This window comes from Miscanthus floridulus, chromosome 2 (genome assembly GCF_019320115.1).
Source record: "Miscanthus floridulus cultivar M001 chromosome 2, ASM1932011v1, whole genome shotgun sequence".
In the NCBI taxonomy this organism is placed as follows: Eukaryota; Viridiplantae; Streptophyta; class Magnoliopsida; order Poales; family Poaceae; genus Miscanthus; species Miscanthus floridulus.
The window spans coordinates 178,005,587-178,149,765 of NC_089581.1; the positions used below are offsets into that span (position 1 = coordinate 178,005,587).

At 45.8% G+C, this 144,179-nt stretch overlaps 4 protein-coding genes and 2 pseudogenes across 4 annotated transcripts; 1 reads left to right on the top strand and 5 right to left on the bottom strand.

Moving 5' to 3' along the window:
- Positions 1-3,939: 3,939 nt before the first annotated feature.
- Positions 3,940-59,265, bottom strand: LOC136535870 (6-phosphofructo-2-kinase/fructose-2,6-bisphosphatase-like; annotated as a pseudogene).
- A 147-nt stretch (positions 59,266-59,412) lies between these two features.
- On the bottom strand, positions 59,413-62,375 carry LOC136535871 (INCREASED PETAL GROWTH ANISOTROPY 1-like protein 1). The gene is made up of 5 exons (XM_066528305.1): positions 61,588-62,375; positions 60,282-60,598; positions 60,043-60,154; positions 59,785-59,916; positions 59,413-59,702 (listed from the first exon to the last, which is right to left on the bottom strand). Exons 1-5 carry the CDS (start codon positions 62,269-62,271, stop codon positions 59,628-59,630), a joined length of 1,320 nt encoding a protein of 439 aa, XP_066384402.1. The 5' UTR covers positions 62,272-62,375; the 3' UTR covers positions 59,413-59,627.
- A 35,714-nt stretch (positions 62,376-98,089) lies between these two features.
- On the top strand, positions 98,090-102,664 carry LOC136535872 (pyruvate decarboxylase 2-like). Its single transcript, XM_066528306.1, has 6 exons — positions 98,090-98,787; positions 98,908-99,071; positions 101,030-101,680; positions 101,768-101,885; positions 101,985-102,173; positions 102,280-102,664. The coding sequence occupies exons 1-6, from the start codon at positions 98,254-98,256 to the stop codon at positions 102,448-102,450; spliced, it is 1,827 nt and encodes a 608-aa protein (XP_066384403.1). The 5' UTR covers positions 98,090-98,253; the 3' UTR covers positions 102,451-102,664.
- A 2,253-nt stretch (positions 102,665-104,917) lies between these two features.
- LOC136537515 (transcription factor bHLH140-like) lies at positions 104,918-109,321 on the bottom strand (annotated as a pseudogene).
- A 14,477-nt stretch (positions 109,322-123,798) lies between these two features.
- On the bottom strand, positions 123,799-124,949 carry LOC136540836 (uncharacterized). Its single transcript, XM_066532858.1, has 2 exons — positions 124,793-124,949; positions 123,799-124,717 (listed from the first exon to the last, which is right to left on the bottom strand). Exons 1-2 carry the CDS (start codon positions 124,901-124,903, stop codon positions 123,971-123,973), a joined length of 858 nt encoding a protein of 285 aa, XP_066388955.1. The 5' UTR covers positions 124,904-124,949; the 3' UTR covers positions 123,799-123,970.
- A 587-nt stretch (positions 124,950-125,536) lies between these two features.
- LOC136540837 (dnaJ protein ERDJ3A-like) lies at positions 125,537-129,624 on the bottom strand. Its single transcript, XM_066532859.1, has 7 exons — positions 129,401-129,624; positions 128,870-128,925; positions 128,688-128,761; positions 127,625-128,163; positions 127,191-127,532; positions 126,230-126,586; positions 125,537-126,060 (listed from the first exon to the last, which is right to left on the bottom strand). Exons 1-7 carry the CDS (start codon positions 129,494-129,496, stop codon positions 125,779-125,781), a joined length of 1,746 nt encoding a protein of 581 aa, XP_066388956.1. The 5' UTR covers positions 129,497-129,624; the 3' UTR covers positions 125,537-125,778.
- Positions 129,625-144,179: the final 14,555 nt, after the last annotated feature.

Here is a 144,179-nt window from a genome sequence, read left to right on the forward strand (position 1 = left end):
GCAGTGTCGGCATCCTTTAGAGCCCCCACACGTACGCACCCATAGGGGACGTGAGGCCATAGGGGAACAGGTCGCATGGCGGTTGCGGTAGGGACAAAAGGGTCCTTTCATAGAGTCGGCAGAAGGTATTAAATAGCGAGTAAATAATAATATATACGCTACTCACAGTTGGGTTTGAGCCTAGCGTGGGATTGAAGTGAAGCGTAGGTGTCTCATCGTTGAGGTCGTCGAGCGGCCCAGGGCCAACGGAGGGTGCTCCTCCTCTAGTGGGCGTCGAGACAGGTGCCTCCTCGCGGAGATGGAGTACGCCGAGCTGGTCGGTGATGAAGTCTAGACTTTCGAAGAGGAAGGTCTGGAGCGGCTCAAAGACGGGAGGAACCCACATCCCAACAGGTGAGAGCGTGGGAAACTCCATCTAGCTGAAGTGGATCATATCGCTTGAGCCCGCCATGTCAAAGATGGTGGAAAGATGGGCCATCCGATGATCAAAAGCATGAACGCTCGACGTCCTCCCCATGGACGGCGCCAACTGTCTGTGCGAAAAGTGACCAACAAGTAAATATTTATAGTTTTGTCGTGCGTTGTGATCGGATGTGGCCTAACATTCAATGACATAGGATTTATACTGGTTCAGGCAACGTGCCCTACGTCCAATTTTGGTCGATCGGTGACTTTATTTCTGAGCCTAGGTGCTCGAAGTTTGCTGTGTGGTTACAAACGAATCGGAATAAGAAGGGGATGTTAAAGGTCTGGTCGGACTCTGAACCGAAGGACCGAGAGTGATAGGAGCTCTAACGTGCGCTAAGTATTGGAGCGTATGCTCAGTGTAGCTTTAGAGTTCTAGAGCTGTGGAGCTGTTCGAATGCTCAGATTGTCTAGAGCCAGCCAAAGAGAGTCTAAATGACCATCCCTGTTGGAAGAGAGCGCATCCCCTTTTATAGATGAAGGGGATGGCCTTACAAGTTAGAAAGAAAGAGAGAGAGAGAGAGAGTGTATACGTGTGCTACATAGTCTTGTTGCTCACGCCATCAGGTACGAGACGATTGTCAACGCCTACAATATTGTTCATGCCTAGATGCGTCTGACAGGTTCTACCATGTTCGCCTGGTATGGTAAATGTCGAGGCCTACAATATTGTAAGGCAAATGTCAGCGCTCACAATATTGTTTGGGTTCTGACATGTCTGGAAGGTTGCATAGTACCCGTCTGACATAGCCTGGTGGCACTGTCCTGCAGGTGTGCAAGGTATGGCAGGGTACGGTTCTCGATAATGTGGTTGACTTAAGCGCCTTACCTTATCTGCTCCGCCTGATCCTTGGGTCCTCACTGAGCGGGCGTTCCCGGTCGGTCGTTCCTAGTCGGCTCCGACCACGCCGGTCGGGGAAGAATCAGGAGCGGAGGTCCGGCATATCCTCGGTCGAAAAAGGGGGTCGGAGTCGGACTATGTCCCCTCCTTGGCCAGGCCTTCCGATCGGAGACCAGATCGTTCTCCTGGCCGGTCGTTAGGTAACTGGGCTGCCCAGGAGGCGTGCATTGTTGCTATGCCGTCTGTTGGGCCGAGTTTTTACAGGGAAGCGGACCCATTGGGGACTCTGGGTTTATGAACCCAACACAACCTTAATAGGATATTGTCATATTAGTACCGTCGATATTAATTTATACTGTGGATGTCATGGTCATCGTAAAATTATGGATTTTAAATTTTATATAATAATATATATAAAAGATAAATAAATATGTAACGTTTTCGTCCTTACTTTCTATTAACATTGATAACTTTTTTTCTCCTGTTGCAACGCACGGGTAATTTTGCTAATACTACTTATGTGGGAGAGCCACTATTGCCTCGAACAACTGTTAGTCGACCCTGTCATCACACCAACATCCATTGGTAAGCATTTCAAAGCAAGCTATGGAACCATCATTGACAATGAGCTAATGATCTTTGATCTACCCCTTATGACACTCTACCGCATTGTTGTGGACTATACTATGACCTGTTTATTTTCACCTGTGACCACAGACTCGTGAAGAAAAAAATAAAGCCCAACTATGTCCCTTGCACTTCTCACAAGCTTCTTGCACAAACATTCACGACTTTGTCATAATCTTGGATGCTAAACCTGTTTTACGCTCCTTGGTCGTCACCATGGAATAAATAAAATTTGAGCCATAGTCGTCATAACCGGCACGTTCTACTTAGTTGTTCCCTTCGTCGATATTGACAGTAATGCTAAAATTCTGAGAAACATATGAAAAGATTGATCAACGATCTTAGAGCGATGATGAAAGGACAGTTTTAGATGGAGGTTTAGAGCACAACTGCGGAAGCAGCAGCGTGGAAATTCAAAGTGCTTCAGTGATTTTTATGGACATGCCAAAAAAAAAAAATCATTAGTGGCTAGATTGGATATCTCTTATGGATGCATTTTATCCATTCCATAGGCCATAGACATTATATAAAGTTTCCTTATCTTTTCTCACCATGGAAAAAATGAGTTGTACTCCATAATGCTATTTAAATTCTATACCATCGTCTCTTTCTGTACTTGAGTTTGGTCTGCATTCTTTATTTTTTATATATCTTTTGATAGATCTAGACATTACAATCTAGACCTATAGGATCAATGTGGTAGTTCTAGCACATGAAAGTGAAAGAGAAGACCTTTTAATTTTACTTATAGCAATACACTGATTTTTATTTATGTTTTTTACAACATATGAAAAAGAAAGACTTATTTTTAATTTTTTATGTTAATTTAGATAGTTCCTAATTACAATTTATATTGACTACTTATTTGGGTACCTTTTCCTTTCCAATTCATTATGAGATAAAAAAAATATTTTTTTCATAGTTTTTATTTAAATGTCGCCTTTACTAATTGTGTTATACATGGACCGTTTAATTAGGTATTTTTTCTTTCCAATATTTAGCCACTTTTTCTTTCCAAACTCATACGAAAATCAAAATGTTATTTTTTCTTAATTTATTATTTCAAATTAACTATTTATTAATTGTATTAGGCATGGACTCTTTGATTTAATCTAATACATTAGATCATTGTAAAATCCAATGGTTTATATTATTTTCTTTTTTTCGTTAATCATGTTATTTCTAGATTCTATCGGCAAACGGTCAGATTCTTTTTAACAATGTTGTATCGATGTATAACAAGAACGTTGTGTGAATGAAAACTAACAAGAACAGATGTAATTGCACGGTCTATTTACAAAATTCACTGGAGTGTTTAGTGAATTTAGTGGTGCCTTGTTGTATATTCTTCGCATGTACTAGCAGGAAAAAAAAGGAGGAAAGTTGTATGCAAGGATACCTAACTTAAGATTCTAATTTTAAGCTCTGCAAGCTTATAAAGGCACTGGAAACCTAGGGAGTGCTGTGCTCTCTCCGAAGGGGGTTGCTCTGGGAAATTTCAGAATTCGGTTCAATCATATCCAATCATACCTTCAAATTCTGGGGAATTTCAGAATTCTGGTGGTTCGGGATGAAGATCATATCCAATCATAACTTCAAATTCCAGGCCTATTTACGTCAATTGGGCAGGAAATCAACCCACACTCATATATTTCACTATGACAACGTGCAGGCAGGCGCACACCAAAATATAGATAATTTTGAAAGGGAGTTCGTTACTAGAAACTGTCTTTGGCGCGAGCCCCGCCAAGTCCTGAGGACCTGAATAAACTTGCTTAAAACTCAGACCTGAATTAAACATGCTCAGAACTCATGAATTATGAAGAGTCAATAACCAGCCAAAATTTGTCAGTCAAATCTCAAATCATCTATGAGCTAAACCTAGTGGGGTAATATTCCACTTCGAACTATAGCTTCTAATTGATTGAATGTTGTGATACGTATATCATCACAAAATTTATTTGTGCCACCATTGCTTTTAGAAGGCGAGCTCCATGCATTATTTCTTACAACCCCGCTGTGGGATGGATTGCATCCATGAGTTTGTACTGTTTCTCTTGAACACCAGCAACACCCATTTGTATCTCAATTATTGTACGCGGAGGTATCTGCAGGAACATATTTTTAGCCACAGTAAAATAATCAATTACTATCTCTGATTAGAAATATAAGTCCATCTATGTTTGTGTTAAGTCAAATTTTCTTAAGTTTGACTTCTAATTAATATCTATAAACATATACATGAAAATCATTATATATTATAAAGATAGTTTCCATAATGAATTCAGCCAAGCCAAACTATGTTGTCTAACTATACAATTTTTTAGATATTGATAGCCAAAGCTAAACAAGTTTGACTTAGGACAAGCCTACATGGACATATATTTCTGACCGGAGAAAGTACTACAAGTTGGCACAAAATGCTTTACCTCAATATTTGGGACTTCCTCGAGTGGTTTGTCCGCAAAATATGCATAAAGTGCTCTTAACACAGCCTATACAGAATATTCTTCTCAGGCATCTACAATAGCTTAGTACCAAAAAGAACAGAAGGCTGGTCCTTCTTACCTGGTGAGCTATGACTACGACTGGAGCACGCTGTCATTCAAGCTCAATTATTACAGGTTCTAATCTGGACAGAGAGGAATTTTAAGATTAAGTGGCGATGCATATAAGTAATTGAATCATGTATAGAGGCATGCAATAGTATCAAGTAGGCCATACCAACCTTTGAATGACGTCAAGGTAGGATTCTCCTCTCGGATAACGATACCTCAGCTTGCCTTTTCTTCGTGATCTGAGAAGGTATATAACATGAGGCAAACAGAATGGGGGAGGGGAGCTACCGAAAAATTGTGTAATAACAAGGGTCTCCAATCAGATTTACAAGCTAGTGGAACGTTGACCAAAATTTCAGTGATGAAGGGGATTTTTTTTAACATAAAATGCCACAATATCAGTGATTTCACGTACTCATATTCTTCAGGTTTACTTTTCTTTATTTCATCGTATGTCATCCCATCACAGACCCCAGCATTTATCTCGTCAAGAGCACGCCATATTGTATCTAGAAGAACACAAGAAACAAATTTGTTTTGGTAACACTTCTATAAGTAGAGGACAGTCTTGCTAGACCGTTTTCTATCACCTATGATAGCTAACCTTTGGAAAACCAATGATCGGATGTGCTGTTAATATTGTTCTCTGGAGTGTGCTAGTCCATATCTGAAACTAAAGATGGCAACAGGGAATTCTCCGTCGGAGGTTGCCTCCCCATCCCCGTCCCCGCGGGGAGAAAAAATCCCCGTCCCCGTCCCCGCCAAAGCTCACGGGGACGATTTCTCCCCCATCCCCGCCCCCGCGAGGGGAAAAATCCCCGTCGGGATCCCCGTCCCCGCATTTGTTCATCACCATTCAGGTTAATTCATCATCATTCACATGAGTTCATCGACACAATATTAGAGTACACCACGAATCACAATCCAAAAAGAGCTAAATAGCAAGAAGCAGGATATTAATCATCACAAAGGTGTAGAACTAGGGTTATTGTTGTTATATATACTCAGAAGACATTGGGCCTTCGTGGGCTGGTTGGGCCATCAGGAAAGAGAGCAAAGCCTGTATATAAATGGGGCAAGGATGCGGGTATCGGGGACGGGGAATGCTCCCCCAGATCCGTCCCCGCCAAACCCGACGGGGGACGTTTTCTCCCCGTTTAGATCCCCGTGGGGGCATATTTGACTCCATCCCCGTCCCCTAATAGGGGAATTCCCCGCGGGGAATCGGGGATCGGGTCCCCGTTGCCATCTTTATCTGAAACCATTGTTGCAAATAAACCTAATGATTATTTTCCCCTTCACTGAACAGAGAAGCAAATGGCATACTTACAGAGGCAGTCCGCCTGGACTTCAGTCGCTTCTCCACAAAGCTTGCAAGCTTCCTCGAATAAAGCTCACCGGCCTCACTGCATACCAATTATTCCATCACATGAAAGTCAAAAGCAGAAAGCCAAATTAGCATATACCAAGAATTGCCCAAATATTGCATCCATACAAGCATACGCAAAGATGAATGGAGTTATTTTTCCCATACATGTAACTCCCTCGCTTTTCCCCCCTTTCAAGGTAAGAGCTCACAAGTTTGTTATGTCTTTACCACCAAGGCTTATACCTCGGTCTATCACAAGTCCAATTTACAGTACATATATCACAAAGTTCATCAATGATAATATAATAAATAATAGGGTTAAGTTCAATTTACACCCTCCAACTTGCAGCAAAGTTCGGATTTCAACCTCGAACTTCAAAACCGGACAACTTGGCCCTCCAACTCTCGAAAAAGTTCAACTTTCAACATTTTGTGCGGTTTTGCGGGTGAACAGTAACTTTTAATATTTTCGGGAGCGCCGAAATTTTATATTATTTTTTCGAGCATCTTACTGTCTTCAAATGAAAAAACTCAAAACTACAAAGTTGTAGATCTCATCAAGGTCTACAATTTACATATAAAAATTATCTTCATTTGACATCATATTGAAGGGTTTTCTATATTTTGAAATTTGAATCTCATCACGCGATAAAATATGGTGCTGAAATTTTATATTATTTTTTCGAGCATCTTACTGTCCTCAAATGAAAAAACTCAAAACTAAAAAGTTGTATATCTCATCAAGGTCTACAATTTACATAGAAAAATTATCTTCATCCGACACCTTATTGAAGGGTTTTCTATTTTTTAAAATTTGAGTCTCATCACGCATGAAACAATTTTGTTGCGTGATGAGACTCAAATTTCCAAAAATAGAAAACCCTTCAATACGATGTTGGATGAAGATAATTTTTATATGTAAATTGTAGACCTCAATGAGATCTACAACTTTGTAGTTTTGAGTTTTTTTATTTGAGAACAGTAAGATGCTTAAAAAAAATAATATAAAATTTCAGCACCATATTTTATCGCGTGATGAGACTCAAATTTCAAAAAATAGAAAACCCTTCAATACGATGTCGGATGAAGATAAGTTTTATATGTAAATTGTAGACCTCGATGAGATCTACAACTTTGTAGTTTTGAGTTTTTTCATTTGAGGACGTTAAGATACTCGAAAAAATAATATAAAATTTCGGCGCTTCTAAAAGTATCAAAAGTTACTGTTCATCCGCAAAACCGCGCAGAAGGTTGAAAGTTGAACTTTTTCGAGAGTTGGAGAGCCAAAGTTGTCCGGTTTTGAAGTTCGAGGTTGAAATCCGAACTTTGCTGTAAGTTGGAGGGTGTAAATTGGACTTAACCCTAAATAATACGACACTCAACTCAAAAGAGGAAAAACAAGGGTGAGGTGGTGTTTGTTTGCTCATAACTTCATTCCTACTTACTGCAATGACATGCAGTTCTCCTGTTCACTTAAGGAAAAAAATGAGAGAAAAAATTAGCAAGAAACGATTTTTTTTTTACTTGGACTTGATCTTCTGATCTTTCACTTTTACTGGTTGCGCATGTTGACATGCAAGATCACGAACATTTGAAACTTATTATGGATTTTTCCTTAGCATGGCACCCAAATTAAAATGACAGCAAAGAGGTAAATACCAAACTGCAGGACAAAGAAATCAAAGATACTAATGACAGAAATACAAAATAAAGAAACATAAGACCTCAAAGAAGAGTCTCCACCGATTCTTCCTCTGACATTATCCATCCTTTCGCCATGTCTTGTTGGCAGGATAGGACGACGCGTCAGATGACAGTTAACCTGTAACAATACATAACCGGGCTCTGTTTAGTTGGTGAATTTTGGGAATTTGGCTACTGTAGTACTTTCGTTTTTATTTAGCAATTATTGTTCAATCATGGATTAATTAGGCTCAAAACGTTCGTCTCGCAATTTTCAACCAAACTGTGTAATTAGTTTTTTTTCGTCTATATTTAATGGTCTATGCACGTATCGCAAGATTCGATGTGATGGATACTGTAGCACGTTTTGAGAAAGTTTTTAGAAACTAAACAAACCTGAAAAAACTCATCATGATTTGACCTATATCTGTCAGTGGTGTGTTGAATTCTCCAGGTTCAAGCGAGAGAGAAAAAAAGATGCAGTGAGGATTCACTATGACGCAATTACCACATTGTGAAGATAAAGAGCAGAATAGAAATTTGACAAAAATATTCATATAAACATAAAACTAATCAGATAGACCCCAGCAGATTAGATAGCTGTATCATTGAATCGCTAAACACAACACAAATTACGATTTGACCTACAAGAGTACACCAAACTGCAAAGATATCCAGTTGTCTTAATGTGCGCACAACAAAAGGATACGATTTTCTGTGTATGTACCAAGAAGAAAACAATCCGTCCAGGCAAGTAACCACTTATGTCATTAATCTGCATGAAAACCAAAGTAGGGTATGAGATTAGGAATATGCCACTAGAAGCAAGGCTGCAAGGTATGTCAGTAGTATATTCAAAACAGTGCATATGCTTCTACTTAGTATTTGTATGATAAGCAAAAGAACCAGTTCAAGATTGTACAATTAAGCAATCATAAAGTAGCAATATCACAGGGAATATAACTTTTGATATTACTTTTACATGTGTCACTTGACTGTTCATACATACCTTTAGTTGGCCTCCCTTCCCACTCACCATGTGGATCATTTTTATGTAAGAACTGTTAGAATAAACTACTGCTTTTCTTGTGTGAACACAGCAAGGGAAGACGGCGCTGAAAGGCCCCATGCTGTGATACTGTAGCGCTGCAGGTGCTGGCGCCGCACGGCTCACCTGTAGCACTGTAGCCACATGCAGAGGCCGACGCAGAGTCAGTCCTGCATGCTATCTAGTTACTGTTACAACATGTGCGCTATACTCGGACTAGATGGATAGAGTTGTATAAATAGACTACCATGATAACTCAGTAAAGAGAGTTCAGACTTACCATCTCCCATACAGAGCTTCGGCCAACGATGATGTCTTGTACTGTGTGTGTATGCTCTGTTCTCCCTCTTCTTCAACCTCGAGCCATAGTGTGTGTGGTCGGACAACCTCGGTCGTGCTCGACCATGGTCGACAAGACTGGAGAGTGGTCGACTCACCTGAGCCGGTGATCTTGTGGGCTAACAAGTGGTATCAGGGCCAGGTTGCGCCGTCGCCAGACTAACCGCTGACGATGACGGATGGTTCTGAGATGGGCGACAACAGTGGCACTGCTGTGGCTGCCCAGCCACGACCGAAGGTCGTTGTTCGCACGGTGCGGGAGGTCAGCGACACCAGTTGGCCGACACTGACTCGCACCAACTATGGAGAGTGGTTGGTGACCATGAAGGTCAAGCTTAGAGCCTGACGGCTCTGGAATGCTGTTGACAAAGGCATCGACAATGAGAAAGATGACATGTTAGCGTTGGAGGCTATCATCGCTGCTGTACCGACAGAGTACAGGGAGCCGTTGGGGACGAAGAGCTCTGCTAAGGAGGCGTGGGAGGCTATTGCAGCGATGCGCGTCAGTTCTGATCGCGCAAAGAAGGCGACAACCCAGCTTCTGAAGCAAGAGTACGCCAACCTCAAGTTCAAGTATAGTGAAATGGTGGAGGACTACTCCCTCCGCCTGCAGACGCTCATCAGCAAGCTAAAGAGCCATGGCGTCACCATCGACAAAGAGGAGGCGGTCTCCAAGTACCTCCACTCCATGCCGGTAAAGTATATCCAGATCGCTCTCTCCATAGAGATGATGTTGGACTTATCCACCCTCACCATTGAGGATGTGATAGGCCATCTGTGGGCGGTGGACAAGCGCCTGGAGCAGGCGACAGCAACGAAGGACAGCGACAAATTGCTGCTGATGGAAGAGGAGTGGGCTGCTCGGAGGAACTGTGGGAAGGCAGCCTTCTCCAGCCGTGGTGGCGATGGCAAGCACCGCGGCAAGGCTTCTTTGGAGAAGAAGAAGCAGGTTGACCCCAATGCCTGTCGACGCTGCAGGAAGATGGGCCATTGGGCATGGGAGTGCCCAAATCACAAGCAGGAGAAGAAGGCTAAGGCTCATCTGGCGCAAGCTGATGAAGAAGATGAGGCTACTATCCTGATGGTGACGTTCTGTGCACTACACGATGTCAAGACCGAGGAGAGGGAAGAGGTGACGACGGTGGAAGGACCTAGAAAGGCCCTGAAGATTGTCAACCTTAATGAACCATGCACCCAAGTACACCTTGGACGTGTGGGCGTCGACTAGGAGCAGCGGTGGTATCTGGACTCTGGTGCCAGCAACCACATGATGGGCTCCAAGGCATCCTTCTCCGAGCTCGACGACGATGTTACCGGTATGGTGAAGTTTGGTGACGGCTCAAGGGTGGCTATCTAAGGGCACAACATCATCATCTTCAGGTGCCAGAATGGGGAGCACTGCATGCTAACGGATATATATTACATCTCGTAACTGCATTCCAGCATCATCAGCATTGGTTAGCTGAATGAGCACGGTAGCGAGGTACTGATCAAGGACGGAGTCCTTAGGATCAGGGACCGGGAGCAGCGACTTCTTGCCAAGGTGAAGAGGTCCCTGAACCAGTTGTACCTGCTTGACCTGAAGGTAGAGCAACCGGTGTGCCTGGCAGCAAGGCACACCGAGGAACCGTGGATGTGGCATGCCCGGTTCGGACATCTCAGTTTCAACGCGCTTGGTCGGCTGGAGAAGATGGTCCGAGGGCTACCCCACATCAAGCATGGAGGCGAGCTGTGTGACAACTGCCTAGCCAGAAAGTAGAGGAGGCTACCATTCCCAAAGGCAGCCAAGTATCACACGAAGGACGCTCTCAAGCTCGTCCATGGCAACCTCTATGGGCCGATCACGCCAGCTACAAACGGTAGTCGATGATACTTCCTCCTGCTCGTGGAGTATTACAGTCGCTACATGTGGCTGCAACTCTTGACGAGTAAGGATGAAGCGGCGGCATCGATCAAGAAGTTCAAGATGCGCATGGAGGCCGAGAGCGGCAAGAAGCTCCATGTGCTGAGGACTAATCGCGGTGGCGAATTCACTTCGTTGGAGTTCACTGCGTACTGCATGGATCAGGGTGTGGTGTGACACCATACCGAGCCGTACTCACCACAACAGAATGGTGTGGTAGAGAGGTGGAACCAGATGGTGGTCGGCATGGCTCGATCCATGATGAAGGCCAAAGGCATGCCGACAAGGTTCTAGGGTGAGGCAATGACCACGGCGGTGTTCATCCTCAACCGCGCTCTGACCAAGGCCCTAATGGGCAAGATGTCGTTCGAAGCTTGGTATGGGCGTAAGCCGAGCGTGTCCTTCCTCCAGACATTCGGCTACATCAGCCACATCAGAAAGACGAAGCCGAACCTCACCAAGCTAGAGGACAGGAGCACACCCATGGTGTTTCTGGGCTATGCGGAGGGTACCAAGGCATACCAGCTCTATGACCCATGCAAAGACAAGGTACTCGTCTCATGTGATGTCATGTTCGATGAGAAGGCGGCTTGAGACTAGACTAGTTCGAGCACGAGGGAAGCTGGCAACTTCACCAGCACCTTCGTCGTCGAGCACCTAGTCATCCACAATGGTGGAGACGCTGGGGAAGAGGTGCCAAGCACTTCAAAAGGGGTGCTGAGCACTCCAGCAGTAGAACTAAGCACTCCTAGGGCAGTACCAAGCACTTCAGGAGGGACACCGAGCACTCAGGGAAGAGTGCCGAGCACTCCAGGAGGGATGCTGAGCACACCAAGAGTGGCACTGGGAGGTTCAGTAGTGGTGGCGATCACTTAAGGATGGGTGCCAAGAACTCCCATGGCAGAGCAAGGAGGTCCTGCAGTGGTACCGACCACTCCAAGACTGAGGCTGAGTGCTCCTACAGTGGTGCCAAGCACTACAGGAGTAGTGATGAGCTGTCCAGAAGTAGTGCCAAGCACTGCAACCAAGGTGCCAAGCACTCCAGGTGCTGTGCCGAGCACTCTAGCAAAACAGGGAACTCCATCAACACCGATCGAGTTCGCCTCTCCTCCAAGTGACATCACTGAGTTCGTAGATGCCTTCCACGAAGGTGAGGAGGTGTAGTTCATAGGCTAGATGACATCATCGATGACACAGGACCCTCAGCACTGGCTGGTCGGCTGCTCAATGATCAAGAGCTACTGCTCATCAGCATAGAGGAACCACCCACGTCCGTGCTGGCCGAGCGGGACAAAAACTGGCGACAGGTGATGCTGGAGGAGATGAAGGCGATTGAGGAAAACGAGACATGATAGCTCATTGATCCACCTCTAGGATGTCGTCGGATCAGCCTAAAGTGGGTGTACAAGGTCAAGCGGGATAAGCTTGATGCCATTGTCAAGCACAAGGCGCACCTCATTGCCCGAGGCTTTGTTCAGCATGAAGGCATAGACTTCGAGGAGGTCTTTACGCTAGTAGCACGCATGGAGTTGGTCTATTTGCTACTAGCCTTGGCAACAGTAAAGGACTAGCGCGTCCATCACTTGGACGTTAAATTGGCCTTCCTCAATGGTGAGCTGGCGGAGATGGTCTTCGTCAGGCAACCTCCAGATTTCGCCGTCAAGGGAGAGGAGCACAGGGTGCTCCAACTGCGCAAGGCGCTCTATGGGCTACGGTAGGCCCCACGAGCATGCAACGCCAAGCTTGATGCCACTCTAGGCGAGCTTGGGTTTCAATGGTGTGTAATCGAGCACGTGCTCTACATGCGGCGACGGGGGAAGGAGGAGCTTGTTGTCGGCGTGTATGTGGACGACTTGATCATCACCGATGCGTGCACGGAGGACATAAATAGCTTCAAGCGCGAGATGGCGGCTCGTTTTTGAATGAGCAATCTCGGCACACTCTCCTACTATCTTGGCATCGAGGTGAGACAGGGGAAGGAGGAACTCACGCTCGGTTAGAGCACGTATGCCTCTAAGCTGTTGGAGCGGAGCGACATGGCTGAGTGTAAGCCATGCGTGACTCTGATAGAGGAGCGGCTAAAGCTGTCAAAGACCAGCACCACGGTGAAGGTGGATGCAATACTCTACCAGAGCATCATCGGCAGTGTGCGCTACCTAGTTCACATGAGGCCAGACATTGCATTCGCCATGGGTTACGTCAGTCGCTTCATGGAGGATCCTAGAGAGGATCACTGGGCTATGATGAAGCGGCTACTGCACTGTGTCAAGGGGATGGTGGATCAAGGGATCATCTTTCCCAAGACTAGCGGGAGTAGGCTACAGCTCACTGTGTTCAGCGATGCAGACATGGCGGGGGACATCGATGGACGATGGAGCACCTCTGGTGTGCTTGTCTTCCTCGAGTCAGCCCCAATTTCATGGCTGTCGCTGAAACAAAAGGTTGTGGCACTATCTACGTGCGAGGCAAAGTACGTAGCAGAGACCATAGTGGCGTGCCAAGTTGTGTGGCTACGCCAGCTGCTGGGTGAGCTGACCGGCGTGGAAGCTCACCCACCAGCACTAATGGTGGACAACTAGCCCGCCATCGCCCTCGCGAAGAATCCGGTTCTACACGACTAGAGCAAACACATCGATGTGAAGTTCCACTTTCTCAAGGACTATGTCGATGGAGGGCAGATCGTCATTGAGTTCGTCGAAACTGGTCGACAATATGCGGACGTCCTCACCAAGCCACTCGGACATCTTCGACTCACGGAGCTGAAGGAGATGATCGGCATGGAGGGGGTACAAGGGATAACAGTAGGTTTAGGGGAAGAAGAACCTTCTTCCATCGGTTCATAGACCTAAAAAGGTTTCAAAATGTTTACATATAACTATATTATATTCTTGACAAAAAATTGTGTTCCTATATAATATGGTTTGGCAATTATAGACCTTTTCATAATAGGTCAATCGCTCTTTGAAATCTTGTACACCAGCTTCAAAATCTATTCTGTAACATTGAAGACAATGATTGCATAAAATGGTGCACCAAAAGGATGCAAATAGGTAGGCAAATAATTTATTTCTTACTGCTCTACATAATCGGGACTTTATTGAACTTTCAATCGTATATTTCTCTCAAGAACATCTTGGTCATTACATAATGTTTCCAAAAAGATGATCTAGAAAGCAAAGGCAAGGAACCATATGTTAAAGGGAAATAGTAATACACCCCAAACCATGCAGGAGCATAGGAGCTTAATATAGTGTTCCATAATGTACATATGCCGCACCTCATGAAAAATCTTATCTGAAAATCTATTTTGTGCAACTATACAAGATTACTTTATAAATGCTGTCACAAAACAAACCAATTATTCTTCCAAAGGAGTGCACTGAATCTTCACTTGTTTTAAACTATTTGCATTGAAAAAAGAAAAAAGAAAACTTCACACTTTTTTCAATAAATGAGGCAAATGGTCCAAATTTCACTCTTGTGATTGTAGTCACCCACCCTTTCCCTAAGCAAATCTAATTATCTGATTACAGGTCTTAAACATGTTCATCAACCTCTCCCCACACTACCATATAACACTCAGAAGAAAGATTTAGGGTTTTTTGGATTGATACCATTACAATTCTTCAACTTTTGAAAACTACCATTACTATTCACCTATTTGAAATCCTACCATTACAATTCAATAGAGACTAGAGCTATGCCATTTTCTACACTAGTGAAGACATTAGGCCCACTCCCTCTGTCTCCTGGACCCACAGACGTGTGGGCCCTATAGGACATCTTCTTCTTCAACCTCTAGCTAGCTGCATATCTCCTTCTTCAATCCATTCTCACCAATGGCGATGGTCCCTCCACCCATGGTCTTGCTCCTTGCCGGAGCTCACGCCATCATACCCCTCAGCGTGGCAGTGGGCTCACTGGTAGGGGATGAGGAGGAGCTCATGATGGAGAAGGTGTGGGCATCGAGGGCTGCCATGGTGGGCTGACCTCCTTCGATGACTGCCATGGTGAGCCAAGCTTGCCGCCCTCGCCCGATCTGGATCTTGTAGGAGCATGATGACGTGGATGCTTGTAGGGGATTCAAGAGGAGATCGAGGAGCTCACCATGTTGGCCTTAGCCACCAGCATCTCCGGCACCAATGGGTGCCCTAGAGGCGGCAACGGCGCCAACAAGGAGGGAGAGGTAGAGCGAGCGAAAGGAGTGCCACAACATCTCCAGCACAGGCTCTGCCTCTAGGAGCGGCTACTACCTATGGCCTCCTCCGTTGTCATTGTCATTGACGACAGCAGCGACAAGAGACCGTGCCCCTCCCCTGCATAGGTGGCCACAGGCCTCTATCCTCCAGAGCACCAGTGCTAGCACCCTCGCCCTTCCCTTCAACCACACCGGCATGGCTGCCATTCCCTCCCATCCAGTGCCACCCTCACCCTTCCCCTCAATTGCATCGGCGGCAGAGTCGCCTTGGCCCATGGCAGTGATCCTACGCCAAGGGGTGGGGCCTGCCACGCTCACATCGGTAGCTGCCCTCCGGCCTCCACGCATTCACCGCTAGGGCAAGATCTATCCAAGCTGTCCGAAGCCAGACCGAGCTAGACTCAAACACCGCGTGCTGTTGAAGCAGCATCTAACTAGTGGGGCCTACACATAAGAGAGTGGATGGAGAGACTAGCAGCAGGGGTATTTTGGTCCATACGGAAATACGAAGGACTTTGGTCACCTGCGAGTGGGCCTAATACCGTCAAATACGTAGAAAATGGTATGATTCAAGGTGGAGAAGAATTATAATGGCAAGCTTCCAAATAGGTGAATAGTAATGGTATATCTTAGAAGTTTAAAAATTGTAATGGTAGGGATCCAAATAACCCAAAGATTTATTAGTCTAGGTTCTAGTTGGGTGGCAGCAACAGGAACATAAGTACCTCAGCAATGGCTTTTCTGGATAATCTAATTTGCTCTCAATATGTAATATTTTAGGTTTAGCGGAATAGCCAGTTTTGTCCCTGAACTATCCCTCGATGCTCAATTTTGTCCCTAAACTACCAAAGTAGTTGTTTCAGCCTTTAAGGCTCAATTTCGAAGTGTGCATATGAGTGCTCAAACTTTATTTTTGGGCTCAATTTCTCCACGAACTATCAAAGTGGCCATTTTAGTCCTCAAACTTTACTTTGGGGCTTTTTTTCTCAAACGTGCATGAGCACGGGATTCATTAATCAGGAATAGAAGTTTACTGAAATTACAAAGATGCAGCAACAGTAATCAACCGATTACTGGAGCTCATTAGCCATGCAGCAGCAGGAGGTTGTGATTTACATAAAGCAAATTTGCGACGGCTACCGAAACATATTACAACAGCTCAAGCAGCGACTATAGGTGTTTATAACCTACCAAGCACCATTGGTTGGCCTCCTCCTAAATCCTAATCGCCAAGCAAGCTGGGGTTAAGGAGTTTCCATCGAATGTTCTCGCATTCCACTCCTTCCAAAGTGTCCAACCGATGAGGAAGAAGAGCGAGTCGAAGCCCTTCCGCACATGCTTGTGAACTAGCTTCCGATTTCACAGCCACCACTCGAGCACTTTCTCTTCTTGCACGATCATAACATCCTGGAGGTGTAGCTTGGACATTAAAATGTTCCAGACCTCCCTACTGTAAGCGCAGCCGATGATGAGATGATCCATTGTTTCCGATGCTTGGTCGCAGATAACACAGTTGCAGGAGTCTTGAAGCCCATGCCCAGATGTCTGCTGGTGCTCAAGCCTCCCGTAGTCATAGTTGGTCATGCAGCCCGAGCCTGTCGGCCCGACCTAAGCCTGGCCTAGCACGAAGGCTAGCGGACCCCGGCTGGCCCAACCCGAAGTAGCAGGCCATGCCTGGGCCTTACCCTAGGCACGTGGGCTAGCATGGCACGGCCTGCTACAGAGCAGCCAGCCCGCTAGTGGCTTGGCCTACCAGTGCCATGTCCCAACCTCCTTGCTCGCCACCCCGCATATAAGTGCCTCGCCCAGTCGCCTCGCCTCCTCACCTCTCCACTCTCCTCGCTCGCTCCACAGTCCGCAATCGCACTCAGTCTCTAGTTGCCTCGCCTCCTCATCCGCTCCGCTCCCAACCCCAACCCTAATCCTCATTCCCTAGTTCCCCACTCACTCGCCGTGGCGCAGACGAGCCCTGCTCACCCAGTGGCCTTGCTGGCGGCTGGCTGCGCAGTTCACTCCCAACCCTAACCCTAATCCCCACTCGCTCATTGGCTCACCATGGCGCAATCTCTGCTCTCTCTCTCTCGCCCGCATCGGCCGTATTCACGATCTGGCGAATTTGAGCTCTCTCTTGTGATCTACTGATCTCGTCCGTCGTCCCTAACTCTGATGACCTTGATCCGCCTCTCCTCCCTTCTCCCTCTCTCCTCTCTCGCTCTTGGTGAACTATGTGAGTTCGTGACCGTGTTCTCGTCTGTCCCTCTTCTATCGTTCGTCCCTCTTCCACCGTTCGCCGTCGTTTCTAATCGGTCTCTCTCCTATGGGTGGCCCTCATCATCTCCGGCACCGGGCTCCATTTTGTGTAGGTACTCCACTAACCCTAACCCTAACCCTAACCCTAACCCTAGATTTGTCTTCTCCACTTCTTGTGTCTCTTCCACTGGCTTTGGATCTGTACCTCTATCTCTCTGACTCTATTTTTCTCCTTCGTGTAGGTTGGTTGCTGATTCCTCATCGTCCTCTTCCTATGACATAGACCGGGCATGGCGGCTACACACACCGTTGAGGAACGATGCTGGAGATCAGTCGTCCGTGATCAAGGTCGCCATGGCGGATGATGATGATGTTGTCTGTCCACTCACCGGCAATGATGACCTGATCGTGGCAAGGCTGCTCCTAGAGGATGACGACGACATCCGTGATGACGCTAATGCGTTGTTGGGTATCGATGTCGGTAGCGGCTCTGCTTCGATCGATCTGGATAGTGGCGACGGTGGTGGAGGGGTGGAGCCTATGTCGTCAGCGACGGTGACAGGGACACTGGTTGGCTCCAACAGCACAGATGGTACCTCATGCCTTGGTAAGCGTAAATTTGGTGTCTGGGTTGATTTTGATGAGATCTATGAGACTGTGAATGGTCAAAAGGTTCAGACTGCTGCTATCTGTAAAATGTGTAAGAGTAAATTGTCTGCTAGATCTTCTGCTGGCACTGGCCATTTGATTAGGCATCAGAAATCTTGTAGGAAAAAGGTTGATCATGCTGCTAGGGTTCAGTCTAGGCTTTCTTACAATCCTGATGGATCTGTGCATAACTGGGACTACAATCCTGCTGTTGCTCGCTCTGAGTTGTGTAGGTTGATTGCTAGGCTTGACCTTCCATTAGGTATAGGTGAGTCACAGGCATGGGAGGATTACATTGTTCTTGCTTATAACCCTAGGTTTGCCAGGATTTCTAGACAAACCACCACTAGAAATCTTGGTAAGCTATTTACTGAATGCCATGATAAGCTTAAGAATTTTGTGTTGCCTGCTGCTTTTTTTGTTGCTTTGACTTCAGACATTTGGTCTGGTAATGCTAAGGAGGACTATATTAGTGTTGTTGCTCGCTATGTGAATGCTGATTGGAAGTTACAGAAAAGGGTTATTAGTCTTAGGCTGGTTGAGGTTAAACATTCTAGTGAAAACATTGCTGAAAGAATTGTTGTTGTGGTTAAGGAGTATTGTCTGATTGACAAGATTTTCTCTGTCACTCTAGATAATGCTTCTTCTAATGCTAGGGCTATGAACACTTTGACACCTCTATTTGCTTATTACTTGGGTCCTGATCCTTCACCTGATCCTTTGGATCCTAGTAACCGTAAGTACAGTCTTGTATATCAACATTGTGCTTGTCATATCATTAATCTCATTGTAAAATCTGGATTAAAGAGGTTGAAACCTTACATAGAAGATTTTAGAACTGCAATTAACTTCTTAAATTCCTCTAATCAAATAATTGCATTGTTCAAGGAATACTGTAATGCTAAGGGTGTTAGACCTAGAAAATTTGAATTGAATATGGATGTTAGATGGAATTCTACTTACCTGATGCTTAAACACTTGGTTCCATACAAGAATGTCTTTTCTGTGTTCATTAATTCCCATTATGGTTCACAATTGTTGACTACAAATCATTGGTATTTTGCTGAGAAGTTATTGGAGTTCCTGGAACTCTTCTATGACTCCACTGTTGTACTGTCTGGTGTTTATTATCCTACAAGTCTACTTGTTCTGCACTATATCCTAGAGATTACTTCTCATTTGCATGCATGTGGAAAAAGATCATAATCTGAAAGCTATTGTATATGCTATGAAGCTTAAGTTCCTTAAATATTAGCAGGACATACCTCTGTTATATTCATATGCATTCATTCTTGATCCTAGAGCTAAGATGAGAGGTTTCTTTAATATGCTGCAATTACTTGATGAATACACTAGTTCTGAGTACAGTTCATACTATGCTGATGTCAAAACTGAATTGTATAAACTGTTTAATAAATATGAGAGCAAGTTTGGTGCAGCTAGGTCTCAAAGGGTTGCACAACCATCACATCATACATGTAAGAAAAGGCAGGCATGGGGAAGAATCTTTGACCATGGATCAAGTGTTATTGGTCCTTCCCCTCTCCCTCCACTTCATCTTCATCTACTTCTGTTGTTTCTGAGCTATCAGCTTACTTAGATAGTGACAATGTCACTTCTTATGAGGATGATTTTGACCTACTTCTGTGGTGGCGTGACCATAAGCTAACCTTTCCAATCCTGTCTATAATGGCTAGAGATATCATATCAGTTCCTGTATCTACTGTCTCTTTGGAGTCTTGTTTTAATTTGATAGGTAGAATAATTGAGGAACGGCGGCGACGCTTGTCACCAGAGACTATGGAGATGCTGACCTGCTTAAAGGACTAGAAGTTAGGAGAAAAAAGAGAATAACATGCTATTGACAACCAAAAACTTGAAGACTCATTTCAGAACTTGTACCTTGATGAAGATGGACCTGCTGGTGGTGCTCCTGGTACTTAGTGAGGTACTGAAGTTGAGACTTGACTCCTGAGTGTGTGTGTGTGTGTGATCTGTGACTGTGAAAGGGTGTATGTAACTGTGAAAGACTTGTCTATCATTTGAACAATGGTTAATTAAGAGCTGGCTATACTCTTTTTTTCTTTCTAGGGTTTCTTACAAGGGTGAGTTTTACCTAGAAAGATTTTTAATGAGGCAGCGTTGCACTAAACAGCTCATTTTGGTTATTTCTGTTGTTTGTCGGCTTTGGACTTTGATTCTGTGAATGTATTGGACATTTCGACTTCGATTCTGTGAATGTATGAAACTGTGACTGTATCGGACATTTGGAGTTTTGAACTTTGATTTTATGAATGTAAGAAACTGTGATCTAGCTAGCTGTGAATGTATGAATTATAAAACTGTGAGCTATGAACTGTTATCTATTTGTGAAATTGTGAATACAAAGGGTAACAGGCCGTGGGCTAGCACGGCCCGTGATTCTGGTCGTGCCTCACGGGCCGGCTCGGCACGAAAATCGGGCCATTGGGCCGTGCCTAGGTTAAAGGCCAGGCCCGTGACCTTATGAGGCACGGCCCGGAAGGCACGGCGTGCCGTGCCAGCCCATTGGCTATCGGGCCGTGCTGGCACGGGCCCATGCCGTGTCATGCCGGGCCGGCCCGTTGACCATATATAAACAAAGGTATCTAAAGGAACAACATTCACCCTGATATACGGAGTGCACCCACCATAAATGATTTGAAAATGTTACAACTTCTAAATGCAGTGGGCATGAATGCTTGACAGCTGGAAAAGTGACATGTGAACATGGCTGACAACTGCCAAACAATACTCAGCCTGTTCGTTTGGCTATGGCTTGTCGTAAACGATCGTAAATTTTTAGCCGGAATAGTATTTTTCTCTCACACAAATCAGCCAGCAATATTTCTTCACGAACCAGCAACGATACGAACCAGCCAACCGAATAGACTGACTATTGACACTTTTTTTTAATGAAATGACACGTAGCACTCCTGTTTAGTTCGAGATAAAAAATACTACTGCCACTTGGCAGGAGACAAAAAAATTCAAACAACCAAAAGGATGCCTAAGATGCACACGATGATTTAATCATACCTTACATTTTCCTTCAGCCATTTTCATCAGCATGTTTCTCCGTCTTCTTGTGCTGTTTGTGGCATCGAAAATACCAACCTGCAGACCAGCTGAAAGTAAATAATCGAAAACCACTAACGCAGTGCTACCAAATCAATGCCCCACCTGACCACCTTCCTGCATCCAAGATAGCATATCTTCCATTGCTAATGCAGCCACCTGAAAAGGCATGGGGACGATCTTACAAGAAAAAAGAGAAGAAAATATTATATGTTTCTAGAAAGGCATGCCTGATGCAATTCACTAACCTCGTTACGTGCCTCCACACCCTCCCTGTTATCTCCACGAAAGAAATCAGCAGTCTGCTCAAAATAACAAGATGCTATTAGAAATTCTTCCTGGACAGGGTTATATAGGAGCAAAAAGAAACTGGAATTGCAAGCTATATATTTCATAAATATATCGAGAATTAAATAGAAATCTGAGAATAGCAATGGATGTGCCCCCCCCCCCCCCCCCCCCCCCCCTGCTCCTGCTGAAAAGAACGGTACGCTGAGTCAAAAAGTTACCTGATTAGTTCCATGTTTGAGCCGGCGGTACTAGAAAAAAATAGTAAACATGATTAGTGGTACCATACACACATGCAATTTTCTCTACAAAATTAGCTTAAGCTAAATGATCACCTTTCCAACATTGAAGTGTTTTGTTTCATGACCAAACCGTCTGAGATATCTTGTAAGTTCAGCTGCTGTAAAGGTCTTACCACGAGCTGGTAGCCCAACCTAGAATATCAGCACATGATTAAAAAAAGAACTGCGCTTGTCTGAAGGAAAGTAAGGCATCTCAATGAATTAACAGGAACAGTTCCAGCTATCTGAATATATGCGTACCATCTTTTATATGCAATATATAGAGCTGAACCATGCACACAAAAAAGTCTATATTTTTGTAAGGCTGTGCTGTAATTTTTTTAAAAAAGGAAAAAAATTGCCCTCATAGCACTCAATCCAAAATGAAGGATGGGCCTAGTGCAAGCGGTAGAGTCTTACCGTTTGTGACCGGAAGGTCCCGGGTTCGAGTCGCGGTCTCCTCGCATTGTACAGGCGAGGGTAAGGCTTGCCATTGACACCCTTCCCCTGACCCCGCACAGAGCGGAAGCTCTCTGGGTACGTCATTTTTATAGCACTCAATCCAAACCGTTTTGCTGCAGTACCATCATTTTTAGGGTTGAAAAAATACCACTGCATCTGTTCCCCTCCCCCTCTAGCACTTTGTCAACCTCTGTCAGCGTCGCCTTCTCTGGTTATCTCTGTTCTCTCTGATAAGTGGAGGGAACCAAAGAGAGGCGAGAGGAAAAGAAAGCTGGCACTTGCCTGGTGTAGCATGTGTGATGACTTGGCAGCCTAGGGCACACATCTCCACGAGCTCCTCACGGCTTCTCCAGTTTCATACCATTGCTCTAGGTGCAGGGCTTGCTGGGCGGGCAGCTCAGCAACCGGGCAGAGTGTGAGGCTTGCTCGTCCCCTGATTAGCGGTGGTGGCTTGATTTGCAGCAGTGGCTCGATTTCAGCGACTGCTTGTTTTGTGCAAAAGAGGGTCCAAGGGCACCAGGGAGGAAGGCATGTGAAGGGGGATGGGGTGAGGATAGCAGGGAGGTGACAGACTATTAGACATGTATATAGTATGTCTAACACATGTATATCAGGTAACTTGTACTCCAAGTTGTATCTTGACTATATATATACATATGAAAGGCACCCTTTTTTTTGAAGTGTTCCCATAATTCTCTACATGATATCAAGAGTCCGGGTCTCCTTCCGGCTCCTTCCTCTACCCTAACTTCTCTTCTCTCCCACGCCGCCGACTCCACCACGGCCACCCACCTCGTGACGCCTCTACGTACGACTTCCTCTGCCCACGGGTCCTTTTCCCCGCGCGCATGATCCCCTCCTCTCCACCCCTCCCAGTCGCGGCTCCTCTCCGCCCCTCCCGATCCCTCCCTGACCAGCTTCCCATGATACTGTACACAGACGCAGGAGACCTTGCCACTTCCAGATTTGGGCTGGATGTGAATGAGCATGAGCTATGTTCATGGGGTTAAATGGAGGATGATTCAAGGTGTGATCTGGACCATTGATTTGCTATCTAATGGTACAGTGCTAGATGAAGCATGATTCGGATGTATCATTTTTACAATATGGCGAAAAATGATAGGATGGGAGCAAACCCTTCAAATTAAGTGCTATCAAAGAAAGCGCCTCCATTTTTTTATCGATGCAATACCTAAAGGAAAAAAGCTTGCTGGATACACAGTGACAGTGCTGTTTGACTCATGTACATAAGTACATCAGAACAATTGAACAAATGATGTGCAAACTAGGCAGATGAGGTTGCATATTTCAAAATAGACCACTCATATCACTTAGCAAGTTATTCTTTGTGGATTTTGGGCTGAGCAAAAACTTCTGCTACAACAGATTCTTATAGTCTTACGAAATCATTGTTTTTTATATTTTATACAGAAAATGACAATTCCCCAGAAATGGAAGACACTTATCTAGCTTCAAGTTTAAGTAATCTACAATAACTGTGTCATAGCTACCAAGGTAAAATGATCATTCTAACTGTACGAGATTTACCAACACAATGGCCAACTTGCAGCCCTCTTTTGGCCCATACGGAGTACATCTGATCAGCTACTGCAGCTGCTGCAACAGCCCCTTCTGCTGCTGGCATACCCTGCGGGAGGCAGCTGTCAGAAGTTAAGGTGACAAAAAATGAAGCAACAAGTTTTAACAGATTCAGATGCTGTTACAACGAATATCATAGGATAACAAGAAATCAATCTTTCCACATATATGTGGCAGAATGTAACAGTGAATCTGTCGGGTTCATAAATCTAGGGTCCCCGATGGGTCCGCTTTCCAGCAAAAGCTCGGCCCAGCAGACGGTATTACAACAACGCACGGCTTCTAGGCCAGTCCAGATACCTAACAAACAGGTCGGAAGAGCGATCCAAGTCTCCGACCCGAGGCCTGGCCAAGGAGGGGACGACGCTCGCTTCCGACTCCGACCCACGTCTCCGACCGGGAGGCCTAGCCAAGGAGGGGACGCCGCTCGCTTCCGACTCTGATCCGCTTTTCCGACCGGGGATACACCAAACCTCTGTTTACGGCTCTTCTCCAACCGGCGCGGTCGGAGCCGGCTGGGAACAACCGAACAGGGACGCCCGCTCGGTAAAGACCCAAGAATCAAGCGGAGCAGATAAGGCAAGGCGTTCAAGTCAACCGCAATACCGAGAACCATACCTTGCACACCTGCAGGACAGTAGTGTCAGGCCATACCAGAAGGGTGCTTTATAACCTTTCAGACACGTCAGAACACAAACATTGTTGTGGGCACCGACATTTGTCCTACAGTATGGTAGGCGCCGACATTTGCCATACCAGAAGAACACGATGGAGCCTACCACATACACCTGGGCATCAACAGTATTGTGGGCGCTGACAAACTGTCTTGTACCAGATGGTGTGGGCAACAAGATTGAGACACACACACACACACACACACTCTCAACTTGTAAAGCCGTCCCCTTCACCTATAAAAGGGGATGCGCTCTCTCCTCAAAGGAGGACGATTCATTCAAACGGATCATTCTGACTCATACTCTGTTAGGCTCTAGAACTCTAAAGCCACACAGAGCATACGTTCTAATACCCAACGCACGTAGGAGCTCCCGTCACTCTTGGTCCTTCAGTCCAGAGTTCGATCGGACCTCTAACACCCCCATCTTATTCCCACTCGTTTGTAACCCCACAGCAAACTTCGAGCACATGGGCTCAGGAATAAAGTCACCGACCGACTATGGACGTAGGGCACATTGCCTGTGTCGCAGAACCGACCAATTTATAAGAGTACAAGTACAATGCCAGCCCGCAAGCGGTCGCACTGTCATACTTGAACCCATATAAACCCGGTAGTCTGTCGAGTACCACGACGGGTCTCGATAAACGATTTACAACAACCAAGATCGTACATGATTCAACATACATGCCACATATTACATAAAGTTCACAGATACATTTCATCATCAGAGTACGAATAAAAGTTATTACAAACCGAGTTTGATAGATAAAGTGGAAGCAAATGAGTTCAAAAATAAAGTTTCCAACATAGTTTGATATAGTGCCAACTAGGATCACGGTCCACAAAAGCAAAGATAGGGATTAATAAAGAAGCCTGCCCAAGGCTTACTCCTCATCCACGGCGGGATAGAAGCAACTCTTGCAATAACCATGATATACAGTGCCATCTACAACAATGGGAAAACAAAACCCTAAGTACGAGAAGGTACTCAGCTAGACTCACCCGGCATGAACCAGAAATAAAATGACTCCAAGGATTATGCAAGGCTGTATAAGTGGACGTAACTCGACAACATTTTGCATAAAAGCAATTGACTCATTGTATAGTTACAATTTCTTTATCAAGTTAATTATAACTATCCATTTCTAGATTAGCAACTATCTTGTGCCAAACATGTGGTATATCAATTGAGAAGCATACAATAGTAACCATAGCAGGTATTGTAATTCTATATTCATCCAAACCATCATGTTCTATAACACAGTTACTACGATGTTGGGACTAGCCAAGTTTCTCACTATCCGGGAGAGACGGTGATTCAAATCAATTTCAACCAGCTGGGAATTTATTCCTAACACAAACCCAGGTCTACCAGCCACGATAGCCTTAGGTCACCTTTGGTACAACTCAGGTACACATTTCACAGGTCCGTACTACGCCGCACAATCTGGAACACCAGATGCCAGGACGTTTAGGCCTAGCCTGCCCTTGGGCTCAGTCTGATCGTTCCCCGGAAGGAGCGCACAACAGAATAGATCCCGGCCTGAGTTGAATTACTCGGCTTCGTGGTCGGAACAAGTTATTCGGCCAGCTAAGTGAGAGGCATGCGTTCAATCTTGTCAGAAGCGCCAACAACGGTACGGTCCTTAATCGACATAGACGGGGATAGATCCACACCCAAGACCTCCATGTCTTGCTGCTTCTCTATCGACATCCCGCCCGGTCTTGATTTTCTTTTACCCCATGGTTCTGTTCCACGATAGCAAATATAGCCAACCGTGCTCCGGTATCCACCTATATCTCGCAGGTGACAGGACATCACCAGACTTCTACCGGTCTAAGCATGGCTAAGCATATATTCGATCCTAGACCTATACCGGTTAAAGATGTAATATCTGGATAAGGAATGTACATGCACCAAGTGGTTTCATTCAACTCTTATAACCTAATGCATCAATCATAAGTACTTAAGTAAACATTTGTAAAATACTGGGAGACTTAGAATGCTCCGGGCTTGCCTCGCAGAAAGGAAGTAGGGCGGTGGTCAGGGCACTCCGGAAGCTCTTCAGGATTCTGCTCCACGCCTTTGGGAGCTACGGCTTGTGGATTCTCCTGCTGGTCCCCTTCCTCTGCTTCTTCGAATTCTAGCAACGTTATCTCTTCCTCTGATCCTAGATGCATGAATATGGCATAAGTATTACGAATGCATATGTGTTAACAAGTGCATCATGTTTATTGAGTAGGTGCATATCTCTTCTCGATTATTTAATTAACTACTTCCACAATGCATCGACTATATCACAAAATAGCAGCTACTTGTTTCACTCATAACTGGAGTTCTACTAATCCAAATGCAGTGATCCTAGACTTTCTAGAAATCTTATCAAATTATCTACAACTTTGTTATTAACCATTTTTATAGCAAACATCATCCCTATCATGCAACTTATCAAACTACAGAATCTGTCCGGAATCCTTTTAAATTTGCATTTTAAAGCAACGATACTTCTACTTCATGTAATCACTCAAAATTTGACAACATAAAGTCTACCAATAGTTTAAGCATACCAAATACATTTAAGATAATATAATGGTGAAGCCCAAACTATTTATTTAAATGACTTTATTATTTTAATGAGATATTTAGGTTAAATAATAAACATATACCAGATGTACTTCATAAATTCTCAAAACTTTATAGTGCCTTACTAATGCTATCAAAGGACTACTGTAAAAGTTTCATTCTATTTTATTGAATAAAACACTCTATACAAAAATGACAAGATAGAAAGGCTTAAAGTAGCATAAATAGAAAACCCTAGTGAAAAGTGTCAAGCAACAGATTTCCTATTTTTCTTAGCATCCTTATGGTACTAGGATTACCTCCAACAAATTTCAAGAATTTTGGATTCATAAATAATTTATAAAAATTCATACAAGGATTAACTATTTATAAAAGAAAAATCTATAACTATAAATCTACACATGCACTGATCCTCAAATTTTTACCAGAGTTCATATATGACAAGAATAGCTTACCACAAAAATTTCATAATTTTTGGAGCATAGGAACTCTAGATATAAAATAAACAAATTTGCATGCATTCAAAAACACATTTCAAATCTCTATTTAAATCTCCAAAAATTTCTACTGTAAATGTCAAGAATATATTTTTCCTAAATACTACCCTTCCTAAGGATCATAACCAAATTTATTTCACAATTTTTGAAGCTACCAAACTGAATATATAAAAATCACAAAACAAATCAAAATCTAGAATATTTGAACTAGCTTTAGAATAAAGGGTCGCTGACAACAGGGACCCACGCGTCAGCGACGCGAAAACAGAGCAGTGGCGCTTGCGCAAGCTTGCGCGGCCACGGCTCGTCGACGACGAGTTCACCGGCGGTGAGGTCTTCACCGAGTGACCTACGTGACCTAGCGCACTGGTTGAGCTACTCGGTGGGACCTCTCGTCGGGGCTTTGCACGGCGGCGGCACTCATGACGGAGCGGTGGCGCTGGACGACGGCGAGGCACCGGTGGAGGCTACGGCAACTCGATTGAATGCTACGCCGAGCATCACCGAGCTACGACGGACCTAGCTAGCGCCCTATCGTGGCTTGGGATGGTCGGTGGCGACGTGGCCATGGTGACGGGGCTAGCGGCGGAGCTCTGGCGAGCTTGTGCGCGTTGCTGTGGCTTACCAAGCGCGGTCAGCGAGCGCAGGTGGAGGCGGTGAGTCGCGGGGGCTCTGGTGGAGGCGTTGCAGTGGTGAAGCGACGAGGGCGAACTGGTGTTGGCTATGGCGACGGTGGAGGCTCTCGGTGCTGCGGAAGCTCGGCGGCTGCACGCAAGGACGAAGGAGGAGCCGAGGAAATGAAAAACGGAGCGCGGGATGGGTCGGGCGGGCGCTGGCGGTGTTAAAGCCACGCTCTGGCTCGTCACTGCCGCGCTGGGCAGAACACCGGCGACACGTGGCCAGTTCCCGCGCCACGCGGCGGCTCGGCTCTGAGCCGGTCGGCCACTGAATCGATCGATTCAGTTCGTTCAGTTAACGCAATGCCGAGCCTGACGACGAGTTTTGTCGTCCATTTAACTGCTAATCCGTGGCTCCAAAGTATAAATAGTCTGAATAGGATTTGTAGAACCATGTACCAGCTACAACTCTTATCAAGGAACCATGTTCTAATTCGCAACCGAAATCAAGTTAGATTACCCCCAAGGTCGGCTATCAGCACGGTTAGGGTACAAGACTTAGAAAAAAAAATTCTTAAGTACTGAAATCCTGATTTTGCTGATTTTTGTGGGACCAATTCAAGCATTTTAGAAGCTAAATCAGTCAATGACCCAAAAATAAAAGTTGTTCCTTATGTCAAATACTACAACTTTGCTTTAGTGATCTCCTCCATGCAAGGTCTCTAACACCTAGTTCAAACTTGGTCAAACATATCACATTCACATGATGATACACATCAAAGCATGGCTTAATGACCTTTTTACCCCTAACCATGAATATCAAAGTTGTTCATAATGATACTCTAAACATGTTTAAGCAATTTGCAAGGTCATTCAATCATTTCATGTAGTAGTCACTCATAGGGCTAGCTAGTGTAATCACATGAAGCTTAAGTGTTGGTTCATGAAATGTGACCATTAACAAAGTCCTATTTGCTAGCCTAGGTGTTGCTATATGTTTGTGTGACTCACATCCACCAAGTACCTGTGTCCACTCATGATCATAAGCATAGACACATGGAGACATGAAATGACGAGAAACGTTGCATATGTTTAAGAAACATGCGACAACAAGCAAACGTTGTAGATGTTTCAATCCAATGTTTCCATGGTAAATGCTTGTTTATGAATGCTTGATGATCATGCTCATGTTATGCAAGTCAAGTTATGCAAGGCTAACACCCGAGGTGTTACAGCCTGAACCAGTATAAACCCTATGTCATTGAGTGCTAAGCCACATCTGATCATAACGTATGGCAAACCTACAAATATTTATGTGTTGGTCACTTTTCGCACCGATAGTTGGCGCCGTTCGTGAGGAAGACGCTGTCCATTCACACTTTTGGTCATCGGATGGCCCACCTTTTCGCCATCCTCGTCATGATGGGCTCAAGCGATACGATTCGCTTTGGCTCGCTGGAGTTTCCCACACTCCCACCTGTTGGGATGTGGGTTCCTCCCGTCTTCGAGCCATCCCAGACCTTCCTCTTTAGAAGCCTGGACTTCATCGCCAACTAGCTCGGCGTGCTTCGCCTTCGTGAGGAGGCACTTGTCCCAGAGCCCGTTGGAGGAGAAGCGCCCTCCGTCGACTCTGGACCACCCAGCGCCCTCAACAACGAGATGCCTACGCTTCGCTCTGAGCCCACGCTAGGCTCAAACCCCCACTGTGAGTAACGTACATTTTGTCCTTTACTCACTATTTGATATCTTCTGCCAACTCTCTGGAGGGACCCTAATGGGAATGGGGATCCTGATCTTCCATCAGGTACATGTAACTATCGTTGTGGCGGAGAATGACACACCAATCTGGCTTTAGATCGAAAGATCAAACCCTACAATCTTAGCACCACAACTCCTCTGGTTATCAACCGAGACACGTATCAGTTTGACCTCGCCAAGAAGGCTAATCACTGCCTACGCAACGAAGAACACAAGCAAGAATAAGAAAGAAAGCAACCAAATTGCAGATGAATGATTAATCTCACGAAGTTGGGGTCTCATAAACCGATGAACGGCGAAACTGTTCTTGATAGATTAATCTAAGCAAAACCCAAACCCTAATGGAGGGGTGGTGGCTGTTTATGAAGACTCTAGGGTCATGCAAGACCCCTGGACACGCCACCTAATGGGCCCAAATACGATACACGGTCCATCAGACAAAAAGACGGTGTTGCAGCACCGTGGCAGATTCTGGACGCTGACTTGTTTCGATGATTCCTATTGATTCTGAAGGGCTTTTGATGTGAGACCACTTGTATTGGCTTTCTTATTAAATTAGATTTCCAACCATATGTGGATCATTGAAAATGGAGTCTGGATGTGTCCTGGGCGACTAGTTTAAGACAGACTGGTCCTAGAGGCCGAGGTAGACTTGAAATCATGTTGGACTGGGCCTCCGGTTTCTGTTGAACGTCGTTGCTAGTCATCAACGCCTCCACCTCTTCCTCTAAGTCCCTCATGACCCTCTCCAATGTTCCTAAGCAAGATAACATCATTAGGTAGTAGTCTATTCTCAAAAGTATGAAAAGGATCACTTAAGAACGGGCTCACCTCTAAATTGAGTTGACGCATTTGAGCCCTGATCATTGGACCTTACATGACAGTTGGAGGATCAGCAGGTACATCCAAAAGAGTGATGTCCTCCTCATCCTCCCCCTCTTGAAACTGAGTCATCCTCGACTGAAGCTCATCTTCTTCTCCCAAATAAGGCTTCAAATCTGCAATGTTAAAGGTGGGACTAACCCCGAACTCGGGTGGCAACTCAAGTTTGTAGGCATTATCATTTATTTTCTCAATTATCTTATAAGGACCAGCTGCTCTTGGCATTAATTTAGACTTATGTAGCTCAGGAAATCTATCTTTTCTCAAATGTAACCAAACCAAATCACCCGGTTTAAGTTTATTTTCTTTTCTACCTTTACTACCAGCAATTCTATACTTTTCATTCATTCTTTCAATATTTTCTTTAGTTGTTTCGTGCAACTTACGAATGAAATCAGCACGCTCTCTAGCATCACTATGTGTTCTTTTAGTGGTAGGTAAAGGCAAAAGATCAATAAGAGCGTGAGGGTTAAAACCATACACAACCTAAAAAGGACTTACCTTGGTGGTGGAATGTTCCGCCCTGTTATATGCAAACTCTTCATGTGGCAAACATTCTTCCCACATCTTTAAATTGCACTTCAAAATTGCTCTCAACATGGTGTACAATGTTCGATTCACTACCTCAGTTTGTCCATCAGTTTGGAGATAACATGTTGTAGAAAACAGCAGCTTGGTCCCCAATTTATTCCACAAAGTGCGCCATAAATGACTCAAGAATTTTGCATCACGATCTGAAACAATAGTAGAAGGCATACCATGCAAACGAATAATTTCTTGAAAGAAAAGGTCAGCAACATGAACAGCATCGTCGCTCTTATGACAAGGAATAAAATGTGCCATCTTGGAAAAACGATCAACCACCACAAAAATACTATCCCTCCCCCTCTTAGTCCTTAGCAAACCCAACATAAAATCCATAGATATATCAGCTCAAGGAGTAGAAGGAACAGGAAGAGGCATATACAAACCATGTGGGTTCAACCGTGACTTAGCTTTTTGACATGTGGTGTACCGAGCCACATACCGTTCTACATCTCGCCTCATCCTTGGCCAAAAGAAATGTGTGGACAACACCTCCTGTCGGGTTCATAAACCTGGGGTCCCTCAAGGACCGTCTTCCACGTCCGGGCTCGGCCTAGGAAAACAACATATATTTCATGGGCTGGCCGAAAAAAAACTAAAACATAGTGGGCCGGAAGAGAAGTCCAGTCATCGACCAGAAGGTCTACCCTTAAGAACAGGCGCCCGCTCATCAACTTCTTTGGCCCACCTCTCCGACCGGAGCACTCGCTTCAGGCATTAGCTGTCTCCAAGTAGTCTCTCCAATCGGAAGGCTTGGTCCAAAACGTTGCTTCCTACTCTGACCCCATGACTCCGACCCCGCGACCAGGGCTCATAGAAAGCCTGCTCACTGCTCTTCTCCGACTGACGCACCGAGAGCCGACTAGAGTCATCCGACCGGGGGCTCCCCGTTCGGAAGGAACTAGAAAACGAGCGGAGAAAGGCAAGGCATGGCTCACAAGTCAAAACCATTGTACTAGGGACCATACCCTACATGAAATAGTGCTCTGCAGCCACCCTAACACAAAGTATTGTAGGGGCCGCTAGAAACTCCCATATGGTAAGCCCCCCCGCGTGTCTCTAGACATCGATCACGGTATGGGCTCTAGGATTTGCTATACCGAGTGAACATAGCGTGGCTTGTCACATGCCACTAGGCATCTAGAAGTATTTGTAGGTACCGACGTCCATCCTTCCTAAATAAGATAGCTCAACCCCCATGCACATCTGACATCCTACAGCGACATCAATAGTATTGGGGGGCTTCAACCATTATCTAGTTTTCATCACCGTAGGTAGAAAGGCTTAGAAATATCTATACCCTCTCCCTCTCGCTTGTAAAAGCCATCCCCTTCATCTATAAAATGGGATGCGCTACCTCCAACCAGAGGAGATTGACTTCATAAAGCTCAGACTCACTAGATCGACACCAACCCCTTACAACTGCAGGACCACCAAGTTCCGACCGTAGCCCTTCTGGTCGGAGCCATCCAAACCTCTTGTATACCCCCTCCTTTCTCCTTCTCATTTGTAACCCCACTACAGACTTCGAGCACCTGGGCTCAGGAATAAAGTCACCGACCGACCCCGACTAGACGTAGGGCACGTTGCCTGAACTAGTATAAATCCTATGTCATTGAGTGTTAGGCCACCTTCGATCACAATGTACAGCAAAACTACAAATATTTACTAGTCGGTCACTTTCTGCACCGATAGTTGGCACCGTCCGTGGGGAAGACATTGTACGTTCAACACCTTTTGGTCATTGGATGACCCATTTTTCTGCACCCCCATCATGGCGGGCTCGGGCGATACGATTCACTTTGGCTCGCTGGAGTTTCCCGCACTCTCGCCCGTCGGGATGCGGGCTCCACCCATCTTCAAGCCATCCTAGGCCTTCCGCTTCGGGAGCCTAGACTTTGTCGCTGATCGGCTCGGTGTACTTCACCTCCGCGAGGAGGCTCGCAACCCAGCACCCGTCGGAGGGACGTCCTCCATCGACTCCGAGATGCACGACTTCAACAGCGCGACATCTACGCTTCTTTCCGAGCAAACTCTCTGCTCAAACCCCGCTATAAGTATTATGCGTACTACTCGCTCTTTATTCGCTATCTCTCACCAGTCACCCGTAGGAAATGTACCGCCCACGCCACAAACGCCATGCGATCAGTTCCCCCACGGCCTTGTGTCCTCCGCGGATGCCTATGCTCGGGGGCTCTGAAGGATGCTGGCACCATCCCCCCTCACGTCCAAGTTTGTGGGAGTGGTGGGCTTCATTCCTGCCATTTCCCACAAACTCCTGGATGGTGATGGCGAGAGCGACGGTTCAAGGATCAGTGACGTGGCACCCCACCACTGTCTGTCTCAGGAGTGCGCTATGGCGGACGCTCCGCGACAACCGTCGGTGGTTGCAGAGTCTATGCAAACTCACACACCTCTGGACCCGTGTGTGGGAGCTCTCGCGTCTGCACAAGCACACGCTGAGGAATTACGACAACAACGACAGAATCAGCCGCCGCCTGCACCGACGCCGTCGGTACAACATGTTGCGCCCCATGCGCCTGGCCTAGCGGGTGGCGCCCGGGGTCACACTCGCTAGGTTCAGCACGACATCATGAGCGAGGGGAACGATGTCCCACAATTCGCCCAGGCCGGCCAAAATATCGCTGCTGCAGCAATGCTTCTCTACGGTGTTCCCGAGCCCATCGACCCTCAGGAGCGGGCAGTGTACCAAAACCTCTGGGTTCTAGTAGAGGTCGCCGCCGTCCAACAGGCGGAAAACTCCACACCACGACTCTGACCTACGCCCTCTCTCCCCACCGGGGGACGGGGACACACCAGCCAGATCGATCCGTTCGCTCGCTGCCATAGCCGGCAGGCTCGGCTCGGGGAGCGACAGCCGCGCCACGGTCCAACTAGGAGCCTGCTCCACACCAACCACACCAGGACGCTCATAGCGTCGCTGGCAACTATCGTCGGGCCTGACATGGCAACGACGTCCGCCATACGGCAGCAGGCGACATGGACCCTGGTCGAACCATCGAGGGAAGCGGTGAAACGCGCCCCAGGTGTGATCGCCGGTCGGATAACCGGAGCCCCAGCCTTGAGGGCCCTAGGCCATGGGCCTTCAGCCGACGCATCCAGAGAGCACCATTTCCACAGTGTTTCTGGCCTCCCACCAACATCACCAAATACACCAGGGAGACGAACCCAGGCATCTGGCTCAAAGACTTCTGGCTCGCCTGTCGAGCTAGAGGGGTGGATGATGACTTTTTCATCTTCCAATATCTTCCCATTTGCATGGGGGGACATGTTCAGGCATGGCTCGAATTCCTTCCACACGACAGCATCCACGACTGGGCAGACCTCAAGAGGGTCTTCGTCGGGAATTTCCAGGGGACGTACGTCTGCCCGGGAAACTCCTGGGACCTCAAAAGCTACCAGCAGGAGCCCAGTGAATCCCTTCGAGATTACATCCGTAGGTTTTCCCAACGTTGTAACTCCCTCCCTGATGTCATCGAGGCAGACGTCATCAGCGCTTTCCTCTCTGGGACAAACTGCAAGTCCCTGATCCACAAGCTTGGCAGCCTAAAACCCCGCACCACCCATGATCTGCTCGATGTCACCACCAACCATGCCTCTGGCGAGGAGGCGGTCGGAGCGGTCTTCAGCGGAGACCAGAACAAAGACAGGCCCAAGCGCGCGGATCCAGATGAAGGCCCCTCCACTCAGAGGGGCAAGAAGAATAGGAAGGATTGACGCCGGTCGGATGACACCGCATTGATCACCGTAGCTGAACATGTGCCCAGGTAGCCCCAACAGGGACTGCCTGACCACTTCAACAAACTCATAAATGGTCCGTGCCCCAATCACGCCTATCCTGTCAAACACCTCTACAAGGAGTGCGAGCTCCTCAAACGTTTCCTCCGACAGGCCGGTGCGCCAAAGGAGGGGGACGACAAGGAGTCGGCAGTCAGGAGGGGTGGCGCGGCAGGCAAGGATGGGGACGGTTTCCCTAAACCTAAGGAGTGCATCATGATCTTTAGCGAGTCCAACGCCATCTATTCCAAATGCCAGCATAAGGTACGCTATAGGGAGGCATGCGCCGCCGAAACGGCCGTCCCCTCCTTCCTCAGCTGGTCGGAGTCTCTGATCACCTACGATTAGAGGGATCATCCCTCCCACGTCACAAGACCAGGACGCTATCCACTCGTCGTCGACCCCATTGTTCGCAAGAAGTGGCTTACGAGGGTGCTGATGGACGGCAACAGCAGTCTCAACATCCTGTACATCGACACCCTCAATGCCATGTGCATCCCCCGATTGAAACTCTGCCCGGCGGGCTCCCCTTTCCACGGGGTAATCCCAAGAGCGCAGGCATACCTGCTCGGGCAGATCGATCTGCCCATCACGTTCGGTAGCCGAACCAACTTTCGCTCAGAGGTTCTCACCTTTGAGGTGGTGGATTTTCTAAGGTCCTACCACGCCATCTTGGGGCGGCCATGATACACAAAATTCATGGCAATCCCCAACTACACCTACCTCAAGCTAAAGATGCCGGGACCAAACGATGTCATCACTATGAGCAGCGCGTTCTCACATGCCTTCACGTGCGACCGTGAACACTACGAGCTCGCCACTGCGGTTGTCAACTCGTCCGAACTCCCACGACTCGAGGAGTCATCGGTCCCGGTAGCCCTAGACTATAACCAACCAACTTCCTCGTCGGCCTTCTGCCCGCTCGAAGAAACCAAGGTGGTGGAAATTGATCCCACCAACCCAACCAAGAAGGTTCGGGTCGGGACCCAGCTTTTGGCCAAATAGGAAAGCGAGCTCATCGACTTCCTGTGCGACAACCGTGATGTCTTCGCATGGCAGCCATCTAACATGCCGGGGATACCCCGAGAGGTCGCTAAGCATGCACTACGCCTTACCCCAGGCTCTAAACCTACCAAACAATGTCTGCGTTGCTTCAACAACGAAAGGCGTAGGGCCATAGGTAAGGAAATCACCAAACTCCTAGCAGCTGGGTTCATCAGGGAGGTCTTCCATTCCGACTGGCTTGCCAATCCCGTCCTGGTCAGAAAAAAGACTAGGAAGTGGAGAATGTGCGTCAATTATACTGGACTTAACAAAGTGTGCCCAAAAGATCATTTCCCATTACCACACATAGACCAGATAATTAACTCCACCTTGGGTTGCGAAGTCCTCTCCTTTCTGGATGCCTACTCAGGCTATCACCAGATCGCGATGAAAGAGTCCGATCAGCTCGCAACCTTGTTTATCACCCCGTATGGTTCGTACTGCTACGTAACTATGCCTTTCGGCCTAAAGAACGCTGGCGCCACCTACCAAAGGTGCATGCAGCAATGCTTCATCGACCAAATCAACCCGCTCGACCAGCCCGATCAAGCCGAGCGGCCAAAACCAACGATCGCCGTCTATGTTGATGACATAGTGGTCAAAACGGCTCAAGCTTGCGACCTGATCGCAAACTTGGCTGCGACGTTCACAAACCTCCGAAGGTTCAACATCAAGCTAAATCCCAAAAAGTGTGTTTTTGGGGTTCCAAAGGGGAAACTGCTTGGATACATCGTATTCGAGCATGGCATCAAAGCCAACCCCGAAAAGATCACGACCATCTCTAACATGGGCCCCATACGCAACGTTAAGGGCGTGTAGAGACTCACCGATTGCCTGGCTGGCTTGAGCTGCTTCATCTCCCGGCTCGGCGAATGGGGGATGCCGCTCTATAAGCTCCTCAAAAGGACAGACGCCTTCGTCTGGACCGAGGTAGCCCAGCAGGCTCTCGAAAGCCTCAAAACATCCCTAACATCAGCCCCAATCCTCGTCGCTCCCAAGCAGGGAGAACCCCTCCTCCTCTACGTCGTAGCAAGTAACCATGTGGTGAGTGCAGCCCTAGTCGTAGAGAGGGAGGAACCAGGACACCAGCTCAAAGTGCAGCGACCCATATACTTCGTCGAGGAAGTGCTTACCGACCCCAAGGTCCGGTACCCCCAGGTGCAGAAACTCCTATACACCATACTAATGGCGACTAGGAAGCTCCTACACTACTTCACCAACCACAAAGTCATAGTCGTCACTGCATACCCGCTCGGAGACATCATCCGCAACCATGACATCACGGGATGAATCTCTAAGTGGGCCCTTGAACTCATAGGCCATGACATCAGGTATACCCCCCGCACTACAATTAAGTCTTAGGCTCTCATGGATTTTGTCGCCGAATGGACGAAGGTCCAGCTACCGGCCCAGGACGTCTCCCACGAGTACTGGACAATGTACTTCGACGGATCCATAATGGCACCTGGCTCGGGGACTAGAGTGGTTCTGATCCCCCCAGACAGGAGTAGGCTCCGCTACGCCATCCGCCTCCACTTTCCGACTTCAAATAACACTGCGGAATATGAGGCCCTTATCAACGGACTACGCATCGCCATCGACCTCGGCGCTATGCGACTCTACGTCCACGGTGACTCAGAACTAGTCGTTGATCAAGTCATGAAGGAGTCCTACAAAAGTCCCCTCATGACAGCATACTGCCAAGAGGTGCGCAAGCTCGAGGACAAATTCCAAGGAATCGAACTGCATCACGTCCCTCGAAGGGACAACGACGCTGCCGATTTCCTCGCAAAACTGGCCGCCAGGCGAGATCCATCCCCAAGCAGAGTCTTGTCAACGACATCCATGAGCTGTCCACCCACATCCGGGAAGGTCTGACCTAGACACACCCCGACGGCCAGCCGGCGCCCGGGGGTTCTGATCCTAGTACCTCTATAACGATGTCACCCACGGATGTCGTCGTATTGGTACTCGATCAAACCGATTGGCGAGTACCACTGCTCGCCTACCTCCTCGAGGAGGTTCTCCCACCCAAAAGAAGTGAAGCCCGATGAATCACTAGACGCGCCATGTCGGCGTTTTGGTCCGGTGGATCCTCAACTGACTAGTGAAAGTGTACTGCGTGCCCTTAATCCCAGATGGTGATGCAAAGATACATAAGGTTTATACTGGTTCGGGCAATAGGTGCCCTACGTCCAGTCTGAGAGAGCGATCTTGTATTCCTTGCACCGAGGTGCTTGTAGTAGGGGCTTACAAGCTGAGCGAGAGAGGGGGCAAGTCCTAGGTCTCTGCATAGAGTGGCGTGGGTGGCTTAAGATGTTGATCTCTTGCAGTGAGGGAGCATGTGTGTTACAGAGCGTTGTGCGTTGCTTGCACGTGTGAGTCTGATCTCCCCTAGAAGCGGCCCTGGTCACTCCCTTTTATAGTCGAAGGGAGGCACAGGGGCGGTACATGTATTTGCTACATGGTGTTTTGTGAGTAGAGGCGGTATGTTTGAGCCCTATAGCTCATCACTGTGGCAGCATGGTCGGTGGAGTGGTCTTGTCCTCGGTGCATTGGAGTGACGCACCGGTCACGCCTGATCCTGTGCGACGTGGGAGCTCCTATGGTGGCATGCGCGCCTTGTTCTGTTGGAGGCATGCTGGTCACTATATGTTTGACCGGCGCGGAGAGCCGAGGCTGGGTAGATGTGATGGCGCGGGTGTGCTGATTCCGAGGCTATAGGAGCTTGGCCTTGTGCATGACGTGGTAGCTCTCTACAGCTTGACATAGGACATGGCGCGTACTACGAACAACATGCCGGTCCCAGAGTGCTAACAACGTAGAGAGCCGAGGCCCAGTCGGTGCAGAGGCTGAACCATTGTGGGGGGCTCGGCGGGCATGAGTCCCGAGGCTACAGGAGCCCGAAAGTAGATAGCCGAGGCTCGAAGGGAGCAGTTGGTCTTGTACATCGATTCCAAGGCTATAGGGACCTGGACTTGACTTTCCACGCTGCGCTGTCCTTGGAGCAGGGGTTAGGCAGCATAGTGCAGCTTGGGTGTCAGCCATGGGCATAGTGTCGAGCACAGCGGCTGGTAACCCTACCCCGTCCTGTCCCAGATGGCATGGCGTCGATGTGACTCCCGTCTCATCGGCCACTCCGCTGTATCATGCCGTCGTTCGGCTGACATCGCGGGAGTGGTTGGACGCGTTAATTGTATGTGACATCCCATCAGAGAAGTCGGTCAAGGCAGCGGTGATGGGGTTGATGCCGAGCCAGCCTCGAGCGAGTCGGTAACTAGGTGCTCGTCCGAAGCCTCGTGGCGCGGGGCCTCGGGTGAGTCGGAGAATCGGTACCTCGTCTGAGGCCTTGCGGTGTGGGGCCTCGGGCGAGTTGAAGAACCGATACCTTGTCCGAGGCCTTGTGGCGTGGGGCCTCGGGTGAGTCGGAAAACCGGTACCTCGTCTGAGGCCTCGTGGTTTTGTTCTGGGCCAAGCCCGCTCTGGGTGAGCCCGGATATTGTTCGAGGTGGGCCGGGTGGTCTAGCCAGACCTCAGATACGGTGGGCGTTTGCCTGTGGTTGTCTTCTTGGCTTCGATATTTACAAGGTCTAAGCGATTTTTTCGGTTCTTGCTTAGGGGACCCCTTTTTATGGTACCCGACATGCCAAGACCTACGTCATGCTCGGTATCGAACTCCACAAATGAAGTCCATCAGGAGTACTCATGAAGTGTGTTCCTACCAGCCGGGGAAAACAGATCCTCCTCTAGGTCCATTCTGGGATCTACGGACATCATGCGGCCCCAAGGTCCCTAGTTGGAAAAACATTTTGCCAAGGTTTTTACTAGCCCACCACGCTATGAGATGCAGAGGAGGTCGTCCATAGGTGCGAAGGATGCCAGTTCTATGCTCGGTAAACCCATTTACCAGCGCAAGAGCTACAAACCATCCCAATCACCTGGCCATTCGCGGTCTAGGGCCTCGACATGGTAGGACCTCTCAAGAAAGGTCTAGGCAGTTTTACCCACCTACTCATAGCAGTCGACAAGTTCACCAAATGGATAGAGGCCAAGCCCATCACCAGTCTTCGCTTGGAAGAGGCGGTCAAATTCTTCCTCAACATCATCTATCGATTCGGCGTTCCTAACTGTATTATCACTAACCACGGGACTAACTTCACCGGGAAGAAGTTCTAAGACTTCAGCAATGGATATGGCATCAGAATCGATTGGGCTTTGGTCGGACATCCACGAACTAACGGTCAGGTCGAACACGCCAACGGCGTGGTCCTCCAAGGACTCAAGACGCGCATCTTCGACCGATTCAACAAACACGCCGGGCGGTGGGTTGTAGAGGTCCCAGCAATCCTCTAGAGCCTAAGAATGACCCCAAACCGAACCACGGGATTCACACCTTTCTTCCTGGCCTATGGAGCAGAAGCGGTGTTGCCCTCCGACCTCGACCACGCCGCACCGAGAGTAAAAGCTTTCGACCGTGACCGAGCCGCAATGGCTGAACAAGACGCGGTCGACTTGCTCGAAGAGGCCCATGAGACAACCATCATCCGCTCTGCCCGCTGTCAACAAACCCTCCATAGGTACCATGAAAGGAAGATCAGAGGAAGAATTCTCGAAGTTGGTGATCTCATGCTACGAAGGACCCAATCGACGAAGGAAAAACACAAGCTCTCTCCACCCTGGGAAGGACCCTATACAGTAACCGAGGTAATCTGACCAGGCACCTACCGACTGGAGGACAACAACGGCAATGTTCTTAACAATACTTGGAACATTGAACAGCTACGTCGTTTTTCCCTTAGAATCGGTTTAAACACCTTCGGTTAAAGCACATGCTCCTGTAAGAGTGCCCCCGCCTGAACACTTTCAACCCGGGTCGCTCGAGGGCTCCATAAATATACAAATATTGAGTACTACCTCTCTATTTTGTTTACTATTGTATGGAGAAATTCCTTCCTACCCTAACGAAGGGGTAGTTCATTCCTTTAAATTTACCTTACGTAGCTTTGCTTTAAAAATTCCGATTGATTGCACCCCGCCTTTTCCTATGGCTGCAATCGGCCGAGCCTCGCGGACCACGCCCCGGGCTCGCGAAGTTGTGACCTACGAAACAAACGGGCAGGTACGAGAAAGAAAGAAATTTAAAACAAAATTATGCTAAGGAGAAACTAAGGAATGGAAGGGAACAAGCTTCCCCGCACAGAATAACTCCATCACAAAAAACAAAATACCATTATAGCTGTTAAGCACACGAACATTTTATACGGGGGCTTCCCCCACAAATTTAAAACTGCTACGGCCACTCAACAACTTCACTTGAACGCTAGAAGAGACAACCAGACCTCCCTGAGTCGATCGAGTCACCTAGGATAGATCAACCGACCTCTTGAGTCGATCGATTCACTCAGGATAGGCACCTAAGATACAGGTAGGAAGCGAAGGGGCGCCCCATGCGGGCTATGCTGACTCCGTCTCGAATGATGAGCACGGGTCCTAGTCGGACATTTTCGACTGAAGCTCTCCGAACCCTGTCTCTCAGGTCATCAAGGTAAGCATATGTTCATTAAATACAAAACTGTTCACATGAGGGCTAACCCACGATTGACAAGCGCAGGTCCTGGACGGACATTTTCCAACTGGAGCCCGACGAACCCCGTCTCTCCAGTCTTCAAGGTAAAACACTATCAAAGCCCCTCTATTTCAATTTAAAACATTCATACATCCATACGCGCATTTCATTCCATACGCCTGAATCCCCCGGACGGTTAGGGCATGAACCGCCCGGAGGCTCGGGAACTAAGCATCGCACGTGCAGTGAAATGCACCAAAATGCTCCGTGTTGCGCCACGAAGTGGTGGCTTGCCTCATTCGACATGAGCAACCAAACAAAGCTAGGGGAGAAAATCGTAGATGAGCACCGTGAGGCCTTCGCCCGGTCTGGCAAACTGGGTCATCTCAACCTTCTTGTTCGATCTTAAACCTCTCGCTAGACCCATAGAATCCCCATCGAGGGGAGGCCATCAGGCCACCCGGGTCGCTCTGTGGAACGACCTAGGCATCTGCCGGGTTATAGGTAAAGGAGTAGTAGAATGCCACAAGAGGGCTATGCCAACCCCGTCATGAACGACGGACCCGAATTCCACTCGATCACACCCGTTAGCGAGCTCACCGAGCTTGTCTTCGAGCCCGAGCGATCGGGACAGGCGACGAAACTCAGCCCCTCCAGTTGTGAGGAACTGGATGGGGTAGCGCAAAACAACTCACAGCCCCCACGAAGGCCCGACAAGGCTCGGGGGCTTAAATGCCATGGGACCGCGACTCCGAACTCACATCGATGGGATAGGCGACATCTGGCTACAGCTCTTGGGACCGTGACTCTGAACTCGCGTCGACGGGATAGGCGACATCCGGCTACGGCTCTTGGGACCGCTACTCCTAAACTCGCGTCGACAGGATAGGCGACATCCGGCTACGGCTCTTCGGACCGCGACTCCTAAACTCACGTCGACAGGATCGGCGACATCCGGCTACGACTCCTGGGACCGTGACTCTTAAACTCATGTAACGGCTTCAGACGGCTTCACTAACTAAAACTAACTCTCTTGATCCACGGCGAGCATCGACGCCCGGGTCTACTCGTGACTCCACCTTACCCGATCCCACGGCGCGCACCGACGCCGGGATCCATAAATTCTGTCTCAGTCCAATCCCCATGCTTAAAAACACCTCGGCTACACAACGATGCCATAGTTAAACAAAATCATGTCTTAAAACTCAAAACACGCGCACCCACAGACACAACACAAAACCCCCCCAGCCGGTTCCGCCCGAACCACCTGGGGGCTCGGGGGCTACACCCGCAGGTGCGCTCACGCGCACCCGCCAGCAAGACAAGAAATCCCCTAGACGATTCGGCTCAAATCGCTCGGGGGCTCAGGGGCTCCTGTCGGGTTCATAAACCTGGGATCCCTTGAGGACCGTCTTCCACGTCCGGGCTCGGCCCAGGAAAACAACAAATATTTCATGGCCTGGCCCAAAAAAAACTAAAACACAGCGGGCCAAAAGAGAAGTCCAGTCGTCGACCAGAAGGTCTACCCTTAAGAACAGGCGCCCACTCGTCAACTTCTTCGGCCCACCTCTCCGACTGGAGCACTCGCTTCAGGCATCAGCCGTCTCCAAGCAGTCTCTCCAATCGGAAGGCTTGGCCCAAAATGTTGCTTCCTACTCTGACCCCGCGACTCTGACCCCACAACCGGGGCTCATAGGAAGCCTGCTCACCACTCTTTTCTGACCGACGCACCGAGAGCTGACTGGAGTCATCCGACCGGGGGCTCCCCGTTCGGAAGGAACCAGAAGACGTGCGGAGAAAGGCAAGGCATGGCTCACAAGTCAAAACCACTGTACCAGGGACCATACCCTGCATGAAACAGTGCTCTGTAGCCACCCTGACACAAAGTATTGTAGGGGCCACTAGAAACTCCCATATGGTAAGCCCCCCACGTGTCTCTGGACATCGATCACGGTATGGGCTTCAGGATTTGCCATACCGGTTGAACATAGCGTGGCTCATCACATGCCACTAGGCATCCAGAAGTATTTGCAGGTACCGGCGTCCATCCTTCCTAAAGAAGATAGCTCGACCCCCCGTGCACATCTAACATCCTACAGCGACATCGACAGTATTAGGGGGCTTCAACCATTATCTAGTTTTCATCACCGTAGGCAGCAAGGCTTAGAAATATCTATACCCTCTCCCTCTCGCCTGTAAAAGCCATTCCCTTCATCTATAAAAGGGGATGCGCTCCCTCCAACCAGAGGAGATCGACTTCACAAAGCTTAGACTCACTAGATCGACACCAACCCCTTACAACCGCAGGATCACCAAGTTCCGACCGTAGCCCTTTCGGTCAGAGCCATCCGAACCTCTTGTATACCCCCTCCTTTCTCCTTCTCGTTTGTAACCCCACTACAGACTTTGAGCACCTAAGCTCAAGAATAAACTCACCGACCGACCCCGACTGGACGTAGGGCACGTTGCCTGAACCAGTATAAATCTTGTATTATTGAGTGTTAGGCCACCTCCGATCACAACGTACAGCAAAACTACAAATATTTACTAGTTGGTCACTTTCTGCACCGACACCTCCTCTGTCTTCTTGGCTCTAAAATGTCCCATCAATCCGTCTCCATGTGCCTCCTGCAACAACAAAAGACAAGCGGAGCCAACTGGAATGCATAGGCTGTTAGCTCTAAACAAAAACCCATCATTGATCATAAACTTATTCTATGTACGTCCCTCTCTACAATTTAGCAACATGTCCTTAAAATCAGGATCAAGCGCATATTGTTCTTTTACTAATTCAAGCCCAAAAATCCAACAATCAAGTTGGGACAGCAATGTATATCGTCTAGACAAAGCATCAGCAATCACATTATCCTTCCATTTCTTTCGTCTGATAATATAAGGAAAAGATTCAATAAATTCAACCCATTTAGCATGCCTACGATTCAGATTATGTTGAGAGCGAAGATACTTAAGTGATTCATGATCAAAATAAATAACAAATTCTTTAGGCCACAAATAATGACGCCACGTCTCTAAAGAATGGACAAGTGCATATAATTCCTTATCATATGTGGAATAATTCAGAATAGGACCATGCATTTTTTTCACTAAAGTAAGCAATGGGTTTACCATCTTGCATCAAAACACCCCCAATGCCAACTCCACTAGCATGACATTCTAGCTCAAAAATCTTACCAAAGTTTGAAAGTTGTAGCAATGGTGTGTGGTGAGCTTATCCTTCAAAGTGTCAAAGGACTCCTCCTGTGCCTTTTCCCAATGGAACACCACACCTTTCTTCGTCAACTCATGCAACAGGACAGCAATGGTGCTAAAATCTTTGACAAAGCGGTGGTAGAATCCTACAAGACCAAGAAAACTCCTCACCTGTGTGACGGTTTGGGGAACCGGACAACTCTTTATGGCTTCAATTTTCATCTCGTCCACCTCAATTCCCTGTGGAGTTACAACATAGCCAAGAAAAGAAACTCGATCCGTGCAAAAGATGCACTTCTCAAGGTTACCAAATAAACGTGCATCACGTAAAGCATTAAAAACAGCATGTAAGTGATCCATATGTTCAACAAAAGACTTGTTGTAAATCAATATATCATCAAAGTAAACTACCACAAAACAACCAATGAAAGCTCTTAAAACCTCATTCATTAAATGCATGAAAGTGTTAGGTGCATTTGTCAAACCAAAAGGCATTACTAACCACTCATACAACCCGAATTTGGTTTTAAATGTAGTTTTCCATTCATCTCCAAGTTTCATTCTAATTTGATGGTAGCCACTTCGCAAGTCAATCTTGGTGAAAATTATAGAACCACACAACTCATCAAGCATGTCGTCTAGCCTATGAATAGGATGACGATACCAAATAGTAATATTATTGATGGCTCTACAATCAACACACATACGCCAAGTTCTATCTTTCTTAGGAACCAAAAGTATAGGAACGGCACAAGGACTAAGACTTTCACGTACATACCCGTGGTCCAAAAGGTCTTGGACTTGCCACTGAATTTTCTTAGTCTCCTCAGAATTGGTTCGATAGGCAGCACGGTTGGGCAGGGTTGCTTCCGGAATCAAGTCGATTTGATGCTCTATCCCTCTCATAGGTGACAGCCCTGGGGGTATCTTAGGTGTTAAAATGTCCTCATACTCCTGCAAAAGGTTAGTGACAGTAGGAGGCACCGAGCTAACAATATCATCAAGTGAAAACATAGCTCGTTTGCATACCAAAGCATAGCAAATATCATCATCAGATATTTCAGCAAAGTCACATTTTGTTGCAAGCATAACATCACCCTTCAATTTAATCCCCTTAGCCTTAGAAATAGATGTAGACTTATCCTTTTTAGGTGGAAGAATAGAATTAGCAACTTGCTGATTTTTAGATTGAACATTATTCAAACTAGCAGTGCGTTCTCTATCAGCTTGTATAATTTAAGCAGGGGTCAAAGGTACCAAAGTAATTTTCTTTCCTTTATGCACAAAGGTGTATTTATTACTTCTACCATGGTGTGTAGCATCATTATCATGTTCTCAATGATGACCCAATAAGAGTGAACAGGCTTGCATAGGTACCACATCACAATCAACAAAATCAGCATAAGAACCAATGGAAAATGAAACTCTGCAAGTTTGTGTTACTTTTACTTTTCCAGAATCATTTAGCCACTGAATATGGTATGGACGTGGGTGCGGGTGTGTGGTCAAGTCAAGCTTCTTGACCAAATAAGAACTCACCAAATTATTGTAGCTACCTCCATCAATAATGACACGTGCTCGACGGTTGCTAATGACGAAGAAAATCTAGAACAAGTTATGGCGTTGTAGCTTCTTAGGTTGCTGGACTTGTGAGCTGAGCACCCGCTGTACAATGATGCTCCTATAGGCCACCGTGTCCTCGCCACCAAGGACTTTGCTGCCCTCCTCATCTGTGTCTTCATCTTCTTCATCTTCAATGTTAAAGGTGCTGATGTAGCCATCTTCTGTAGCAATATATGCCTGTTGACTTGGGTAGTCCTTCTGCACATGGCCAATTCCATGGCAGCGGTGGCACTGAATGCCCGAAGTGAGTCCCGTCAATGCAACGAACGAGACACTCTTGGTAGGCTCTTGCAAAGAATTTTTACCTGAATCTAAAGGTTATGCGGGAGGTGCCTTAGGTGTAGCAGTAACTCTAGAGGCTGCTGGTCGCTTGCTCACTGGTGGAGGCGTCCAAAAAGTGGTTGGCTTGGTTTGCCCCGAAGATGGTGCCGAGCGTGGCGTGTATGTGGTGCTGACCTTGCTCTTGCTCTGCTGTTCACGCCCCTATAATTCCTTTTCTGCAAGCATAGCAAACTGAAATAACTGGTTGACAGTGTTAAATTCTTTATAATCAACAATGTCTTGAATCTCATGCCTCAAACCTAAATAAAAACGACAAATAAAATCTTTGTTCCCCTCCACAATACTACATCGCATCAAACCCTTTTGGAGCTCACCATAGTAATCCTGTATAGATTTCTCTCCTTGTTCTAAACGCATCAATTTCTTACATAAGTCTCTATGATAAGGAGGAACAAAACAATCACGCATAGCTATTTTAAGTTCTCCCCACGTACTAGGTAAAACATCCTATGCAGCTAGCCCATTCCACCAAATAATGGCAAAGTCCTTAAACACACTAGTAGCTTGTCGAACTCTATGATGCTCAGGCACAAGGTGGGCACTAAACTTTTGTTCTACCATCATCTTCCAATCAAGATATCCCTCAGCATCATAATGACCTGAAAAAGATGGTATTGTGAACTTAATCTTAGCATAAGGATCATCAGGCACACGATGATTATTACCTTGATGGTGGTGGACACCACCCATACCTACCGTGTTGCGACAAAGATGTCATTGTAATCTTGCTTGTCGGAAGGCTGCTCGATCTATGTTTCCAGTGGCATCATGCACCGTGTCTTTTGGCAAGAGACCATCGGTGTTGCTGCCGGAGACATCGTTGTTGACCGCCACCAAGGTTTCTAACTCAGTAACCTTGTCAGTTAGCGTGGAAATTCATTTGTCTAATCTCTCCATGTTGTTGCCAATGTTGAGTTCAATGAGTGCGTCAGTGACGGCCTTCCTAATGGCCTCATTCATCCTTTTTTGGGCATTATCTACAGCAGCTTGCAGTTGCTCTTGGCTGACACACTCATTAAAATTCTTGGGACTGTTATCTCCAGTCTGATCACCTCCTACCATTATAAACACAAAAACAGGAACAAACGGTGAAAGTTATCCCTACCAAATGACTACGTGGTTGTAGTGGTGTCACTTTTCACAGCAAGTGGAAGCGTCTTACCAAGCTCTTACAAAGTTCTTACCAACGCAAGCAATAGGCGGTACAATCGGTGGTTGGTTCGTGATACCTGTGAGGCAGTGGTACCGAGATTGCAAGACCCTTTTTCTGTACTGATCTGAAGAGTTTGTGGAGCTTGAAAGGCACACAAATAATAATATGTATATTTGGCACACAAGTCAGTAACAAATGCTGAATTATAGTCCAAATTACTTGTTCTCGTTGCTGGTCTAAAATGTTCTAAGTGCCAGGTGTGTGACAAACAAGTATGGTGGATAGCAAGAAGATAGAGGTGTGAAAAACAAGTATGACGGATAGCAAGAGCAACACAAACAAGGAACTAGACAGCACACGCTAACACAACTCACTTTGGCCTTCTCTATGTGCTCCTCTAGATATTGTTCCTCTTTTGCCCCTCTCTCTTTTTTTATTTTTTTGGGCCGTCGTTGTTTTTTTGGAAATTTTGACTTTTTTTTATTTTTTTGATATTTTTATTCACTTAGGAGCACAAAAGAAGTAACCACACAAAATATGAGCTTAAACAAGTGAAAGGTGTGGCCTGTGGAAATTTCAGAAGACGTGCTCAAAATTAACAAAAAGCTCATGACCACGAAAAGAGGATCTTGTGACCAGTTTTTTACCAAATTAAAATTTTCCGACCCCGACAAGGCAGGGATGGACGGATCCAAAAAAATTTTGATCGATTTTGAAATCCGAGTTCATATGCGAAAACTAGACCAGTTTTAAGAACGGACTCCGAATTAGAGGACAAAACGGGAACAATACGCGCAAAATTAGTCACGGCAGTAATGATTTGATGGAAACGATGGGGGAAAACACACGAACTGGACTCAACATGACCTAACCAGCAACAAGACCTTGACCAGGACACAAACTCAACACAACGGACTCTGAAACTGAAATATGTAAAGGCTATGGCATGAAAGGTTCTAGGACAGGAAAAAATATGGTACTAGACTATGGGACGAATGCAAAACACTCAAAACTAGGGGATAAATGTGAACCGGACAGTATACCTTAGCTCTGATTACCACTTAATGGGAATGGGGATCCCGATCTTCCGTCAGGTACAGGTAACTATCGTTGTGGCAGAGAATGACACACCGATCTGGCTTTAGATTGAAAGATCGAACCCTGCAATCTTAGCACCACAACTCCTCTGGTTATCAACCGAGACACGTATCCGGTTGACCTCATTAAGAAGGCTAATCCCTGGCTGTGCAATGAAGAACACAAGCAAGAATAAGAAAGAAAGCAACCAAATTGCAGATGAATGATTAATCTCACAAAGTTGGGGTCTCACAAACCGATAAACGATGAAACTGTTCTTGACAGATTAATCTAAGCAAGACTCAAACCCTAATGGAGGGGTGACGGCTGTTTATGAAGACTCTAGGGTCATGCAAGACCCCTAGACGCGCCCTCTAATGGGCCCAACCACGATACACTGTCCATCGGACCAAAAGACGGTGTCGCAGCACCCTGGTAGATTCTGGAGGCTAACTTGTTTCAGTGATTCCCGTTGATTCTAAAGGACTTTTGATGTGAGACCACTTGTACTGGCTTCCTTGTCAAATTAGCTTTCCAACCATATGTGGATCGTCGAAAATAGAGTCCGGATGTGTCCTGGCTGACTAGTTTAAGGCAGACTGGTTCTGGAGGCCGAGGCAGACTCGAAATCATGTTGGACTGGGCCTCCAGTTTCTGTTGAACGTCCTTGCTGGTCATCAATGTCTCCACCACTTCCTCTAAGTCCCTCATGACCCTCTCCAATGTTCCTAAGCAAGATAACATCATTAGGTAGTAGTCTATTCTCAAAAGTATGAAAAGGATCGCTTAAGAACGAGCTCACCTCTAAATTGAGTTGACGCATTCGAGCCTGGGTCATTGGACCTTGCTTGACGGTTGGAGGATTAGTGGGTACATCCGAATGAGTGATGTCCTCATCATCCCTCATTGTCCTCACCGCAACCGCCATACGACCGGTTCCCCTATGGCCTCGCGTCCCCCGTGGATGCATACGTGCGTGGGGCTCCGAAAGATGCTGACGTCGCCCTCTCTCACATCCGAAATCATGGGGATGGCGGACTACGCTCCCGCCTCTTTCCACGACCTCGTGGATGACAAGGTTGAAAGTGACGGCTCCAACATCGGCAATGTCGTGGCACCTAGTCACCCTCTATCTCGGGAGTGCGCTATGGCAGACACTCCAGGACAGCCACCGGTGGTAGCGGAGTCCCTACAGACTCACACCCCTCCAGACCCTTGTGCGAAGGCCCTCGCACACACGCAGGCGCACGAGGAGGAGTTACGACAAAAGCGGCAGAACCAGCGGCCACCTGTGCTGGCGCGCTAGGCGCAGCACGCTGCGCCACATGCGCGCAACCCAACGAGCGGCGAGCAGGGTCGCGCCCGTAAGGTCCAGCACAACATCATGGATGGAGGAAACGATCCCCCACAGTTCGCTTAGGCTGGCCAGAACATCGCCGCTGCGGCAATGCTTCTGCGTGGCCTTCCCGAGCCTAACAACCCCCAGGAACAGGCGATCCACCGGAACCTTCGGGTGCTGGTGGAAACTGCCGCCATTCAACTAGCGGAGAGCTCCATGTCGTGACACCGGCTCGTGGCCTCTTTCCCTACAGGCGGAATGGGGGCGCACCAGTCGAATTGCTCCATCCATTCACCACTACAGCCACCGACGCGTGGAACAGAAGGCCACAGCTACGGCCTGACCCAGCGCTCGCTCTACACCGACCACCTATGCGTGAATGCCTCGAGCTGAACCGAGACACTCGCAGCGTCATCAACAATCAGCGTCAAGCCCGGTGTGATGATGACGTCCATCAAGGGGCGGTGAGAGCAGGCGGCACGAGCCCTGGTCAGACCATCGAGGGGAGCGGGGAAACACACCCCAGGCATGGTCGATGACCAGACGATCAGAGTCCTAGCCCGGATGGCCCGGGACCACGGGCCTTTGGCCGTCGCATTCAGAAAGCACCGTTCCCACAGCGCTTCCGACCACCTACCAACGTCGTCAAATACACCGGGGAGACAAATCACAATATATGGCTAGAAGTCTTCCGGCTCGCCTACTGAGCCGGAGGAGTGGATGATGACCACATCATCATTCAATACCTCCCATCTGCGTGGGGGAGCATGTTCGAGCATGACTCGAATTCCTCCCACCTAACAGCATCCGCAACTAGGCGGATCTCAAGAGGATCTTCATTGGAAATTTCCAAGGGACGTATGTCCGCCCTAGGAATTCCTAGGACCTCAAGAGCTGCCAGTAGGAGCCCAACGAGTCTATACGAAATTACATCCGTAGGTTCTCAAAATGATGCAACTCCCTTCCTGATGTCGTTGATGCGGACGTCATCTGTGCGTTCCTCTCTAGGACAACCTATGAGTCTTTGATCCACAAGCTCGACTGTCTGAAGCCCTGTACCACCAGCGACCTGCTCGATGTCGCCACGAACCACGCCTCCGGCGAGGAGGCAGTCGAAGTGGTCTTTAGTGGAGGCTAGGACAAGGGCAAGGCCAAGTGCGAGGACCAAGACGAGGGCCCCCCTCCACGCAAAGGGGCAAATAGAACAAGAGGGATCGGCGACGACCGGCTAACTCCGCTTTGGTAGCCATGACCAATCGCGCGGGCAAGTAGCCCCAGCAGGGCCAGCCCGACCACTTCAACAAGCTCATGGAGAGTCCATGCACCAACCATGGCTACCCCGTCAAGCACCTCTACAAGGACTGCAAACTCCTCAAGCGCTTTCTACGACAGGCTGGTGGACTGAAAGAAGGAAAGGGCAAGGAGGCAGCGGCCAAGAAAGGAGGCGTGGTGGGCAAGGATGGGGACAACTTTCCCGATCTCGAGGAATGCCCCATGATCTTTGAGGGATCTGATGCCATCTACTCCAAGCGCCAGCACAAAGTGCGCTACAGAGAGGCATGCGTCGCCAAAACGGCCGTCCCCTCCTTCCTTAGCTGGTCAGAATCTCCGATCATGTTTGATCATAGGGACCATCCTTCCCACGTAGCTAGGTCAGGTCGCCTCACCAAGGTGCTAATGGACGGAGGCAGCGGCCTCAACATCCTCTACATCGACACTCTCGATGCCATGCATCCTCCAGTCGGAGCTCCGCCCAGTGAGCTCTCCCTTCCACGGTGAAAGGTCCTAATGGATAGAGTGGGGTGAATAGCCTATTAAAAATTTCTACAACAACACTTAGCAAACCGGTTAGACAATTATGAGGCGAAGCAAGTATTGCGCTAGCCTACTAAAATTGCAAGCCACATACCACAATTCTAGTTTCTATTATTTCTAACCACATAATGGCTATGGTACTACACTAAGTTAGTGTGCTATCAAAAGCTAACTAAAGAGCCACACTAACCAAACTAACAAGCTCTCACAACTAGCTATACTAAAGAGCTTGACAACTAGTTTGTGGTAATGTAATGAGAGTGAGCAAGATGATTATACTGCCGTGTCAAGGAAGAAGCCAATCAATCACAAGAATGAATACCAATGAAGACCAATCACCTCGGAATAGTGACCAATGTGCCAAATCTTGAAGGCAAGCATCTCAAGAACTTATGGGACAAGTCCTTGTCCTTCATCTCTTCTCCAAGTGCTTTGAAATCATTAACAAGCACTTGAAGCCTATGGAACATCTCTGGCACACTCTCATCCCCCTTCATCTTGAAGCTTGCAAACTTCCCTTTGAGAATGTATGCCTTTGCACCCTTGACGGCTTGAGTGCCCTCAAATGATTCCTTCAATTTCTTCCATGCATCATGAATTCTCTCAATGTTCTTGATTTGCTCAAATGTTCTCTCATCCAAAGCATCATGGATGACACTAAAAGCAATGTTATTATTTTGGAGTAGTATTTCTTCGGCGGCGATCGGAGCCTCTTCATCATCAATCTCAATCTTGATCTCTACCACCTTCCAAACTTTCCTATTGATTGACTTATATAATTTATCATCTTAGCCTTTCAATAGGGATAGTTTGAGCCATCAAATTAGGGTGGCTTCTTGATGTTGTTGATTTGAGCCATTTTTACACTGAAGATTGTTAAGCCTCAAATCACGGTGACCTCGACTCTGATACCACTTGAAAGGTCCTAATGGCTAGAGGAGGGGTGAATAGCCTATTAAAATTTCTACAACACTTAGCAAACTGGTTAGATAATTATGAGGCGAAGCAAATGTTGCGCTAGCCTATGATGATTGCAAGTCACCTATCATAATTCTAGTTTCTATTGTTTCTAACCACACAATGGCTATGGCACTATACTAAGTTAGTGTGCTCTCAAAAGCTAACTAAAGAGCCACACTACCCAAACTAGCAATCTCTCACAACTAGCTACACTAAAGAGCTTGATAACTAGTTTGCGGTAATGTAAAGAAAGTGAGCAAGATGATTATACCGCCGTGTCGAGGAAGGAGCCAATCAATCACAAGAATGAATACCAATAAAGACCAATCACCTCGGAATCAAATGATGACACAATGATTTTTTACCGAGGTTCACTTGCTTACCGGCAAACTAGTCCTCGTTGTGGCGATTCATCACTTGGAGGTTCACGTTGCCTAAACCAGTATAAACCCTGTGTCATTGAGTGCTAGGCTACATCCGATCACAACGTACAGCAAAACTATAAATATTTACGTGTTGGTCACTTTTCGCACCGACAGAATCAAAGAAAGGGTGAAATGGAAATAGGTGTCCTGGATATCTCTTGACCCTTTGAGCTTGAGAGTTCAAATTAAAGCAGAAGCCAAGGGTTGATTCTAGCTACTTAACTTCATGAGCTTCAACATTGTGCAACTTTAATCGAAAGAGTGAAGCATTGAAGCACAAGTAGGGGGGTGCACGTTTTGTTTCTTTCTGGGTAATTGAATTAATAAAAAAACTTATCAAATTGAGCTAATCTGAATTTCAAAGAAAGAAAAATGGGATGCAAATGAACTGAAGTAGTAACCCAAAAGTACCCATTGGGTACCCAATTGCATCCCTAAACACAAGACATGTTTCTATGCATTGAATGTTGTTGGACATTTGAGATAACTAGGTGTGCACCCTCTACGCATGTTACAGCAAGGGCACATTTGTTTCTCTTGCCCACCATTCCCCAACCTTGCCAATGGGCAAGAAAGAAAATGCTTCTGAAGTATATTCTTCCTTCCCTGGAACCAAAGATACCCTAATCAGTTGTGAAGTTTCCCTTTGGTACTTACAATTTAATAGTACCTATTAGGACATATCAAATAGTTCAGGCCATTGGCCATTCTGTACATAAACTCATATTTCTATCTTAATTGAGAGGCAGAGCTCCTGCCATGTTTTCAAAAAAAAAAAATCATATCAAATGGCTAGTGATATAGCATATATATAGAGATTATACTTGCTATAAGCCCACGAGTAATAAGTTTTACTAAATCTAGTGACATGAAGTGAATAATGTACAACCTTTGATTCAGAATCCAACTTAAAGTTGCTCATCGAAAAGGTTTCCTTTGTTGGTCTTGCAAATTTTGGTGAGCCAACACCTCTATCAACAAACATTGCCCTTTGTTCTTCCAGTGATGGCGCATGCCCTCCAATTGCACTCTGAGCAAAAAATTAGAAAACATCTCTAGATTAATTACATTTAGAACTGCTATATGTATATATATTCATAGGGCTATATACAACAGATGGCAAGAAAGGGTCAGAAATCAGTGTTTCTTCCATCTAAACAAGATGAAAATGCCATGCTGACCACACCAGAGACATAAATCACAGCAAAGTGCATAAGTATAGGCCAAAACTCTTTCAGGCAGAAAATGCTAGCTATTAGATATTCAAGGTGGAGAAATCTAAATGATCAAAATCTTGTCGAGAGATAGATCCATCCATTGTCTGGTGTTGCACCAACAATATGTATGAGAAACTTGAAGAAATTTGATACTATGTGGCTTATATTTCAATAAGTAAAGGGAAGTTGGTAAGTTCATGGCCATAAACCCACGCACTTCAGAACTAGGATTAGTTCTTTATTTCAGAGTGAATTAAATAGCTAAAAGCAAAAGTTAACTGGCTGCATGCTTGAACAAATTATGATGACACTATTGAAGTTATTCTAAGCTCCCAAAATTCTCACATATTTCAGCCAATAGTACATCTACCTTTTCTATAGCGGAACACCTAAATTACCATAGTTGCATGATTTTAAGCTAAGAATTAATCAAACAATGAAACTGAAGTTATACCTTCATAGTGTTAACATAGTGATTCGAGGATGAATCGCCTTTAGTTGAGCTGTGCAAAATGTCCTTTGTGGTATCATTGTTTGAGGAACTCCCAGTTTGCAATAATGAGCGTGGATTTTCAGTCAAGTTAGCTGCATAAACAACACCTGAGCCCATGTTTGGTGTTGGAACTACATACTACTCTAAATCAAGCTCCAAACCAGAAGCGAAGCCATTCTGTTTGAATGAACAAGAGAAAATTGGCAGAATGGAAAAGGAAGCAGCATTTACTTTGATATAGAAACATAGACAACAGCTTTGTGGGAAGAGTGTTCCTTTAAAAGCATGCGTGAGCCCACACTATTCTTGACCAAAATAATTACTTTAGTTCAGTCCTTTATGGTTGGACATATTTTACAATGGCAGTTCTATCTGTACCTAAGAAATATTGTGGTTTCTCACTTTCAATGGTGACAAGTTAGTATAGTACGTTTTTAAATGCTTGCAACTCTTCTTGAGGTAAAAGAGTCATCATCAAGTTTTAATGCATTATGCAAAGATCCCCAATTGTCACAAATCCTCGTTACAGTTCGAAACGGGCCATTAAACATCTTGACATTTTCCCAAAAGATGGGCGTACATACACTCATACTCTTCATAGTGATATGTTTTGTAATTCAACAATATTTTTGCTAAAATATTTACAGTCCTACTCACATATCTCCAGTAAGTTCATCATGTCAATATCAACTAATAGTAGAAACAACAACACTTAGAATAAAGAGAGAATTATCTATTTGGCACTGAAACAAATCAGTCTTTCTCATTTAGCATTAAAATTTTTTAACTTTCTTATCTGGCATCAAGTTGAAATTTCGTTTCTTAGATGGCACTACCGTCCATTTAGGCCACTAACGGTGTCAAGTGGCTGGCAAAATGACATAAAAGCCCTTGTTTCAGTAGAAGCATGTGGTGCCAAATAGGAAAAAAAAATGGACGCAATGTCAAATAAGAAAATAATAAATACCACAAATATATTTGCGAACTAAAAAATGGGATTTTGATAATCTAAGACTGCAAATAAATAATGCACACACTGATACAACTGACATTGACACTAAAATTTCTTATGTAAATTAAAGAGGTTAGCAATGACAGTTTACTAACTTACGTAAAATAAAGAGTTTAATTAGAGTAGCACATCTCAGGATACTGTACCATCTAACCATATACAGTATCTTGGTGGATTGAATAGATAGTTATGAAAAAATATTGTTCGAGCACTCGGCACTCCCCTGCCAAGAAAATATAGGGCAGTTACACCAACATCTATCTAAAAAAAAGAAAAGGCTAATACTGACTGCACAAAAGACGAGAAGGACACTAAAATCATCGGGAGCGGAGGGATGCCTGCGGACGGAAGGGGCAACCCGTGATCAGCGCCTGCGCGGGGTGTGGCAAAGGTCGAGCTGGCACGCACGCAGCCGGCAGAGCGAGGCGTGCTGGCCGGAGGGGCCGCGCGCCCGCACTGCCTCCGCCACGCCGCGGGCTGCCAGAGCGCCGGCCCGCAAGCCCACCCCGCCGCCGCAACCACGCCGTGGCCAGGCTCCGCCGGGTGAGGCCGCCCCGCTGAGGGCGCGCGTAGCTGGTGTTGGGCGGCGGCGGCGGCGAGCTCCATCATCCTCTCCTCCCCTTCTATCGATCTAGGATTTGTTTTTTTTTGTTTGTTTGTTTTACGGAGAAAAGTCGCGGGATACAGCCGCTCGGCGAGTCGAGAGAGAAAATTGTGTGTGCGAGTACAAAGGGGTATTTTGGTCCTACTGAGAAAAAACTGACATGGTCAAAACAGTTAACTAACGGATAAATGGTTAAAATAGACAGTAGTGCCATTTAGGAAAGAAAATTTCAACTTAGTGTCAGATACAAAAGTTCGAATTTTTTAGTGCCAAATAAGAAAGATTGATTTGTTTCAGTGCCATATAGATACCTCTCTCTACAATAAATGTGTTCTCCTAGGGCCCAAAGAATTGTCAAGTCCCACAACCAAGTAGAAAAATGTGCCAAGTTGTCTGCATCTACAACAGCACTCTCGAAAGTAGCAGACTGTTAAGTGTCGGCCATTGCATGGGAACCATTTAGACTGTGGCCAGTGACACTAGTCAAATAGTTGTTTTTATAACCAATCTTGCAACTTTTAAATTTCTATGCATATAACTGATCTATGCGCGTCCAAATATAAAATGAAAACAGTGAAACAGACCTTTGCCCCGTTCACTTGGCTGATAAGCCATGACAGAAAGTACTTTTGGCTGATTTGTTGTGAGAGAAAAATATTGTTCGTTGGCTGAAAAAGTACGGCTTATAAGCCTTCTAACCCAGGGTTGATAGTGACATCATGGGTCCCTCGCACCCTTGAAGGCTGAAAATACTCCTGATGAGCCCTCCAACTAGCCGCCAGGTCAAATGGGGATAACATTTTTGTCTCAACCTGAACCTTGCACTCAAGTACCTCCTTCCCTTCATTGAGTTTAAACACCGCAGTCCTCATTTCAAATTCATTGCTCTGGCAACCCAGTGGTCGGTTAGGTCCCTCCTCAATAATGTACTGAGAACTATCATCTTTTCACTTCAAAACAAACTTGAAATCCAGCGATTCTAGTAAAAACACAGAACTACTTAGAATGCTAACAACTGAAACGAAATCCGACTGAACATGTAAGAAAAATCCGCAGCGGCAATTGACAAATCACTAATTTTCATTTTTAAAGCACAACTTCACACACTACATTGTTTCCCTCACACACAAGAATTCATTCATTCCCAATTAGAAGTAGCACAGCCCAATTACTGAAATATCAGTGCATGCGCATCCCAACGGCATAGCACGGATTGCGCTCGTCCTATCCCAAACCTCGCTATGGAGGGACCAAGGACCTCTGCGGCCTAGCGAAGTTATCAAACTCCAGGATTGAATCAACCGACTTACCGTGCTGCGAAGGCACGACGCAGCTGAACTCCCACACGGCGGTGGCCGTGCCCGCTCCAACGGCAGCTGCGTGGGAAAAAAAAACCGAAACGAGTCAAAAATCCGCTCCGCGCACACATCACGCGGGCTAGAGGCGATCCGGAGCTTACGGCCTTGCAGGGGTCCCACGAGCCAGCCACGGGGTGGGAGCCGAAGAGGGGGGGGGGGGGGGGGGGGGGGGGGGGGGGGGGGGGGGGGGGGGGGGGTGGGGGTGGGGGGGCGACGTCGAGCTCCGGGAGGCGCGGGCTCTCTAACTTGACGGAGACGAAGAGCTGGTCGGAGATTCCGCAGGAGCTCGCCATCGCCGGCGAGTTCGGAGCGAAGCCTTTCTCGTGACTTGGAAGGTGCCGGAAGGAAGCGCCGATGTCGTGGGCTCGCCGATTCGGAGTGGGGCCGACACGGGAGCGCGATGGGTGTTACAGTACAGAGGATATACTTCCAGTGACACAGCAAGCGGGGCCAGGAACATAGCTTGGCCCACCAGATACGGTGATAACGACAGTAACACAAGCCTGAACTGAAGCTGGGAAAGTGGGAATTTGGTGCGCGACGGTGACGGTGCGGGAGCGTCTCGCTGCCTCGTGGGCCCAGGTGAGGTGGCGAGCCGTCCCCGATCCCGTCTCCACGGAGTCTAGGGCCTGCGACGAAGGAATTTCGCAGCAATCACATAAATATCATAGGAATCAGCTCAATTTCACAGGAAAAACATAGAAATGAGAAAAAAAAATCCCGCATTCCAAACCGGCCCTTAGTGGGAAAAATGGGAAAACCTGCGGGGAAGTAAACGACGGCGACCGGCGGCGGCGCGTCGCCGCGGCGAAATGACGTCAGTTAGGACCCTGATCGACCAGTTATCTCTGCAGCGAATTCACCCACGAAGGGCAGCGCCTACGTGACCCAGGTACTTGTGGGATAATTTCATGATAGGATATGTCTTGCCCTCGTTCCTGTGTGAGTGATTTAGAAACCGATTCTGCATTTCTATGCCTGCTTTTGTCATGCTTCGCGCATTTGTTTGGATGATTCTATGATCGACCAGGACCCAAATGATCTCAACTCTCAAGGGAGTCCTATGTTGGTGGATTGGTTGTTTGTAGATGGTACAGAAGAAGCAAATAAGTAGGTGTGTGCTTGTATGTACTATTCGCATAGAAATTTTCAGACCCTCAACTTGTACCAAGAGATCAGCAACCGATGCCAGATAAATTAAGCTTTATAAAATGCAGCGTTATCCTCAAGATTTGGTGTAGTCCCCTTGGAGCCAACCTCGGCAAAACTTAATAATCTATGTGTCATAATAATCTATGTGTGATCTCAACTTTTATTTGGACGCACTTGAATTCTGATCACTCTGACTTCCTTGCATAAGTTTTTAGTTCTTGAAATGCTTTTCTGCATCCTTCGTCAAAGCCACCAGCAAGCTGCAAATTTGTTTTGGTGTAATCAGTTACTTAGTTTATGCAAATGTCATTGCGAAGTAATTTGTTGTTCGGAACAAGTTACCTGATGTATGCGGAAGGCGAAGCGGACACCTTGCAGAAGTAGCTCCTCGTCATTCGCAAATGGATCTGACTTCAGTGTGTTCACAATGCGGTTCATGTACTCTTTTGCAAGCTTCAAGGAAGCCTTCTTTAGCTGTTTAATGTAGGATGGGCATGCACTCTATTATTATATTTGGACTCCATACTTTGTGACAAAGTGCCTCTTCTTTATTGTGACTTGTGACAGAACATACTGTGAAAGGAGTTCAGGAATACATACTTGGCTTATGACTACAGAGTCGAGCATCCATTCCCATGGTATCTTAAGATCCTTATATCTTCCGCTTGCACTATCCCTTACTCGTTCAGTGTTATGAATACCTTGTTCAATTCTACAACAAGGGAAAGTACAATTAGGTGAATGTTGATGTATTGATTTAGTACCATTCCGTATAATTTAAAAGAAGCAGGTGTTCAACAATTTTTGTTCTGTTAAATACATTTCAGTCATTTACTCACTTATCCTGCAGAGCTTGCATGCGCTTGAGAGCCATAGGTGTAGCTACTCTCCTGTCATCATGAAAGGATGATGCTTCTGATTCTAGGTTCTTCAGATCTCGGTAGTTGAATGCTGCTTCTCTCATAGCATCTGCTTTCTTCTCGGGCCAGTTAGGGAAGTGTTTGAGCACTGCTCTTTCATCCACAAGGTATGACAATTCCCCATCAAGCCACTTCACAAACTCTTCAACATCAGCTATCTCTTTGTATGCTGCATTTTGAACTTCACTTGCGAGGAAGTTCACAAAGTTGCCTTGATTTTCTACGTCTGATTTAATCTGTTGAAATGGAAAATATAAGGGGGTGTTTTAGACTTAGTTCTGAGAAGAGTTTGATAGGGGAAATAACTGACACTCCGAACAGTCACAAATAAACCATGGTTTGGGCATTGACATGGTACCCTGTAAACAGCTTTGACCATTACTTTCTATTCCTTGTCATGTTATGAAACCCAGTAAAACTAAGTATTGTGAAAATACTTTCTATAAAACATGCACACATATATATAATCCAGATATTTAATTAAGACACATAGCAAAGGTTTTGCTGCACACATTTCCAAATGTTCTTTTTTAGTAAGGGGGGCATATGGAGAATATTAAAGCATGGCTTAAGTTCTACACCATTTGTACAAACCATGATCCACCATTACAATTTTGCTAGTAGTGGTAAAACTAAAGAGTTGTCAACTCTAGAGTAACATCACGAAAGTTTTCTTTATTGTTGTTAGGATTCTTTTTTAAAAATCAAAGACATAATGTACATATATATGGTTTATGTAGTGAAGTGTTAACTTAAAAAGTCTCTGAAAACTATATATTAGCTGCCAACTGCCAAGATGGACAAGGCAGGGGTATCAGTAGTCTATCTCTGAATCAACAGCTAAACTGGTTGTAGGCAAGCCTCTATCCACGGGGACCTCATTCAGAAACAAACCAAATGTTGGCTGCTCTCAAAGTAACACAGGATGGACAGAGAATATGTGATATATTCTGATGAGCAAGCTTTGAACAATGAGGGAGCATGTTATACAAGAAACAAATTTCCCTTTGGATATCATTAATTTATTGGTGACGATCCTTCTCCGATGTCTGTAATCCAATAAAGAACTGCTAGCTAATGCCTTGGAAAAAATATTGTCCCAACCATTTATTGAAAGTGTTTATTAAAATAAAAAGAATTAAAGGGCAGAAGGAATCAGCAGATAAGTAGAACAATACGTTACACATCAATATGCTTGAACTTGATAGAAAAAAAATGTACTTACAGCTAAAACATAAGCTGATCTGTTCTCAATCTCCCCAATCATCTCTCTGCTGTTCGTTGCTGCTGGAATTCCTACGGGTCCAGACTTTGCATCATTTTTGCCTTCACGCCGCACTAACGACCGGTACAACTCGACTACCTCTGGTACCCTTTGTATCTCCTTTGTGCTCCTCTGCAACTTGGAAGGTAGTGGAGGTGGTGGTGGAGGAGGAGGAGGAGGGGTCATGCATCCTTCCTTTCTCATAGTTGTGTTTGGTTGGGTGCATGTCGGATTGGGCGGTGGATTTGGAACCCTTGGCGCCCTTGATCTCACTAGGTTTACCCTGGAGAATTGCTGCCTGCTGTGATACAATGAGCTGTTGAGATCTACAGCTTCCTTAGCACCATCATTGCTCTGGACAAACTGCTTTTCCTTGGAGTAGCTGATGCTGGTTGCATAATTCTCCAGCTTCTTCCATAGCATCCTCTTATCAGTATCCTGGCCTTCGAGAGAGGAGATCTGACCTTTTAATCGGCTCACTTGGTGTCTCAATTGCTTGTTCTCCTCTTCGAGAGCGCGATTCCTTTCGACCAGACCATGGAGCTTGCTTCTTAGAAGCGTAACACATGCATCACCCTCCCTCATCATCTCTTTCTCATCAGAGGAGATGAGGTTACAGTATGGTGGTATCGGTTCCTCACTCATATAGTGGTAGCATTAAAGGTGATGTTTTGTAAGTGAGATGCCATATCATTGTTTGAGCCTTGGCTAGAGAAACTTACAAATGTGCAAGCAAGAATGGGTGAAGCATTGAGTTTGGTGGGAGCTGTTGCTGGGCTAATTACTTGCCCTTATTAAAGTGATTGCTATGGGGTAGCTGACTTGTCTGTGAAACTTCCCTAAAGTAAAATGCAGCCAATACTTGCATTGTTTTCTCATTTTTCCTGTGTGCCAGTTCGATCATCTGAATCGAACCACCCCTGTTTTATTCTTGGATTCAAGTTGAATTTATGTTACTCCCTCCGTCCACAAAAGAATGCAATTCTCACATATCGAGAAGTCAAACAGTTTCAACTTTGTCTAAAATTATTTTTAAAAGTACTAACACTCTTGAGACAAAATAAGTACCATTAGATTAGTTATAGAATATATTTTTATAATAAATTTATTTGGAGACATAAATGATAATACTATTTACTATAAACTTGGTCAAAGTTGAGCTAGTTTGACTGGCACGTTTCCCATAATTATATTCTTTTGTGGACGGAGGGAGTATTTTAGCAGGTGCTTTGAGATTTTAGCTTTAGCTGTTGAATCGTTATTCTGTTCTGGCAAAGAGGAAAACTAGTATGGTGTCTCCTTTTTCTCTCTTGTTTTCATTGTTTTTTAGTCTCTATCATTTCTCAGAGATTATGTTGCTTTCTTGATTCCAATTTTTTATTAATTCTGACTGCAAACCTTGATTTTAAGCTTACTTCTGTCTCAAGTTGTGTAAAAGGAGTTCAGATAGAGCTCCTTTACCAGCCAGAGGGAGGAACACCTTTTGCTAATAACAGGCAAGTAAAAGTTTTAAATCATAGGAAGAAAAAGAAATAATGGGAAAGCCGACCAAAACAGAGAATAAAAGGGTTAAATTATGTGTGTTTACTTCTTGAACACATGAAGATGCTACATTCTTTCAGATTGTTGGTTTCAGTTCACGTGTTGTAGAAGTAATGTCTATAATTTCTGGACTATAGTTATCGCAGTTCCAGCAAACCTTGCTGAAACAATCGTTCTGATCTCTGAAAATTCATTGCTTTGAGGGGGGAATCTGAAGATTCAAATAGAGCTTTTCATTTGGTATTGGAAGAAACAACCCATGTCACTGTCAATCTGTTTATGGGGGGAAATGGCAACATGGATTGGTGTCCCTACATATTAAGGTTCTGAAACTGTTGCCAGAGGTGGCAACACGGAAAGAAGTACAGCGTAAACAGAGCTGACAGCAAGAAGTTTCGCTCTGTAACATGGTGCAGAGGTTCCAGTTTATAGCAAGAAGTTCCCTGATGTATAGGGAATCGTTGACATAGTGATGGATGGAGTTCATTGATTTCATTGTCTCGGGTTTCAGATTTAGATCGCATATACATGACACCCAGGAGAAGCAACTGAGTAGTAAGCATTTACGAAGTTCCACATGTTTCCACCATTTTTTTCCTTCGGAATTAATTGACAAAATTGCCAGATATTTGATGTATTATGCATGAACCAGTATGGGGAGCTCCTGAACGCATATCTAACACTGCGACTAAAGATGTATCAGCAGTGTCACACGCTCACACATAAATGTGAGGAGCTGTACCAGTGAGTGATCATTGCAAATTTGCAATCATTTCGGTCCAATCTATATTAAAATCCCACAGGATGAGTTGCCGAGGATACACGTCGCTTCCTTGAGTTTGAGCTGTGAGTCTGTGACTGTGAGAATCCACCGCAAGAACTGTTGCAGCTTTGAGATTCCGACAAACATGCCTATTTACACACGCTGGTTAACAATTCATCTGAAGCCAACAGTTAATAATGACCGACACATCTCGAGGTGCTCCGCACGCGCTGATGGAGGATATTCATATTCATAAATAATCTGTACTAGTTTGATTCAGGCACAGAAGCTGCCAAGCATCCGTACATCGTGACACCACTTTTCTTCCCTGAGGAAACGTTTCACCGGAACATTATTGCGTCAGTGAAGGCAACCTCATACTTGCCACGGTGAAAGCGAGTTTTACTCCGGCCATCCCTTGGCGTTGCTGCGCTGCACGCGGGACAGGACGGCTACCCGTGTAGAAATCCGGGCGGCGTGCGCGTCGTCATCAACCTTTTTTTTCTTTTCTGGTGTGAAACTTTTGGGCGGTGCTTGATCCGACGTTCGCCATGGAATTTCGTTGTCAGTGGTACACAAGATGGAGCCGATTTCTTCGCCAAAGCTGACGAAGCATTTGTTGAAATAAAGGCAGTATACCACGCCGACTTCGTTCGGTGAGACGGTGAGTGATCCCATCACGCGGCTTAGATCGCAAGTAGCATCCGATTTAGACCAGGGACCAGAGAACAGTTTCAGTGTTCCACCCTGAGTCTACCGAGCTGTTTGTTATGTTTCCCACAGGATAGCCAGCATGTCGTTTGGCTGTGACTTGTCGTAAACGATCGTAAATTTTTAGTCGGAACAGTATTTTTCTCTCACACAAATCAGTCAACAGTACTTCTTCACGAACTAGCAACGATACGAACCAGCCAACTGGCTTTGGTAGCAAGATAGGGGGCGCTATCGTAGGACAGTAGAAATAAACTAGAAACAGCTTGTTGGAGCCACTTGCTTCATCAGCACTTCAACAAACAGCAGTGCTGAATGTTAAATGGAGCCTATACCGGCGTAGCCGGGGCTCCGAAGAAAGAGAAACCCATGTACATTTTTGCTGGACCCAAGCAATACCTATTCCTCCTGGTTCGGCGCCTAACTTGGCGTTCTTCGGTTCCAAGTCAATGTTTTCCATCCAGTGGTTTGCCCGCCTTTTCCACTCTACAAATTCCCCTTCAGGTTGGATACGTGTGTATTCATCTTAATCTATGTGTGTTGAAGTGGATTGGAGTGGAATTAAATTAAATTACATTCCATTTCACTCAAACATATGTGGATTGAGATTGATACAAACATTGGTTAGATGCGTATGTATTCATCTTAATCCATGTGTGTTGAAGTTAATTGGAGTGGAATTGAACTAAATTTTATTTCATTCTACTTCAACGCATGTAGATTGAGAGGCCTCAGTCATCAGAGAATCGATTGTGTTGTGTTGCCAACATTCGCGCTGGCCGCAGAGTCTCAGTCAGCTAGTACTACGAACTGGTGCCTTGGCCCTTGTGGACATCAATACTTCAATAGTGTGTTTGAACGACGATTGAGAAGCCTTACCAGTCTAGTGAAGAATTGAAGACTGCCAATGGCCAAATGAAACTACAACTTGAGAGGATCTGAGAGGCGTGCTGAGCAGCAGCAAGTGGGTGTGTTTGTACGCAGGTCTAACTGGAGTTTGGTGTTGCTGGTAGTCTTAATGGAACAGAGGCAGGTTTGGTGGCCTCCGCTGGTCCTGACGACAACAAAAGTTGGGGGCGATGCCGCCGTCCATCGCGCTCATCCAACAGGACAGGACCGGTCGTCCACGGAGCTTAGCCCACACGCGCGGCCGACATGGGAAGACAGCGACCCCGAGCAGGCGGTCGCTGTTGCGTCGCGTCCTCCTCGCCGCCACGGTCAGTCAGTGATCAGTGTGGCGTGGCCATTGCCCACCGACACCCTTTCCCTGTGTGCTCGATGCCTATCCGTCCGTCGATCGTCTCGGGTTCAGCCGTTGGCACGAAATGCTTTGGGTTTGGGCCGTCAGAAGCGGCAGCGGAGGGCTTCGGCCGTTTCCCCTGGGTTTCCCTTTCATCGCGCGGCCTGTCAGTTTGCCAAAAGTTTTTTTTTTTTTTTTTTTGCCAAGTTTCAGTTACTTCAATTTCGTTTCCAGCTTGAACAGAACAGCTAGCTGAGTAAGCGGAATGACCAGACCAGACTGTGACTCTCCCGGCCTTCCACAGCTGATAACACAGTCTGTCTAAAATGTGTCCATGGTGCTCTACTGCTCTGTGGTGCTAACTGCTAAGTGCTAACATCACATCATGGGCATGGCACAGTATATATGTAGATTGATCCTTATCTTTCCAGGCCAGTTTCCCAGAGGCTCAGAAGGACAGGTTGCCTCTCTATCCTTTTATATAATTATCCTTTGCTTCATCTTTTTTTTGAAAAAAAAACTTTGCTTCATCTCTGCTCCTAAACCTGGATGACGCTTTCCCTCCTTTTGAACTCTCCTGTGAAGCTTTTCTGAAACTAATACATAATCATTTGTTTAGGTCTAACATTTTGGGGGTGGATTCAGTTAGTGTTTGCAGGACTGGTTCATCGAGGGAATTTCTTCACCAACGACTTCTATGCTGCCTGTGAATGGTGATGTGGCCCGTGGCCGTATCAAACTCTTCACAGCAGGCTGATCTAGCAGCCACCATGAATAAGAGCAACAATCCTCGGTGTAATTTCACATTTGTCCGCAAACAGAGAAGCAATTTTTTGTATTTATGTCTCCTGTTCTGCAGCTTGAATTGTTCTGATTAGCATCAACTGCAGTTGCTTGATTCTAGCATTGTATATGATATCTTTTCCGCGTTAAGGATTCATGTCGTCTGTTAGATTGTGCATGGCCTTAACGGCCGAGCGCGACGTCAGGTGGTTAGGGAGTTCGTAGCCCAGGTGGCCTTGACTGGGTGTTCGCAGGTTTCCTGCAGCTGAGGTCGCCTCAAAGTTTGCTGTAATCCTCAGCTTCTTTCGGTTCTCTTTTCTTTTTTGTGTTTTTGTCATCCTCCTCTTTGGTAACCTAGGCACAGTCGTGAAAAAAATATGATATCTTTTATAACTTTTGCAATTTTTATGTTTGCAAAGGTTTGCAGAATTTGGGAGAACATCTTAGCTCAATGCTGCTAGGCTTACCAACCTAATGGACTGGGATGTTCACTCCCATTGTCTGCTTAACAGACTGTAGAAGACTTCCTTTATTTATAGGGATACTTGATGTGCTACAAATTAAATTAAAAAAGTTATCTTTCATTTCTCCCAAAGAGATTAGAAGAGTGTAATTCACAAAGCTAGAACTACTATAAATTAATCTATTTAATAGGATACTTTGGTCTTGTTAGAGTGAAAGGAAGACAAAACCAGTCAAGCTCCCAAAGACGCTAAGAATCATGACGGCAAGGGCCAGTACCAACCAGGAGACCTATGCTGAGATCCTGGACACGACAAGAGTTAGAATCAAGAATAACACGAGAATCATAATCAGTGAGTTGGCCAGCAAAAATAAGTTGCATGGTCAATTTAGGAACATAAGAAACACTGGGAACATGAAAAAAGAGGATGAAAGAGTGTCACGACCAACAACCGAAAGAGGTGAGCCATCAACAATTTGAACAGTGAGCAGAATAGGAGGGCAAATGGAAGAAAGACGAGTACGATTAGGTGTCATATGAAAAGAAGCACCCGAGTCAAAAATCAGTGGCAAGACACCTGAAGTGGATGGTGGTCCCTCAATAGAAGACTGAGAAGTAACAGTAGAGTGTAGAGGCAGGAGTGACAGGACCAACAGCTCCAGTAGAACCAGCAGCTCTCGTAGGTACACAGGTAGCAGGACGACGAAGCAACATGAGTATCTCCTGTGTATCAGTATGTTGAGAGCCACCAGTACTCTGAGAGACACCACCAGTAGCACACTACTAGGACCCTGTGAGGGACGCCCACCTCGGCGAGACTGAGTCTGCTGCCTCTTCTTCTTGTAACAACCATCTGAACTGCGAGTCCCAAAGCCAGAAGCCACTGAAGAAGGCACTTTGGGAGAGAAACCAAGAATTCCTGAGGATGCAGACTGAGCAGCCAGAACTAAATAGGAGATTGACTGAAGCAAACCAGCTGAATGAAGTCAAGTCTCCTCATCACGAACAGCAGCAAGAGCCTCCATCAGAGACACATATGGTTCACGAGCAAGTAACTGAGCATAAAAAGACTCCAAGTTAGCACGAATACGAGTCAGGAAGTCATAGGTGCCACGGAGCTCAAGGTGGCTTTGTTGCTTCCTGCAAGAATCACAACTGGCCGGAGACAACAGAGAGCCAAGAGTGTCAAGCTCACGCCATACTGTCGAAAGAAACCATCAAATGAACTGTCACCCTGCTGTAAGAACTACTCTTGATGTAAGGCGGCAATATAGGTGGACTGGCCCGATGGCTCATAGTGCTAACAAAGAAAGGCCGACATTTGAGAAGCATGATCAAGTTAAACAACATATGCAGCCAGACGCTCATCCATACTAGCAACTAGAACAGCCCTAGCACGGGCTTCCTCATCCAACCATGTCTGATAGCTTGAAAATAAGACATATAGGAGGCCAGATCGTCATCATAAGAGCAACTCGAAGAGATTATGTAAAATTAGATTCCTAAATCCAAGATTTAGCCATTTGCTAAAATAAAACACCCTCTAAAAAATTAGAGTAATCCAACAGCCTTTCTAAATTTTCCATTCTCTATTTTTGACACACACCAAGAACAGTGGTAGCAGCAGCCGACCGAAAGCCGGATTTCGCTTTGTACGTGATGCCGGTCCTGCATGCGTCGATCTAGATGCGAAAGCTGTTGGTCATGTACTTATTCGCCGTCGTTGGGTGCGAGCCACAGCCACTTGCACACGGCGTGGATGTATGCGTCGATCACTACACCACAATCTTTAAATAGTGACTGATTTGGAGTTGCTAAAAGGGGTGTACAGCGATGGACAATCAGCTGCTAAAGATTATAGCAACGGACCCCTGCATTTGCTAATGAAGCCGTCGTTATATGTATACAGCGACGGACGTCATCTTTAGCAACGAACAGTTTGACGGTCCAACTTTTAGTGACCGATAACATGTTAGAGCTTTTAGCGACCAACAGTTCACCGCAATAAAAACTTTTGGCAACTAACAATTCATCGAGCTCAATTAAATAGGTAAAAAAATTAAAACAGATATATTTAAAACAGTGTAAATTAGACCAAACATTCATGACCAATACAATATTCAAATTACATTGTACAAATTTTGAATGACACACACAAATGATCACATTAGACATACTCATTCAATTGTCAAACTCAAGTACATATGCAATCATGTCACTTAAAATCAAGCTATACTTGTCTCAAGATACATATATATACAACTGATGAACAAAAACAAACTAGCACTTGCTATCCATGGAAGCCATTAAAAATTAGGTAAAAGCTCAAAATACACAACCATCAGTACTTAGTTGGGTTCATGTCCACCTCTGAGAAGATCTTGCAACACCTTGAGAAGATTTGCATCTAAGAAGATTTTTCAACACTTTGAAAATATCGCCTCCGAGAAGTTCCAAGAACACTTTGAGAAGATCTTGATTGCCTACAACAAACCTGCATAAGGTACAAGATTATCGAGTGGAACTGCACTAGCAATCTTTGTGTTTACAAAAAACCGTTCTTGTGTAGAATTGGACTCTTTGAATATGTCCATTGTCCAATACAACTAGGAAAAAACATTTTCAGAGAAACAAGCTTAATGCACAACTCATCAATTTGGCAATCCGTAGTTTTAGTTGACAATAGTTGTTTGTGTTTTAGTTTCAGCATTTCAGACTTCACTACTTGAGTTGACTGTTTCTCAGACATTTCAGTGTTTCAATTCAATGACAATCTCAAAGCAGACAACAAAGATAATGACTCAACAAGACAAGCTAATAAGCTATCCTTTGTCTAATCTACACATCCAGTACATGTAAATCTATATGTCCGAAAGAAACTAAAATTTGCATATTAGCACAGAAAGCAGTAATTTACACATAATGACAGGAACATACTACAGATCTCAAAATAAATGACCACCAAGCCCTTATGTTTTAACTAACACTCTAGATGCATGGTATGATTCAGATAGGTTAGATACTGTTTAAGGAAGAGCCTGTAGTGCCATTATCAATGTATAGTAGCCATAAAATTAACCAAAAGTACTATGCAAATACAGATAAAGAAATGGCATTCCACTATATTGTTACAGTCATCAGATTGCCATATCATGATGGAAACTATGTACTTCCGAAAGAAATGACATGTGATGGATCGAGTGGAGAAATTATCATAATCTAGTATATGCAGTGTGATATCAACAGGCAAAGTTCCGCGCTTCGCCGCGGGATGGATTTTGTCTGGCTGGCACGCACATGGATCCTTCTTAAGAGTACAGAGTAGGTTGGCGTGTAACACATAGGTATGGTCATAAAAAAATAAAAAACACATACATAGAGCCAAGGATGTTGTGATCGAACATACCCACATTGGCAGCCTACACTATATAATACATACGTAATAATAGAAAATAAACTCATATGTAATTAACAATAGCACATACATAAATAGATACGTATATAGGAAGCTCAGGAATATGACATTAACTGAGGTATGCACTGCAGGCCTAAAGGTAAGTTCAATTGATGATCAAAGTCCCTACCCCGTCCTTGTCGATCTTGAAGTATCAAACAAATTTATACAATGTCTGGTCTTCCTTTTATTTATTGAACTGCATCTAAAACCCCATCAGCATCTTGTGTCATTCCTTCAATTGTTCCTGAAATTAAGCATTCAAAATTTATATATAAGAACCTAATGTAAGCATATCAACAGAAACAGACACTGTGAGGCAAAAAAAGCCTAACAATAATTGAATCATTTTTTGCATCTTTTCATCTCAGGTCTGGTTGTGAATGGCTAATTGGAAAAGAAAAACACAAGAATTCCCAAGTGCACTGAATTGCTGGCTGTAGATATGATGAATCTTCACAGCACCCAAACTGGAGAATGCATGGATAGTCATGATAGCATACACTAAACTTGACAGTGCGGCTATCTAAAATTGATATGAATCGTCACAACAACCAAATTAGAGAATCAATGAATACCCATGATGGCATACACCAAACCTGACAATGTAGCTATATAAAATGATAACGTTGTAGCTATACATTTAATTGGAAAAAAAGGTTTGAGCTGTAAGAACAAAGCATGATATTGAAAGTTGATGCTTACACAATCATGAAGCTATTGAACTCTTCTTTGAAGATGATGCAAAGCTAGTAAGAAAAAATAGGATCTTATACAGTGACTGGTCTGTAGATGGTTGTAAAAGTGTATGGAGATAACTTACCTTTTTGGTTCCTATGACGTAGCAAATGCAGTAGTCATATGTTTTCACTAATGCCTAATAATCAAAGTTCTCACTGTAGTTCCGACTGAAATGCAAGGAAACAGTTAGATCCGTTTCAAATAAACTGAAAAATCCTCGGATTCACTAATGCCTAATAATCAAAGTTGTCACTATAGTTCCTGCAAGTCGATTTTTATTCACTAAATCAAACCAAAAGCATTACACCTACTAATTTCCACCCCTACAAATCCTGAGAGAGCAGCATTACACATACTAATTTCCACCACTACTATCCAGATCTGACATTGAGAGAGAGCCGCAGTACCTCGCGTCCACAGGAAGGGCTCCAACAACGTGCGGCCGTGAAACCCAAGATGCACTGGCGTCGTGGAGGCAGCTTCGCCCTGCTTGCTGGAGTGGATGTTGCAGGAGGCTATCGGCGTCGCAGACTCGCAGAAAAGGTGGGCAGTGACGTGGACTCGCGTAGAGGCGGTCGGTGGCGTGGACGCGCGGGAGGCGGCCGGCGGTGCGAGACGTGGGTGGTGGCGGCAAGGCGGACGTTCAGGCCCGAGCAGTCGATGGGGAAGGGCGGTCGGGCGGCGGGGCAGTCGTCCAAGACCGGGCAGCCGACAGGGGCGAGCAGCCGGGAGGGTGGGCATCAGTCTTGGTGAGGGAGGGCGGCTGGGCGAGCGTCGGTCTTGTGCAGAGGCGGCACGTGTGGAGGGGCAGTGAGAGCAAGGAGAAAGAGCGGCTTTATGTATTTGGTCTCGGTGAGATCGGCTAGGGTTTATACATGACTTTTGGGCTAAAATTTTCGTGGAAGCGGGCTAAAAACATCACACTAGTAGATATTGTTATTTAGCGATGGATGATCCGACTTAGTTACTCGTATATAGCGACTGTGATGATGAGTGGCATCTTACCTTGGACGTCGAGGCATTTGATCCATACATTACCACTCAAGTGAATGGCATCCATACAATAGCACACCGTATGGACAATGAAAATAAAAACCCCCCAGTTAGTACTTAATTATCCACTTGAAGTCCTTAACTAGGCATAAAGGAAAATGATTACTGGCACACTTTAGATTCAAACTCTAGGTTTTAAACACCTACATATATAGCTATAAGTTGCTAGAAACTGGTTTTAGAAAACAAAAACCTTTGTTTTAAATACACATGTGGCAATTAATGTCTATTTACACCAGAATTTGGAAGAAGGATCTCAGAAGCTCAAGAGCTCCCAAGATCATGACAGCAAGGGATCAGTTGCATGCAGATCGAAACCAGTTGATTCGGATGCAACACTAGAATCGACTTTCTTCAGATAGCGCCAGCAGATAACGACAGAGGCTATGATCGGCGCTGGGACGAGACATGCTGGACTCTACAAAAAGGGAAAGATTAGAGTCCAAGTTATCTTAAATTAGGAATGTTTTTATTATGCCAAAGATTGTATTGAGTTGTACTCGAGTAGGGTTCGTTGTTAGACTCCGGGTATAAATACCAAACCCCAGCTATTGTAAAAAATAATCAACCAATCAAATATAAAGTCAATTACTTTTTTTTGGTTCCGGACACCCCTTAGGAGTAGGAGTAGAGTAGATCTCGATGAGTTCTTCAGCAAGTATGGCTGCATCGATCCGGTCGACCCCCTCTGCTTGTCTATAAGTACCCTCACGGTTTATACCTCTGTTCGTATGGCTACATCGATCCGGTTGACCCCCACTGTGACTCTGGTATAGGCTAGTTATCGACTCTTGTCTAATTCAAGTATGGCCTGTGTGATTCTGCCTCACACCCCATTGCTTGAATTAGATCAAGGTCAAGTTATCGGCTCTACCTTAGCATGGCAGTCTTTGGTAGATTCATTAAGTTACCGATATTGCTTATTACTTTCATTGTTTATCTAATTACAGCAATATCATTCTGCCCGATTGAGATTGATCTGGATCGGCCTTACATCTTGTTTAACTCATCATTTGCTAATTTAAAGCTGATCTAATCTACATCTTAAGCAATGAGTTATGTTTTATTGGTTGTTTTGCGTCAATCTTAATCGTGCATAGCGTGTGGTTAAGGCATGACTAATCTTGAGTAGATCTATTAGCTAATGAAAATTATTCCATGGCCCATCATCATGGCCTATGGGATTCTGCCTCTCACCCCACTGTTGGCACCGTGGAGCAGGGATCATTAGTTGGTAGACCTGTTCCTGAGAAGGTATGACCTTAACTATGCGCTATGCCTGAATCGGCTATTTAGCCGATATCAAATGCTTTCACGAACAGTTTGCATTATGAGATCGTTAAAGTAGAGATAAGTTGAAAAATATGTTAACCCCATGATCTTGTTATTGTATTACGGCCTACATGATTCTGCCTCATGCCCCACTGATATTAGTAATGAGTTAGGGTCATCGAGTCTATTATTGTTTCTACAGCCTGCATGATTCTGCCTCATGCCCCACTAGTCATGATGATAGATGAGATCTAACATGTTCATTAAATTTATCTTTATTAAATGGTTAAGTGATGTTGAATTGTTTCTTTATATGAAAAGGAGTTTAGTTACTTATAATCATTGGCTCAGTACAAACCGATCACCGCTGATACCTTATTGCCATTGATTAATATTTGCTTAAATAACATTTATCTTGAATGATAGCCGATTCTTCTTATACAACCCCATGAGCTTTAACCGATTCATTCTTGTAAATATGCTGGGATCAACTATTTAGTCGATCTCCTCTGATATCGGCTCTCAGAGCTGCACATTCGAAACTGTCTGACAACACTGGCATGTTCCGCCCTTAATTACTGATGAGCTTTCTTTCCTTATCAATTGCAGAGTCAAATTAACTGGCATGCCTCAGGAGGATTGCACAGGATCGACCACCCTTGCACTAAAGCTAGGTGGATCTGCTCCATCGAGCGGACCATTTCGGCTTGCTGCGTGTGTCCTCGGCACAGAGATGAAAATTTTGTGTCGACACATGTTTCTAGCACGCCCGGTGGGATACCACAATCGTCATGGTGGTTCACAATAATGACAGCATCCTTATGGTACATTATGAAGACCTACCTGATGAAGATAAGTATACCATCAACAAAGCTATAGAAGAATTTCAGAAGAATTGTTTGCTGTCCTACACCAAAACGCGTGACAGCATAATTTTTTAGAAATTTTCACTACCAAGAATTCTACTACACGGGCAGACAGATACGGTCGAAGCTGAAGATAGGTGTTTCTTTATGAAAGCCATAGACAAGTCTATTCGTGATGCCATATCAAGCCGCAATGAAGCTTTCGTTGACGCATTTCACAACGTCATGAAAGAGGCGATTCATGGAATTCCAGTTGGTCAGGTTGGATCGACTTGTTATAATATTCCAGATCCGTCGACTCAAGGGACTAATCAAGTCGGTACTAGCCATCAAGAAGCAGCACCAGCTGGTACTGGTGATGTCTAGACACTTTAAGGTTTATCTAAACAAACTTTAGGTACTACTACAAATCAGATACAGTATAATCTTGGACCGTCAATACAGCATATGCAACAGCCAATGGAGCAAAGTCAAAACTAGATGCTCAATTTTGGCACATCAGGCCACATACTATCATCAGCTCAGAAGATAGCACCATCAATTCAAAGGATCGGTAGAGATATAGATCCTTATGTCTATAATCAGACATTTCAAGCAGCAAGCCAACAAAGAACCCCATAGATTGAGATTCCACAAGGCTATCACTATGGCATAGATTATAACACTATCCACATGATACCAAATCTAGAATATCAAGGCACGCGGGATTTCAATCCACAAATGGGTCAGCAAGCACCGAGAAATCCAAATCCACAAGCTAACGAGTTGCTGCTCAAGGTGACCGAGATGATGAAGAATCAGTTCGGTCTGAAGCCAAAAGGAATGACTTTTTCGTATAAACCTCCATATCCAGAATGATATGATTTGGTCGCTCTTCCTATAAATTACAGGCTCCCAGAATTCGCCAAGTTCACTAGTCAAGACGGTACAAGCACAATAGAACATGTCAGTCGGTATTTTACACAATTGGACGAAGCATCAGTTGAGGATGCCCATCAAGTTCGTTTCTTCTCCTTGTCCCTATTAGGGCCGGCCTTCACTTGGTTCTCATCACTACCAGTCACCTCTATTGCTAATTGGGCTGACCTAGAGAAGAAGTTTCATACATATTTTTACACTAGGACTAGAGAGAAGAAAATAACCGATTTGACAACCATGAGATAGAGGACTAATGAATCGGGCACTGAGTTTCTTCAGAGATTCTAAGAGACTAAGAATCTATGTTTCTCATTGAGTTTGGCCGATGATCAGCTAGCTGCTCTAGCTGTCCAAGGAATGCTACCAATATAGAAAGAAAAGCTGCTAGGACAAGAGTTTGACAACTTGGGACAGTTGGCTCAATGGGTGGTAGCACTCAATAGCCAATTCCAGAGTATGTGCAGAGATACCCGATTCTAGAAGAGCACCACAGTAGCCGAAGCTTATGATCCATACTCAATTGAAGACGGCTATGAAGATGAAGAAGAGGAGGTTGCTGCAGCTGAATGGAATTGGGGCAAGAAGACAGTAATGGTGCCAAATCCTTGGGAAAGAGGAGTCGAGGAGAGCTATGACTTTGATGTCATAAAACTGGACAAGCTCTTTGACTTCTTACTTGAGAAGGGTCAGATCAAATTGTTGGATAATCATGTTATGTTGCCCCCTAAACAGTTGAAGAATAAGAAGTTCTACAAGTTCCATAATGCTACTTCTTATTCCACTAATGAGTGCAGAATTTTCCGGCAGCATATACAAAGGGCTATTCAGCAAGGGAGGCTCAAGTTCGATACGCCTTAGAAGATGAAGGTTGATGATAATCCTTTCCTAGGAAATTAAAATATGGTTGATGTTGGGATATTCAAAGGAAAAACTAAGGTCCTAACATCGGCCAAATCAAGAAAAGCTAGAACAGTTGATCCCAAGATGCAAATATCGGCTGATGAATATAGAGAGATTAGAAAACGTCAGGATTAGCAGAAGAGCCGATATGAATAGGAGGAAACATCAAAGGATAGAGCAACGAAGCCACGAGTCACATCTCGGATCCTGTTGAATAAATGGTGGCGGCAAAAGGAAAAAGATTATCAATAATGGTTAGAGGATCAAGAATACCAACGTTAACTGGAAGAAGAAAGGTATGAAAGGAAGCAAGCCAAATCGCACTAGAGTTGTCCTTTCTTCAGATACTGCTGGAACAAAGGTTTGAAATTGCCTACCAGACATAACTGTCTAGAATGCAGCAATCAATATTAGGAATTTAGGCAATCTCAAATCAACCGCCGGTCTATCCATGCCCAAGATACATATCAACATAATAACATGGATCGGCGTTTAAAAAATAAAAGTATTCATGATCGGTTGGAAAAAAGAGTTGTTGACCAAGACCGGGCTGATCATGAAGAAGGAAGCAACCAGAGGAAACATGTCTAGCAGGAGGGCCAATGGTGCCCCGGAGGATTGACAAGAAGCCAGAAAAGAAGGGTGCAGCGCTTAAGGAATAAAGAGACGGAATAGGCTCAGGCATCCGGTAAAACTCTAGTATGGCGTGCTAAATAAATAGCCGATAGAAAACAACCATCGGCTAATATCCAAATGGCTTTTCTGCTACCATCGGAGTTCAGAGCTCCGGTAGATCAGGAAGTTTATTCAGACTTCGATGAATCGAAGTATGAAGAGATGGTTGCCAAGTTAACGGTTGTGCAGCAAGCAATATTTGATAAGCTAGTCAAGCATCGGCACTTAAAGGCTTTATATATGAAACGTTTTGTTGATGGGAAGCCGATGAATAAGATGTTGGTGGACGGAGGTGCTTCTGTCAATCTTATGCCTTACACCACTTTCTGTAAGCTTAGCAAGGGACCAGGAGATTTACTTGAAACTAACATAATGCTTACAGACTTTGGAGGTAATACATCTAAGACCCAGGGGGCAATAAACGTCGAACTAACGATCGGGAGTAAGACTCTGCTCACCACGTTCTTCGTCGTTGATGGAAAAGGGTCATACAGTTTGCTCCTCGGTCATGACTCGATTCACACAAACTATTGTGTGCCATCGACCATGCATCAATGTGTGGTTCAATGGCATGAAGATGGTGTCAAGGTGGTTCGCGCTGATGAGTCTGTGAGTATTGCAACAGCGATCCAGTGTTTTGGGAGCTAGGAGACTTTGAATGCCTTTCTAGCAAAACATGGGAAGGAGGCTTCATCAGGATTAATAATGAAGGCCAACAGCCGATTCAAGCAATCGGCTCTAAGAGTTTGTTTTGATCAATAGTCGTGGCGTTGCATCGGTCATTGAGTTAAGGAAAAATAAGCATTGAGTCTTGGAGATGGGTTTAGGCCGACGCACGTGAATGCTGAGTTAAAGTGTAAGTACGATTCAGAGTTAATGGATTTCTTAAGAGAAGTTCTGTTTCGCTTAATAAGATGCTTGACTTGGATTGATCGATCGTTTAATCTTTTGGAATGAAAAATGCATGAAGAAATGTTATCCTAACATCTGGGTCTGATAGCCGATTTGTTCTCGGCTCCAATAGCCGATACCAGGAGTATTGCCTCTAGTTCAAAAAGTGAAAATCTTCAAAGACAGCGAAAGCCGATACGATATGTATCACCTACAGAGCAAAAACAAAAAGAAACATTCACAGTCATGCACAAGGACATTGCAATGAGGCGCATTTATGAAAGAGAAGTCTTTGTTCATTGGTTCCCCTAAGTACAAACTAATCAAAGACCTTGTTCACCACATCCTGAGCGGATGTGATGTCCACTACAGCCTCCGCTGCCATGGTGAATTCTTCAAGTAGGTCCTCGTGCTCCTCAGGGTCGTCACCTACTAGAAACCAGTCTCCATGGAGTGGAGCTCGTACCCCATCTGAACCTACGCCGTGGTCAGTGCCACTGATGCGCCGTGGCGAACGTCGTGGAGGGCGATTTCCTAAACATAGGCCAAGATGTCTTAAGGACGAGTGTCGACAGAGGAACCCCGAGCATTGATGGCATCCATGGTCGCGCTCGCACTAGTTGGAGAGACTCCAACTACATTGTTGAAAGGTCCTTGTGTGGTTTTGGTAATTGAGTGACAACCTAGGTGGGCTAATTGTGTTTATGTGAGATACACAGGTGATTAGTCCACAGGTACATATGTGTGTGCAACATATGCCATGAAGGTGAAAATGGCTTGGAGATGTTGCAAAGCTCACACATGTGAAGATGAAGGAGCTCATTGCACATAAGACATGACATTGAGTCATGTGATCAAAGGTGGAGAAGATCAAGACAAGACTTGGCTTGATGGACCGGTTGCAAGCGTGAAGGGCAAGTCGGAGGCTTTGGAGCGATGGACCGCGTGGCGGTGAAGCTTGAGCAAGACTTGGCGTCGATGGATGAAGGCAATGGTGAAAAGCAAGTGAAGTCAAGATAGATAAACCAATATGATCACATGATGATATGAAGTAGATCATATCATTGTTGATCGTGTTGGTGCATGTGTTGTATCGATATTGGAGGAGATGGAATGGAATGCACAAGGCAAAGGTATAACCTAGGGCATTTCATTTCATCGGTCATAGGTGTATAGAGAAGTTGATGACCAGGTTTAGAATAGATGGCTGTACTATCAAGAGGGGCAAACTTGTTTGCATATCGATCATCTAGTACCACTCGAGTGATCTAACTTTGCATCGTCGCTAGGATCGAGTGGCGTGGCAAGTTGAGTGGCTAACACCCTTGAAAATGTTTGTGAAAATATGCTAACACATGTGCACATGGTGATACACTTGGTGGTTGGCACATTTGAGCAAGGGTGAAGAAGATAGAGTTGAAAACGAGTGAGTCGCATTGGTTACAGAGCTACCGGACGCGTCCGGTATGGTGACCAGACACGTCCGGTATTTGGCGACGTACTCAACGACCGGACGTGTCTGGTCACCACACCGGACGCGTCTGGTGTGAATCAGCATATTCGGTGTTCGACAGAGCAGTCGATCGGATGCTGGTAGTGTCCGGTCCGGTGTGACCGAACATGTCTAGTCATCAGTGGGTGCTTACTGTACTCAACCAGATGCTGAGGCTCAGCGTTCGGTCAGCTTCTAACTGTCACGTTCGGTCAGCCCTGGGGGCTTACTGGACTCGGCCGGACACAGCGGCTGAGCATCTGGTCATTTCGTGCTGAGCATTCGGTCATCTTGTTAGAGAGCCGTTGGAGGCAACGGTTGGACACGTGGCGGTCAGGCAGCTATCGGACACGTCCGGTATAGCAACCGAACATGTCCAGTATTCACGTCCGGTGCTGCGTCCAGTCGACCCGAAAAACACCCAGTGAAGGGGTAACGGCTAGTTTAGCCCTTGGGGCTATAAATAGAAGTGGCCTTCGGCCATGGCTGGGGCTGAGCACCTTAGGGGACTTTGTGTCCATGCTTGAGAGTGCTTAGGAGCCCTCCATCTCACACATACTTGATAGTGATCATCCGATTATGTGAGTGAGCGATTCTAGTGCGATTGCATCATGAGGTTGCATCGAGTGGCACTAGGTGATCAAGTTGCAAGCCGGTGGTGCTTGTTACTCTTGGAGGTTGCCACCTCCTAGACGACTTGGTGGTGGTCTCCATGGAAGCCCACAAGAAGCTTGTGCGGCGCTCCGAAGAAGAGCTTGTGAGGGGCATTGTGCTTGTCCCACGGGAGCTATGAAGAGCAACTTTAATAAAGTGTGTCATTGAGCTACCCTTACTTTCGGGGTAGGTTCTTACGGCGCCCGACGTGTGGGCTTCGCGGGTGATGCCAATTAGCTGCCAAACCACCAAGTGAGCGATTGACACAACGGGGACTAGCGTGTTGGCAAACACGTAAACCTCGGGAGAAAAATCATCATGTCAACCTTGTTCTTCCCGTTGGTTTGCATCCCCGTTACATAAGCTTGCGATTACTTTCATATACATTGAGCTTGTGTTGTTGCTTTTGTAATTGGTTAGCTTGTGTAGCTTGCTAGTTACCTTCTTGCTTGTGTAGCATAGAAGTAGCTCCTTTGCGTGGCTAATTAGGTTTGTGTAACCTTGTTAGTCACATTGCTTAGTTTGTGTAGCTAAGTAATTGCGCTCTCTAATTTGGCATTGGTTGCCTTGTTATTAAGCATTGCTAGTGAGCTTAGGTGGCTTTATGCTTTTGCTTACTAGCATATGTAGGAGCTCCCTTGTTGCTTAAAGTACTAGTGGCATAAGTTTGTATGACCTTGCTCCTAGAATTGGTTAGCAGAGCTCTAGCTAGCCCGACACCTTTGTTGCTTAATTAGTATCTTTGAAATGTGCTAGTGAATATAGATAGAGGGGTGTAGTCTTGTCTAGACTGATAGTTATAATTTTGCACTTGTCTCAGTTAGCCGACGCGATAAAGTTTTAGAAAAGACTATTCACCTCCCCCCCTCTAGTCGCTATCTCGACCCTTTCAGCCATTAGGGCTGGTGATCACAGAAGAAGAAGAGCTATCAAGATAAAAACAGCCGAGATCAGAATAAAGACGCTCCTGAGGCTCATCGTACCTGCCACCGTGGCATCCAATTCAGTCAGCCATGCTCGAGCAGTGTTAGCCTCTTCCTCGGCCACATGAAGAGTGGCCTGGGAAACCCCGAGGCAGATCTACAGTTGGTCGGTCTCCTAGGTCGCCTCAGAGTAATGGTTCTAGGCCATCCTCCACTCATGAAGGTAGCACCAGGCGTCGTCGCCATTGTAGGAATTGGAGGAGTTCGACGACGAGGCCGACATAGAAGATGCGGTGTTAGAAGGCCCACCAGCCCTGGGAAGGGGACGGAGACTATCATTCACAACAAACCTATAGGCGAGTCAGAACTGTTCATCATCATAAACAAGAAATGTCAATCTCACCTCATGCGCCGGAGATGCTAGTTCATCGGCATATTCTCTTCTGGGATTTCCTCCACCGCACGTTTGCCTTGATGGTCTTCGCCGGCCATGAAGAGTGATCAAATCTATGAAAGGGAGAAGAAAGAACCGCTACAGGTTTTTCAGCGGGCGGAGAAGAGCAAAGGAACAGTTATGGATGGAGATGTGTTCGAGGCAGAAGCCATTGGCTGGTATTTGAAGACATGAAGCGAAGGGACAGATGCCTCGAAATACGCAAAAGGCAACCACAATTAATAGGAGGCGAAGCGCCACTTCACTAATATCGAAGAGAATACAACATCAGATGACCGAGGATAGAAGATCGAAGGGCTCTTTTAAATGAAAGTCATGTTTTCATACTTAATTAAATTAAGATTAGGAGTCTGGGATCGGCTGTATCAAATCGGCTCTTTGGCCGAAACAAAAATGCAATTGAACAATAGAGAATATGGTCGATTCTACACAAGCTGATGATCTCGAGGCTGATTCAGATAGCTCAACCTATTCTGACATTAACCAGCAGTTCCCGTTTCTCTTGTTGGATGACATCAAGTATCTTAGCTAGACTGGACTTGTGACAATCAATGGCAGTAAGATTCTAGAAAAGACCTAGCATGGACTACGTTTGAGAGCCAAGAGAAGAGGAGCCGAACGATTTACCAACTGAAGACTACAAAAATTTTGTAATGGACAACTCAGAAGATTTGAATTACTTTCGGTTGCGCGCTCTCAAAAACTTTGAAGCCGATAAACTAAGGATTGACAACCCCATGAGCTTTAACCGATTCATTCTTGTAAATATGTTGGGATTGACTATTTAGTCGATCTCCTCTCATATCGTCTCTCAGAGCCACACATTCAAAACTGTCTAGCAACACCGGCATATTTCGCCCTTAATTACTAATGAGCTTTTCTCTCCTTATCAATTGCAGGGTCAAATTGATTGGCACATCTCGGGAGGATTGCGCAGGATCGACCACCCTTGCGCTGAAGCTAGGCGGATCTGCTCCATCGAGCTGACCCTTCCGGCTTGCTGCGTATGTCCTCGGCACAGAGACGAAAATTTTGTGTCGATAATGTCGAATCTTTCTCTAATGCCAGCTATAGCAAAACCAGCCAATTCATAAGAGCATAAGTACAATGGCAGTCTACAAGCAGTCACACTATCATACTTAAGTCCAAATAAACCTAGTAGTCCATCGAGTACCGCGAAGGGTCTTTATTCAACAACATACAGCTAAAATCGTACATGATTCAATATACATATCACACGTTACATAAGGTTCACAAATATAATTCATCCATCAGAGTACGAATTAAAGTTATTACAAACCAGCTCCCGATCACACTTCCACAAAAGCATAAGAGAGGGATTAATAAGAGATGCCTGCCCAGGGCTTACTCCTCGTCCATGGCGGGACAAGCAATTCTTGTAATAGCCATGATAAACTATACCATCTACAACAATGGAAAATAAACCCTAAGTACGAGAAGGTACTCAGCTAGACTTACCCGTCATAAACAAAAAATAAAGTTACTCCAAGGATCATTCAAGGCTTTATAAGTGGAGCTATCTTGATAATATTTTGCATAAAAGCCACTAATTTAGCTATACATTTTATGATCTAGTCATCAAGTTAATTATAGCTATTCATCTCTAGATTAGCAACTAACTTGTGCCAAATATGTGGTATATCATTTAGTAGCATACAGTAGTAACCATAGCCAGTATAACAATTCCATGTTCATCTGAACCATCATATTTCATAACACAGTTACTATGATGTTGGTAAGTTTCTCACTGTCTAGGAGAGACGGCGATTCGAATCGATTTCAACCAGCTAGAAATTTATTCCTAACATAAACCTAGGTAGACTAGATCAACGGTCATCTTAGGTCACCTTTGATACAACTCAGGTCCACATTTCGCGGGTTCGCCTAGTGCCGCATAATTAGGGACAACCAGCTGCCAAGACGTTCAGGCCCGGCCTGCCCTTGGGCTCATGTCTGGCTCCCTGCACATCCTTACTACCATCTAGAGTGCACACTTTTATAGAATGAGGCCCAGCCTGAGTTGAGCTACTCGGCTTTGTGGTCAGAACGAGTTATCCGGCCAACTAAGTGAGAGGCATGTGTTCAATCTTATTAGAAGCGTCCAACAACGGTACGGTCCTTAATCGCTATAGACGGATTCTCATGAGTCAATCTACACATAGAATCTGCATAGCCTTCATTTACATTACTCCATGGTTCTTTTCCATGATAGTAAATATAGTCAACCGTACTTCGGTATCCACCTATATCTCATAGGTGATAGAAAATCACCCGACTTCTACCGGTCTAAGCATGACTAAGCATGTATTTGATCCTACACCTACATAGGGTTAAAGATGTATATATCTGGACAAGGTAGTTCTATATATCTAGTGTTATTCAACTCTTATAACCTAATGCATCAAACATAAAAGGACTCAAGTAAAGTTTTGTAAAACATAGAAGACTTAGAATGCTATAGGGCTTGCCATTGAGGTAAAAGGTTGGCCTGTGATCTAGGCACTCAGGGAGGTCCTCAAGAGTTTGCTCCTCTCCTTCTAGAGCTATGGCCTGAGGTGTCTCCTGCTGTTCCTCCTCTTCTTCTTCATTGAACTCAAAAAGAGTTATCCCCTCGGATGATCCTATATGCATGAGCAGGAAATAAGATATCATGGATGCATATATAATGACATGTATAATATGATATGATGTGATGAATGCATCCTCATAAGTGTTCTCGGTAGCATTGCATTAAGGTGACAATAAGATACGTCTTATTTTACTGAGTAGGTGCATATCTCTTCTCTAGTAACTAAACAAATTCTCATCTAAGCAATTTTCTAGACTACAAGACAACAACCACTTGTTTTGACCATAGCTAAAGTTATATACTTCCAAATAATATGGTTCTGGATATTCTAGAAAGTTTATGAAATTTCCTACAACCTCCTTTTAATCATCTTTACGTGATTCAGCGGTTATCTAGGACAAACAATTCAATCTTTCTGATCTGTCCAGAGAGCAAGCATTTCTGACAGCAGACTTCTAATAGCTATAATTCTTAAACCATAAGACCTATGACAATAAAAATTTAACACAAGGTAGATAAGTAAGTTATCTATAACTTTATTAGTAATAAGTACATTTACTATAGGTTTAATATTTTTCCTAGCTATATCATGTCAACACAAGACCAGCAAAATTAGAATCACATTTTTATCACTTTCCTAGCTCAAGTTATGCATTTTACAAGATATAAACTACTTCAAAAGCACTTATTTTGCTCAATTTAATTTACCCAGAAAAATACCCTAAATAGTAGATTTCATATTTTTATCAAATAGTATGGTTCAAGATAAATCTAACAAAATTTGGTTCACCCCATTTGGACACTCCTAGCTTTAGATATAATTTTTGCAAGTTTGCATTCAAATCTATGAAAATAAATCAGGAAAAAACATTTTAAATACCAACTGACAGCTGGGACTCGTGGGTCAACGGGACCCACACATCAGCGACACACAGAGCAGGGGCATGGCTTGATCGGTGAAAGCTCATCGACGGCGAGGTCACTAACGGTAGTGTAACCCCGACATGTTCCCCAACTCAACCCGCACCTATAGGTACCCTTGGTTTGCTCAGAGGATCATCGGAGCTAGCTCGCTGGTGAGCATGGCGGCACGGTGGCGGTGTGCTACGGCGAGCCCGTCGTCTCCAGCGACGGTGAGCCTAAGCTAGCACTACTATGGCATCTACAAACCCTAGCGATGCTCTACGGCGTGAATCAGGTCAAGATGGAGCGGCGGCGAAGCTTGGCCGCATGCATGGCAGCACAGCAACGCGAGCGCAATGGTGGCATGGCGGTGTTCCGCTCAGACTAGACCGACATTGGCCTTAGGTGTAAAACTTTAGCCTGAGGTGTTTAGATCCACGACAAATGTTTAGCCTGAGGTGTTTAGATCCATGGCAAATGTCTAGCACTATATCAAACAAAGACTAATTTACCATTATTTAATGAATAATTTGCTTCATTAATTGTGAGCCATGCACTGTCATGCACACCCTGCTTGTTGGTGCTACCTGCGTCGGCTGCTCATCGTCAGACTGCATGTCTCGCCGAGCACCTTAGTATTACTGCTCGATATGTCTCCAAACAATCAAATATTACACTTTATTGCACAATTATTCAATAGTTCAAGTACATAGTTCAGTTGTCCTCAACCATACAAATCAATCACACACATTACAATTCAAGTACACAATTAAAATTGTAATGATCTATTTAATAAACCAATTGCTATTTGGTCATGGAAACCATTCATGTACGCAGAGTCATCCCTTGTCGATGGCTGACAAGTATGTGGTTGAGAGATCGATGCCTCAGGTGGAACATAGTTCTTATCATGATCACAACAAGCAAAGTCCCTATCCACTATTCCAATCGATCAAATGAAGTTATGGAGTGCCATGCATGCTACGATTATTTGGTTTTGCTTATGAGGTGCATAACTTGGCATATGCAACAAAATCATGCACTTCATCTTCAAAACTCCAAATGACCTCTCGATGACATTTCTAAGAGATGAATGTGTGAAGTTGAAGATCTCTTTTTTACCTTATGGCTCCGGGCCATCTCGATACTCTAGAAGATGGTACTTGGTTCCCTTGTAGGGCGTAAGATAACCCAGATAGTTCGGGTAGCCAAAGTCCACCAGGTAAAATTTTCCTACACAATGGAACCATTTTGTAAGTTTTAACTAGTTTAACTAGAAGCTGCAATTGCAACATTGGAAGTTGTTTACCTATCGGTGGATGTGGAAACATGTCACCATACTTGGTCATAGAATCAGTGAACACTCTCATGCCATGTACAGAACCAGGCCATCCAGCAAGAACAAATGTGAACCTCATGTCGAAGTCATAAACAACCAACACATTCTATGTTGTCATGCCCTTACGGCACATGTGCTAAATCACCTTATCTACGGCCTAAGCCAGTGTCACTATGCAATCTTCTTATGAATTGCTAGTATCCCTTTAGTTGCCTAATCCTGTTACTAATTTGCTTCTGATCATGCACCAAATTGGTTGCTGCATTATACCTTAGTATAACCTCCTTATACCCTCTCTTTGACATGGATCCTTTGATGCAGTTACCCTTGTTAATTTGGTCAACCCACAAATTACACAATATTTTGTTATGAGGTTCTAACCAATTTGCCTTGTCAGTTCTAGCCTAATCCATGCATAACAAGAATACATAGATACATTAAGAGCATGGCAAAATCCTACAACAAGCATATTTTTCAGGGTTTGAAAGTGTACCAGGCCATGAGCGCTCAGAAATATCTCTTCGACGTCGTCATCTTCAGTAGCATCCTAGGGGTTGATGTTGAAGTTGTCTTCTGCAATAGCACTCGTCATGGCTCCTCAACGTCCACCACGGGTCCTCGATCTAGCAAGCACGGAGGAGCTAGATCAACGCCTAACACGAACGTCGGTGTTCACAGGAGGCAAGGGAGGGCCACGACCGCCACCAAAGGATGACGACATGGTGCGATCGGCCAAGGCGCCTCCTCCACTGCCACTACGAGCCACGAGTAAGCCGAGGGTACAACTGCTGCTGCTGACACAAACGGGAGGGGGCCCATGCTACCGCCGATGCCTCCATCTTACGCGCCGAAGCGAAGGAGGCCCTCGTAGCCCGCCATTTTGGGCCACCCTTCACCCTAGGAGTTGGGGTTGAGTGCCGCCATGCCCATCCAGGGAGCATTGACGCCGCTTGAGCCCGAAAAGGGATATGCCACGTCGGAGAAGATGTCGTAGCCGTCGGCGGGGGAACACGGATCAGGCTACGACAGGAAGTCCTTGGTGCGGTCGTCGTCGTCGTTGTAGTCGTCCATCTGTGTCGCGTGGATCTGGATCTGGTGGCGGGGAGGAGATGCTGGATCTGGGCGGTGGGGAAGAGGAGCTGGATCTAGGCGAAGGAAGGGTTAGGGCGGAGGGAGAGAGGGCGAGAGTGGTGGGCGGAGCTAGGGTTCGCGCGGAGTGAGAGAACGATAGCGGCGGGGGAAAATATAAGGTACCCGAGCGCGGGTGTGTGGGTACGGGGGTAGTCGACGTCCAGCTCGTGTCCCTAGGCGTTTTAGCCAAGTTTTGGGCCTCTTGGGCGGCAAATGGACTACTCCTTACATTTCTAGATTTGCTCTTTTTTGCTCCACCTGTTGAGATTCATTTGCCCAAAACATGGGCTAAACGTGCTGGGTAAAAATTTTGCACAAGGAAATAAACAGGGCCTAAATTATAAAGTTGACAAGTTCTACCAAAACCATATGGAGGAATTCCTTGTGTGCCATTAAAAAATCGCAATATCCTCTGTGTCCCTAAAAAAGTTCAGCGGTCTTCAGCGCCACTGCTCCAACTTTTTTGTGTCCTCCATGCCACTGCCGTCAGTTTGGGCTCTAACGCCGTCAAACTGCAGGTGTGAAAAGTCAAAAATACCCTTATGTCTAAATATGTCATTAATTTTTTTGAGCATCTTAACGACTTCAAATGAAAAAACTCAAAACTAGAAAGTTATAGATCTCATCAAGATCTATAATTTTCATATAAAAATTATCTTCATTTAATTCCGTAAAAAAATATGATTTGATATGATTAATATATCTTAGAAAAATCATTTTTTTGCGTAATTAAATGAAAATAATTTTTATATGAAAATTATAGATCTCGACGAGATCTATAACTTTCTAGTTTTGAGATTTTTCATTTCAAGTCATTAAGATGCTCAAAAATTAATGACATATTTAGACATAAAGGGTATTTTTCGACTTTTCACACCTGCAGTTTGACGGCGTTAGAGCCCAAACTGACGGCAGTGGTATGGAGGGCATAAAAAAGTTGAAGCAGTGGCACTGAAGACCGCTGAACTTTTCTAGAGACACATAAGACATTACGATCTTTTTTAATGGCACTAAAAGAATTCTCCCAAACCATATAGGAGGTAAATAAACGTGGGTATCATATCACTTCTGCTGACGAATTTCCGTAGAAGCTAAACTACGGCTGTTTACTTCACAAAAACCTGCGGCCTCCGTTTAGGTCGTTTCCTTGGATAAAAACACCACAAGGCTACGGGCCGGCCTGACTTCCCAATGTTGGGCCGGCTTCAAACGGGCCAGCCTGACTTTTCATGGTTAGGCCGGATTCAAACGTTGGTTTCAGACCCAACTGCAGCCACTCCCCAGCTCGACTCATCTCAACAGGATAATAGCTTTTACAATTTCGCGCACCGACTTCCAGAGTTTCAGACGAGCTCATCAGCTCGCTTTACACCCCCATACCAACGTACGAAAAAGAACACCGACAAGGACTTCGTCAGGCGGTTCAGCCGCAAAGATGCCAAAGGATCTTCTACATAGCAGTTTACGGCCCATTCTAGTAAACTTAGGGCCTGTTTAGATCCATTATATTTAGTACTAAAAAATAGCTCCTGTCGATGAACTAGTACTCGTTTGGATGGTATGTAACTTTTCACACTTGCAAATAGCTTCCGCTTGTAATTCTTAGTGCACAAGAATACCATTGATTTTGTTTTCACCTGGAAAATGTTGTAATTCTTAGTGCCATCTTGCACTGACGAAAGTCCCTGGCGAAGAGGGACTCTGACGGAATCACGGAAGATCAACCACAGCAACCACCCGCCGCCGCGGCAGGCACGTCGTGCCGTTGCTGACGCAGCCTTCTTCAAGCTTATGCTCTCTAGCTTAGACCAGAACTTGTGTCTGCGGACCTTCGGCATGCTATCGCTGGGAACACACCTCCTCCGGCTGGGTACCACATGCTGCCGACCAAGTTGCTTGACCGGCCATTCTTTACCACATGCTGCTGACCAAGTTGCTGGACCGGCCATTCTTGTCCATGCTGTAATCTGTGAAGTCGAGGTTGCCGAGTTTTCTGATCTAGTCACAGTTGGATTCCAAGGCGAGCTCCATATTCAAGTTGATGGAGAGTTGGGAGAGAAGAACAGGAACATGGACCTTCCTTCGTTCGACCGGAAATCAACGAACACCGCCACAGAGGCCTCGTCGCCGTCGTCCCCATCGCCCCGTCCAAAGCTTCGAGGCAAGCTGCGAACCATGGTGTTTGCTTCTTCTTGGGCGGCGCGCCGGCGCGACGAGGGCGAGCTCGGCAGCGGCGCGAAGCGGGCGAGGTCGGCTGCGGCGGACCATCAGTCTGGCGTTGGGGCTCGTGGCGGCATGGAATGGAGGGCCGGGATCCGGTGGAGACCTCGTGCGGCCGGAGTCCGCGGTGCGCTGGGGACGGGGCTGCGGGAGAAGGGACGCGGCGACCTCCGAGGCGACCTGCGCGGGGCGCGGCTGCGCCGCCCAGCCCCGATAGATGTCGTTTTGTTTTCCGGACGTGGGGAGGTATGTTTCATTTATTTTCCGTATCATATTAAAATTAGTTGTTTGGAACACCGGTGAGCACACTAATTTTACACCAGTTTTGACTTAATTCAGATGTAAAATTAATGTGATCACCGGTCTTCCAAACAACTAATTTTGATATGGGTGGGAAAAATTATCAGACCTGTAATTTGGAAGTGTTTTAGATTAAATATCGAACTTCCAGTCGCAGACACAAAAAGCCTTACCATGCCATTATATATGGCCATGCAGCCGGAGTACGTCGGCCCGGCACGAGGCCCGTTTTTTTGCCCGGCCCAAGCATGGCCTGGCCTGGTGGCGAGTGGGCCTGGGCTGGCACGGCCCGGAGGAGCAGGTCGTGCCTGGGCCTTACCCTAGGCACGTGGCCCGGCACGGCCTAGCCCGACCATCACAAGCAGGCACGGTGGCGGCCCGGTAAAAGCACCCTGCTGCCCGCCCATCACAGGCAGGCACGATGGCGCCCTCCCTTCCTCCATCGCTTCCTCCAAGTGCGGATCTCTCTCCCTCTCCCTCTCTCCCTCTCCCTCAGCACATATCCGGTGGCCTCCCTCTCTCCCTTATCCTCGGTGCACGGCGGGCTCCCTCCCACCCTCTCCCTCGACGTATGGCGAGCTCCCTTTCTGTGCCTCCTCCGCTCAGATCTGGCGCAGGTACGACGACCTCCCTCCCTCACTCACTCACTCTCCCTCGGCGGCGAGCGGCTGGGAACGCGCGGGCGGGCAGATCCGGCGACTCCCTCCCTTCCTTGTTTTCTCTCCTCTCCATCTCGCTCACCCCCTCTTTATCTCCTCTCCATCGCTTGAGGGAGGGCGCCGCCTGCGCAGCTCCTGCCCCCGAGATCCGGAGCCCCGCCGCTCCCAGCCCCGGTGGCCACCTCCTCCTCACCTCCCTGCTCGGCTGCGGCGCACGTGCCGGCCTCAAGCACGCCTGCAGCCGCCCTCCTCCCCTAAGGCCCCCGCGCGGTGGCTGGCCTCGAGCCCCCGCCACTCCTCCACGACCCCTGCGTCTCGGCGACCGGTCCTACCCTCTCCTCCCTCCTCTCTCTCTCTCTCTCTCTCTCTCTCTCTCTCTCTCTCTCTCTCTCTCTCTGTCGGCACTCAGTGGGCCTCGGGCTGGCATGGCCTGTGAAAATGGTCGTGCTTCTCGGGCTGGCACGGCCTGTGAAAATGGCCATGCTTCTCGGGCCGGCCCGGCACGGAAATCGGCCCATAGGACCGTGCCTAGGCCGAAGGCTAGACCCGTGGCCCTGTGAGGCATGGCTCGGGAGGCACGGCGTGCCATGCAGGCCCGTTGGCTATCGGGCCATGCTGGCATGGGCCCATGCCGTGCCGGGCCAGGCCGGGCTGTTGGCCATCTATACATGCCATTGCTGCAAGGATTGGCTCGCCTGCTTGAATTGTTGCCAAACTGGTTTAGTGTCACTTTGGGTGTAAGGATGGCAACGGGTCGGGTTCAGATCGGGTGGAGTCTCCGTGCACCCAAAACCGAAACCCGAAATCGAAACCCGAATCCGCCCCGAAAACCGATTCGGGTGGAAATCCATCACCAAAACCAAACCCGTGGATACCCGAAACCTGAACGGATACCCGAAACCCGAATGGATACCCGAAACCCGCGGATATATATACACATATTCACATGTATAAACAAGAGGCAACAAATAATAAATATTTTCATGAGTCAACTTTAAATAAATTTAATAATCTAAGTAAACAAATTATTATTAGTATATTATAAAACATGAGTTTTAATTCTAAATGATTTATTTCGGATATCCATTGGATATCCACGGGTGGAAAACCAAACCCGAAACCGAACCCGATTGGTTTCGGGGCCCCGAACCCGAAAACCGTGGGTGAAAAACCACGGATATCCGCCCCAAACCCGATCCGTTGCCATCCTTATTTGGGTGCCAAGCTAGTGGATCACTTGGGGAAAAAAATGGGTCACTTTGGGTGCCAAGCTAGTGGATCACTTGGGGGGAAAATGGCTAAACCTAGAAAAAGGTTGCCCAGACTAAAAAAACAAAACAAAAAAAACAATCCAGAAGCCACGAGCCCACAACAGGAGAGACATGACACCCCACGGGCCAGACAGCTCGTCCCACATTTTGGTGCTAGGATCTGTTCGGAAGTTGTAGCTTTTTTGAAAGCACCTTCTTAAGATGCTTTTAAAAAAAAAACTCAGGGCATCCCAGGGGAGCTTCTCTGTTTTTAGTATAAAGTATACATTTTTGAACTTTTGTCAGCTTGAAGAAGCTACCCTATTAGGTAGAGCTTTTAGCTTTTCGAGCTTTATGGAGAAGCAAAAGCTCCCGGAGACCTAGGTATAGGTTGGTGTTGGACTGCGGAGCATCATACACTAGTTCATCTTTTTTCATCTTGATGCCGCTGCAGATAATTGTCATGGTGAAGTCCTCCTCAGCAGCCACCATCTATGGTTGGAGTTGTTTTATTATTCCCAGTGTCCTCCAATGCAGATGCCCATTGCTCGAACAATTGAGCTGCATGCCCCATATGTCTGGATAGGATGCGACATGCCTTATTGATGTTTCAAATATATTAGAAAATCTTGTTTTCTTGATTTTTTTTTGCGAATCACATTACAAGTTCATGCCTTATTGCCTTATACCCGTACTTATTTCACTGTTTCTTTTTAATGTATCTTCGCTTAAATATGTTTTCTTGAATTTACAGGTAGTCAAGAAATAGATGAAGCATATCACTACTATTTGGTTGAACAGGAAAATTACCTTCTTATATTCTCCAATCCATATTTGTGAACACCGGTGCCCTGTTCGCTTGGCTGATAAGCCATGGCTGAAAGTACTGTCGGCTGATTTGTTGTGAGAGAAAAATATTGTTCGTTGACTGAAAAAGTACGGCTTATAAGCCAAGCGAACAGGGCATATATTATTCATATTGAACATGTGGATATCATATTTGTATATGATATATGTAATGATAACATTAATTAATCTGTATCGACATCAAGTGTGACTCCATTTGGAAATCAATTGTTCTATGCTTGCAATGTGAATAGAATCAAACCTTGTTATGCTTTATATGATATGAGCTGCTATTCGAATGTACGTGTCGAGTTCATAAACCCAGGGTCCCTTACGGATCGGCTTCTCAACAAAAGGCTCGGCCCAGCAGACAACGTTGCAAACGACGCGCAACTCATGGTCTGGCCCAAAACACCTAAACGACAGGCCAGAGGGACAATTCAATCTCCGACCGGAAGGCATGGCCGAGGAGGAATAGCGTCCGCTTCCGACTCTGGCCCGTCTCTCCGATCGAAAGGCCTCACGAAGAAGGAACAACACTCGCTTCCGACACTGGCCCACCTCCGGATGGCCTCTCCGACCGGAGGGCCTAGCCAAACACCACTTTTCAACTCCGACCCACGTCTCTAACCGGGGATGCGCTGAACCCCTGCTTACAACTCTTCTTTGACTGGCGCAATCAGAACCGACTGGGACCAATCGACCGAGGACGCCCGCTCGGTAAGGACCAGGGAACGGACAGAAAAAGTAAAGCAGGGCACCCAGGTCAACCGCAATACCAAGGAACGTACTCTGTACACCTGCAGGATAGTACCCTACGACCTCCCTGGCATAAACAGAACCCAAGCAGTGTTGTAGACGCCGATATTTTCCCTACAGTGTTATAGGCGTCGATTTTTTTTCCCTACAATGTTGTAGGCGCCATCAACTCCCATGCCAGACAAATACGATAAGACTCCCCCACATGCCTCTGAGCATCAACAGTGTTGTGGACGCCAACATTTACTGTACCAGGCGATCATGGTAAAACCCCCTGCATGCCTCTCGACATCAACAGTATGGCAGGCATCGATGTCTGCCATGCCAGAAGAAGACGACGTAACCTCCCACGTGCATTAGATATTAAATAGTATTATGGGCGCCTACCATCATCTTGTATCTACCGACGTGGGCAACAAGACTTAGTAGCATATGTATTCTCTCCCTCTCACTTGTAAGGGCATCCCCTTCATCTATAAAAAGGGATGCGCTCTCTCCCAACAAGGAGATAGATAAGTTCACTCAACAGAACCATCAGGTTCAAACCACAAGCACACGCTCGAACACTTAGCGTATAGCAGGGCTCCTGTCACTCTTGGTCCTTTAGACCAGAGTCCGACCGGACCTCTTATACCCCTATCTTTCTCCCTTCCGTTTGTAACCGCACAACAAACTTCGAGCACCTGGGCTTAGGAATAAAGTCACCGACTGACTCATACTGGACGTAGGGCACGTTGCCTGAACCAGTATAAACCCTGTGTCATTGAGTGTTAGGCCACCTCCGATCACAATGTACAACAAAACTTCAAATATTTACGTGTTGGTCACTTTCTGCACCGGCATTATAAAATTAAAATTAAGCCCCGTTTGATCCTTGTAAATGAATTTATTTTAATAATCATAATTTAAACACATATTAATTAAGCTAATATGGTTGTATATGTATTTTATTTGTATATTATTGTTGGCTATACGAGAGAGATACTTATGTGTTGCATTTCTATTGTAGAAGAGCGTGTTATAAGTTGCAAAGTAAAAACATAGAAGGGTGGTCTATAGAATCAATTTACATCTCCCACCCTATGAATTTGAGATAGTTTATATGTTAACTTTGGAAATGGTGGAATGTCATAATTTATTAAATAGATTTCAATTCATCCAAATGAAAGGACCCAAATAGCCCCTTAGATAAATTGTCTATAGTCCAATTCCCTATATATGATCCAAGACCTTTTGATGGCTAACCTGATAGGGGAATTCATTTCCTTGACTATGGAAATATATTTTCCTATTGTCTTCATTCGATAGGGATACAATTTCAGACGACATCCGAGAATTTCCCTATTAATGAAGATTTGATAGGGAAATGGTGCACCGATAGGGAAATTAAAACATTAACAAACAATTTTTTTTCATCCCTGTCACTTTTGTTCTGTCGGTATATCGACAAGAAAATAGCTTTTTTCAGTTTTTCTCTAAGTATTTTATGAATTTCCCTGTCAGTTTTGCACCGACAGGATATTTCCGTTTCTAGCACTGACCCGCACATGACCTTGTATGGATTTGTTGAGTTTGGGTTAGCTATGCAGGGCGCTGTGCATGTTGGCTACATATAAACGTCCCATAGTAGAATCCATTTGTCCCCGTGATGGGCTCGTGTTTCACCAGCGGTCAATTAGGAACCATGATGGGCACAAGCATTACTTGCATTTTGTCAATTGAGAAACGTAGGATGATTTGCCAGGTCCTTGGTATACACTGTCACTGTCATGCATGGTCATGGACACTGTTACAGTCATGCTGCACATGTAGTTGACTCCGGCTATGATTTAGCATCAGTGCATGCATGCATGTATCACACACAGATTTTGCTTTGGTGTGTGCACGCGCGCGCGTGACACGGCTGGCTGACGAAGTGACGAGCCGAGTAGCCGATGCAACTGTGCCGCAGTCTATTCGACTCCTCGGGTAACCGAGTACCGAGAGATATCTAGAACTGCCAATCATCTGTGGCCGCCTGGTCAGTCGAAACTGGCCGGGAACGAAACCGTAACAACGTGCACTTTATTATATTTTATATTTTGTACATACTTCTAGTATACAACAAATCAAAAAACAACAATAATAATAATATAGGAGTACATGCATGAAGGCATGAAGCCGTACGAAGCGAATGCGGTTTACGCCCGATGAGCGTATCCTAGCCCCCTGGGTTTGACACTTGACTCGCCCGAGTAGTGACGATTCGAGTCGCGAGAGGGCCGGCCGCCGGGCCACGTACACGAGTTGGCCACAGGCAGGGCCCAGCACCAGGCCAGTTGCATACATGCATGTTGGGGTGCGTTTGAGAAACTCGTCTACGATTTGGCTTTAACAAACGAATACGGAGTACACACGCTTCTGTGGCTATCAGACGATTGTTTATCTATGCCTGAACTTAAGCCAGCTGATCGAAGACAATTAGTCGTTTTCTGCACTGGGTTTACCGTAAGGCTTATGCTCAGCTCATTAACATGACGAAACCGAGCACTGGATCGGATCTCACATTAGTATACACAAGTATATTCTCTCACACGGCTTAGCTACCCTACGTAAGAAGCAGGAATGTCTTCCACGTGGATGTGAAAAAGTGAAAGGTTGGATGATTAGCTCAATTTATTGGTCTCCTTAGTTGTGCCCATCAATTTGAATGGGATAAGGATAGGTTTGTGTGGCAGTTGAGGAAGAATGGTGATTTTTTTGACTCGATCTTTATAGAGAGAGAGAGAGAGATCACGAAAAAGGAGACGTTTGGTCGGAAAAATTGGTTCTAGAAGGCAAAGCTCCCATTGAAAATAAAGATTTTTCTCATGTATCTAAAAAAAGAGGTCATACTTAAAAAAACTTGTAAAAAAGGGGTGAATGCTAGCTGTAGCTTTTGTGGTTTAAAGGAGACAGTGAAACATCTCTTTTGTTTTTAGTGTCCTATGGCGAGATTCTTGTGGAATGTATTGTTCATCACTTTCAACATTCAACCACTCACATGTTTGGCTGGTGGCTTAGGAATTTTAGTCTAAGTTTGAGAAGCCAGATAATTGTGGGTTTGGCGGCAACGTGTTGGTTTTTGTGGTTGAATAGAAACGATATAGTATTCGATAAGAAAAATTCTAACTCTTTGCAGGTAATTTTTAAGGAAACTTATTGGATCAGCCAATGATCTCAGTTATCTAAAGAGGAAGAAATAATAGTGTGAAGAATGGGCGCAGACTTTTGGAGGTTTATGCTGATAGAGGTGTTTGGAGAGCGGGTTGGAAGGAGTAGAGAAATTTGGAGATCTAAGTGTCTTCGTTTTTCTATGTGTATGTTCTATGTTAACTCTGTTGTGTGTGTGCTCTACATAGTAGAGAGTAGACTTGAGCATTTTATGGACAGGGTCGGGTCAAAAAACCCAGGTTATTTCGGGTCGAAAAAGTCTCGTCCATGATCGTTCCACTGGGCAAGCGGGCTTAGATCGCCCGCGCATTTTACAAAGCAAAATAGCTAAAAATAGTATTTTGGGCTGGTCTCGAACAAAAAAAACATTTTCTGAGCTGTAGGATCCGTGTCCAGACCCTGTCCACTAAGGTTTGTGGGCAGACCAAAACCCGTCGAGCTCAGGCCTCAATTTGCTCAAGTCCAGTAGAGAGTGGTCTTTCGGATCTTTCTCATTACTAATCGGTTGTACCTATTCACTGGTGAACGTGGAAGGCTGGAATACTTTTATTTCTTAATTAAAAAATGGATAAATCATTTTTCAACCATTAAAAAGAAGAGCTCCCTGACGGCAAGGGAGCCATCAGCCCTCGTGTGGGTCGTGACGACGCCAGGCTAGTCGTTTCTTGCACGTGGCAGGCGACTCTTGTGCCGCCGGTCCAGATCCCGCCGATCTAAGCCAAAACCAGTGGGAGGCTTTCTGGCTTTGCCCTGCATACCGCGCGACGTTGTTTCGCGCTCGCTGCTGCTTTCTCTGCACCGGGTGGTCTTTAGTACGGCCGCTCAACCGCCAACGGGACGGCCGTTTCGGCGTAAAAAACGGGGATGAACAATCAGCCGTAACTGATGGATCGTGATCTTTGATTACCACGTGTTAAGGCCGCAAGAGAAAATGCCGTGTTCCAGACTTCTGTACAGCTTCCGGTCAGCACGATGAACAAACGGTGCGACGCGACACATGTGACATGTGAGCCAGAGCCAGAGCCAGCAGCCAGGTCTTTCCAGTGCCCAGTTGCATCGCAAAGCGTCAGCGCCGCGCGGCTGCTGCTGGAATGGAGTAATAAAACACCCAAAACCGCGACGTGCGCCCCAAACCAAAACCACCGCCACCGCACACGCCTTTCCCTGTTTATTACGCGCGCCGCGACTCCAAGGAACCCCACTAGGCGGCTACCTCGCCCACCCTTCGTTACACCGACGCGTGGGGCCATCACGCACGGCATCCCTTGTCGGGGCCCACATCCCACGCGAGTGCACCCCGGCCGGGGCTCCCGGCCTTCCCCACCGCGGCCGCGCAGCCCCTGGTTTTCGCCCAAAGAGGACGGGTTTTACGCGAAACGGCCCCGTGATTACACGAAAATCCCGTGCACACCCCTCTGCGCCACCTCGGTATAAAACGACAGGTGGTGCCTCCGCCGCCAACCCACAGAACCAAATCAAGTCCAAATCCAACACGTCAAAAGCGAAAAACCTCAGAAAACCCCAAGCAATCGTATTACATTCTCGACAACCACTTGCCCCCCTGCTCTGCTGCAACTCCACTCGGCCGCTCCTCCCACCCACGCCCACCTTGATCCTCCGATCCGTTGGTGCTTGATCGATCCATGGACACCCACATCGGATCCGTGGACGGGCCGGCGGCGGCGTCGAACCACACGGTGGGCTGGCCGGCATCGGCGCCGGGGTGCCCGATGGCGTCCACGCCGGCGCAGCCCGCGGAGACCCTGTCGGCGGGGGAGGCGTCGCTGGGGCGCCACCTCGCGCGCCGCCTCGTGCAGATCGGCGTCAACGACGTCTTCGCGGTCCCCGGGGACTTCAACCTCACGCTGCTCGACCACCTGATCGCCGAGCCCGGGCTGCGCCTCGTCGGCTGCTGCAACGAGCTCAACGCCGGGTACGCGGCCGACGGGTACGCGCGCGCGCGCGGCGTCGGGGCCTGCGCCGTCACCTTCACCGTCGGGGGCCTCAGCGTGCTCAACGCCATCGCGGGCGCCTACAGCGAGAACCTGCCCGTCATCTGCATCGCCGGCGGGCCCAACTCCAACGACTACGGGACCAACCGCATCCTCCACCACACCATCGGCCTCCCCGACTTCTCGCAGGAGCTGCGCTGCTTCCAGACCGTCACCTGCCACCAGGTGAGTCCGTGCGTGCCATCTTGTTTTTGCTGGGCTTTTGCTTGTGATTTTGGGTGGGTTTGATTGAGTGCCCGTTTCATCTGGTTGGTTAATGGCTTGTTTGCTTGTTCGTGGATTCAGGCGGTGGTGACCAATCTGGACGACGCGCACGAGCAGATCGACACGGCCATTGCCACGGCACTGAAAGAGAGCAAACCGGTGTACCTCAGCATCAGCTGCAACCTCCCCGGGTTGCCTCACCCTACCTTTAGCCGTGACCCCGTGCCCTTCTTCCTTGCCCCCAGGTACCACCTGTTCTGTACTCAGATTCATGGGCTGTTTTTTATGCAACATTGATAGTGGCTTTGCTTGGATCATGAAACTTATCCACCAAAAAAACTCTTCAGATTTGCAATGTTGTATATATATTTATGGATTAAGTCCACTTTTAGTCCCTCAACTATTGGGATCGTCTAATTTTGACCCTAAACTACAAAACCGTCTAATGTTGGTATCTCAACGGTCAAAACCGTTCACTTTTAGCACCTGAGCACGAGCGAAACTGTTTTGTCCAACATGGAGCGGATTTGACCACGCCACGCTGGCGTTGACCGTCACATAGGACGTCAACCTTCGTCTCACTGACATGTGGGGCCCATGCGTCACCCACTCATCCCCTCCCTCTCCATCCTTAGCTCTGGTGCTGACAGGGACCGCGGCTCGGGCCGGTGGCGCCGCGGAGACCGTGGTGTCCGTGCTACGTAGCGCGGACAAGGAGGCGGTCGTGCGGGTGCTGGCGGCAATCACGGCGTCCGGCTGCATCGAGGAGCAGAGCAAGAGGCGCGTGGCCGCGGCGCTCGCCGCCGGCGCGCCGTCCGCGGCCGCGTCCGTGGCGTGCGTGCGGCGGAGCAGGACCTCGCTGGAGGCGCGGGTGGATGCAACGAGGCTGGTGGAGTCGCTGCTTCGCAATGCGGCGGCGGTCCCAGGCGCGTGGGCGCCGATGGAGGAGTCCGAGGAGCTGGTCGGTGAGCTGACCCGCCTCGTGTGACCTGCGGACGACGAGAAGAGGGGCGGCGGCCTGGACATGAAGGCTGTGGTGGCAGGGCTGACGTGCCTGGCGGCCATTATGGCGACGTGGCGCGCTCGCGCCGAGATGGTCCGGTTGGGCGCTATGCCCGCGGCCGTGCGCGTCCTAGAAGCCGATGCCGGGTCCTCGAGCCAAGCGCTCCGCGTGCTGGAGGCCGCGGTGGGGTGCGCCAAGGGCGCTGCGGTGGGGAGCACTGAGGGCCGCACCGGGGTGTGCGAGTCCACCAGGATGGGTGGCGCCGAGGCGGCGGTGTCACCCACCCTGTCCGCGCTCAGCAGCACCAACGCCACGGCCTCTACGCTCCGATTCCTCTCTCAAATTTGCGATGTATCCAATCTCTCTCCAATTCCTCACGACCATAGTAGCCTTGGGTCCTGAGCTCACTGCTGGGCATGGTCCCGTCATGGATCATCCTCTATTAAGCTTACTCGAGTCATTCTCATTGCCGGCGGCCGCCATTGGCACCGAGCTCAAGCTCCGCCGCAACCAACCCTATCTCGCCCACAGCTCCGCCTGCTTTCGAGACAACAAGAGCCTTCTACAAAACAGTGGTGAGCCCTAGTCCATCTATAGCAGCAGCGGCGACACTGTCGCGTTCAGACGAAGCGGCGGCTACACCGGGCTAAGCGAGGGGGGAGGACCGGATGCTGGTGGAGCTGGAGGAAGGGGTTGAGTGGTTGACGCATGGGCCCCACATGTCACTGATGATGGAGGCAGATGTCCTACGTGGCTGTCAACGCCAGCGTGGCGTGGTCAAACCCGCTCCACGTTAGACAAAACAGCCCCGCTCGTGCCCAGGTGCTAAAAGTGAACGGTTTTGACAGTTGAGGTACCGACATTAGACGGTTTTGTAGTTGAGTGTCAAAATTAGACGAACCCAATAGTTGAGGGGCTAAAAGTGGACTTAATCCTATATTTACCCCACTGCTGTCACGTTCTAATTGAATAGGTAGCACCGAGACAATGCAATATAATTATACATGAAGTCAAGTGATGAAATCTAAATCTTCAAACTAGATGAACAATCATCTTATGTGATAATGCAGTGTCATATGATTTCTTTTCAAGTCATTTAATGAGTGTCAAGTCTGTAAACTTGTAATATGGCACTGCAAATGTGGGAAACTTGATGCTATCAGAAATCATGTTATTAATAATTCTGTTGTAATACTGCAGGATGAGCAACAAGATGGGGCTAGAGGCTGCAGTGGAGGCAACTGTTGAATTCCTGAACAAGGCGGTGAAGCCAGTGCTTGTCGGTGGCCCCAAACTGCGTGTGGCAAAGGCAGGAAAGTCATTTGTCGATCTGGTAGATGCCAGTGGCTTTGCCTATGCAGTGATGCCATCGGCCAAGGGCCTTGTGCCAGAGACGCACCCTCACTTCATCGGCACCTACTGGGGCGCCGTCAGCACTGCCTTCTGTGCTGAGATTGTTGAGTCCGCAGATGCCTACCTCTTTGCTGGCCCCATTTTCAATGACTACAGCTCTGTTGGCTACTCATTCCTCCTCAAGAAGGACAAGGCCATCATCGTCCAGCCTGAGCGTGTGATAGTTGGGAATGGGCCTGCATTCGGATGTGTGATGATGAAGGAGTACTTGTCTGAATTGGCTAAGAGGGTTAAGAAGAACACCACTGCCTATGAGAACTACAAGAGAATCTTTGTACCTGAGGGCCACCCGCTGGAAAGCGAGCCGAATGAGCCACTGCGAGTCAATGTGCTCTTCAAGCACATCCAGAAGATGTTGACCGGTGATAGTGCCATGATCGCTGAGACCGGTGACTCCTGGTTCAACTGCCAGAAGCTTAAGCTGCCAGAAGGCTGTGGGTGAGCATTCTGATGGTAATCTGTTCTGTTTGTTTCTCTTAAACTGTTCCGTGCCTTGTTCTCATGAGAACTGTTTGCATGCTGCAGATATGAATTCCAAATGCAGTATGGTTCAATTGGATGGTCAGTGGGTGCATTGCTTGGCTATGCTCAGGGTGCGAACCAGAAGCGTGTGATTGCCTGCATTGGTGATGGGAGCTTCCAGGTGAGGTTTCATTGCATCATCAAACTATATTTTACTCTCTGCTGCAATTTGTTGGATGATGGCTCAATTCTGATGTGATCCTGGGGCAACCTTATGCAGGTTACAGCACAGGATGTGTCAACTATGCTGCGATGTGAGCAGAACAGCATAATCTTCCTGATCAACAATGGTGGGTACACTATTGAGGTGGAAATCCATGACGGACCATACAACGTCATCAAGAACTGGAACTACACTGGCTTTGTGGATGCCATCCACAATGGAGAGGGCAAGTGCTGGACCTCCAAGGTAAACTGTTTGCTCTTTGGCTAATGCTTACCAGAAACATTTGAACTAGCAGATGCTGTTCAGCTGAAGAACTGGTACTGATGGATTGCAATGATAACTTGTGCAGGTGAAGTGCGAGGAGGAGCTGATGGCAGCTATTGAGACGGCGCTAGGGGAGAAGAAGGACTGCCTGTGCTTCATCGAGGTGATCGCGCACAAGGACGACACCAGCAAAGAGCTGCTGGAATGGGGTTCCAGGGTTTCTGCTGCCAACTCCCGGCCACCGAATCCTCAGTAGAACAGTCTTGCAAGCTCCAAGCCTCAGAATGTGTCGGTAGTGATGGTAGAACGGTTGGGGCTCAATCTAATAACGTGAACGCATTGCCCTTTCTGCTACGTCGGTTCTTTTTTCTAGTGTTTCTGTGGTCCTGTATCTATTTGTGACGTGTTCCCTGTTTCTCCCATGTGTATTCCACAAGAATTATGAGAATTTTCAGGTTGGTGATCGCCAATTTGTGTTGTGACTATTTGTGCTGCTGTGCTACCAGTGTGATTTTAGTGATCAGGTGAACATCGCCAGTCAGGGCTAATCATGTGATCAGCATCCCAATTGTCGTTAGGAAGAGACGAATGGACGATATGTAGTGGTTGATGTATCTCTCTTTGTCCATCGTCGGCTGGTTGAAGAATATAGACGAATAGACGATATGTCGTGGTAGTCTGGTAGATGTATCTCTTTGATCTTTGTCCATTGTCGGCTGGCTGAACAATATACAAGTGGAGCTAGAGCCTAGTGGTATGTGCACTGAATCTGGCGTAGATGCAGCATGTATTCAGGTTTTTAATCAGGGCAGACTGCAGAGCACGGAGGTGCGCGCCCCGGTGCGGATTGCTTTATAGTATCATCCTATCGTCAGGGTGCAGTGGGTAAGCCTAGAGAAAATTTACGAAACTTTCTCGGCAAGTTGCTGTCCTTCGTGCATCTTTACATATAGGCAAAACATGTTTTTGCAAATCCTGGAGCCATCTGAAAACGTTGTTCATTCTCGGAATCTCGGTTCCGACATGCTGTGTTGCTTTTGGCAGCCCATGCGGCGGCGACGGCGGAGTTGCGCGAGAGAGGAAGCAGGCCGTAGACATTTTCGCCGACAGAATTCTATCGGTCCTCCATAGACCGACAAGTCGCAAACGACCGACAGGGCCTGCGCAGAGCCTAGCCGACTCTTGAGCCTGTGGTCCAAGGAGGGTCCTGTCTAGAGACTAGTGGGCTCTTCGAGTTTCTGTCGGCCCTCCGGTTGTCGATATGTCATGTATCGGCAATCCAGAGGCCAACAGAATACTACTCTTATCATTCCTCTTATCCAAATGCTATATATTTGCACCACTTTCGGTCTCTTTGCTCTTATCGTAAGCGGTGTTAAAACTGTGTGGTTTAAGGGTCTATTGGTAGCTCAAATAGTATTTTAGTTGTTTCACAGAGAATGAGCCAAGCGAACGTGGCACATGTTCTTTGTGCTTGATTGGTGGTCTGTGATGTGATGCGTTCGTTGGCGGGCCACAAAGCAAAGGTTACTTTGTATAGAAACATACACAGCTATACAAAAAACAACTGATGCTTTTGCAGGAAAAAAAAAGGCATCGCCGTTGTCATTGATCAGGACGTGGGAGAAAGCTCCTGCCACTAGGTGGCGCGATCCAACTGCTGCGCTTGCTGTTTTGCTCGATGGAGCATTGACAAATTGTAATTTTGTATTATCCGGTTGAGTAATCCTTTCCTTTGGCACATCCACTCGAAACGAACGACCCCGACACAGCAGCTGATTGAGGACGCTACAGGATGAAATGCATTGTCAGGAAGTATGCAGGTGAGGTGGGTACAAATGGTTTTCTAGTTCTAGGTCACCTAATTAATCAAAGGTTTTGCGGCTCTTATTCTTCATACACCTTATAGTGTAGCAATTCGCTCTCACGAGGAGTCGAACTCAAGACCCGGGAAACACTACTTAGACCACCTAACCAACTTAGCTCGACCACCTCTCAAGTACCATTGCCATTTTAGAGACCGTTTGGCAGCATAAATCATTTTTGTTTCTCATTTCTCACAACCTATAATTAGTACCGGTACAAGGATGGAGTCATTCTTGTGATGCACCATCTCATCAAAAATAGAGTGATTCCTCATTCTTGTGATGCGCCATCTCGTCCATAATAGAGAGATTCCTCGAACTAAACATGGCGTTAGTTTTTACTCGTTCCATTACTTGCCTCTCCTCTACACCAACCATTGTCTTTTTTAAAGTTAATCATTCTAAAGTTCAGCAAGTTAAAATATGGTGTATTTAAGTTGTTCTTCACCTACAAAAGGTTCAATTTTTAAGTGTTTTTATATTTATATGATTTTAAGAAAATATATTTTTTCTTTTGAATCAGAATCCAGCCCATTCGTATAAATTGATTCTTTCTAATCTGTCTGAAAGAATCTAGATCCAAAACGTTTTTTCAAGAACCTGGATCCCTAACACACCCAAGTTTATTTTACCAAATTTTAATATCGATCCAATGACCCAAGTCAAATGGAGCTTCCATCCCCAATCTTCAGTAAGCACGCTAACACAAGTAATGGTCTCTGAAAACATAGGTTCAGAGCAAGACAGGATTCCACTAGTTCGCATTAAAAGAAACAAAAAAAAATGATCAAAACTATCCTTAGGCAAGCACAATATGCAAAATGTGTGCAAGGACAACTGATCATCGAGTTCTAACATCTAAGTGCGGTCCATATGCATCGTAGAGGACAACAGTCTGTTTTTCTGCAGAAGATGGGAAGGGAAGGAAGATTTACAGATCGATGTGGGATTTCAGCTTTGGGATGTTTGGATGAGCGCTCCTGCACCTGTGGCATCGGAGTTCCATTGCGAGTACCTTTTCATCACTGCTGCTGGTGGTTGTTGATCCATTTTGCTCAATCTCCTCAATGACATAAACAGAATCACGAAAAAATGATGTGGTGAAGGAGTTCCAATGTTTCTTATTTTTCAAGCTTGCAGAATTGAAATCCTGGCTAATGATGTGAAGATGCAATTGTCGCATTGATGGAACCTGTAATAAAAAACAAAACATGTGAAATTGCTCATGCCACAACTAGTGTGTTTCGACTTTCGAGAGGAATGATGGATAATGAACCCAAGCATAACCAATTTCTTTGGTTTGAGAAGTCAAATCAGTTAGTCCATCACATTATCCCTCATAAGAAAATGTTTATATAAATTGGGTAATGTGGTTACCACACTACAGTTCTGGATGATCACATGCCATGATGCAGTTCCTCAAATTAAAACACACTCTACTTCTCAAGCAAAGTTCAAGGAAATGAACTTGAGTTAGGATCATACCGAATGGTATCCAAGTCTGAATTCCAAAGCCGCATCTTCCTCTAGGAACTTCTGTGCCCACTTCACCCCAGCTGAATGCATCCTCCTCAACAAAGGCAAGTGTTCTTTCTTGACATCTGCTAGAGAGTCAAGACCATCCATTCTAGATATCACCAAAATATGCCTTTTGGCCTGCATATATAAAGATTTTTGCTAAGATGACAACTGGATCACTGAATATCATTAAGAAGCACACAATAGAAAAGGTATGTAATTAGAAAATTCCATAATAAACCTTTGGATAGAGATCTTTCAGAACAAGATATTCATCTGATGTCTCTAGGATAGAATCTGAGTTCTTGTACTTTTCTGGCAAGTTCATAAAGAGACTGGGCCCAGGATCCCCAAGTCTTACTGGTAACCACATCATTCCTTTTGTTGTCTACTTGTCTAGTTTGGCTAGGAACAGCAGATGAAGTCATGGCATCATCATGGCAATTTGGAGCATTAACCTTTGTGCACTCATGCTGTTGCTTTGCAGTCATAATGGGTTGAAACAACTTATGTTTTTTCATCCTTTCAGATCCATGGCTGTCCTCTCGCTTCATTTTTGTGTCATTGGGAATGTCCCTCCAGATGCTGACTTTTCTGCTCCAGATTCACTGTTCTGCTTTCCCATGTAGCTCTGCACAATGGATGCAAAATTCTCAAAAAGTGAATTGTATGCTTCACGAAGAATCTTAGACCCTCTGGTATCGTCATTCTTAAGATAGTCTGGTCGCATTGGATTCATATTTGGCCCAAGCACATGTATGACATGGGTCACACCTTCCCGTTCACACAGAGGAGAAGTTGATGGAAGTGGAACAACAACAGAGGTTCTTGGCCTCAGTGCATCAGCACATTTTTTAGTTGCATGTTGTAAAGATTCTCCAGCAGCATTATATATTGCCGCATTAACCCCTCCACCTCCAGGTTTTAGCCTCCTGCGTTAAAAGGGCACAAATATCATCTCCCTGTCTGTAGTAAGGTTACTGACCTTCTCCAAAAGAGAAACAGCCAGTTTGGTTCGCCCAGAAACATAATAACACAACTTGTTCAAAAAAAAAACATAATAACACAAGATTCAACAAAAGAAAAATATTTAGACATGATGCTTCCCTTCTAGATGAGGAAACATAAATTTAAGCAGGTACATAGGAGTACCAAATATTTAAGTAACCAAAATCATTACCAATTGGCAGCATTACCAATCACGCTTGTGTGCAACTGAGTGATATCTCCCACATATGTGAAAAATCTGTTGGAGTCAATGCTCTTCTTAGCAGCCTTCTGTTTGACCAATGACGAAATTCTTGATTTCTCGCTCAGGTCTACAAGAACTAGTCTTATATTATCAAAATTCTGCAAGAAATTAGCAGCTGTGTCCACTATAATATCATATGCTCTATCAACATCAAACTAGAAGTCAGCAGTAGAAATAGATGGAAATGCCAGAGTACGGGAACCAACATCACAATAATCACTTTCTTTAGCATGCTCTTCATTTTCCATCTCGTCATTCAACCCCTTCTCAACTTCCATTGGGCAGGCAAAACTAGCTTCAACATTTTCCTGTTTTGGCAAAGGATTTTGCTGCGCTGGCTTTATTTCTGTCAATACAAGCTTAGGTCCACTAGATGTCTCAACACTGGAAGCATCAGCTTTCTTTAGAAACTTCATTATACCAACTTGTACGGGTCTTTTGCTCTTCTGACCAAAAACTCCTGATGGAAGACTATCTGAAGGTCCTAAACCATTATACAAGTCAACTGCTTTTTTAATGTCGCCATCATCATTACAGCACATGATCCGACTGAAACCTTCTGTGAGCAAGGGTGTCTCCTTCTTCTGCAGCATGCGGTTGACAACAAGGGCAACCTTTCCACCCTGCAGATCGCCGTCATGACCCTTTCGGCTCACTGCACGTGAGATACAAACCTTTGCAGGTAGATCCAGGGAAACAGCATGCACATCTGCGTGCAATATGCTGCCCAGCTTCACAAAATCAGCACGCTGCTCGCGTTCCAAGTTACAGCGGTCAATGAGAACACTCTTGCCCTCCTTCAAAGCATCTGATGCAGCCTTCAAGCACTGTATTTTTGTCCCAGCTTTGCCATTACCAATTGTATCCTGGATAACAGTAAGCACCAAAACAGAGTTCTGTCAATCTGCGCTGAACTGTTGTGTTAGTTAATGAACAGGTGAACAGCCATCGTGAAACTGTAAAACACCGTGAGTAAAATTGTCAAAGCAAGTTGATTGGGAACAAAGACATTAGTATTTGAGATTCTCTGCTTCCCTATGTGTGATGGCATCCTTATTGTAACATACTAAATTGTTATTACAATATTGATCCAGTAAGCAGTGAAGTAAACAATGAAGCGTCCACATGAGAACACAGATGGACTCGCAAGTTGCAGCGACGAAATTTCGACCAAATCAAGTGTTGTTTGGCAATTATTAGCCCTCAACTATTCAACAAGTGTGTTTTCAATTAAGTAGCACATTGTCTTGAAACATCACATTTGTATACGTAAGGGATAACTAGTAGCAAATAGCAATGGTCAGCACATTTGCACTCATTGAGACCAAGAGCGACGGAGGACCCACCTGGCAGACGCGAACCCAGTGGCGGCCGGCGGTGGAGCCGCCAACTACGGCCTCGGCGAACGTGGACTTGCCGCTGCCCGGTGGGCCCACCAATACCACCACCACCTGCTTGGTGCTTGCGGCCGCGCTCCTCCTCCTTCGTCTACGCGCCTGCACCGACGATTCGAGACAGCACGCGCTAGGGTTTAAGCAGCGACGGCGGGAGCTGTTCGATTAGAAGAACGAAACAGGGAAAATCTGTCTCGGGGCGCACCTATGGTTCCTGTCGGAGGTGGTGGAGCGGAGCTCGAGCCGCCCGCGTCGGGAGCCTGGTTTAGACTGAGGATAGGAATCAGGACCAGGTACTGTAGCACATTCGTTTGTATTTGATAATTATTGTCCAATCATGGCCTAATTAGGCTCAAAAGATTCGTCTCGTAATTTACAATCAAACTATGTAATTAGTTATTTTTTTATCTATATTTAATACTCCATGCATGTGTCCAAAGATTTGATGTGATAGAGAAAGAGTGAAAAAACTTGCAATCTAAACAAGGCCCTAGCAAAATGGACGAACCGACGAAACCTGGTGTGCCAGGCTACGACGATGCGCAAAGGTGGGCGCGGAAGAGGCAAGAAACGGAGGAAGGGCCGAAGGCCGGAGTGGGGGCAGCGACGCGGGAACCGGCGGCTTCTGGCCGTCCGCGGCTCAGCACAATCCAATCTGACACGTCGGTTACGCAGCACGGTCTAATCAGACTCGAAATGTGGGGAATTCCCAGTGGGGGGTTACTGCCCCGTCCCCGTCCCCCGCGGGAGTAAATTTTTCTCGTCCCCGTCTCCGTCCCCGTCCCCGTGAAGGCTCATGGGGAGCACTTCTTCCCCATCCTCGTCCTCGCTCAGATTTAATCCCCGCAGGGATCTCCATCCCCGCATCAACTGCACACCCACGCTGCTGCCATCCTAGATCCGCACCTGGATGCACCGTCGTCGACGAATCCGCACCTGGAGGCACCATCGGTGGAGCCCATGCAGCCGGATCTGGTGGAGGCGGTAGAGGTCGAGCAACGCCGCCGCCGCTTGTTGTGTCGGGTGCGTGTGGCCCCCGCTGCTGGATCCACTCCTCGCGCTGGATTTGCCTCCTCGTCGTAGATCCACCGCCTCCATTGCCGGTGCGCCCTCCGCACTAGGGCCTCTGCCTCCAGGGGCCTCTGCCACGCCGTCGACGAGCTCGGGAGGGAGCTACGCCGCAAGAGGGAGATCGAGGGGCGACGAGGCCACGCCATCGATGGGATCTGGAGGGAGCTGCGCCGCAGGAAGGAGAGGGGTGGCCTCGGGAGGGAGGAGGAGGACACCACCCGCAGGATCTAGGAGGGAGGGAGAGCCTCCCTGCATCGTCGTCGATGGGCTCGGGGGTCGGGAGAGAGCTGTGCGCCTGTGCCGTCGGAGGGAGAGGGGCAGCCTCGGGAGGGAGGGAACGAATGGAAAGGATAATGTTAGGGTTACAAATTGCCTTATATATGTACATAGGAATTGGGCCTTATCAGATGGGCCTTAAATATTTTGGGTCCCCGCGGAGAACGGGGATGAAGACATGTATACCATCCCCGCCCCCTGTCGATGTTTTACCACCAATAGCCTGCCACGAGGGACCCTGGGGCAGTATTGTTTAGGCTTCAGCGTATGCGGAACTCGACGGTGAACGCAAGAGACAGTCGATTTATCCTGGTTCAGGCCCTCGACTGTGGTCGAGTAACAGCCCTACGTCCAGTCAGCGTTAGCCTCTGCGTTGGATTGATTGTGTTGTAGAAATCGTGATCTCCCTTCTCTAGGAATCCTGCCCTCCTTTATATAGTCAGGAGGTCAGAATCCTAGTCAGTTTATAATGAGAGTTCCTAGTAGAATTACAAAATAATACTACTACTAAGGTTACATGGGAAGAATCCTAGTTAGACTAGATCTTCTCTCTTTCTTGCGGGACATCCTATGGGTCCCGCACCGACAAGCCCCCGAGCACTTCATGGTTGTACTCCGGAAGCCTTGTCTTGTTCCTCTAGGTCTTGCCGAGCAGGGACAAGCGTCGTCTGAGTGCTTTCTTGAGTGAAACCATGTAGCACTTCTTGGAATCTTCGAGTGGTGTGTGCTTTTTTGAAGAAAAAGGTACTCCCATCTGAGTGTAGCCCTCGAGCCTCTTGCTTTTTGGAACAAGGAGCTGGAGGGTCTTGTCCTGAAATTGTTCTGATTCTTCGTCGAAGGGCTCTTGAGCATACCATATCCGAGTTCTTTTTGGGTGGTTGCAATTTTTCGTAAAAATTGCACTCACTGAGTGTAGCCCCCGAGCCTCTTGTTTTTGCTTGCAAAAGTTGGAGGGTCCAGATTCTTGTCTTCAAAAAATTCTAGGGCTATGTATCCGTAGCCCCGAGCCTTCTCCGAGTTCTTCTCTTTAGAAAAGAAATCGGATGAAGAGTCTTGATGTGTTGTCGTCGTTGTAGTCTTAAGTTTCTTGTATTCTTGGTCCTTTGTCTTTGGTTCTGAGCCTCCGGGAGTAGTTGAAATGAAGGTCGAGCCCCCTAGCTTAGTGTTGATTAAGCCATGATGCTGGTCGAGCCCCCGAGCTTAGTGACATAATATATAAGTTGTTTTCGAACCATTTGAGTTGTTTCTAGATATGCATGATCTTCGTTGAAAAGTCTCCGAGCATGTTCTCGGGTTCTTTATCAAGAAGAGTTTGGGTATAGCTCAGTCCGGCTTCTTTTTGTCATGAGTCCTTGAAGTAGTTTTGTCTTGAAAAAATCTTCTTGGTGACGTGCGCCCTTCTCTTTTTTTTCTTTTTTTTGAGAAAAAAAAGGTGCACTCACTGAGTGTAGCCCCCGAGCCTCTTACTGTTTGGAACAAAGAGTTGGAGGGTCTTGAGTCTGATTTGTTCGAGGAGCTGGAATTTAACTGAAAATTTCTCTTGTTGTGGTAGTTTGCCGTTTGCCAGGTGAGGTTGTATGGTGGCGGTTGGGTATAAATGTTGCCTGTTCATGGGTTGCACAGTATTGGTATATTCTTCCGAATATGCTCGATTTCGAGTACTGTGCCTGAGTCTTCTATTATTGAGTTATGTCTTTTCACTGTGTCCTTTATAAGGCATGTTTCGTTGGTACTCCTAGTCCATGTGCACCGCTTCTTTGATCTATAAATACCCTCCCGGAGTGCTTGTTTTCTTCCATTGAACATCTTGAATCTTTGTAGTCATGAACATGGTAGTTTGCGAAGTAGAGCAGCCCCCGGGCGTCTTTTGTAGTTCCTGTGCGTCTTGTTGTAGCTGAAGGAAGTCTTGTGATAGGGGTTAGAGGTAGACTAACCCCGCAGCAGCAATGTACCAGGAAGTACGTAGCGGTAGTTGGAGGAAGTCTTGTGATGTGGGCTTTGTTCCTTCATCCGGCAGTTCTGGGTTGATCTTCGCCATCTGTCTTGAGACTGTCCGGTGCAGATCAACACCTGATCCTACATCACATCAGGCTTGGGTAGACAGATGCCTATCGACTTCCCCTGGTCTTTGTCGTTTCGCCATGCTACTGATTTCCGCCTTGGATGCACTTCGTCCGTCCTTTGAAGAAAACAGTGTAGCCGATCGCGGTTTGTTCTACCGAGTAGCAATTTGGAGCACGTAGTCATTCTAGAGCCTAGTTGCGTCCGGGCTCCTCTTTGCTACCTTGCTTGTCGTAGTGCCAAGTTTATTGGGTCTTGTAAGATGTGTAATCTTCTATCTTTGAAGCCATTTGTAATGGAAAGAATCTTGTCTTCAGAGTTGCCGTTTATTTTTCTGTTGTAATCCTAGTTATTCATGAGATTCCTGAGTTCTTTCTTAAATAACCGGGTTCTTTTGTTCCTTGCGAGGTAGCCCTTTCTTTCTTCTTGGTTGATGGGTTGTTATTGTAGTGATCTGATAACCTTGCCGTGGTGCTGGACGGATAAGTCTGAAATCTGCCCGTTAAATTGTACTGTTGTGTGGATTTGTGTCGTCCGTCATTTTAGCTGTGTCAGTAAATGGACCATTGCGTTCCCACACCGTGCTTTAATGAGCCTTGTGGGCCGTTTTTATCACTAAAAATCTATTTAAAGACCTTTTATCTTCCTTTCCTTTGCTACCCAGCTCTTGCTTTTAAACCCTAGCTTTCAGAAATCCGCCGCCGTCATCGTCGCCGTCACCCGAGCACCACCATCCTAGCTTCATCTTCCCTAGTACCTTTTTGCTTTCGCTAGTTCATGGGTAAGAAGAAAACCGCGAGCAAGTCCCAGGTGACCTTCATGGATGAGGAGTCATCCCTTTTTTTGATCGAGAACCAAGAGTTCATGGCCATGAGGGCTGCTCAGAAGGTTTGGCCGGCTCCAACAACAGGCGAAGACCAGCTGCACGAGCTCGTCAGTGATGGCTTGATCCAAAGCAAGGACATCGTTGAATGGAAAGTTCTAGGCGAGCATCGGGTTCCTGCTTCGGGTCCTGGTGAGATTGTCCTTTTCGTTTCCTTTGTTCGCACCGGACTTTGCCTTCCTGCTTCCGCCTTCCTTCACCAGTTTCTTGGTTATTTCAGGGTTAGTCTGAACCATCTAACCCCTAATGTCATTCTCCATCTTTCCATTTTCGTTCATCTCTGTGAAGCTTTCCTTGGAATCCCTCCTTCTCTATCTCTTTTTCGCTACTTCTTTCGTCTGAAGCCTCAACCCCGTCGCAAAGAGACCAATGTTCTCGGCAGCTGTGGGATCCAGTTTCGCTAGGGTCTTAAAAGCAAGTTCTTTGACTATGACCTGGTTGATTCTGTGAGGGATTGGCGTGCTAATTGGTTTTATGCCGCAAATTTGATTCCTTCCCTTTTCGTACATTCTGGGTCTGGTCCCTTGGTTAATGACCGGTGGGATAAGAACCCCGTGTCGCCCGCTGAAATCTAGGCAATCTAGCCACTCCTTAATAAGATTAGTATGCTGAAGCAGCAGGGTTTAACCGGTTTTGGGATTGTTTCGAGTTTCCTTCGTCGCCGAGTTCAGCCTTTGAAGGAGCGTGAGCATTTTGGCTTCGAGTACTCTAGGGCTGAGGATCCTTCACGTATGGTCCCAGCTCTTGAGCTGACCGATGAGGAGGTACTTGAGCGTCTCTAGAAGATGTTGAAAGGAGCGAGCGTCGTCCCGCTTATTGTCTCTGAGTTCTCTGCTAACAACTCCCCTCCAGCTGTAAGTTGTTTATCTCTTTGTCCGGGTACTTTGTGTGCTCTTGTTGTATCCATTTTTGTTTAACTTTTCTCTGTCTTGTTGTATAGGAGCTTGGGCGCAACTTTGTTGACCTGATCCCCCTAGATGTTCTCCCTGTTTTGGTGAAAGTTGGGGAGAAACTTGCTGGAGCTTCCGCAACTAGTAAGTTCCCGTTCTCCACAGTGCTTCCTAGAGTTTCTTCTAGATTTGTCGACGTATATGAAGAATATGTTCCTCATCTAGTCCCTCACGATCCTCGTAGTGTCCTAAAGAGGGGGCAAATGGATGGGTCTTCATCTGGCCTGCCTGTTTCCAAGAAGTCACACAAGCCAAGTACTCTTCTAGGTACTCTAGTTGTAGCTAGCATGCTCTTAGGTGAGCATATTTAATACTCTTTGTCTTCTCCTTTCTTTTTATCTTGAACTAGGTACTTTTACCCTTCCTTCAGCGGGCGGTCTGGTGGCCTTGGTTGAAACTGAGGAAGAAGATGATGAAGTTCCCCTCATCGTGCGGCGGTAAGTTGCTTTTATATTCCTCTTCTATTGCATTCCTCCTCTTTGTCTTGATTTTTAGTCTTGATCTTTTTGAAGGAGACGGGCGTCGGGTACAAGTTCTTTCGAGGTCTCTGCGTCGGCTTCTTCTGAAGCTTCGGTGTTGAGTTCCTTGGTACCGAGCTCCTCCGCACTTCCGATGCCTAGCCCTTCCGTGGCCTCAGCTTCGGCTTCTTCTGAAGCTCTAGTATCAGCTACACCGCTCCTGTTGCCAATTGGTGGGAACGTTTTCGTCGCCGTAGTTCCCCTACGAAGCCTTCTTTGTGTTTTACGAAGAAGAAGATAGTCGGGTGAGTAACCTCTGGCTTCGTCTTTTTGCATCTATTTCCCTTTCCTTTGTTCTTATTGGTAAGTTTATCTGTCAACTTTTCAGGCCTTCATTTTCTCTTGTCCCTCTGTCGACTTCTTGCTAGTTTCCTAGTGTGCTACTGAGTACCGAGCCTCAGGGTTCAGAGCACTCGGTAGGTGAAATGATCGTTGAGGAGACAAGGTTTCCTAGTGAAGGCGCTGCTGTTGGCTTGGTTGCTTCTGAAGTGACCATGGCTATGGTGGCAGGTTCATCTGAGGGATTGGTCTTGACTTCCCGTGAGATTGCTCCGGTCGTGCCTTCTTTGCCTCGACCGGCTTCTCCTTCTCCTTCTCTTACCTCCGATGGTCTGCCCTTTGCCGATGAGGTGGTGCAGCAGTTTGATGCCACCCATCGACTATCGAAGTTAACCGCTGCCTGGGGGAGCTTATCGACCCTCGCGACTTCTTTTGGTGAAAAGCTCCAGGTAAGTTTTACTACCACTCCTCCTTTGTATGCTTGTTTTTCTTCTGTCCTTATGCCTTGTTTTTCTTTGTCTCTTCTTGCTCAGTCTTTCTCTCATGATCATTCTGGCTTCTTTTTCTCATCTGAAAATGAGAAAAAGTTGTCTTCTGAGGTGAACGCTCTGAAAGCTAATCTTAACCTCCTCCAGGCTGAGTTGGAGACAGAGCGTCAAATGCACCAAAAGGAGGAGAAGACCCTTCGTGCCCGGGGTAGTAGAGACGGAGAAGCAAAGGGATGACGCGGTGGAGTCTATGAAGAACGAGTGCAAAGGTGCCGCGGGTTCTGCTTGTTTCTTCTTGTATTTTGACTTCTTTTTTTGCTGACTTGTTTTTCGGTGCCTTGTCTAGTTCTCCGAGTTGAAAAGCAGAAGCTCTCGGAGAGTATCGATGAAATGAAGGCTCTTGTCTGCTCTAGTCATAACAAGGCTGAGGAGGTAATTACTCATGCTGAGGAAGAACTTGTCCTTGCTAAGCTGATTAGGCGTGGAGCTGACAGAGATCTTATGCAGGCTCAAAGAACTATCAAAGACTTATCTGGCAAGTTGGCGACGGCTACCGAGAACTGGAAAGCTTTATGGAAATCTTTTCGTTCAGTAGCCGACGCACTCTGAACTCCAGCGGACGATGGGCAATCTTGGGCTCAGTTTATTCCCCGAATTCTGACTCGTTTTCAAGAGTTCGTGAAGAGGTGCGCCCAACTGTGTACCAAGAATGTCTTGGCTCAGGTCTGGGTTCTTGCTCCAGAGGTGCCTCTGTCCAAGATAGCAGAGGAAGCCGATAGTTAAGAGTACATTGACGCCATTGAGCGGATGGAGCCTGAGGTCGAAGACTTAGCCAGTAGAGTTGTAGATAATCTTAATGTTGTTATCCCCTCTCCTGATGATGATGCTTGAACATAATCAACCTCTATACTTTTGATTTTTTATAACAGAGTAGTTATATTCTTTTTTTAATGAAGATACTTTGTTGATACTTCCTTTGCTTGGTTGCCTTGTTTATTCCTTGGATGAGTTGTCCATGTGATTAGAGTTGTTCGACTCGCCGAGTACTTGGTCTTGCCTTTGTCTTTGCCATGTAAACAACCCTGCTTGTTGACAACCTTCTTTGATCTATTGAGTTCTTGTCTAGCTTTCACCTTTGCCGTATAAAACAACTCGGTGTAGACCGTTGCTTTGACAGACTTTGTGATCTCAAGTATCCTCAGTATAGCCCCCGAGCCTCTTGCTTTTTGGTACAAGGAGCTGGAGGGTCTCGTCTTGAATTTTCCCTGATCCATGCTCAGGCTTGGTTGTTTTGTTTTTGGGTGTTAGCTTGTTAGCTACCCTTATCGGCTGGCTCAAGCATCTTTTCAGCTATTTTGCTCTGGGCCGGTAGGCTCAGGCATGTTTTGGCCATTTTGCTCTTTGGTTCGGGTGTTAGCTTATTAGCTACCCTCATCGGCGGGCTCAAGCATCTTTTTAGCTATTTTGCTCTCGGCCGGTAGGCTCAGGCATGTTTCAGCCATTTTGCTCCTTTGTTCGGGTCTTAGCTTATTAGCTACCCTCATCGGCGGGCTCAAACATCTTTTTAGCTATTTTGCTCTCGACCGGTAGGCTCAGGCATGTTTCAGCCATTTTGCTCTTTTGTTCGGGTGTTAGCTTATTAGCTATCTTCATCGGCGGGCTCAAGCATCTTTTCAGCTATTTCGCTCTCGGCCAGTAGGCTCAGGCATGTTTCAGCCATTTTGCTCCTTTGTTCGGGTGTTAGCTTATTAGCTACCCTCATCGGCGGGCTCAAGCATCTTTTCAGCTATTTTGCTCTCGGCCGGTAGGCTCAGGCATGTTTCAGCCATTTTGCTCTTTTAGAAACAACTCAAGGTTTAGCCATCATAAGACATGTGTTGTCGAAAAACCATCTTTATTGATTATGATCGTTTGATAAGCTATAATACACATTTTGTCGAGGGACAACATCTTTATAGGTCATGAACATTGATCTCTTGTGTTTTGTACATGTACTCTCCTTTGAGTTGTTTTCATGCGTAGAATCTTCTCAGTTGGCTAATGTGCCATGTATTACTGACTTCTTTCTCATCTTCAGCCATTAACTTGTACTTTCCTGGTCCGATGACTTTTGAGACAATAAAAGGACCTTCCCATAGACTGAGTAGTTTATGGTGTCCGTCAGTTTTTTATATTCTTCTTAGCACTAGGTCCCTGACTTGTAGTGATTGAGGCTGTGTACTCTTGTTGTAGTGGCGTCTTAATCCTTGGAGGTATCTTGCTGATTGAAGGGTAGCGTTTACCCTGACTTCTTCTGTAGTGTCAAGTTCTAATCTTCTGGTGTGTTCTGCTTCTCCTTCGTCATACTGTTCTATCCTTGGTGACATCCAAATCAAGTCAGCAGGTAGCACAACTTCTGATCCATAAACTAAGAAGAAAGGCGAGTATCCGGTAGCTCTGCTTGTTTGGGTCCGTAGTCCCCATACTACTTTGGATAATTCTTCAATCTATTTTGATCCATAGTTTGCTAGTTCTTCATATAGTCTTGGTTTCAACCTGGCTAGTATGAGTCCATTGGCTCTTTCTACTTGTCCGTTGGCTTCTAGGTGTACGACTGATGCGTAATCTATGCTGAAGCCATAATCTTACGCCCAACTTTTGAACTCTATGGCTATAAAGGGTGAGCCTAAATCTGTTATGATTCGATTGGGCATGCCAAAGCGGTACATAATGTCTTGGATGAACTCGACTGCTTTAGCCGCGCTGTATTTTACGAGTGGTTTGTATTCGATCCACTTGGTGAACTTGTCAATCGCCACAAAGATGTACTCAAAACCGCCCTTTGCCTTCTTGAGTGGTCCTACTTGATATAGCCCCCAGCAGGAGAAAGGCCAAGCGGGTGGGATGCAGATGAGGTTGTGAGCTGGTATATGAGCTTGTCTTGCGAACATTTGACAACCTTTACATTTTCTGACGAGTTCTTCTGCGTCTTTCAGAGCTGTTGGCTAGTAGAAGCCGGTACGGAAGGCTTTGCCGACTAGTGTTCTTGAAGCAGCGTGATTCTCGCAGCAACCTGAATGTATTTCATCTAGGATTTCTCTGCCTTCTTGGAATGAGATACATTTTAGGAGTACTCCTGATGATGCAGCTCTTCTATAGAGTTTGTCCCCCACTAGGACGTAGTTTTTGCTTCTGCGAACAACTCGGGTGGCTTCCTCCTTCTCAGCTGGTAACTTATTCTCTTTGATATAATCAATAAAGGCTTGTGTCCATGAAGTGTTGATTACCAGAATGTGACTGCCTTTGGTTGGGGGTTTCGGGGTTTTCTCTCTGGTTTGTTTGATAGGAGCCGATAACTCCTCTATGAATACGTCGGGTGGTACCTTTGCCCTGTCTGATCCGAGTTTGGCGAGGACATCTACTGCAATGTTGTTATCACGCAGGACATGCATGATTTCTAACTCCTGGAAATGTTTTTCGAGTTTTTGGACTTCAGCGCAGTAAGCACCCATGTTTTCTTTGGTGCAATCCCAATCTTTGTTGACTTGGTTGATGACTACTACCGAATCACCGTATACGAGTAATCGCTTGATTCCGAGAGTAATTGCCACTCGTAGCCTGTGAATGAGAGCTACATATTCTGCTTCGTTGTTTGTAGCTTGCCATAATATCTGAAGGACATATTTAAGTTGTTTTCTGTCTGGAGAAATTAGGAGAATGCCTGCGCCAGCTCCTCCTAGCTTGAGTGACCCATCAAAGTACATCTTCCAGTGGTCAAGGATTGTATCTGATAAAGGCTGTTGAATCTCTATCCACTCGGCCACAAAATTGGCAAGGGCTTGAGATTTGATTGCTTTCCGCGGGGTGAAATCGATGTTAAGAGCTCTGAGTTCAACTGCCCACTTTGATATGTGTCCCGTCACATCTTTGTTGTGTAAGATGTCTCCGAGCGGGAAGTCTGTCACCACTATGATCTGGTAGCTTTCAAAATAGTGGCGAAGCTTGCGTAAAGTGATTAATAGGGCGTAGAGTAGTTTTGCACATGCGGGTACCGTATTTTTGGTTCAGATAATACTTCGCTGATGTAGTATATGGGTCATTGTACTTTATACACGCATCCTTCTTCTTCTCTTTCTACGACTATTGTCGTGCTGACCACAGCAGTAGTCGCCGCAATGTATAGCATCATATCTTCATCTTTCCTTGGGGGTGTGAATTGGTGAGGATGTGAGGTATGCCTTAAGTTTCTTGAAAGCTTCATTGGCTTCTTCTGTCCATTTGAACTTATCTGTTTTCTTTAGTAGTTTAAAGAAAGGTAACCCTTTTTCACCGAGCCTTGAAATGAAACGATTGAGTGCCGCTATGCAGCCCGTTAGCTTTTGCACATCTTTGATGTTTCTAGGTGGGCCCATCTCCGTTATGGCTCTAATTTGCTTGGCGCTTGCTTCGATTCCGCGATGACTGACCAAGAAACCGAGTAGTTGTCCTGAAGGAACCCCAAACACACATTTGTTTGGGTTCAATTTCCATCTCCACTTTTTTAGGTTCTCGAAGGTTTGTCTTATGTCTTCAATCAGTGTATCTGGGTTCTTTGTTTTTACAACTACATCGTCCACATATGCTTCTATGTTTTTACTGATTTGATCGCCAAGGCATATTTGGATAGCTCTTTGGTAGGTGGCTCCAGCGTTTTTGAGTCCAAATGACATGGTCTTGTAGCAGTAGGCACCAAACGGGGTGATGAAAGATGTCTTGCTCTGGTCTTGCTCTTTTAATTCTATCTGGTGATACTCTGAATAGCAATCAAGAAAGGATAATAGGGCGGATCCTGCTGTTGAATCAACTATCTGATCAATGCGTGGCAGCCCGAACAGATCTTTCGGACAGTGCTTGTTGAGATCTGTGTAATCAACACACATGTGCCATTCGTCCGTGTTCTTTTTCTATACTAGAACTAGGTTTGCTAGCCAATCTGGATGAAGGATTTCTCTAATGAATCCAACCGCCATTAGCTTTGTGATTTCTTTTTTAATTGCTGCCTTCTTGTCAGGTGAGAATCGTCGTAGCCGTTGCTTTATAGGCTTAGAGTTTTCATTAACATCAATTCTATGCTCAGCCAACTCTCTTGGGACACCTGGCATGTCGGCCGGCTTCCAAGCGAAGATATCTTTGTTGTCCCAAAGAAAGTTGGTGAGCGCGAGTTCCTATTTTGCCGAGAGGTGAGCACTGATGGTTGCTGTCTTGGAGGTATCGCCAGTGCCCAAGTCGATTTGCTTGACGTTGGCTTCTTTTGGGGGTGCGATGATGCTAGGCTTTTTAGCCGGTATTTCTAATTCTTCTTGGCTCATCTCTGCAGCAATTGTGGCTATTTCTTTTCTTCCATTGTCGGCTTGTGCTTTGGCTACGATTTGGATTGCCTGAACATCGCAGTCAAAAGCACGCTTCAAATCACTTCGAAGAGAAAGGACTCCGTTGGGTCCTGGCATCTTAAGCAGTAAGTACGGATAATGTGGTATTGCCATGAATTTTGCCAGTGCTGGGCATCCGAGGATTGCATGATATGACGAATCGAAGTCTACGACCTCAAATTTGATAAACTCTGTTCGGTAGTTCGAAGGAGTTCCAAAAGTAACGGGTAAAGTAATTTATCCAAGTGTCATGGCTGCCTTGCCTGGTACTATGCCGTAAAAAGGTGTACTTGTTGGTGTAATCATCCTGGCGAGTTGTAGTCCCATCTTCCTTAGTGTTTCTGAGAATATGATGTTGAGTCCGGCTCCCCCATCAATTAGTACTTTGGTGACAGTCATACCAGCAATAGTTGGATCTAAAACCAGTGGATAATGGCCTATGTTTCTCATGCTAGTCCATTGGTCTTCTCTGGTAAATTGGATAGAATACTGTGACCAATTGAGATATCTTGGTGTAGCCAGTTCTGCTGTCATGATAGTCCGTAGTGCTAGTTTTTCTTGATGTTTGCTTCTGCAATCTAGAGCCCCTAAGAAGATCACTGCTACCATTCCCCTAGGTTTTTAGAATCCTTTGTCCTCGTGGTTGTCTTCATCTTTTTTCTGATTGTCCTCTTTGGTGTTCTCCTTACTATCTTTTCTTGTGTATCGATCATTGAAAGTGTAGCAATTTCCGATGGTGTGCCTCCCATTAGGGTGCAATGGGCAACGTATGTTTTCAATGTCATCATATCTTCTGGGTTTGGAAAACTTCTTTGATTTGTCGGCCATTGCCATGGTATTGTCTGGTCTACGTTTTCTTTCTTGATGTCTGCTATTTCGATGATTTTGCTTGTCCGGGTTGTCCTGGTTGCTTCTATCCGGGAACCTCTCTCGTGTTTTTTCTTCTACAGTAATCATCTTTTCTACTGTTCATCTGAATTCTTCATTGTTTCTCGGATTTTCTTTGCAGAAGTCTTGAAATTGCCACCTAGCCATGATTTCGTGAGAGAAGGCTTCAATTACTTCTCGTTCGGTGATGTCATGCACTTGAGCTCGTAGTTCGCCGAATCGTCGATAGTAATTTCTGAGACTTTCGTCTCCCTTTTGCTTGAGTCCTTTTAGTTCTACATGAGTGATTGGGTGTGTAATGATTCCTGTGAAATTTTCACAAAAAGCTCTCTGCAAGTCCTCCCAATTTCTGATAAATCTTGGATTTAATTTGTCGAACCATTGGAGGGGCACGACCTCTAGTGCCATGGGAAAGAATAGGATCTTGATATCGTCGTCTCCTCTGGCTAGTTCAATTGATTGTGAATATATTCTAAGCCATTGCCTTGGTTCAGTTTTGCCATCATACTTGGAGTGGTTAGACGGTTTGAACTTGTGTGTCGTGTGTTCCGGCTTCTTTGAATTCGGATTCGGCACCTCCTTCTGGCCAACTGTTGTTTTGATGGGAATAATTCTGCGAGGCTGTCTGGGTAGGCACCCTACTCCTGGTCTTTCTTGGTTGTTCAAATTGATGGCCTTGATTATGTTCCTTCCTACTTTCTCCGTTATGGCTTCCACCTGACCCAAGTCTTTCGAAAGCGGACTTCCTTTGATTTTGATCTTCTTGCCTGTGGGTTGTTGATCTGGCGGGTAGTCTTGATTGGGCTCTCTCTTCATGCGTTCTCGGGATCGTCGACCGGAGCAAGTCCTGGAGCTGTTCATACTTCTTGCCGGGATGTGAAGTTGCTCTAAGTTCTTCTAATGCTTCTCGAATCTTATCGTAAGGCGTATTTGCCGTACGTCTTCCTTTGACTTCTCGTTGTGATTTTCTTCTGTCGTATTCAGCCAACTCTGACTCGTATCTGATCCAGGCTTCCCTACGCTGCCTAGCACGGTGTTGCCGCCCTTGCTTCAACTTGTTTTTTCTTTCTCTAGCTTGTTTCTGACTCTCGGTTTCTCCATCGTAGCCCTGGGCAAAAGGTGATATGTTGGATTCTGATTCATCTGATGACCTGACATTGGGTGCTTCTGGGAGATTTAATGGTGACCGAGGACGTCGAACCATGAGTACTTCCCGTGCGTGAGCTGTTCTGTTATTGGCGTTGGTTTTCATACTGTCGGAGTTGCTGATGACTTTAGTAGATGCCTCGATGTCGCAGATCGAGGCTCCTTCTTGGTAGGGTAGAATAGCCATTGTCGTCGTGTTGTCCAGTCGGGTACTGTTATCCTCAGGAACAGAGTCCGGCCAGTGAACGATGCAGTCTTGAGATGTTACAGTCAGGACGAGACCTTCCTGAGCTCTCTTCAGTGGCATTCTTAGTACTAGATCGAGGACCTCTCTGAGCCATGCCTGATAAGATGTTGCCATGTTTAGGAGTCCGAGTGGAGGAAGATCTGACTTCTTGAAGGGATCCTGCGCGTACTCCGAGTTGTATTCTTGATAGGTCAGGGCCGCGTTCTTAAGTCCCATCGGAAAAGAACTCGGTTTCCCGAAAGAACTCGGATAAGACTCCAACTCGAATGCGGAGCTCGAATTCGAGTCGGATACACAAGGCTGCAGAACCTGAGTTGAATCAAACATTATGAGCTGCGCGAATCCTCCGGAGATTTGATCTATCGTGGTCGTCGGAATAGAATCATCTTCATGGTGTTTCGAATCCTCGAGGAGACGACTTTGGAGCTTGCCATTGTTGTCCGCCTCGCAGATCCATGAGCCGAAGATGAAAGTTGATCCCATTGAGAAGATCATGTTGTTGAGGTCCATCGAGCTCTCGGATGCAAATTCGCCGAAAGCCCCTACCTGGCGCGCCAGCTGTCGATGTTTTACCACCGATAGCCTGCCACGGGGGACCCCGGGGCAGTATTGTTTAGGCTTCAGCGTATGCGGAACTCGACGGTGAACGCAAGAGATAGTCGATTTATCCTGGTTCAGGCCCTCGACTGTGGTCGAGTAACAGCCCTACGTCCAGTCGACGTTAGCCTCTGCGTTGGATTGATTGTGTTGTAGAAATCGTGATCTCCCTTCTCTAGGAACCCTGCCCTCCTTTATATAGTCAGGAGGTCAGAATCCTAGTCGGTTTACAATGAGAGTTCCTAGTAGGATTACAAAATAATACTACTACTAAGGTTACATGGGGAGAATCCTAGTTAGACTAGATCTTCTCTCTTCCTTGCGGGGCATCCTGTGGGTCCCGCACCGACACCCCCGTCATACCCAATGTGGATGATTTTTTCTCCATTTAATTCTCCATAGGGAGAAGATTTGTATCATTCCCGTCCTCTAATGGGTGAATTTCCCGTGGGGAATCAGGGAACGGGGGCCGTTGACATCTTTAAAATCAGACAGGGGGGCAATGGGAAAAAGGAGCAATTCATTAACCAAGGTAATCAGACCAAACGAGGGAAAAAAATAAAAAGAGCAATTAACCAAGGTATAATCAGACCAGAAGAGGAAAAAAAAGGAACCTGTGGCTGCTGGGATTCGAGGCCAGCGCCATGTTGGCTTGGCTTATAATAAAGAAATAAAAAAGAGCAATTAGCCAACAGGTCTCTACGGCCACGAAACTACAGGCACTTTGTTATGCATCTCAATGACCACGGCTATTAGTCCTCTATGAAACATGACACCAGCATCGTGCAAAACATCCATCATTTCTATGTTTTCTCAAAAATCTGCGCCAAACCAGTGGCGGCGATCAAATATAGTACAGTACAAAGCCACGCAGTTCTCTCATCTAGCACTTCAAGAATCACTGCATAATCGCCCTTTATTTATCCCCCAATCTAGAGAGAGTCTACAACAACAGGCTAGTACTCGTTGAAGTGTATGGCGCCGAGCTTCCACACGAGGAAGGCGGTGCCGAACATGATGGTGGTGATGAGCGTGAAGGAGACGAGGACGAGGAACACGTCCACCCCGAACGGCAGCTCGAACGTCCACCCCTCCTTGGGCATCCCGCGCTTGCTGTCGTCGAACAGGTTGCCCGGCGCCTCGGGCAGCCGCGACCCGCGCCGCCCGCCCCCGGCCCCGCCCTTCTTCGCGTCCGCCTCGCGCAGCGCGTCCAGCACGCCGCTCCCGAACTCCGGCTTGGCCGATTTTGACGACGACGACGACGACCCCTTTGCCGACGGCTCCGCGTACTTGCCCAGTACGCGCGCCGCCCGCAGCCGCTCCCGCGCCGTCAGCGGCGCCCGCTTCGGCGGCTCGCTCGGCGCGCTGCCGTTGGCGTTGGCGTTGGCGACCGGCTGCTGCGGCTGGCCGTTATTGCCGGGCGTCACCGGGGATCTCTCGGCGCTGGGAACGGGAGAGGCTGGAGGAGGAGGGGTGTTGGCTGTTGTTTCTTGAGCCGCGGCCGGCGCCGCCTGGTCGTTGTCCGTGGCCCGCCCGCAGCTGGTTCTTGCATGCTTGTTATTCCTCGCCGCGTAGCTCAGCCGGAGGAGCTCGGGCGGGAGCTTCTGGAAGGCTGCAGCTGCTGCCGCCGCCTTCTCAAAGGGATGCCTCGAGAAAAGGGTCAGCTGGGTGTAGTACGACGAAGATCTTGGCACTCCTGCTAGCTGTGCACATGAGCAGTAGCATCAGGAAGCAAGAAGAAACAAGATGAAGCGCGATGAGTTAGAAAAGAAGCTTACTTTTGCAGTAGCCCTGGGCAGGGAGGAGCAGGAGCTGAGGATGGTGGCAGCCATCTTCCTCTCATCCGTTCGGCCACAGCATTTTGTGCTCGAGGCCAGTGAAGATAGCATTCGTCTGAGTGAGGATGAGGCTGTCCACGAATCGGAGCTGTAGGGGACGTGGCGACTGGATAGATCCGAGAACACGTTGGGCTGGGCCGAATTCGTTACACGGCAGTCATCAACCGCAAGCCCAGAGTTGTCTTTTGGGAAATCGTCAGCAATTTTGGCATAAAAAAGATTCGTGAGCAAGTTCTTGGATCTCGACGGCATTTTAGTTTGAAGTGAACTCTCGATTCCAACAACATCAAAAGTTCAAACATTAATATCCCTGTGTTCCACCACCACGTTACCTGCTAAATTTCAGTCAGCGTCATATTCTCAGAAGCAACTAAATCGCAAGGCAGACCAACAACCCAAAAAAAAAATGCTAGGCCTGGCTTAGTTAGCGAAAAATTTTGGGAAACAGTACTGTAACACTTTCGTTGTTATTCGGTAATTAGTGTCTTATCATAGTCTAATTAGACTTAAAAGATTCGTCTCGTGAATTTCGTCTAAACTGTGTAATTAGTTTTATTTTTTATTTATATTTAATGCTTCATGCATGCGTCCAAAGATTCGATGTGACGAGAAATCTTGAAAAATTTTGCAAAATGAAGTGCAACTAAACATCACCCTAGTATAATTGGCCAAGACACCAGAATCTTGTGAAAACAAAAGACGTATATAAATGGTCCACTATATATTCAACATCTCGACAGGACTGTAGCATTCGCCCAATTACATTGGCAGAGTAGAGGGAGAGATAAGTCAGTAATTCTGGTTTACCGAACAAAACTGTCCAGCAAACGCTATACACAATTTAACTCTCTTCGTTCAGCTATGTACAAACCTTAATAAGGATAGTAAATGTTAGATCTAAAACTCTTGCAACTTGCAATAGTCGTCTACCTAAGGACAGGCTTTTGTTTGGTCGATGACAGTTGAACGTCTCCGTTCAAAACAGATCCCACGAACCTTTCAGCTTCTTCCAGTGTCACCTCGTCGTCGTACACCGCGAACCTCCCCCGGCGAGGCTTGTAGGCAATGAGCAGCTTGTCAGATGACTTATATCCAGACTTATCAAACGATGACAGGAATGCAGATTGTTTGTCCTTATCCAACAAAGCATAGGAGACTGCATTTCTGGAATTATAGTTCTGCCCCCTTATCAGAGTCGTCTTAGATATCTGGATGCAATCACCAGAAAAGAGAAGGTATGTGTTAACAAATTGCTATACCCAAGATTAAGGAAAGAAGAACCACAAGATAATAGATGTTACTATGCATTCAGAAGAACAAGAAAACATGTGCTTCTGCTATCTAGTACGATTTGGCTTTTCAAAACAGAAGATATACCTCAGACAGGACTGTTTCAAGCTGTCCCTTGGCTTTGTTTGACCCGAAAACACCAATGATGCATACTGAAGTCTTCTCTCCACAGATTTCCTCAAAGTTGGAGGCTGTGAGGAGAGGCACCTTTTTTTCTTCCCATTGACTGGAAGGTTTCTTGTTAGCTTGATTCGATGACAGCTTCTTATTCTTCTTCTCAAAACTTTCTAGCAGTGTCTTCAATTCCTTGATACCAGATCTGAGATCTTTCACCGAAATGCCATCCTTCAGAAGGAGCTCCTCACCATTCACGGTTCGGCCAATTACAGCTGGAAGATTCTTCACGCCAAGACTTTTGAGAAGCGGATGAGAAACATCATGAACCTAAACATGCACAGCAGTATCTCATATTAGATGTTGTTTATCGAGTCCTAATAGCATATAAGAGTTAACCCCCTGATTGTTCACCAGCATGGTAAAGGTATGCTATTTTAATGGAAGCTCAATCATCTACTCCCTTCGTTCCAAATTGTAAGTCGTTTTAACTTTGTCCAAAATCAAATTTGTCTAACTTTGGCCAAATTTATATTAAAAAAATCATTAGCATCTACAATATCAAACAGATACTCTATCAAAATATATGTCACGGTGTATCTAATGAATCTAGTTTGATGCTGTATATGTTTGTGTATTCATTTTTTATAAACTTGGTCACAGGCTCACAGCTAGAAAAGGTTGACTTGGGATAAAACTAAAACGACTTACAGTTAGGAATGGAGCGAGTAAATTATTTTTCATGCCATTTTTATATTATAACCATTCATTACCACTTACTGCCCAGAAGTAACTACACCCCACATCAATTGACATCTCAGAGTATGCTATGTGCCGAGTTTTCCCATGTCAAGCAGAGTAATTATTAAGGCCTAGAATTTCCTAGGTTTGGTAACCAAATGGAGCAGTAACAGCAACAGATCAAATTACTCACCTCAGCATCATAAAAAATTAATCGATTGCGGAACATCCCACTGATAGCACGCCACATTGCTGGTGTGTCCTTCTTACTCGATAGTAAGAGCACTTGAGGAAGGTTTGGTAGAACATTTAAAGGGAAGCTGAATTGGCCAATATCTACTCGTTTTGAGAATCTTGGCAGGTGTTCTTGACAAAATGTCTTCAAGCTCTTAGCATCATGTTCTCCAGAATACTCATGCAAAGACCCTTTCTCTGTAGTAGCATATGAATAGATGAAGAGGCGGGCCGATTTCCCTATTGAAACACCAGACCTTTTGCAAAGAGATTTTTCATTGTCACAGTTGACCTTACCAGCCTGCACAAATAGAAGGCTATTAGGTATGTATGTCCGTGCCATATGTTGAGGAGCGCTATATATTTCATTATCATTATTGTACATCAGCTTACCCTCAGAGCACCATCCAGTGAATGGACCACGTCCTGCATGACACTCTCTAGCACAAATTGACCTTTTGACTGGGGTGTATAAAATAACAGAAGCCAAGTAGTTCCTTGGTCAGCTACTTCTTTATTGAAAACTTGTGTGGTGATATCCTGAATCTTGGCAGTGCCAGAATGCTGACCAGAAGTTCCAGTGTTGGCTCTAGCTGAGCCAGTTGATCCACCAAAATGGCTATCACCCATTGATCCACCACCAAAAAGGTTCGAGAAAACATCACCAAGATCTAAACCACCACCAAACGGGTTTCCACCACTGGCCCCAGGTTTACCACCAAAAGAAAAGGAAAACGTTTTTGTATTTCCTTGACCACCCATTGTTTGCCATCCATTACCAGATGTGAAATGACTGGACTTGGGGCCACCACCAAAGTATGTATAGCCCTCATGATTTCCAAAATTTCCACCACCAAATCCAGGGTTACCCTTCTCATCCCCGTAGAGGTCATAGTTTTTCCGCTTCTCTTCATCAGATAGAATCTCATATGCTGCAAAGGCCCAACAATGCTCCTTCAGTATTACAGAATAAGGCACTGCTACTCTAATCTAGCATTAGCAGATAATCTGAAACGAAACTAGTTTACGGAATATAGTTACATGGCCCTTATTTGCCTGATAATTCAGCGTAAAGAGAAGCAGAATGGGTCAAACATAGAGCATGTATTGTTACAAGACGTTTTGCACCTAAACAAACCCAGGAGACAACATGGAATGTTAAAAATAGGTAATAGCAAGGAATTTAGAGATGACTCCACCCCTAAAAGAAGAGACAGGACCATCCCATCCCCGATAGTTCCCAAACCAAACACACCATTTAAAAGCAACCAGATCAATGCAAACACACCCTTAAAAGCAACCACATCAATGCAAATGACTCCGGACATGTGCAGATATGATGATACCATGGCTAGTGCAAGGGACAATGCCAAATAAAAAAATTATCTCATATGCATCATCAGCATATACAAATTCTTAATCAAAATAGATATTGAAGAAAAATAGAGGTTCTTACCATTGTTTATTTCTTCAAATTTTTCCTGCGCACCCTTGCCTTTATTCTTGTCAGGGTGGTATTTTAGAGAAAGCCTATTATAGACATCATAAATAAGATGAGTTGATCTAAGCTATAGGCTGAAACTAAATTGCATCGTGTACTTGAATTGAAAGTTGAAGACATTAAAAATCTGAACTTACTTGTGAAAGGCTTTCTGAATATCCCGTTGGCTAGCATTCTTGTCAACTCCTAGAACCTGAAACCAAAAAAGATCATGAGAACATGCATCAGTCATCTAGAACAGATGTAAAAACTCATAAATGTTAGGACTATGCCTGGATTTCCAAAAGGAAAAAGCTCAGATGGAAGTAATATTTCAGGTTTGAAGCTGGACCACTATCTGACATTTACTGCTTGACAATTATGAATTTTACAAATAGTGAACATAGCTACCAAAGCAAATTAAGCTCTGAGTGCTGCCACAGATACAACCATTTTAGTACATTGTACAGGGACCCCCATTGTACATGTAAAACTTGAGTACAGTAAAATCCCGTTTAGAGAACAGATCAACAAATAGTATCTTACCACTTGGAACCGCAAGCGTTAGCATTGTCATTTGTTCATTAATCTCTCATATAACGCATACGCCGTGTAATTCAGTTGAAGAAATGCCTAGAGTTTACAGCGAAACAAGGAATACGCAGTAATAATACGCAAAAATTACTCGCCTTGTACGGATCTATAGTTTTGGCCGCTGCGACGTGCAAGACTACCGAACTGAGGACGAGCGAGGCGACGAGGAGAGACCGGAGGGGAATCCCCATCGCGGCGTGGCGAGCGGCTCCTATTCGATTCTGCTTCGCCGGGTGAAGCTTCCAGCGCTCGATTTGCTCGGGTTTTCTTCTGCTGGGGAATATCTGGGTTGAATTCAGGCTGGATTTGGAGGGAAGCGGAGGAAGGACAAGGATTTGGGCATGGGGGAAGGCCGCCGTTTTTAGAGAGGAAGGCGTCGGTTCGGTCGAGATGTTTCGCGACACAAGGTACACGTGGCGCTTGAGAGGTAGCTCCAGCGAACTCGACCAATAGAATTCGACCTTTCGAGCCCGGTTGCGTGGCCAGCGCACTTATAAGTTGGGACCACGTGCCACGCAGGACTAATAGGAGTGTGTCGACTCGTGACAGTCACACCGAGGTACGTATGTTGACGTCTTTGCGAACTAGCGTAAATAGAGGGCACTTAAAAAACACAATAAGGTAAAAATACTTAGAAATCCAGAAAAAAGTTCATATTACTCCCTTCAAATTTGGCCCATGTCTAAATAATCCCCTAAACTAACATTTGATTTAATTTACTTCCTCCAACTATTTAAGTTGATCCAACCAACACCTTAAAGAGATTTTTCTTTTTTGTTTCTCTATGTACAAATTATATTTTAGTTTTAAAATTTGTGAGGTGATAGAGGACATTGTATTTTGTGTTAGAAAAATACACTATGAAATTTTCATCATTATGAGCCAATAATATGCTTTGAAGACTATACAAACTATTTACAACTAAACTAGATGTCGACATAAAATCGTCGGTAGTCATCTGAGGAATATCTCACGAAGTTAGATTGATCGGCAGAGAGACGTGTAATCAAGAACAAGAATGCAACAGAGACACACGAGTTAGACAGGTTCAGACTGTCAATATGACGTAATACCCTACTTCTATGGTCTGTTGGTTTATATTAGCTATCGTATAATATTGCGTGAGTTTGGAGGGGTCCCTGCTCGCCTTATATAGTCCGGGGGTAGGGTTACAAGTCGGTTAGATCTAAGAGATAACCGAAAAGTAATAACAGATTACAGGAATCATGTGATCGTACGTATCCTAACAGATCTCGTAGTATCTTCAGAATATCTTTCCGGTGTCTTACGAAAAACGCCGAGCAGAGTCGTGCCCGCAAGGCTTCATCTTGTAGGATGGACCGCCCCTGGGGGCACAGCCCATATGGTCTGTCGTGAGTATCCGGGGTCATACCCCCCACAGCTAGTCCCCGAGCACCTTGTACCCGTTGTGCAACGCCGTCTTAAGCTTGTCCGAGCAGGTGCGAACAAAGCCGAGCAGTCAAACTTATGGTCCGACCACCGTGATGAGTTGCCGAGCAGTTGTAAGCAGTTGCCGACCAGGTGAACCGTCGCTGAGCAGCGTGAACTGTCGCCGAGCAGCGTGAACCATCGCCAAGCAGCATGAACCGTCACCGAGCAGTGTAACCCAAGTACGACTTGCCATAAGGGTGTAAGGAGCTCAAGTTCAGAATCGAAAATTTCTTCACGGTAGGCAAGTGTGCCCACTTAGAGTCCGACCACGAGAAAGGGAGATAGTCTTCTTTAGCTTCAAGAGGCGCGGAGTCTTCTAGATTAAAGCAAACACATTCATCGCAAGGTGAAGTATGCCCACTTAGTCTCCGAGCCTGACAGTAGATGACGTAGTCATGTGACGCCAGGGTCCAAAGTAGAAGAATAGTAAAAGACCAGCCGAACAGTCAGCCAGTCCCTGGGCGTAGCCTCGAGATGAGAAAAGCACATTCACCGTAAGGTGAAGTGTGGCCACTTAGTCCCCGAGCCTAACAGTAAGTGATGTGGTCACGTGGTGCCAGGGTCAGAAACAGTAATCTAAAAGCTTGCCGATGTCATCTGACATGTGCGTATCAAGACCCCAGACGTGCTGCCCAAAATCAGCACCCTGACCTGAACAGTATGGAGCAGTTTGATAGCACACTGATGAGATGTAGCAAGACCCGACCATCAAGAGAGTCCTTAGCTTAGCTAGCGATGTCCGGACACCGAAGTAGTCCCCGATGTAGCTGGCGATGTCTGATGAGGACATGACCTCCATACATATGACCATGTTTGGAGAACCATATGGAGACTAAGGAGATCAGCGAGGGTTCCTAACCGAGAAGGAGGCCCGAAGCTCATCCGGTTCGAGTCACCGAGGTGGAGGTCCAAATCAAGTTCGAGCTCATCTCGGGTTCCAGGACCAGTTTGCCTTAGACTGGTCACCCAGGACGCATCCAGACTTCGTTTTCAATTATCCATATATGGTTGGAAAGCTAATTTGATAAGGAAGCCAATCCAAGTGGTCTTATATCAAAAGACCTTCAGAATCAACGGGGATCGTCAAAACAAGTCAGCGTCCAGAATCTGTCAGGGTGCTGCGACACCGTCTTTTGGTCCGTTGGACCGTGTATCGTGTTTGGGCCCAATAGGGGCATGTTTGGGGGGTGACACCGAAGACTCTATAATTAGCAACCGTCGCTCTCTTTAGAGTTTGGGTTTTGCTGCAACTGTGCCGCCAAGGCTGCTTGCTGTGAACCAGGGCCCCAGTTCTTGATCTTGTTCGCCTATGACGATTAGTCCTTTCGAATAAAGACTTGAACTCCTTTTTGTTATCATATGCCTCATATCTATTTGCAATTTCAGATTGCGTTCATCCCGTTCTTGCTTGTGTTCTCAATTCGCTTGCAGGAAAGTCTTCTCGGCGAGGTCAATCGCGTTTGCGTGGTTGATAACCAACAGAGCAGTGGTGTAACAATTGTGGGGGTCCGAATCTATCTTGGTTCGAAGCCTAGATCATGAATGTCGAGTCTTCACCAATCAACACTATCATATCTATCGGAATATCAGACCTAGTCAACATCAAGTGGTATCAGAGACCTTGTTGCCCGTTAGGTATAACTTTGTTTTCCCCTTTAGATTGCTACTATTTTTGCATTACCTATAGTCCACAAAAAACCAAAAAAATATACACCGCCACCTATTCCCTATCCTATAGCCTCATTGTGCCATGCAATTTCGTATCTGTTTCTCGTTGTTGAGTTTGTGTCCTAAACCAAGTTCTGGTTGCTGGTTTTAGATCATTTTTTAGTTCAGTTTGTGTTTTTTCCTTTGTTTTTCATCATAATCCATGAACACCTTGAAGTCTTGCTGTGTTTCCTTTATATCCATCAAACCCTAGTCCACACATCTAATTTGTTATACTTGTCTTCACTGTTTTCATTAAATCCTTGCTGCCGTAACTAATTTTGCGCGTATTACTCCCGTTTTGTCCTCTAATTCGGAGTTAGTTCATAAAACTGGTCTAGTTTTCGCATACAAACTCGGATTTTGACATTCCATATATCAAAATCAATCAGAAAAAAATTTCGAATCCGTCCATCCCCTGCTTTGCTGGGTTCAGAAAATTTTATTTTAGCCAAAAACTGGTCACAAGATCATCTTTTCATGGTCACAATTGTTTTGTCGATTTTGAGCACATCTTTTGAAATTTCCACAGGCCACATCTTTCACTTGTTTAAGCTCATATTTTCTATGGTTACTTCTTTTGTGCTCCTAAGTGAAAAAATATCAAAAAATTAAAAAGAAAAAGTCAAAGAATCCAAAAAACAACGACAGCCCAAAAATAGAGAAAAGAGTGAGGGGCAAAAGTGGAACAATATCTAGAGGAGCACATAGAGAGCGCCATTTGAGCTGTGTTTGCGTGTGCTGATTTCTACCTTGTTCCTAATCATATTCCTGCTGTTCACATCACTTGATACATCTGATACTTGGAACATGTGTAGGCCAGCAACTAAGACAAGTACTCGAGATACTTATTTAGCTTTGCTATTCAGTTGCGAATATTGCTACTCCTTGCTACTATATTGTGCCTATCCAAGCTTCACTTTCTTCTAACCAAGTATAGGTTCGCCTTGTAACTGTTACACTCAAGCTACAACGGTATCACAGTCATCGACCGATTGCACCGCCTATTGCTTTGGTAAGAACACTTGTAAGACTATAGTAAGACGCTTGAGAATCGAGTGCCTTATTTTTCCTTGTTCACAACCTAAGTAGCTGATAGGGATAATACTTTTGTGTTGTCTTTTGCTGTCTTCTAACAATGATAGGTTTTTCGTATCCACCGACTTATGATGGTATAAGTGCTAATGAGTATATGGAGTGAGAAATTGCCATAGATAATATATTTGCTACTCGCTTTATGTGTCCAAGAAGGAAGGTAAACAATGCAGCTAGTGTTTTGCGACATTTTGCTTTATCTTGGTGGGAGTCTTTAGATCCTTCTGATAAACCTCAAACTTAGAATGATATGAAACTCCTTATGCGAGAAACATTTGTTAATTCACCTTCTGTTTTGACATCATATGCTGAGGTGCACTATTTAGATGAAGAGTATGTTGTTATTCCTTTTGCTATGACTAACCTTCCGTGGGATAATGTACATAAGCGAGAGGATGACATGGAAGCAAATGAGGAGCTCACAACCTCATATGCAAATACAGAACCATCACTTCATAATGCACCTATTATTCCTGCTGAGAACACAGGTATTGTCCATGGTGCTACACTCATGGAAGGTGAGAATTGTTTTAATGTACTAATTTTTTCCACAAACCATGCTATCATAGAGCAATTGTTAGTGTAACCCTCTCTTGATTTATCTTTGTCCTATGATAATTTGCTTGATGTTCCTTGTGATAAAAATGAATTGGTTGATGATACTTCAATTTTACATGTTTTGGAACCAATCACTTATGCTGAAAATAAACATGTTATTCATATTGCTACTAAAACCGATGAGCTCAAACTATTGTCTTCTTTACATACTTTGGGTTATATTAAATTTGATGTTTTGTGTAACCTAGATTGTTTGGAGGAGAGCCTTTTTAAATATGTTGATTTGCCTTGGTTTTCTAAACACATATATCATGTTATTGGCAAATATAACAACAAAGGATAATATATGATACATCGAGTATACGTTCATAGTAATATGAATTCTCCTTTTGTTGTACAAGATTATGATTGTTTAGAGGTCAGCCATAATAATACAAACATTTTCTCATGTTCCTCAAAGAAACAAGTTCACTTCCAAGAAGGGGACCATTGTTGGTTGGTACCTATGTCTGCTAGATCATCTATTTCTGCATTGTCTTTGGTCAGTTCTAATCTTTTGCAGGATAGTGTTGACATACATCGTGTGCATTCGGATCATGGAGTCTACATGCTTGCTAAAATTTTTATGCGAGATGACACACTACAAACATGGAAACATGGTCATGTTCCTTCTCACAATATTGTCCATTCTCATTTTTTGGAAACCTCGTTTGTCCTCATGTTGTGCAGGATTGACTTCAAACAAAATCGACGCCGAGGACGGCTTTTCGTTAAGAAAGGGAGGATGATGAGGACATGACCTCTATACATATGACCATGCTTGGAGAACCATATGGAGACCAAGGAGATTAGCGAGGGTGTCCTAACCAAGAAGGAGGCCCGAAGCTCATCCGGTTCGAGTCACCGAGGTGGAGGCCCAAATCAAGTTTGAGCTCATCTCGGGTTCTAGGACCAGTTTGCCTTAAACTGGTCACCCAGGACACATCCGAACTCCGTTTTCAACGATCCACATATGGATAGAAATCTAATTTGATAAGGAAGCTAATCCAAGTGGTCTCACATCAAAAGACCTTCAGAATCAATGGGAATCATCAAAACAAGTTAGTATCTAGAATCTACCAGGGTGCTGTGACACTGTCTTTGATTCGTTGGACCGTGTATCATGTTTGGGCCCATTAGGGGGCATGTCCAGGGGGTGATGCCCAAGACTCTATAATTAGCATCCATCGCTCTCCTGAGGGTTTGCGTTTTATTTAGTTTTTGATTTCCTCATGAAACAGACGTCGTTTTGCTGCAACTGTGCCGCCAAGGCTGGTGGCTTTGAACCAGGGCCCCAGTTCTTGATCTTGTTCACCTATGGTGATTAGTCCTTTCAAATAAAGACTTGAACTCCTTCTTGTTATCATAAGCCTCATATCTATTTGCAATTTCAGATTGCATTCATCCTGTTCTTGCTTGTGTTCTCGATTCGTTTACAGGAAAGCCTTCTCGACGAGGTCAACCATGTTCGCATGGTTGATAACCAACAGAGCAGTGGTGTAATGGTTGCGGGGTCTAAATCAGTCTTGGATCAAAGCCTAGATCATGAATGTTGAGTCTCCACCAATTGATGCTATCATACCTATCGGAAGATCGGGCCTTGTTTACATCAATGTTCGAGCACCGAGGAGTCCTCGATGTAGCTGATGATGTTCGAGCACCGAGGAGTCCCTGGAATATCTGGTGATGTCCGAGCACTGAGGAGTAACAGACATAGCTAGCGATGTTCGAGCACCGAGGAGTCTCCGGTGTAGTTGGCGATGTCCAAGCACTGAGGAGTTCCTGGTGTAGCTGGCGATTTTCAAGCACCGAATAGTCCTCGACGTAGTTGGCGACGCCCGAGCACCGAGGAGTCCCCGATGTAGCTAGAGACATCCAAGCACCGAGGAGTCCCCGACATAGCTGACAAAGTCCAAGCACCGAGGAGTCCCTGATGTAGCTAGCGATGTTCGAGCACCAAGGAGTCTCCGACGTAGCTAGCGATGTCTGAACACCGAGGAGTCCCCCACGTAGCTAGTGATGTCTAGGTACCAAGGAGTCCTTAGCGTAGCTGGCGATGTTCAAACACCGATGAGTCCTTGGCGTAGCTGGCGATGTCCACAAGGTGAAGTGGGGTGAAGTGTACCCACTTAGTCCCCGAGCACAAAGAATTCGAGTGCCGAGGAGTAACCGATGTAGCTGGCGATGTCCAAGCACCAAGGAGTCCCCAGCGTATCTGGCGATATCATCGAGGAGTCCCTGGCATATCTAGCGATGAAGCACAAGCGACGAACAGTCCGGTCAACTGGTCTACGGCGAAGTGAGCATTGAGTAGAAGCGATCAGCGAACAATCCGATCAACTGGTCGGTGACGGAGTCCATGAACCTAGCGGTGTGGAGAAGTTCGAGCACCAGGTGGTCCGATCACCTGGACGATGATCCTACAATACAAATATATAGAACGAGTAGTACATGATATAAAAATATATGAACTCCAGAGAAAAATCAGCAATGACGATGAAATAGCGTATGCAGCTAGGCGATTAGTTGGTGTGAAGATGTATTTATATTTAATATAAACCGCCCGACCAGTTAGTGTGTAACTGAGTCTCCAGCCCTAGCTAGCTCGTTAACCATAAAGCGGAGCGTGGAGCCCATGTGCGTGTAGGAAGAACAAAGCGTCGCTAAGGAGCCACTGCCGACCACCCATAACATAGAGGGCAGACGCTCATGCACGTGTAGGGAGGAGCCAGAGACAGGGCCATCTCTAGGGACATCCGAGCATCAACATGACTGTTTGGGGGTTCAGAAAATCGTTTGGAGAGCAAATATGGAGAAAACAGCTCGGAGAAACATTATGGCGTTGTACAAAGATTAGAGAATATTTAGAAAAGGAAAAAGTCTGTTTTTGGCCCTCCAACTATGGCAGCAGTTTGGTTCTAGCCCTCTAACTCAAAAACCAGACACGTGTAATCTATTAACTCTGTAAACTAGATAGAATTGGCCCTCGCGCCGGCACGAGGGTGATTTTCTGCCTGGTCAACCCATGACGACTATGGTATTAGGCCTTTTTCATTTTCTCGCGGCCCACTTACTCCCGCACTCTCCTTTCACTCTCTTCCGTTCATTCCCCAACCCCGAACCCTAACTCCCAACGACAATGGTGACGGCGGAGGGTGCTGGTGCGGGTGCGGATCGACAGCTCCTAACATTCCTCACATGGGGACCTACTCTAGTCGCTGACTTGCTCACTCTCTTCTGTTCCTTCCCCAACCCCAAACCCTAACTCCTGATGGCAGCGATAACATGGCGAGCTCGAGCAGCGTGAGTAGCTGGAGGGGAGGAGGAAGGTTCGACCATGGTGGCTTATGGTCATCCCCTTGCTGTGTCGTCAAGGCCCTCTTGATTATTGGGTGCCCATGCTTTGCAATTGTGGAGTGAAGGCGACAAAGTGGACGTCGAGGACCAATGATAATCCGGGCCGCATGTTCTACAATTGCTTCAGATCTTAGGTGAGTTCGATCGATGACTTGTTTAGGGTTTGGTTCTTGTCCTTGGTTCTTTGTTGGATGTCATGATTGAAGTTGTCTTGGTTTTGGTTGTAATCATGGTTGCAGAGCAATATGCGGTCATGCCAATTTTATCGCTGGATTGATCCACCAACCCTGGAGCACCTTGTACCCATTCTTATTGAGCTCCATGACCAAGTGCGAGCAATGAGGACGACTAACATATAGGGAAATGGCCACATGGATCTGTCATTAGTTGATGCAGAAGCATCAAGGCAGCAAGAAAGAGCCATGGTGGAAACACGATTTGCAGACACAGATGTTGTGGCAGCAATGGTGCAAACAGCTAGAACAGAAGATGTTCAGTTGAAATACAGGATGATAGAGAAGGAACTAGGTTTGTGGAAGTTTGTATTGGTGGCCTGTGTGATTCTAGTGCTTGCTGTACTTTTTAGGAAGTAGATGTTTGTTGCTTTTTTTTAGTTGTGAATGGTAGTAGTTGGATGCTTGTTAGTTTGTGGTGTAGAAGTATGGAAGATGTATTGAATTGAAGATGTATTTTGCTATCTTTGAATCAATTATGAATTCCAAGATAAGGCTTTCGGGTTTTGGTTGCTCATCATCTCCCTGCTGTCATGCCTCTGCATGCTTGCACTTTCCAATTCAATTCAACTTTGCACAGAATGGATGGAATGTGTCATGTGTAGTGCAGGAGACTAGGAGAGAAAACATCTGGTGAGCGGCGAGACATGAGAAGGCAATGGCGTCCTAGGCTACGTGGAACATGGTCGTGCTGCCCTAGCAGTAGGTTGGCACCCATGGATAGAAACAGCGTGGAATGAATCGCAATCGCCACAACACGAGCTCAGTTACACCAGCACAACACGAGCACTTATAATTTGCACAGCTTCGAGAACTTAAAAGTCTGGCATTACATTACAAGGCAACCAAGGACTTATAATTTGCACAGCTTCGAGAACTTAAAAGTCTAGCATTACATTACAAGACAGTAAAGTCTGGCATTAGAATTTGCACACCAGCACAGCTTCGAGAACTTATAGCCTTAAAAGCCTGGCATTACATTACAAGTTCAACCAAGGAGTGATAGAAATGACTGAACATTACATTACAAATGCCATAAAAGTCTGGCATTACATTACAAGTAGCACATACGAAGTAGCACATATAGTTACTTGGCTTCACTGAGATGCTCTTCTTTTCCCTCTTCCTCTACTGCTTTCATTAGAGGTAGCAGTGGGTACAAAGCTTCCATGTGTAGAAGCATCAACTGATACATTACTTGGTTGTAGAGCATCATGACATGTGCCTCCTGGAGTTTCACTGCTAGATGGAACCCCATGTCTCTTATCACAAGTGGATCTATTGTGGCCTATTCCCTTACATTTCCTACATCTGATGACTGTCCCTACCTTAGAAAGTCTCTTTACCTTTGGTTGTTCTTATGGCTCCCTCTTCCTTTCTTTTTAGGTCTGCCTAGCATTCTCACATATCTAGGTGCCTTCAAGGGTGGGACATCAGACTCTGTCCAATTCTGCATACATCTCCTTCCTCAGTGTTGTTTGCTATTTCAATGCAAGCCTGATCGTCCATCATAACATGTAGGCTATTAGAAAGCTGCCTTCTAGGAACAAGCCAGTGCAACAATGCTCCTTCTTCAACAGTGCAATGATCCTTAAGGTGCCCCATAACCTCAGGGAGAGAGACTTTATCATGGTCAATGTATGACACCTCCACTTCTCCTCCCAAGTAATACACATTATTTCCTCTTCTCAAGAATTCTCCTCCATAATGAAACCAAATAGGAAGAGTATATAGAGGGTCAATGGTGCATAAAAATGTCCTACATTACATGCAACACGAACAAAAAAACTCTTTCAGACTACCACTCTGAATGGACAACATGTAGCCTAGTTACAATGGAAGTACACTGTACATTGTTGATCACAAAATATCACGCAAAATCTAAATATCAATTAGAGGCATTGCAAAATAAAGACCAAACTAATTCCGGAGAATGAGGAAACCTGATTACACTGCTTAAAATTCAAATGCAATTAACTTCTATCAAGTTAACATATCATACACAATGACTTCGTGCTACGAGTTGCCGAAGCAGAATATGAACGATGACCATACACTATTTTGGTAGTGAGGTACTCGAAGAAACGAATAAGCTACATCCAAACTGACAGGGAATTATCCAATTTTGTACAATCCATCACAAATTATTCCCAATTTAGAGGCCAAGCACCACGCCAACAAAACACCACAAAGCAAAGGAGCGAACGATTCCATATCAGATCTCAGGCTAACCGCACCTGTTGAGCAGCGACACAGACTTGGCCCAGAAGAAGAGGATGGCGACGAGGAGGAGCAAGGCGTTGGATAGGAGGGGAAGCTGTAGCCCGCATGCTCAAAGACGAACCAGACCGCGGTGGTGCCCACAACGGCCGCCACCGAGGCGTTCCTCCACCGTTATAGTGGCAAGTCGGCGACTGGAGCGGGTCTCGCACGAGGAATGTTAGGAGCAGTCGATCCGCACCCGCACCAGCACCCTCCATCGTCGTCGTCGTCGTTGCCGTCGTCGGGAGTTAGGGTTCAGGGTTGGGGAACGAACGAAAGAGAGTGAGAGGAGAGTGTGGGAGTAAGTGGGCCACGAGAAAATGAAAAAGGCCTAATACCGCGGTCGTCGCGGGTTGACTGGGCGGAAACCGCCATCGCGCCGGCGCGAGGGCCAATTCTATCTTGTTTACAGAGTTAATAGACTGCGCGTGTCTAGTTTTCGAGTTAGAGGGCTAGAACCAAACTGCTGCCATAGTTGGAGGGCCAAAAACAGACTTTTTCTAATAGAAAAATATTAAAGCGTGACTTAGCTTTAGACAGAATGTCTGGTCGGCGGTGTATGGTGTTATCTGGTCGGCGTTGACGACGAGCACTTGGTGGGCGGTGAGTTATTGGTGAACATGACCTCGGAGGTGGTTCCGAGATCGGATTTGCAGTCGCCGGTGCTGGGGTGATCGGTGTAGAATCGATCTGCACCGGCTCGATGAGCTCTCCGACTCCGCCAGCATTGATGATCCATGAGATCGACCCGACCGTGAAGATCTGGCCGGGCTATGGGTGGGACAAAGAGCCTGCGGAACGTACCATCTTGTTCGATATAGAAACATAATGCACACCCTACCTAGCGCGTCAACTATCGATAGAATATCGTCGGCAGTCCTCCGATGGGTATCACACGAAGGTAGATTGATCGACAGAGAGGCGTGTAATCAAGAACAAGAAGGTAACAGAGACACACGAGTTAGACAGGTTCAGGCCGTCAGTACGACGTAATACCCTACTCCTATGGTCTGTTGGTTTGTATTAGCTATCGTATGATATTACGTGATTTTGGAGGGGGTCCCTGCCCGCCTTATATAGTCCGGGGGTAGGGTTACAAGTCGGTTAGATCTGAGAGATAACCGAAAAGTAATAACAGATTACAGGAATCATGAGATCATACGTATCCTAACAAATCTCGTAGTATTTTCAGGATATCTTTCCGGTGTCTTGCGGAAGGTGCCGAGCAGAGTCATATCCCGCAAGGCTTCATCTTGTGGGTTAGGCTGTCCCTGAGGGTGCAGCCCATATGATCTGTCGTGGATATCCGGACTAGGCCACACTAGATATAGAATTAAGGGCCATTTGGTAGGTATCCAAGTTCTCATAAAATAAACATTATAGATCTAAATTTTCTCAAGAAATGTTTCAAGTGATGAATCCGAATCACTTTTATAGAACCATTTAGCTTTCTAATTTCAAAAAACATGTTTTACATACAAAAAATCATATAAATAAATAATGTTTCGAAAAAATCAAAACTTTTTGTGGACAAAAATAACTTAAATGAAACCGATTTTGAATTGTTGCACTTATAAAGAATAACTAGAAACAAAAATACAGTCACTGGGGTACAGGAGAAACTAGAAATAGAATCAAGTGAAACTGGTCTGGAACCATTTTGCATGTCGCAGTCAAAAAGCACAGAACCATAAACGTTTCATGGTAATAGCATTTGTCGGCGTTTCTTTGAACTCCGATGTGAATCGGAACCGATTCTCACTTTCCGAACGGAGTTTAAGTTTGGACGGTTCCTCAAGACTGGGCTAGGCCAGACTAATCCCATGAGTCTATGTTTACCATTTGTGGAAGCGATAAGTGCGGAAGTAAGGGACGAAGAAGAAAGGTGCGAGTGATGAAAGAAAAAATAGAATTGAGGAAGAGAGGAACGGAAGAATAAATTACCGTACTACTTTGTATTACTATTTACTCTCTCTATCCTAAAAAGGATGTAAATCTTGCTTTACGAGGATTCAAAGAATCTCAAGTCTAATTAAATTTATAGAAGATATATTATCTACATTTAGATCTCCAGTTAGGTTATTATAAAAATATATTTCATGATTAATCTAATGATACTTACTATACATAATAAACATCAATATTTTTTTATATATATTTAGTCGAAAATAAGAATATTTGACTTTCCGAGAAGTGAGATTTACATTTTTTTACGGAGGGAGCAGATACATAGACAAAGTAAAAATGAACGAGTCTAATTGTGTGCTGCTACAAATTTGCCGGCAGAGCTTTAGGCAGTCATAGATGATTATCCGATTGGTAGATGATCCAGAGTCCATGAATACCAAGGCACTTGTAACAAAAAAAAAAACTATCTATTGCTTGACAAACCTAGCTATTAGAAAAAAGGTTAAATAATTTTTAATACTGTAGTACAAACGTAGGTAAATCTGTACCAGTATAAGTACCTCTAAGATCTTGAGATTGTTTGTAAAAAAACGAGATTGACAAAGTAACAACACACGTCTCGCTGTCACACACACATCGTTTATCATTAAAAAAATACTAGTACGGTAGTACCATTAAACTCTAGAAGATAAATCTCAAAAAAATATGATACCGTATTAAGTCGAGAACTTGAATCTAGTAAGCAAGTTCGAATTCATCAATAAACCTAATATGTATCTCTTATTACCCTAAACCCCACTAGATTTTTACCTCCACATGCAAAGCGATTGACATCAGCACCTCACTAGCGCATGCAATTATGACACTTTGTCTATTCATATAAGCTATCCACATCAGCATGCCACGTTATCTAGCAAGATGTATTTATTTGTCCACGTTAGTATATCCACCATCAACTAAAATTCATTCGTGATCCCTTAGCAACGCGAGAGCGCTGTCCATTAAATATGCTTCTAGTAAGCTACTAAACTCATAAGTCAAATGGACTTAGAGAGAGGCTCTCAAATAAATGTCGTGAGTTTGCTATAGGAGGCAACAACATGGCACGTTGTTGTGGTGGAAAATAATGATTGATGATCACTGAATGAAAAAAAATAATGATGGACGTGGAAAATTTAACTGGCGAGGGGGGGCAATGGCAATTACTTCACTGCGAATATACACCAGGATAAAAAATTACTACACTGCAAATTTTCTTTAATAAGGGGATGCAATGCCTGTTCGTTTCGTTGAAATTTGAAAATTTTGCTTATACGAATGCTAATGCTGATTTGTTATTTATGAGAGAAAAATATTGATCATTCACTTAAAAGCATTGTTGAAGTAGTGCTGAAGATCAGGACTAATATATGTTGTTGGGCTCAACCAAGGCCGAATATCCATATTCATCGGTCCTGCCAGATTGTCCAGGACCAGAAAGAGCTAGTCCGGGCTTCAAGTAAACTAGTGGATGGCACGCGCCCCTGCGCGCCAGAGTAAACGATCCCAGGTTGCTTCATGGTGGTGACAATAACATGTAATATTAGAACCGAGTTGCCCACGGTGGAAGCAACTTGGAACACTATGTGTTGCCCGCGTATTCCGTTAGCTCATCTTCGAGACCTAGAAACAAATAACATATAATAAATGAATCACAGTTTGTATCAGTGGAAAACCGTTACAGTTTCAACAACTGTTTTATTCTAATCGATACTCCATACGGATAGCACGCATTTCCCAATATAAGCCCACTAACCCATGACATTTGCCTAAAGTCTTCCAATTCACCTTATGGCACTGTCAAACGTGCAAGTCTAGGAACGGTAATGATACCAAGAGTGAAAAAATAAACCTAGAACATGGTATGTCATGATTTTCTTTGGTCTTAAATGAACATCAATGGCATGGAGAACAATGTAGTGATTGACCCACATCTGGTGACAACTAAAATCGATTTTTAGAGTTGGGCTATGTTACATCCGTATTTCATGTAACATATGAGGGGCATGAAGGCACTGTACCTTGAGAACTACCACACTATGCTTAACGTCAGTGTAAATTTGGTGGGGCATGCGTGTAGGCTATTGTTTCCCATTCGTCTACACCAAGATCAAAACATGAGCAAAAAGGTAACATTAGCTGAGCGCATATGAATAAGATAAATATCAACGACATGAATATAGCAAGATCTATCTGGTCCGAAAAAGCATGGATGGCTATAGCA

Bases quoted from the DNA above. Each gene is read 5' to 3' on its own strand.
- LOC136535871 (XM_066528305.1), bottom strand. From the start codon at position 62,271: ATGAGTGAGGAACCGATACCACCATACTGTAACCTCATCTCCTCTGAT. The intron at 60,599-61,587 runs GTAAGTACATTT...CCATTTCAACAG, and splicing joins GATCAGCTTATGTTTTAGCT to ATTAAATCAGACGTAGAAAA. The intron at 59,703-59,784 runs GTAACTTGTTCC...ACAAATTTGCAG, and splicing joins TCGCCTTCCGCATACATCAG to CTTGCTGGTGGCTTTGACGA.
- LOC136535872 (XM_066528306.1), top strand. From the start codon at position 98,254: ATGGACACCCACATCGGATCCGTGGACGGGCCGGCGGCGGCGTCGAAC. The intron at 101,681-101,767 runs GTGAGCATTCTG...TGCATGCTGCAG, and splicing joins AAGCTGCCAGAAGGCTGTGG to ATATGAATTCCAAATGCAGT. The intron at 102,174-102,279 runs GTAAACTGTTTG...TAACTTGTGCAG, and splicing joins GCAAGTGCTGGACCTCCAAG to GTGAAGTGCGAGGAGGAGCT.
- LOC136540836 (XM_066532858.1), bottom strand. From the start codon at position 124,903: ATGCTATCTTCACTGGCCTCGAGCACAAAATGCTGTGGCCGAACGGAT. The intron at 124,718-124,792 runs GTAAGCTTCTTT...TCATGTGCACAG, and splicing joins TGCCCAGGGCTACTGCAAAA to CTAGCAGGAGTGCCAAGATC.
- LOC136540837 (XM_066532859.1), bottom strand. From the start codon at position 129,496: ATGGGGATTCCCCTCCGGTCTCTCCTCGTCGCCTCGCTCGTCCTCAGT. The intron at 128,164-128,687 runs GTAAGAACCTCT...GGGCCTTTGCAG, and splicing joins ATTTGAAGAAATAAACAATG to CATATGAGATTCTATCTGAT. The intron at 126,587-127,190 runs GTGAGTAATTTG...GTGCATGTTTAG, and splicing joins TAATTTTTTATGATGCTGAG to GTTCATGATGTTTCTCATCC.